We start from the raw sequence: 137587 nt of genomic DNA, 5'->3' as shown, positions 1-137587 counted from the left end.
GACCGGGACCCCGATGAGGATCGCATTTCCGTCGAGAAGGAGGAGATCAAGGCCGGGGCCGAAGTGCGCCGTCCCGAGTTGAATCTCATCCAGAGCCATGCCACTGATGCCTCGGCCACCACTCAGGCCACCACCGTGCCTAGCCACACCGACCCAAAGAAAAAGAAGTGGTACAGGACAAATCCTCTGAGATGGGGAGAGTCTCCACCGCTTCCGACTGAGCGGCTGCCGTGTCCGGAGCACAAAGCCGGCTTCTTTAGCTTGCTAACCTTTCAATGGATGACGCCTCTGATGACAGTAAGTAAATGAATCAAACTGACATGTATTGCAAGGGGACAACCGCATTTATATCTCCTTCGCAAACACCTTTACTACTCCCGCAGCCTTTTCCCTTTCCTCATTCATGCGAGGCAGCTGACGCTCTCCTCCAGGTTGGCTATAGGCGGCCGCTTCAGGAAAATGATCTGTGGTCCGTCAATCCAAACCGCGCCGCGGAGCCCATGACTGACAAACTCCGCGCCGCCTTCAAGCGCAGAGTTGCCAAGGGCGAAAAGTATCCCCTTCTCTGGGCCATTCAAGAAACCTTCCGTTTTGAATTCTGGCTAGGTGGCCTCGTCCAGCTCATCTCTACCATCCTTCAAGTCATGTCACCCTTCACCCTCCGTTTCCTCATCCAGTTCGCCACCGACGCCTATATCGCGAACATCCAAAACCTTCCCGCGCCCCCCATTGGACGGGGCATTGGCCTCGTCCTCGGAGTCACGGCCATGCAGATTCTCCAGAGCTTGTGTACGAATCATTTCATCTACCGTGGCATGATGATCGGTGGTGAAGCGAGAGCGGTCCTAATTGGTCTCATCTTTGAAAAATCCATGGTTTTGTCTGGACGCGCGAGAGCCGGAGGCGCCAAGGAGCAGGACGCCGGTGCTCAGGAAGCCGAAGAAGATTCGGAAAAGAAGGACCAGAAAAAGCCGAGTGACGACGAGAAGAAGAAGAAAGGCAAGAAAGGAGCTGGCAATACACCCGGTATAGCTGGAGACGGTGCCGGTTGGGGAAACGGTCGTGTCGTCAACTTGATGAGCGTTGATACCTATCGTATTGACCAGGCTTCTGCCCTCCTCCACATTGCATGGACCGCCCCCATCGGATGCATCATCACCCTTGTCGTGCTCATTGTCAACTTGACATACAGTGCTCTCGCTGGCTTCGCGCTTCTTGTCGTCGGCGTACCTGCCCTGACTCGTGCCATCCGCAGTCTCTTCGTTCGCCGTAAAAGGATCAACAAGATCACCGACCAGCGAGTTAGTTTGACCCAGGAAATTCTGCAGTCCGTCCGCTTCGTCAAGTACTTTGGCTGGGAGAGCTCCTTCTTAAAGCGTCTCGAGGACATCCGAAGCCGTGAGATTCACGGCATTCAAGTCCTCTTGGCTATCCGTAACGGCATCAACGCCATCAGCATGTCTCTTCCCGTCTTTGCCTCCATGCTTTCCTTCATTACGTACTCTCTCACCGACAACAGCATGAAGCCTGCCCAGGTCTTCTCCTCTCTCGCTCTCTTCAATGGCCTGCGTATTCCGCTCAACATGCTTCCCCTCGTCCTCGGCCAGGCCGTCGATGCGTGGTCGTCCATCAAGCGTATTCAGGAATTCCTCCTCGCCGAGGAAATGGAAGACACGGTCATTCACAAACCCGATGCTGAGGACGCTGTAGAGGTTCGCGATGCGTCGTTTACTTGGGAACGGACTCCTACCCAGGAGACCGAAGTCAAGAAGGCGGCGGGAGACAAGGGCCGGAGACCTGCTTCGTCGGGGCACGAGTCCGACGGAACTTCGACCACACTCGCGGAGAGAGAGCCGTTTAAGTTACACAATCTCGATTTTTCCATCAAGCGGAATGAGCTAGTCGCCGTCATTGGAACTGTGGGGAGTGGAAAGAGCTCGTTGTTGGCTGCTCTCGCGGGAGACATGAGAAAAACAAGTGGAGAGGTTATCCTTGGTGCCGATAGAGCCTTTTGTCCTCAGTATGCCTGGATCCAAAATGCGACTGTTCGGAACAACATCCTGTTTGGCAAGGATATGGATAAGGACTGGTATAAGGAGGTTATCCGAGCGTGAGCTTTTTTTTTTCTTTTTTTTCCCCCTCCACCCCTTCCATCTCATCGTGAGGTACTCGCTGCTAACATTATTTTCATGCAGTTGTGCTCTTCAGCAGGATCTGGACATGCTTCCCAATGGAGACATGACTGAAATTGGTGAACGAGGCATCACCATCTCCGGTGGACAGAAGCAGCGCCTCAACATTGCTCGAGCCATTTACTTCGACGCCGACATTGTCATCATGGATGACCCGCTCAGTGCCGTCGATGCCCACGTTGGCCGCCACATCTTTGATAACGCTATCCTGGGCCTGCTTAAGGACAAGTGCAGGATCTTGGCGACTCATCAGCTCTGGGTCCTCAACAGGTGTGATCGAATCATCTGGATGGAAGCCGGTAGGATCCAGGCCGTTGACACATTTGACAATCTCATGCGGGATCATGCCGGATTCCAGCAGCTTATGGAAACGACGGCGGTCGAGGAAAAGCGTGAGGGATTAGATCAACCCGGCGCTGGAGATCTTGGGGCGGGCGATCCAGACAAGAAGAAGAAGAAAAAGAAGGGAGCCGCGCTCATGCAACAGGAAGAGCGTGCCGTTGCCAGTGTTCCTTGGTCCGTTTATTCCGCTTATATTCGCGCCTCCGGGTCCTACTTTAATGCCCCTATCCTTCTTATCGCTCTCGTAATAGCCCAAGGCACGAATATTGTGACTGGATTGTGGCTGTCTTGGTGGACTTCGAACAAGTTCGGTTTCTCTACGGGACAATACATCGGAGGTTATGCAGGTCTCGGTGCCGTGCAGGTGCTCCTCATGTTCACCTTCTCAGTCCTCCTCTCGATCTTTGGCACGACGGCCAGTAAGAAGATGTTGCAGGAAGCCGTCACCCGAGTGTTGCGGGCACCCATGTCCTTCTTTGATACGACACCCCTCGGACGAATCACGAATCGGTTCTCTCGAGATGTCGATGTCATGGACAACAACCTAACGGATGCCATGCGAATGTACTTCTTTACGCTGTCTATGCTTTTGTCTGTCTTTATTCTCATCATCGCATATTTCCACTACTTCGCCATCGCTCTCGTACCGCTCTTCTTTCTCTTCATCTTCTCGGCGTCGTACTACCGCGCATCGGCGCGTGAGGTCAAGCGCTTCGAATCAGTGCTCCGTTCTACTGTCTTTGCTAAGTTCGGAGAGGGTCTCACTGGCGTGGCTTCCATCCGCGCCTACGGCCTGCAGAATCGATTTATCAAAGAACTAAGGCAGTCCATCGACGAGATGGATGCCGCTTACTATCTTACCTTTTCGAATCAGCGTTGGCTCGCTGTTCGGCTCGACCTAATCGGCAACTGCTTGGTCTTCACGACGGGTATCCTCGTCGTCACCTCGCGGTTCAACGTGTCGCCTTCTATCGCTGGTCTCGTCCTGAGTTACATCCTCTCCATCGTCATGATGATCCAGTTCACAGTGCGGCAGCTCGCCGAAGTCGAGAATGGCATGAACGCCGTTGAGCGACTACGATACTACGGAAAGAACCTCGAGGAAGAGGCCCCGCTGCACACCATCGAAGTGCGCGACACATGGCCCGAAAAGGGAGAAATCATCTTCGACCACGTGCAGATGCGGTATCGCGAGAACCTACCCCTCGTGCTCCAAGATTTCGACATCCACATCAAGGGAGGTGAGAGGATCGGTATCGTGGGGCGAACGGGAGCCGGGAAGAGTTCCATCATGTCGACGCTTTTCAGGCTTGTTGAGCTGTCGGGCGGTCACATCACCATCGACGGTGTCGATATTTCCACCATTGGGTTACACGACCTCCGGTCCCGACTCGCCATCATTCCGCAGGATCCTACGCTCTTCCGCGGTACTGTGAGGAGCAACCTCGACCCCTTCGGCGAGCACACCGACCTCGAACTCTGGTCCGCCCTACGGCAAGCGGATCTCGTCCAGGACCAGCCTCCCGCCGCCCCAACATCCCCCACCACCACCACCACCGAGCCCAACCCCGACGGCACAACCGAGAAGGAGTTGCCCCCCTCCTCCCCCCAAGCCCGCGACCAACAACCCTCCATCCACCTCGACTCCGTCGTCGAAGAAGACGGCCTCAACTTCTCCCTCGGCCAACGCCAACTCATGGCCCTCGCCCGCGCCCTCGTCCGCAACAGCCAGATCATCGTCTGCGACGAAGCCACCTCCTCCGTCGATATGGAAACCGACGACAAGATCCAAAACACCATCGCCACGGGCTTCAAGGGCAAGACCCTCCTCTGCATCGCTCACAGGCTGCGCACCATTATTGGGTACGATCGCATCTGCGTCATGGATTCGGGGAGGATTGCTGAGTTGGGGACGCCATTGGAGTTGTGGGTTAGGGATGGGTTGTTTAGGGGGATGTGTGAGAGGAGTGGGATTCGGGTGGAGGATATCAAGGGTGCGGAGGTAGAGAAGGAGGACTAGATGGGTTGGGTGAGGCTTGATGATGAACAAAAAGGAGGATTGGCTATTTTCCGAGTAAATAATCTTGATTTTTTGCCCTGGCGTGGCGTGCATACATATCCCTTTCCCTTCCAAGACTACAAAAGAAAGATAGAAAAAAAAATTAGAAAATGAAGTAAAGACAACTTGGACGCAATACACGTGTTCGTCTCGCCACGAAACTGTCTCGGACATTCGATCGATACCGCATCCTGCATGCCACGACATCCATCTCCACCGCCCATACTAAGGTAACCCGAACGGATACAACCTCTCCCGAGGACCAGCGTCCAGGAAAGTAGCTAACATCATCAAGGGGGCCTGCTCCTTGTACTTCTATTTCTCGTTTTGTCTTCACCCGACATACTCGGTCCATGTCTAGGACGTTGGAAACAAGTTTGATTTCGAACATTTTATTAAACCATTTTAATATCTCCCCCTTCTTCCCTACTTCCAAGGGGAATCCTAACGCAAAGGGGAAAAAACTACCGCTGAAGCTCGGCTAAGCTTAAAGACAGGCGAGGACAAAAGCCACCAAAAGCAAGTAAAAATAAAAGGGGTGTAAGTACTAAACAAATATAGACGAGGGCCACTTTTCTTTTCAAAAAAGTAAAAGAGTATAGAAAAAAAGACAAAAAAGAAAGCGTTACCAGGGAAGACTAAAAAAAGAAAGAAAAAAAAAAAAAAAACCATGACTCCTATTCTAATGCCCTATACCAATATACCTGTACTATTACAGTACGGATTCGAAGGCCCTGTTTCCAGTTCCTGTAATGAAAGCGCCTCCCTCCAAGGGCTGGCATCTGTGGTGAGTGAGAAGAACCTCGCTGGGAAATGAGACGGAGAGCAGAGGCATGATTATCGCAGATGACAGCCCTCCTCCCCTGTCCTTCCTCGGAAAAGTTGTAAATGTGTAAAAACCAAAGCATACGTATCATCAACCCTCGTTGCCGACAACATCTGGCGCGACTCCTTCATCCTCAAAAGTTCAACAATGAGTGGATGCGAAAAGAGGTCATCGGGAGGGACGCGCCGAGAAGAAGAAAAAGGAAACATCCAAAACAAGCTCTAATCGCAGCCTTCGTCGGCGTTCACAAGTAGTCCACGAGATTCTCCTAATACCTTCCTTGCGAAGAGTGGCTAAAGTTTTGGTTATGTCTCGACGAGCCATGTGCCGCTTGGGGCGGCATCTGCGCGGGCGGGAACATCTGGGGGTTCTCATCGAGGAGGTCATCGAGGTAGGCGCTGGGAGCACGCTGGCTGGGAGGTCGGTTGAGGTTGAGGGAGCTCATGCTTGGATCCTGGCGAACGGCGAATTGAGGTGAACCCTCGGGGCTGTGTTCTCTCATTGTGTTACGCGAGTATCCGCCTCCGCCTCTCGAGTCAGGCCTAAGATTCGAGTAGCCCAGGGACGAAGGGGGTCCCATAGCCGGGGACGGGGAGGTGCCGGCAGCGTAGAAACCAGAGGGGAGATAGCGGGAGTCGCGGTTGCCACCCATAGCAGCAGAACCAGCGGCGGTGGGTGAGAAGAACAGGTTCGACTGGCTAGGCGTAGACGAAGGAATGGGACCACGGGTGGTTCGGCGGTTTCGACTGCCACCAGGGGGTGACGGATCGCGGTCGTTGTTCTTGTAGAACGCGGCGGGAGGTGCGAGATACGTCGACTTTTCGTTGGCGAGGTGCTGGGCGGCGGCGGCGCGTTCGACCGAACGGTGGAGAAGACAGGCGACGATGGCGCGCCATACGAGCACGGCAAGACCAAAGGCACCGAGGATGGCACCGACGGCGATGAAAACTGTGCCTGATGGCATGGTAGACCGCTGCATGAAGGGCGCGTCTACGGTAGGTGGCACGGCTGGCACAGGACGGGTGAAGCCGCCGTCAATGGTAGGAAAAGGAGCCCCCGTGGTATCGGATATAGTGGGCATGTCTGCGGTTGGAATAGTAGGCAGGGCCGCGGTAGGTGTAGTTTTGGTCTCGGTCGTTCGCGTGGTTTGGTCTCGCTGCGTTGGCGTTGTCGGTGTTGTCGGTCGATTGGTGTTCCCGTTCCCCTGTGTCGGTGTGGTAGTCGGGCGGTTGTTGGGCTGAGTGGTCGGCGTGTCATTGTTGTTGTCGTCGTTGTTGTTATTCCCATTCCCTTGGGCAAGGACGACAGCGGAGAACATCGACAGGAGAGCGACATTTTCGAGACCCCATGGTCTCATGGCAAAAGAGGGTCTCATTTCGACTCGAGGCTGTGACGATTGTTGTGGAAAACAACAACGCCGCGAGAATTAAAAGATGACGAAAGACGGAATAATTCGTGCCGAAGAGTCGGGTCGAGGTAGGCCAAAGCAAGAGGGTCGCCGGTTCTAACGGATTTTCTTGTCGGTTCAACGAACAGAGTTGGAATCGATCACGATCGGGCGAGGAAAAACAGGCGAGTTTAATGAGGTGGATGGGACACGAGCGATCAGAGAAGGATGTGGCGGAGTCAGGCCGAATAATCCGAATAAGCAAACACTGGCTGGGTGAAAAGAACGAAGAATGAAAATGAAAGACTACCGAAAGCAATTACACTAGAATGAGCGAGGAGAATAAATGTCTAGTATGGTCCCTGGGCGGGCTATTGAGCGATGGTATTCATCGTAAAATTCGATGAAGCGAGAGAGATTGAGGGAGATGATGATGGGGAAAGGAGGCAGGGGGATTGGACACTGGACGCTAGAGACTGGGCAGTGGGCAATGGGCACTTGACAGTTGGAATCGACAGAGGCCAAGTCTACTTCATCAATGTTCAATGTTACTTGTCACAATTGATGGTACATGGTACCCCCTTGCTCTCCTAGATTACTAGGGCTTCTTTGTACCCCAAATACGAGGATACCAATCTGGCAAATTCGCTTCCATTGTTCAGCTCCGTTCCCACTCTGCAATAGGCCCATATTTCGAAGAACCTGCCCTGGAATACCCATTCTGTGTCTGACGTGCTGTGTCGCATCGTCCGGAACAATAATGGGGGACTTGGGATGGCACAGTATCCAGCCAACTATGTTCACCGGGTAACGGTGGATCAGGAATGAAAAGCAAGAGATTTTGGCGACCCTTTCCGCTAAAATCTTGGGTCAGTATGGAGGCCAGGCTCCGTAAACCCAGATATTAACACTATGTTGTAGGTACCCTCTTAGCAACGCCGGACGCGGTTAAATGAAATCGAAACACACCCGCCAAGCGTGAGATAAGCTACTTGGTCCGTGCTCTTACAGCTGTCGGCACTGGCAACTCCCAGGGTCCGCATGACGCCGCAAATTGCCTTCATCGACCTAAAACCTCCAATCCGAAATTTTTATGAAATCTTCATCAATGCGATCAATCAACGACCTACCTCGTAATAGGAGCCGATCTCGAATCCGATACCATCAACAAGACACTCACCACTCTAGAGCGATACTGAGATTCTCCTATCTGAATCCTATTGCGGTTTCTACGAACAATCTCCATCATGGGTGTCGCCAAACGCACTCGAAAATTCGCCCAGGTAACTTTATCCCACCCCAGGTGCCTTATCGATAAGGAATCTTGAAAAGTGCAAGCCTCCGTCATGAGCATTCACTGATCCACGACACCGGACCTCTAGGTTAAGCGTATAATTGGAAAGCGTAAGTAGTAGTCATATGTAATGTTTTCTCAATTAGTGAATCCTCATTCTAACTCTTTTCACAGGCGATGCCAGGTTAAAACAGAACCAGGGCAAAGATGCGGCTATCAACAAGAAGAAGGCAGCTGAAGCCGCTACCGATGAGGTTGTGAGAGAAGTGTATGTCATTTCCGACTTGCTCAAAGGCTTGCATTCGGAAATCGACACGTATTAACATCGTTTATAGGAAGGAGATGCCTGTTCAAATGTTCTTCTCTCACAATACCGCCCTTGTTCCTCCCTACAACTGCCTCGTTGATACCAACTTCATCACGTATGATATCCAAAGACCCCCAACCGGTTCCTTGCTATCCCTCAGCTTGAAAACTAACACTTCCTTTCCAGGCACTCCGTCCAGCGGAAGCTGTCTCTTGTCCAGGCTAGCATGGATCTCCTTTATGCCAAGGTCAACATGTATATCACCACATGTGTTCTTGCCGGTAGGTTTAACCTTTCCCGCTTTCCTCTGGAGCGCCTATGAATCGTGAATGGCGCGCTGTGGACCTGTGACTGACAAGAACCCGCCCCTCTTTCTAGAGTTGGAAAAGCTCGGACCCAAGTATAGGTTGGCTCTTCGTGTTGCCAAGAGTGAGAATTTCGAGGTTCTCAAGTGTCAACATAAGGGTATCTATGCCGATGACTGTATCTTCGATCGTGTCTCGAAATCCCGCATCTTCATTGTTGGGACAGACGACAAGGATCTTCAGAGGCGGTTGAGGAAGATTCCTGGCGTACCCATCATGAAGGTAGGCAGGGGAAAGTATGTGATTGAGAACATGCCGGGTGCTCCTCAATGATGGCGGGGGTGAACCAGAAGACGCAGATTTTCGCTTATTGGGGCCCTGTTTTTCTCATCTTTCTCTGTGGGAGTTTTGGTGTTTATGCAACCCTCAAATTAATAGGGTTTAGGATCTTGGGGGCTTAGATAGACACAACATTTATGCTAACGATGATTTACGTCTAATCCTTCTTGGCTCACTATTCTCCAGGTGAGTAACTTCATTCAGATGCCTCTTTACAGACTCTGTTTCTGTTTCTACCACAGGGGCTGCTGGAGTCTGTTTGTGGAGGAGAGGCGTTGCAAATTTGAAGGCAGAGACGACGGCATTTGTTGGTATATTTGCGGGCCCGGATAGATCTGCCTGCCAAGCGCGCCTGTGGGTCACGCGTGACCGAGCGAAACAGTATCCCTCCTACTCGGCGGGCGGGAAATGGGTGCCTATCGCCGGGTGGTGGTTATGCGGCTCCAGATAGTCTCCGGGAAGGGGCAACCGGGACCCGGTGGTGACCACATGCCGCCTCCTTAGACACTTCTCCGTCCGCACCACCCAGGCCCGATTGAGATAAACTAGTTTACGATCCAGTTCTCGACAATGCGTAGGCTGCCAGGCTTAGACGCGAGTTCCACGTCTCCGGACCTGGCCCGCAGAAGCTCATCCATGCTGTACAGGGCAGCAGCTTCCATTAGCACGATATGGGCAAGTCTTGGAGCCAACCCACCCCATCCAGGGGTTGAGCCCCATTCGGCGGCAGGCTATTTCAAAGCCGGGCTCGTAATAGTGCCTTTAGCTCCAGACTCCTTGTAGGCTGTAGGACGTGATAGCTCCCGAGTGCCCGTTCCCTTTTCGTTCAGTTCGGTTTGAAAAGGACGGGAGAATTGTACGTCCGTCCAGGAAGGGAGATATACGTAGATCTTTGTCCCCCCCGGCCCACAAGTATGAAAAAGAGGCATCTAAAAAGTACATCGATTTCATCCCTACATCTCTAGTGTCGTTCACTATAACCATTAAACACTCACGGAATAATTTCAAGCCGAATACGCATTCACTCGTGTTATCGTAACCCGAAGCAAACCGCGTTGCCACGTCTCGAGATACAGGCCAGGGTTCATAACCTGTCTTGCCCCGTTCCTCTCACTGAGACCGCTGTCACTTCCGACGATAACCCTACAGCTCAAAACAACCCCCGAAGTTTGGACTGACCTTGGCAAGTGTAGTTAGCCGGAAAACCTCCATTCTTCCCAATCCCCATCTGTACCATGCGAAACGGCTCTAGGCTCGAACAAAGGAGAATGGAATATTCCGCAGCAATAGAGATCCCCACCTCGACAACGAATCCACTTGTTCGCGCGGAAAGCCCCGTCCCACCAAACGGGATGAGAAAGGGTCGAGAGCTGGAGGTAATTGATCTAGATTCCCAAAGACTATTGGGGCTCTTACCCCTGCTTATTTTTCCTATTGGAGGCTGAGGTGTCGCAGTTTCGGTATCCTTCCTAGTTAGTGTGCTAAGATTCGCCAACTGAAGAAGCGTATCAGAGGATTAGAGGTTTAAGGATTCTCCAATATTGTAAGGTGGTGATGATGATTCTATTTTGCTTGAATCATAGCTATGCTTTATAATAGCCTCTATAGCTGCAATAGATACTTGAGAAAATGGGTGTTACACTTAGTTGGTTGCAAACATCGAGTTGAAAGCTTATCAGCAGCTTTTTCGAGAGCTGATATCGGGCTGCTGATAAGGAAACTCCTCGAATGGAATTGAGTAACAACACCCCTGTCACATTGTAATACTGAACTCATCAGGCAAGAGGACAGAGAAGCCGCTCCCTGGCTATTCTGCAGTAACTCCCGGTTCAAATCGAATCGAAAACGATGGCGATCGAGGGGCCCACGATGATGGGATTCCACAGAAAACGAAGCAAGGTCGATGGAGGTCCCATGCGATGAGTTGTCCCCAAGTAGAACAGCAAGAGAGCGGATATCATTACGTACGAGATTCGGGCCAAAGCGGATGTCTTGCGTCGAGGAAAGAAGGGAGCGCAGCTCGAAGAGCGAATGGTTGTCAATTTCTTTGCTCCCGTGTGAGGATCCAGGTCTCGGATTGCATCGGTCATGTATGTGAGAGGTGCCCTGGGAGCTTTGCACGCACGCATAAAGAGGCCAGAATGGAGTAATATGATGACACCGCTATGGCTTTCCCCAATTCGGTTCCTGAATTCTGTGTTAATGCATCGTCAAGGAGACCGGAGAAAAAAGCCTGGGCCCGGATATCGGAGTCGGGTAGCCAGTCGTGTTATTGTTAGTCATACGAAGCAAACTCAGAGGACAACTGGGGCAGAGGTCAATTCGCGGGGGGTGAAGAGAAATGCCTGGGGCGTGCATTCAGTCTCTCCAGAGCCAGGTTGCGGGGTTTCCGTTATAATCCCCGAAACGGTGGATATCGTGATGATGACTGGACTGATGAGTGGTGGACTGTGGCATTGAGCCGTCCCCGGCATGTCAGGGACGAGTAACAAGCCCGCGTACCTTTGCGGCTTCAAGGTTTGGGATAACCTTCTCTCGTGCCCTTTTTCGCATCCGGACAAATCGACATCTTGATCGAGAATTTTTGCCTACAGTTTTGTAAGGCCTCCATTTCGGGCTGTCGCCATCAACACTACTGAGGGACTAGAAGAAGTCAAAGTGCATGTGGAAGTCAGGCACATGTACAAGCAAAGTTTCGTGGAAGGTGCGCTTAATAAGTGGCTTGAGCCAATGTTCGCATATTGCATAGTCGACTCAAAATGTCCGCGGAAATACCAAACTCAGGCCACGAGATGACGGCATCGAGGCAACTTGTACGTAATAGATTGGGGTAGATCAGAACTCCAACCCACCACTATAAGACCTTGTCCTTATCCACCTGAACGGCGGAATCTAAGACACCGAAAGCTTCTCGAACACGAAAACGGTAACAGAGAAGGGTGTACAGAGAGAATGTACTGAGTGTGATAATTTCCAGCCAAACCGTGCACATCCCCCTCCACTCCACTGCCATCCAGGGAGGCTGAGATGTCTTGAACGTGCGGACTTGACAGGCACCTGGATGTCGCCCGCGAGACAACCATCGCGGGGTATCGTGCGGGGCTGCGGACCCTGCAGGGCTTCCAAAGTCCGCGTCCAGGCGGGCGAGGAAGATTTGATTTTTTTTGACAGGACCAAGCAATGGGATTCAATCAGCAGGACCTCCTGCGCTAGCACGGCGTTGGGAAAAGGGGTCGTCGATTGGCCATTATTTTTTTACCTAATTTGAACCTCTTTTTGGCAGTTGTGGGCGATTCGGCCGATTAGTTCGAGGCGAATCTGGGGCCCGGTCGTCCAACAGAGCTGTGCAGTAGCGCAGAAGAGTGTAAGTAAACTCGTGTACACGGCATCAATACTTCGTACTTCGTGGTCTCCTCGATCTCACGCTATTCAGTGACAATGGACGATCCAGGTGGTGGGCCGGGTATCCACAAAGGTCCGCGAGAGACTTCAAATGTTGACCAAGACCTGACCCATTGTGGAACCACGACGCACATTCTTCAAAGTTCCTTTCACCGTTTTTACCATTCTTGCCTGCCACCTGACTGGCATCGGCGTCAGGTCAGTCGCTGATTCGTTTGGTTCCTGAGCGCGTCAAAGGAACCAGCGACGATAGCGTCGATTATTGAAGTCAAGCTCGAATACCCAAGACTTGCCGGGATATGATATGGAGTCGTTGGGTTGCGCTATGCTTCCTCAATGCTTCGATACTTCTTTCACCGCTGCTCCCTTTGCGCCGACGATATCGCCATATTTTATCAGCATTGAAGGGCAATACTGTGTAGTTACCTTGCCAGGCCGCACACTGCATATTATCTCGGAGGAATTCTGGGGGGTTGGTTTGTGGAAATGGTCCCATTTCCACGCGGGTAGCGGGCCTTGTGCCTCGACCTTGAGCAGTATTTCTAGTAGGGAAATCGACGTACACCGTGATTTGGGAAAGGAGTGTACACTACTTCGTAAACTTCGAGAAGGGTACGCATTGCTGAGAAGCGCAGTAATTACCTCTAATTTTACTAGCAGATAGCTAGTGTAGTTTAGAAAAACTCCACGGGGCAGTTGACCAGCTGACTCTCAAAAAAGGCAGAAAAAAAAAACAGATCTAAATTATCGTATCGTCTTCGCCTCCCCATAATCTCGGTGTCTTGTTCCATATTCCGTTTTCGCGGTCTCGTCAGGGACGGACCTGACGACATGCTGTGACATGTCACCTTCCTCGTTTTTCTTTTCTTTTTCTTTTCTTCCTTTCCCCCTCCTTCCCGGCCAATCATTTCGAATGTGACTGATGGGCGAAAGATAAGGATCTCGTGTAATCTTAACTCGTCCTTCTCAACCCTCAACCTGAAGGTGCACTGGACCGGTACTACCCTCTCTACTTCCTACACTCTCTAATAGTACGAAGTACTCCTTCAATGCTGTCGATAGTCTTGATAGAGCACGCCTCGGGAGCTATACAGTAGGCGTAGGTTATACAAAGTCCGTTTCCGCTCGATGCGCAGGTTTTTTGTCCCTACGACTACACTAAAATCGCCATTTACACCCGTTGTTGTAGTTTACAATGCAGACCACCGAACCCGGGGGTAGATTGATCTCGATCATGGGACAGATAGCCACTGCAGCATTGACGCTTCGCTAGGCTACTCGGTACTTCGTAAGTTTACATTTTATTTGAAGAAGGTGGCCTAATATCTCGTGATAACAGGGTCTCGAACGCTCCGCAACTTGTACCTCTGGGTATTCTCTCGGTACCTTGCTGGTGTTCATGCCACTCTCGGCAGCGAGACTCCGAAACTCGCTGAGAAAACGGAATGCACTTTTGTTAGATACTGCACGGTTGTTGATATTGGCATTTGGGCTTAGGATCAATCGAAGCTCGCTTCTTGTACAGCCCTCGCCCTACCCTTGCACTCTCCCGTCGCCGACTAAAATTTGAGGACCATCGAATCCAAATCCAACCAGTCAACAAGTCCCCCGTTGTACAAGCAGCGTACACTTACTACACTATATCTACGCGTGGCAGGTACGGGTGAGGAAAAAGTTAAACCACTCAAAGGAGCTAAGCTGGCTGACAAGCCTCGCTCATCTTTTTGAGGCAACTGAGATGGTGGCGGCTCCACTGTGAAATACTTTCGTACTACATTTGATTTGGAGAAGCGCTGGAGATGGGCTCTGGTACCCCTCCGGGTCCATGGTGTCACCAACAGTCAGCTCGGCTCCTTTCTACGAAGCAGGTCCTTGCCCCTCCGTCTTGAATGGACAAACACTGTAAAAAAAAGTTGACTCCGTATTCGGTCCCCCCCCCATCATTACGCCTTTGCGCTTCTCCCAGTCACTCTTGCCTCCGCCATTCCGTTCTCCGCCGATTTTACCATTCTATTTCTTCCTCCAACTTTTTTTCCTCTTTCTTTTATCTCGTCGCTGCTGTTCCTTCAGTAGAAGCAACATATTCTTCCCCCCGCATTCCCATTCCACTAAGACTTCCCGTGAAGTTATATCCCCCTCGGCCGCCATCGCTCTACTGTGGCAGGCCTGGTTTGACTCGACTTGATTCGTTTAGACCCTCTTTTACACCAACACCCCTGCCGCTCTATGCGGCCTCACCGGAACTCGCGCCTCATCCCTCGGATCGCGACGTGGAATGCCACAAGGAAGAAAAGGGCAAAGATACGACTCTCCTTAGCGCTCTTCCGCCACGCACACTACCTCTTCACCTGACCAGGTAGACCAGTAAAACGACTTGCAACATACGTGAGACGAAGTCGCTTGGACTCCCTCACTGCAGTAACACTACTACCTCCGCTGCCTTTTGACCTCGTGCTGCTTCCCTCGCCTTGGGCATTTCGCGATTCGCCTGGGACCCAGTATCGCTGGCCGGCCTCGGGCCGTATCGATGTCTTAAAAGTCCTGTCATCCCCCACTATCCTGCCCCGCCTTGGCTCATTTTACCCTGGCTTCTGTGCCTGCGCCAGAACCTCAACCCCTCCCCCTACCTAAGAGGAAAAAAAAGTTACAGAGAGCTTCTTGCTCAATGCTGTCCCAGATGAATGGGGTCGGCCTCCCCATCCGACAGGCTCCAAACCGAAACAGGCAGAACGATATCCTGTCGTCCTCTCCTACCTTGGGCAAAAAGCAGAAGCACGCGAGGTCTTCCTACTCAGAATCCTCCCCTATCGTCTCGCGGAACAACTCCTTGACCTTCCGCCCTGCCAAGCGTCAGATGCCTACCCCAGACAAGACTATCGCTGTCATCAACGCCAGCGGCCGCCAGGCTGCGTCGCTGATTCGCGTCGTGACTGTGCTAGGCTACACCGTCCGCGCCCAGATGAGGAACCTGGAAGGTGTAATTGCGACCGAGGTCTCGACTAATCCCAATGTTGAATGTCTCATTGGTGAGCTCTACACGAGGCACAAACCGACCGAAGAGAATAAGGATGTCTCCCGGAATGGACCGCTTTCGGGAGTCGGCGTCAACTACGACCTCATCAATGAGCTCTTCCGTGGCGCTCATCTCGCCTTCATAAACACCACCTACTACGGCAATGAGGTCCAGATCGGCAAGGCTCTCGCCGACGCCGCCAAGAAAGCCGGTATCCAGCATTACATATACTCCTCCATGCCCGACCACGCCCTGCACAACCCTGAATGGCCTTCCTGTCCCCTCTGGTCCTCGAAGTTCAAGGTTGAGCAGTACATTCGCGAGATCGGCCTGCCTGCTACCTTCGTCTACACCGGAATTTACAATAATAATTTTACCTCTCTTCCGTACCCACTCTTCTGCATGGAATTGCAACCGGACGGGTCCTTCCTATGGCAAGCACCGTTCAAAGAAGACGCTAAAATCCCCTGGTTAGACGCTGAGCATGATGTCGGTCCAGCTGTTTATCAGATTTTTAAGGAGGGTCCAAGCAAGTGGGGCCAGCACCGCATCGGCCTCGCTTATGAGATGTTGACGCCAATCGAGGTTTGCGAGGCTTTCTCCCGAGGCGTCGGTCGTCCGGTTCATTATGTTCGTGGACCGATTGAGGTGAGGGTATCTATTCCTGAAGGTTATAGGGACCAGCTGGAAACTTTGGAAAAGCTGTTCACCATTGGCAAGGACGACCCGAAGAGGCAGCCCCCTCCCTACTTCGCAGACGCGGCGATGGAGAAGGACTGTCCGTCTCAGGCATTGTTGCTGTGGGAGGGTCCCCGTGGCATGGAAGAGTACGCTCGCGAAATTTTCCCGCTTGAGGAATATGCCAATGGTCTCCGGTGGATGGAAGAGGATGATGACGAAGATGAGGAAGGAGAAGAAGAAGAAGAAGATACGGATGATTCAAATCCTGGGCATGGGCAAAACGGTGCAAAAATCAATGGAAATGGTCACCGGCGATACGACGGCAATGACGATACCGACGATGGCGAATATTCCGAAGATGCAGACGAGGGATTAGTCATGAGGAACAGCAATGGTTCGAGCAGGAGCGGCTAGTTTCACGATGCTGCCTTCTGGGGAGCCTCAGGGAGCCGCCATGCCAGCAATAGGTATGCATGACTTGGTCGAGGCAGTTGATTGGTTAACCACCCACGCGCTCTTGTTCTACTTGCCGTTTTTCTTCTTCCTTTCCTAAATTGGTTCATCTTTAGACTTCGCCTCCTCCCTTCGTCGGGCATTGTCTGGTCAGGCTGGGGGGGTGCGGATACGTCTCCCTTGACAGTCTGCTTTTTGCCGGCTTCCCCCGCTGCATCTCACCTAGCCACGTTCCCCCCTGTGATATTGTCAATATACAGGGTCCAGGGCACTGACTAGAAGGCATGCATTGGTTGTTAGCCTGCATGGGAGAGAGCACCTGACCAGAAAATAGTTCCCTCAAACACACATTATATCCATATTCAAACACGTTTACACAATAGAGCCCCCCGCACACAACTCCCCTCTCTCTGCCAACACACACACTCTCTCACACACTCACACATACGAACACATACGGACATGCACATGCATGTTGGAGTTTGACTCCTCCAGAAGAGGGACCATCTCGGAAGCAGGAACCACCAGTCGTTTGCCGTCCCAGCGTTCATAAACCGAACTGGAAACGGGAGTGGGGCATCTGTCTTTTACGACCGTACTGTCTGCCCCGTCTTTCAATATCCAGTGATATGAGAAGGACGTTCGGGGACACGGCGAGCAAATGTGTGCTGTCCGGGGTTAATCCTCCAAACATATACCCACTCCCCCCTCAACGCCTCGAAAACTTTTGATCCGCCCTTTGAAGGGTTTCTGCTTTGCTTCGTTATGACAAGAATGGGGTGGTTTGGCGATTTATTCAAGGCTGACGAGGGCGTTAGCGTGTGACCGATAGCAAGGAGAACACGCACAACAACACCGAAACAAAACCCCCCTTTAAAAATACCGTTGGACGACTAACCGCTTTGCCATACAAACGGCGTTTGGTGCTGGGATTTCACGTCGGCCCATGAAGAAGAGACCGAGTTTATCAATTTTGGTTACGCTGACGACTATTGATTTACAAGCGACATTGCCGGAGGGTAACCTCCCTAAACGGGCGAAAAAAGTTGACGGGGCGCGCAAGATCTTCTCTTGTTTTTCTATTTTTACGAGCGACACAGGGAGAGACTGAGGGATAAGCCCGATTCGAAAGGGGCTGGTAGTTCGAGACTCGGCCAGTGATTCGTTGGCCTGCTGGTTTAATACGGCGTCTGGTTGCGATGGATGTCCATCGCAAGCCCGCCGATCCACGCATGTTGCTTTGTGCCAATCTTGCTTGCGACTGTGAATCCTGTGAATGTGCAGCATATGAAGTGAAGTATGTGATGTAACGTATATTGTATGCCTGTACTGTAATCAACAATTGAGCGGCGAGGCTACCTTCTCTAGCCCATGCAACAGAGTAGCTTTTCGTGACCGTTCAAGGTTCCAAGGTTCACGACCTCAGCCGCGACACGGGTATAGGGGCCCGGCTAAGATAGCAAGTTCGGGGAATTAAATTTGTTGCCCGTTGTATTAAAAATTACCATCGTCCGAAATAGAGGTGAGGCGTGGAGCCTGATCTCATATCCAGTCGAACAGACCTAACGTTGCTCCTCCCATCAGAAAACGCCGCATCCGTTCTCCACAACCGAGTCTAGATGTTCCCCTAACCCAATTATTTTTTCTTCATCAAAATAAATGGAAATATATATATATATATATATATATATATAAAGAAGAAGAGAATCGAGGAGCGTCAAGGGCCTCCCTTAAAACTTTCCAGTCAAGAGGTTGCCGATCATCTCCCGGCCCGTAACATACGTTGTCCTCCAAAGCGTGGGGAAGTCAAGGGTGCTTGAGAGGCCATCGGCGAAGCCAAAGAAGAGCATGGGAGGGATCCAGCCGCGGGCGTACTCGAGCGCGAAGCAGCCCTCGGGCATGCGATACTGCTTGACGGTTCCGCGCTGGAGGTGGTGGACGGAGCCGGGAGGGTAGACCTCGGGCTCGAAGGTGCCGGCGGTGTAGGCGAGCTGGGTTCCGGTGAGGATGTTGAAGTAGTCGTCTGCGGTGTGGCGGCCGGTGTGGCCCTCAGTTCCGATGGCAGTGCCGAAGATGATGAGGTATTCGGTGATGCCTTGACGGGGTTGTTAGCGAGAGCTGTGCGCCGAAGGAAAAAGGAAAAGGGGAAAAGAGGAGAAGGGGGGATACATACTGGCGTGAATCACGTACATGGCGCCCATGGCACCGCCGGCATTGTTAAAGATCCACTCCTGGTGGAGGTTGACGTTCTTGGGGTGCTTCTCGTGGAGGTCAGAGACGATGAAGTCGACAATGGCCTTGGTGTCCTCGGGGTGAGCGGCGATGGCGCGCTGGGCGAGCTCGTGGAGCTCCTTGTCGTCGAAGATGCAGAAGCTGTCGTGGTAGCGCTCGGCGAGGGAGACGAGGGGCGTGAAGATGACGAGGGCGATGGCGAGGAACTTCATCCAGCCGGTGATAGAGCAGCCGCCGCAGCCGGTGGAGGAGGACTTGGGGGGAGCCATCGTGTAGGTTAGGATTGAGGTCTGTACAAAGACACGGAAGGAACAACGGGAATTGAAACGAAAGAAAGGGAAATTGAGAAGAAAAGAGCGTGCAGCGAAGTTCTCTTCCTGCGATCGCAAAAATCAAAAAGTCCACAAGGTGAATGGGACCCCCTTGTGTGTTATTCGGTTTTCGCGATGCGGATTCAAGGAAGAAAATCGCACGAGTCCGGGAAGGGAATTTCCGAATGCGAAAGAAAAGTTCAATTGATCAATGAGCGTTCGGGTTCGGGTTCGAGGTTGGGTACGTACCTTGGACCCTGTTGTTGAATTATTTCGGTGCCTGGCTTCTCCCCCAAAAATATTCACCGCCTTCCTGATTCTACAAGCTTTGGGACAGTCTCTTCCATCTTCTGTCTTTGCGCCAAGCTTCAACGTTGATTTTGCCAATATCAAATCTTGAATTTTCAAGGTGCCCGCGGAAACCGAAATTGCGACTCGGCACTTCAACCCCAACAACGAAAAAAAGAGTAATATCCTTATCGCCGGTACCATAGCGAACTCGACGTTCATTCACCCTGCCAAGTGCCAAAGAAAAATAAAGGAAAAAAAACACACCAGCAGCATCCCCCTCCTCCCCCTCCACCATGGCCTCGGACAGCAAAGTCCCCACCACCGCCGTCCCCGGCACGCCCCTCGGCCTCGCAATCCACTACCACGCAGGCCACGGCACACACATCCACGAAGGCCAAATCGTGTCCTCGCTCCTCGGTCGCGTGACGGTGACGCAAGCGCCCAGCAAAGGCCCGGCGCCCCTCAAGCGGCTAACCAAGATAACGTCGCGGACGGCGGAGGAGCTGCCGACGATTTCGGTGGCGCGGCACGAGAGGCGGCGCGAGGTGCTGCCGGACGTGGGGAACGTGGTGCTCTGCCGCGTGGTGAGGCTGGTGCCCAAGCAGGCGATCGTGTCGATTCAGCAGGTTGGGAGCACGGTGTTGGATACGGAGTGGCAGGGGGTTATTCGGGCGCAGGACGTTAGGGCTACGGAGAAGGATAAGGTTAAGATTTATGAGTCGTTTAAGCCTGGTGATGCGGTTAGGGCGCAGGTGGTATGTTTTCGACGTTTAAGCGCTGAGCCCTGCAACTGATCTTTTGTCTCCGACCCTGTTGCTAACTACGTCCTCAACTAGATATCGCTTGGTGACCAAGCAAACTACTACCTATCAACGGCATCCAACGAGCTAGGTGTCATCATGGCCACGAGCGAAGCCGGCAACGACATGGTGCCTGTGAGTTGGAAGGAGTTTAAGGATCCCGTTACCGGCGTCAGCGAGTTGAGGAAGGTTGCGAAGCCGGACTAGAGCTAGAACGCGAGTGATGAAATGCAATGAAAAAAAAAAAAGTAGGAATGACGAAATCAAAAACTTTGAGATGGATGGCATCGGGCAGGCCGAACAGCCGAATTTGCGTGCTCTATCATGGCGAACAAGATCACATCGTCTCATGAGAACTCTCATGCAACATGCAAGACGAACCAGCTACCAGACTGGTAAGAACGATCTAGAAGCTGTTTTGATGTTTCCTTGATGAGAAAAAGAACGATGACGGAGGTTTGATGTGCTGCGAGATGCATCGGTGCTCGCCGATTCGCCCGGATTGACAAATCGAGGTGGACGTATACGACAACAATTCCAAGTGCTATCAGGGGCAGGCACCTAATATACTATATGAAAAGGTGGGTGAACAGCTGATAGAAAGTTCCGGGATTTGACGTGCAATGACTCCGTTCCTTTGAGCGCTCAATGCATAATTCTCGCTGCCGAGATGCGAGTGGGCATGAATGATCGACGGAAGGAGTGAAATAGGTGACGTTTCTGAGCCAGGTGAGCCCGTTTTTCTTTCTCTCCTTTGCCCGGATGTGGTGGCGGAGCATGGACTGGGCGTGCTATGATCGCCACGGTGTATACAAACTGTCAATAATTGTAAACGATTTGGAAGAAAACATGACCCTATCGTGGTTTATGCGCCTCAGTGTTGCGTTTCTTACGTGAATCGCCGTCGTCATTGTCTTTCGACGGCGCGGCTCAGTCGAAAGTGACGGCGATTGAATGTCTTCAGCGAGAATGTATAATCTATATGCATACCTTCGTATATATCGATTGTATTATACAAAGTATGTTATTCCTAGACTGCTATAGATTCGATATATCATTTTCCGCGTCGGTAGGCTTCGATCTCAATGTGAAATATCAACGGCTAATTCGCTTCGGGGCGGTCTTTTTCCCTCCTCGATATCGATATCAAATATCTTCGTCGTTCTTGCCTACAAAACAGGACAATGCGACAATTGTAGGCCTCAATTGTCAATAGAACATGTGCTCACAACTTGGGCCTGACGGGTGGAAAGATGGGACAATTTTTCGACGTCTCTGTGGATATGGATATGCAAATCTGAATCTGGACTCAAACCTCGAGCCTCTCTCATCGACATGCAAGTGTGATCCAAGAACAAGGATTAATCCAAGTCGGTAATGGACCTGTATGTACTTCATACTTGGCGATGAGCAGGGCTGAGCCAGGGGCATCAAAATGGACCAGACTGGAATCTAGTGTATTGCTATTGATAGTGCCAGGCTATTTTTACGCGAGGTACGAAGTAATAATACTTGTACTACGAAGCACTGAGGTACGCCTGGCTGGTAAACAGGGCTGGGGTTAGTGTAGAAGTACGAAGCACATAGCCGGGCCGTTAATGGGCAGGTGTTAAGTAGTTTCCTCTGTCGAACCTCTTCTGTTCTCTTCTTCTCTTCTTCCCTTCTTCCCTTCTTCCCTGGTGTGACGCGCAAATCAATGACGATCCCGCTCCTCGACGGAGGACGAACCAAAGTCGCGTACAACTACTTCACAGCCTCAGCAATACTCATGCTCATTCACTATTGATGCTCACTCGCCTCCCTTCACCTGAATCGATAGATGAACCAGCCCACCCATATCCATGGTAATAATGGTAATACTATGTGGAACAGGGACTGCGCTGCTTTCCTCTTTGATGCCCAGTCTATCCCCAAACTTCCGACTTGTGCTAAGCCTGCTCCGCCCTTCCACCTGTGATGGTCCGTTCTTAATTTCTATTTCTGCACACGGAGAAAAAGGAAAAAAAAAAAAAAAAGTAGAATGCCTGGACCTGGCGCAGAGTCGTATTGATCAATCCGTACTTGTATTAATGCCCGGGAACCCCCCTCGACACGACCCATTCCATTCCACGGCAAATCCTATTCAACCTACTTCGTATTTTCACTCTCAAATGACCCAGAGTGACGTGCAGTGCTTATTCCGAACCACCTCCCTTCTAGCATTCCATTCAGCTTGGCTGGCCCTAGTCAGGAACACACTGCAACGCGATGCGCCTACTGCGACACTAGTTCGGCTCCTGAACTTGGAACTGCGACACACCAATGTTTTGGCCCGATGACATCGCGCCGCACCAGAGACCTGAGTTTATTGACTCTGTAACTGTATCCACCATCTTCATCGTCACCTCACGTCGTAAAACGTGGCACGAATCCCCCGGCAAGGGGCCTACACAGCACGCCCAATTCCTGGAATAAAAGAAAGGGAAAAAAGGAAGAGAACGCCGCGCCATTCCAGCGACTCAATCATACTCGAACAATACAACAATCGCACACTCTCATGTCCACCGCCATGACACTCACAATCGCAAGCCCGCCTCCATCTCCTCCTTCCACGTCCGCCTCGCACAGCACTAGTCCGTGCTGTCCCAACTGCGGCTTTAGCCTCCCCGCAGCCCTTCTTCTCTCCAACCCCGGCCACAGCTCCGGCTCCGGCTCCAGCACTAGTCCCCCAACCGCCGTAACGGTCGCCACCACGGCCACTAGCACTACCGATGATGAACCCGCGGCGCAACCTACCACTACTCCTTCGACGGCCGAGCTCGAACTCGCCAAGGCCCGCCACCACATCGCAGACCTAGAGACCCAAATCAAAGAACTCAACGAAAAGGCCACGGCAGCAATCTACCGCTGGGCCGACTACGAAAACGAACTCTCCCGCCTCCGCGGCTCCCTCTCCCTCCAATCCCCCACCACCCTAACCGCCCCATCAACGAACCCCTCCCCCCTCCCATCTCCTCCACCACCGCCACGCCCGCGCAAGGCCACCATTCCTAACCCCCAACCCGCAACAAGTCCTATCCGCTCCTCCTTCCTCCCCTCGCCGCGCCGCATCTCCTCCCTCCTTGCCCCCCGAAAGTCAACCCCCAACCTCCGCGTCGCCGGCCTCGACGCCTCCTCCGCCTCCCTCGAAGACCTAACGGCCGCCCTGGCGCGCGAACACTCCCTCCGCGAAGAAGCCGAGGCGCGCCTGCGACGCACGAGCGCCGAGGTCGAGGAGCTGAGCGCCGCTTTGTTCGAGCAGGCGAACGAGATGGTTGCCGGGGAGAGGAGGGCGCGGGCGAAGCTGGAGGAGAGGGTTGAGGTGCTAGAGGCGAGGGAGGGGGCGAAGAGGAGGAGGCTGGAGGTTTTGGAGGAGGCGGTGGGGAGGATGCAGAGGGCTAGGGAGGTTTTGGAGGAGCAGAGGGAAAAGGAAAAGGAGCGGGAGGTGGAAATCGAGAGGAGGAGATCGGAGGGTGTGAGGGAGTCCGCTGAGGGGCCGATTAAAGTGGATTTTTCGGCAGCGGCGAATACGTCTACGAAGCGCGTGGACGGCGAGAGAGGTTCAGATCTGACTGGCGCGCATGGGAGCCCGCCCGTGACTGAGCTTGCGGAAAAGAGGGTGTCTGCGACGACAGACCTCTCTCGGGCAACAACAGTCACGATTACCGAAGTCGAGGTCGAGGTCACACAATACGCCGCCTGAGCTCCTAAAAAAAAAAAAAAAAAAAAAAAAAAAAAAAAAAGACGGCACGGTTGGGATATTTACGAAGGGTAATGAACATTATGATAATGAGAAAACTGGAAGAATGGCAAGGATAGACAAAGGATATGGATATAGAGATGGGAAATCAAAAGAGGAATCGCCAGGTATTTCAAAAATGGATATTATTGCTACCCTGCCCTTGCCATTGATGCTTTTGAGTGAGGCCCCCATATGTATATGGCCTGTGATCGGCACGTTTTCTTGTTCCTTCTTCTTTTTTGATATGTACATGTACATTTGATTCGTTGAAATCTGTATCAACATGCAACAGAATCACGGAAAGGGCTTCCTTCGCCTCTAGTCTTGGAATCCATTCCACGATACTTCATCATCGTCTTTCTTCGGGGGCGCAAGTCCCTCCACCTCGACACCATTGCTAGCCGACGCTTGAACCGCAACCTCCTCAGACTCGACAGACTGGGGAACCGTCTCGGCATCCGCCGGCAGCGGCAGAGGAGCATCGGGTCCGGTACTGCTCTCTCTAGCCTTCTCGGCAGCGACTTCGTTGGATACTTGAACAGGGTCCACCACTAAAGGTGCGGCATCTACAGGGGCATTTCCCCTCTCGGCCCAGTTCGCCAGCATTTTGGCCACCTTGGGAGCCCACACCTCCTCTCCCTTTTCGATATCGCTGTACTCGAGGCAATTCGGGCCCCCCACCTCGAACGCGCCCTGTCGAGAACGGCAGAGTTCGGCCATCATCGCCGCCGAGTTGACCTTGACGCCGAGGTCGTGGCAGAAACTCCTGACGTAGAAACCAGATGTGACCGTCATCCGTATCTTGACGGCTGCTGGGCCCTCGCCTTTCCAAGGGGGTGGCGCATTGGGATCAGTAGGTGGTATTAAGTTAGATCCCTTGTTTGAATTCGAATTATCCGAGTTGTTGTTGGAGGGCTGGCCTAGAGCGCCGGACATCAGAACTTCCTTTTCATTCCTGGGGTTCCTGTTGTTCATCTTCTTCTGCCTCTTGGAAGGCGGCCTGTCCCTGACGAGGCTGTCGACGTCGGACTCATGCTTACGCTTGACGGCCTCATGCGCCGCAAGGGCCTCGGCCTCTTCCTTCTCCTCCTCGGGGGTTAGAGACTTTCTGTTTTCCTGTTGTTTCCAAACCCTCTCGGCCAATTGGCGTTCGGCATCCTCGGCCTCTTCCGTAGGCCAACGGTGGCTGTGAGTTCCGGGCTCGTACCACTCGACAAGCTCAAGAGCCTGCACTTCAACCTCGCGCGTCGGAATCTCCCTCGGAATAGGCTTCCCCTCCCTAGCATACTCGTACAACGGCTTACCCTCCATCTTCAGCGCTGAATACAGCGGCGGAATCTGCTTAATCTTCCCCCTAAACGACCCCAGCGCCTCCAGCACCATGTCCTTGGTGATGTGCGCGTAGCTCCGCCGCGTTAATATCCTCCCCACCCGATCGTACGTATCCGTGCTCGCGCCGAACAGGACGATCGTCTCGTAAGTCTTGGTGCAGTCGAGGAAGGACTGCAGCGATTTTGTGCCCGATCCGAGGCCGAGGATGAGGACGCCGCTCGCGAGGGGGTCGAGGGTGCCGCCGTGACCCATCTTCACCCGGAGATCCCTCTTCGCTTTGCTGCGCCTGTTGAAGAGCTTGGGGCCTTCGGCCGCGCGCTTCTCGCGCTCTTGGTTTATCATCGGGGCGAAAAAGGTGGAGGGGTTGAATTGGGTTTGGCAGTCGCGGATTACCTGGGCGGAACTGACGCCGACAGGCTTGTTGATGGCTGTAGGTGAGGGGTGTTAGTTAAGTTCAAATGCGCGCGTCGAGTAAACGGCCAACGGGGGGGAAAGAGAGGGCGACGAACCAAAGACGCCATCCAGGATCGCATCTTTGGCCATTTTCCAACTTCGACGGAACGCAGCGGCCATATACTAGGGCGAGATGCGACCAGGGAAGGGAGGAAAGGGCTGAAGTAAAAAAGGGAAACGAAACAAGCCAATGGCCCGCAGGTTGTATCTAGAGATTAAGGGAAATATTTTTGCCCCCCGGAAACCCTACTCAGAAGGCTTTAGCGACTGCCTGTTCGTTGTCCCTGACCCGAGACCTCGCAAACGTCAGAAAGGTTAATGCAAAAATGGGCAAAAGAATAAGCGAGGAAAAAAAAAAAAAAAAAAAAAAGTCGAAAGGAGGGTCTTATCGATTATCGGTGGGGCTGGTCCGAGCTTATCGATTGGCTTATTTTTACATGTGGTGGGGGAAGTCTAGGCCCTAAATCCAAATTGCTCAGGCCAACTCGGCGGAGATGTTCCGTCGGTGGTTGGTCACTAACTACTGGCCTGGTGAGGCTTGCTGGCAGGCAAGTAGTGTATGTACATATACTTCGTACTTTGTCACTAATCCAGCGCTGGGACTGTGTAATGCTGGGCGGGCAGTACGAAGTACACAATGTACAATGTACCTGGGCACACTGACGTACAGCCGACCTCCAACGTCCTAAAATGCAATTGCATCAGAGACCGCGAGCCCGCTCAAAGAGACGGAAACCACGCGACAAACATCGAACGGGAGCGGGGCCACGCCTTGAAGCTTCTCATTCCTCCTCCCCTCTTCAACCTTTCCCATCTTCCTACCTAGTCCTGGAGATGGGCGTCCACTGCCGGCCAGAATACACTTCGAATCCCGGCGCTAATATCTGTCGCGAAGCCGTCTGAAACGCCTTCACCCCAGCAGTCCTCCTCAACGAACACCCACACGATCACCTGGCATCGAACACCGCGCCCCGTTCACCCCCCCCTTCTACGTCGTCGTTACGATACGAGCCTACCTTCGCCATGTCCAGGAGGACTAGGCTGCAATCAGAGGCCTCGCCCGCACCGCCGCTTTCGGACAACGACTCAAAGAGCAATAGGGCAAAGGAAAGTGAGGTCCTCTTCCCGGTCGATAAGAGCCTACCGGATAACGAGTGGCCGACCTTCCTCCTGAAAGATGCCGCGGTTACTAGCATCCGCGGCAACGAAGCAAACGAGAATTTGCTATTAGTCGAGACGAGGGGGCCGTTCAAAGTCCAGGGTCGTCTCCTCGTCGATTTCGAAGACAAACTCCAGATGAGCGCAAGTAAGAGATACAGCCCTACTCAAGGACCCTCCCTTTTCCCGCAATCGCGCTGGCACTCACCGCCCTTGCCTTGTTGGCTCCCTTGCAGCATGTTAGGTTCCAATTGTAGCTAACGTGCTTCATCTCTTTTTCTCCGACCCCTAGCCCGCGCTCGCCGTCCTCCCCGAAACATAGACATCGAAATTACCGGCGTCCGCATGTCGATAGGCTGGATTGACGGCCCGCGTATCTGGGTAGCCAGCGACTACGGCTTCTTCGAACTCATCCATGCAAGCCACGAGTACGCGCCCATGTTCAACAGCATGATAGAAGCTGTCACTCTGTACTACTCGGTTCAGGCCATCTACGGTGAAGCCGAAGAGGCTGGGGAGAAGTTACAAGGCCTCGACGAAGTCCTTTTCAGAGTAGGCTTCTCCTCCTGAATACCTCCGCCCACCCCTTCGTCCTTGCATGCCGCCAATACTGACACTTGCTTCAGTACATGCTCCACACAGGAGAGGCCATAGTAAGAGAAGAGGCCATCAACAGATGTCACGAGCACGCTCAGTTCCTTGCGTCCCATTTCGAAAAGGAAGAAGAGTTTCATTGGGCTGGGAAGGATTTTACAAAATACATCAAAGGCATCTGGGTGGGTCCTTCCCCCATTCTCCCTCTGGCCCATCCGTTACTGTTGTACCAGCTCGGGAACAGGGAACTAATATCCTGGCAGAGGCATCAAAAGAAGCACCCGGGTACTTTGCCACACCGGCCGCTTCCGTATCTTCAACCTCCCGCCCCGCCTAACGACGAACAACAGGCGCACAAGCCTTCCCGGGCTAGGTCAGTACGGCAAGAATCTACCGCATCTGCCAAATCCCAGAGCCCCGCTACCAAAACAGCTGAAACGCAACGCCCTACCTCTCCTGTTCCAGCAGCGCGGACTGAGACCCCGAAGCTCCCAGCTGCCACGGCGCCAGCCCCCGTCACGTCAAGCGAGAGATCCGAGGCCATCGCTTTAAAGCTGTATCAGGCCATTGTGGAAACAGACGAACTGGACAAGATGGATGCAAAGCAGATTGGCAGGGTCACTCTTCCTCGTGTGGGCGGCAATGTATTTTACAAGTTCAAGTTTTCCGCCTACAAGGGGGTGCCGGAGGCGATGAGATATTACGCTCAGGACCTCGTTCGTCTCATGAATGCCGACAATGCGCTCGCCGCCAAGTGGCGAATGACCCCGTTCTACGCAACTCTTGCGTCAATAGACGTGCCACTACTCCCGGACGAATTACAACACATAAGACCCGAACAAATCGATACTTCTCTGGTTAGGCGCCTCCCGAAAAATGCTAACGGAGATCCACCCGCGCCGTCGAACACGGCTCCAACTGCGAAACCCTCGGGCAAAGCGCCCCCTCCGGCCGGTTACCAGAGCGCATCGGACACCAGTTCGTCCCTAACTAGGCCCCGCCGAGGCCGACTCTCCGGAAAGGTTGCCGGCCTACGCTTGGCGAACCCCAAGAAGCGGCCTCACTCGGACGCGAACAGCCCGGCGTCCAGCGGGAAGGGGACGACAGGTTCCAAGCGCTCACGCATGGCTGTTAATGACTTGGAGGAGGAAGAAGACTACGGGGGCATCGGAGGGGAAGATGCGGACGGTATGAACATAGAGAGCGAGAGCTCCGAATCTTCCGAGGACATGGCCGTGTCCGATGGCGAGCCCGACCAAGTCCCCGCTCGCATAGTCCTTGAAGTCGAGGACCTCCCGTCCACGAGTCCTATGGGGCCCAATGGTACCTGGGTGTGCGAGAACGAAGACTGTGGGCATGTTATTCGTTGCGCGGATGAACCCGAGGGCCAGGAGGCGGTCCGCATGCATCTCCATGAGCATGAGGATAGGAGCCGTAAGGTTCGGTTGGCCATGGCTGAGGGCCGGGCAACCGGTCATCCATCTATTGAGTAAGTTTTGATTCCTGCCTCTTTTGCGTAGGCCGGTCTCGGGGCAAACAAGTCACCATCTGCTAACTTTACATGTCTGCAGTTATCTATTAGAAAAGTTGAAGCAGGTCGGCGGACGGGAGCAGGCGAAACGCGATCCTAATCGACCACAGGCGATCCAGAAGAAGCATGGCCTATTGTTCTAACGGGTGTGATGATGGCCAGCACTTCGTCACTCCACATGCATTGTAGCTATTGTTGGGACGTCTCTTAATGGATTCATCAACTTGGTGGACATGGACCTGATACCCTTAGTTTGAAGGCTGGCATGGCGTTTTGAGAGTGTCTTATTGCTTTTTCTTTCTTCCCCTCTTTTGCCTCCCCCTAGCCCTCTACTTTCTTGCTTTTGCTCTCCCTTTCTTTTGTTTTTTTCCCCTCCTTTTTTGGCTTTTCTTTTCTTCTTTTCGGAGAGTCCTTCGGCGTTTACTCTTTTGGTCAGGCGGTATCTCGGGTTGGTTTGCATGTAGGGAAGGGGCGGACTTAAAAATGGTAGGCAAACGGAAAGGATACGAGAAGGATGTGATATTGAATAAACGACGAGATGCCTTCTCTTGCGCATTAATCGTTTGCACAACACAAACACATAACATTGAAGTCTTTGTTTTCCTTCGTCCTCGTACTTCGTACACTACAAACGGTCTCCACTCCGGCTCGAGCCTCCTTTCAAGCCACACAAAAACAGGGCTGGAGTCTTCTTAGCATCATTAGCTTCCCAATTCGGTCCATTCATCTACAGTTCAGTTCAAAAGGCCCGTTCGGAAATGCTTTTGATTCCTCATCCCAATTCCGATGACCCCATACGAGTACGATGTCTGGTCTGTCAAGAATGCTCCGAACCTCTGTCCGCCGATCGATGAGCTCCCTGTTTCTCATTGATCGAAGCTAAGATTAAAGCTCCGCACCTCACTTCCGCGTCCCCTGAACACCCGCGCGACCCACCCAATGACGACCCCTCTCGGCACCCCAGAGAGGCGCATCCCAGGCGGAGGGTTGTAGCGAATTAGGGGCGCAGATCCTCCCGTCCAGTAACCAGAGAAGGCAGGTCCCTCGATTGCAGCCGTCATCGTCGCAGATACCCTCCCTCGCTTTTCCGCCAAGATCTAGAGGGCGTGGAGGAATGGACGGACTCTTATTCGATAATGTCCATGTCCGCGTCCGGGTTGGGATACCAGAAAGGAAGACCGAGAGAAACCTTCTTTACATGGAGATGGTCGCATTTTTTTTTGGGGACGTATTGAGAATTACTTGCAGTAGGCCTTTTTGTTTCTCTTGATTTTATTGATTTCTCCTCCTTTTTTTTGTTTTTCTTTTCTCGACCGAGGCTAGAATCGTTCTTTTGCATCTTTTTTGCACGAGAGAAAGAAACGTAAACGAAGGCCACATGCAAAATATGAAAAATCGACAATCTTGAACGAGAGGAGAGGACGGATTGCTCGGCAAGCCATTCGCAGCCCTTAAGCAACATGTCGGGATTCTTCTCTACCATTGGGTCGAGATGCTAGATTTCAGCGTCGTATTCGTCGAAGAGCTTCTTTAAGGCTTCTCGCGACACTGCCGGGTGCCGGACGATCGTGAAGAACTGGCTCACACGGGATCATGGTCCGGTGAAGATTTCCGTCGAAGGGCCCGATGCTTAGCTGCACATTTAGCATCGGGATTTGCCTTTTTGTGAACATGTAGGGTTGATCGGGATACAGGGACGTGACCTGTCCAGGTGGTGGGTGGGATCAGAGTCAAGGTGGCAGGGGTGTGAGAGCTGTGAGGGACAATGGAGGGTTTGCCTTAGTCGCCAAGGTCGTGTGGAGTGTTGAAGACGATCCCGTCCCCAAAGAGGAAATGATTTGGTATAAGAGGGAACGGAGACCGTCGACTTATTTATTTCTTTTCTTTTACAGATATTCTCATCAGTGAGCTCGGCGTCCAGAGATCTCGGGAGCTTCGAAGATCCCCTTCCGGATTTTATTGTCTTTCTTAGATATTACTTGTTGTCCTCGTGTTACATCTTTGTGCTTCTACTCTCACGATGCGTTTCCTTCGCGTCGCATGCGTGGCTCTCGGCCTTGGCCGGGCCGTCGCCCTGTCCACCGCGGCTCCGGATGTCGAGCCCCGAGCGGAGTTGCAGTCTCTCGTCGAGAGGGGACTTGCCGAGGATCTCTGGGACGAGATTAAAGACGGCGCGTCTTGCGCTGGCTGTGAGGTAAGTTTTGTTTAAGAGATGAAAGGAGATAAAAAAAAAAAAAATGGTTGTAGACATGGACTTACACTGGCATCGTTCTTAGGCCATCATCATCCTGCTCAAGGGTCTCGCTCTCTTGGGAGACAAGATCTTCGTCAAGACTCTGCAAGAAATCTGCAAGCTGTCCAACGTAAACTAACACCCGCCTTGAGCCTTTTAAATTTCCAAGACCTGTGCTAATCATCCCACCAGGCCGAGGACGACGACGTCTGCGAGGGAGCCATCGGCCTCGAAGGCCCCATCATCGCCCGCTCCATCCGCAACATGAAGGTCCCCAGCCAGACCTCCAAGCTCTTCTGCCTCAACTTCCTCGGCGTCTGCGACTTCCCCGCCGTCACGCCCTTCCAAGTCCCTCTGCCTAGCGAGAAGCCCGCCGGCTTGACGAGGCCCGGCCCGAGCGGAAAGGCGCCGATCAAGATTGTGCATTACTCTGATGTGCACACCGATCATTTGTACACGCCTGGATCGACGGCGAACTGTACGAAGCCCATCTGCTGCAGGTAAGATTCTGTGAGAGAAAAGCCAACCCCCATGTCTGGCGTCGTCACCACGGGGGGCTTCCGTTCTTGATTTGGGATGCGATTTTCTCTTTTGCTAACCAACTCGGGGAACTTGTCTAAAGGCCTTACACCAAGGACGATGCTCCAGGTGTTAGCAACTCCCCGGCCGGTCCCAACGGTGACCATCACTGCGACACGCCTATCACTCTCGAGCAAAGCATGTACGCCGCCATCAACGAGTTTGCGCCCGATGCCGCCTTCTCCATCTGCACCGGCGACATTGTCGACCACACCGTCTGGAACACCTCCAAGGAATTCAACACCATTTCCAGTGAGTAAACCCCCCTTACCTCGTATCTCCCCCGAGAACTGAAAACATACTAACTATTCCAAGTCAACGGCGTCTACAGCCGCATGGCCGCCGCCCTCGGCACCGTCTACGGCGCAGCCGGCAACCACGAAGCCCACCCAACCAACGCTTTTGCTCCGTCGTCCATCAACTCCGACGCCCAATGGGTCTACTCCCTCCTTTCCAATGCCTGGACGCGCTGGATCGGCGCCGACGCCGCCTCCACGACCCAGCGCCAGGGCCGCTACTCCATCCTGCACCCGGGCAGCAAGCTCCGCATCATCAGCCTCAACACCAACATGTACTACGTGCAGAACTACTGGCTGTACCAGCGTGACATGGAGCGGGACCCAGAGTCGCAGATCGCCTGGTTCGCCTCGGAGCTCGACGCCGCCGAGCGCAACAAGGAACGCGTGTATGTTATTGGTCACATGCCCCTTGGTGATCGCGACGCCTTCCATGATCAGAGTAACTACATCGATCAGCTTGTCGCGCGGTACTCTGATACCATCGCCGCCATGTTCTTCGGGCACACCCACGTCGACGAATTCCAAGTCTCCTACGCCGCCTACGGCAACGGCGCCTCCCGCAATGTCAACGACGCCCGCGCCATCTCTTACATCGCGCCCTCTCTCACCCCCACCAGCGGCATGCCCTCCTTCAGGGTCTACTCCGTCGACCCGGACACCTTCGCCGTCCTCGACGCAGTGACCTACATCGCCGACATGTCCAAGCCCGAGTTCCAGACCTCCACGCCCAAGTGGCAGAAATACTACTCGGCCAAGGAAACTTACGGTCCCCTCGTCAACCCCCCCGTCACCGATCCCGCGGAGGAACTCACCCCTGCCTTCTGGCACCGCCTCACCGAGACCTTCGCGGCTAACCAGTCCGCCTTTGACGGCTACGTCCTCCGCAAGTCCCGCGGCTGGAAGGCCGACGACTCGTCTTGCGCCGGTGCCTGCCGCGACAACGAGGTCTGCTACATGAGGGGCGGTCGTGCGGAGAATAACTGCTACGATCCCGAGCCTGGCGTGCATTTCAGTAAGAGGGCGCTGAACCCCGTCGAGGAGAGGGATGACTGCGGTATCTCTGTGTCGAGGGCCACTATTGGTTCTTTGGCTGTTAGGAGGGATTCGCTCCGCTTGTTGAAGAAGAGGGCTTTGGAGAACAATGCTCCCTTGATGCTTTAAGGGGACGGGTGGTGCATGGAGGGGACTGGAGTCGCTGGCGGTGTTGTTTGGACTTATTTCTACATTCTGATCTTGAGCGTCTTTTTTCACTTCACGGCGGGAGTATTTTGGATGAGAACATGAAGCTGTAACGTAATGTTTTATTTACTTGAGGTGCATATATAGATTCAGGTATTGGGGAGAACCTACGCGCTACATATTTGGCTTCACGCTACACCATACGTGTATGATTTGTGACGTGTTCACCAACAGGCTGGACATATGAAATGCTTGGAGTAAATATAAATAGAAAAAAGAAAACAGAATCAACTTGAACTAGAGCCAGCGTTCACATGCTAAACCCACGTGATACCAAAACACTTTGAACCCAACAAGACCGTTTCTGATCATCCCGATTCGCTTCAATAGAGAACAACCGCGCTATATCCTCTGTCGGTTTGGTATGCGGACTTTCATGAGCCTACCAACTGTCGTCCAAAGTGGTCCAACGGAGATGAAGAATTCGTCCCCCATAAGCCATTCCCTGACGACAAATGGCAGGCCCAGTCCCCCGTCCCCATCAGAAAGCAAGGTTCGATTTGACACTATCGCAAGAAAACAGCACTATTGATGCCACTATAACCAATGCCATGCGCGCCCATCTCTTCTTTTCTCCAATATTACTCGCCCAAAACATCGGCGAACTTGTTTGTCATTTCTTGATGGATGTCCGCGTACTGAAGAAGTCGTCAAATGTTAGCAATGGATAAACAGAGGTATTGATGTAACACAAGGAGGGTACGGGCAAAAGAAAACGGGAAAAAAAAAAAAGAGAGGGAAAGATCCTTACTCTCCTGCAGATAACGTCCTTTCCTTCCGTAGGCACCTCAAACTTTAACCGACGCAGCTTATTCTGAAGTTCGCTCGTCGCGGCCGAAATGTCAGACCACTTCTGCTCTTGCCCAATAGCCTTAAGGGACTCATCGTAAAACCCGACAATGAGCTTCATCATCCACTCCGTCTTCCAGAGAGGGCAGAACTGATCGTAGTCCGAGTAACCGTTCTGCTGCAAAAAGTCGTCCTTGATGATCCTGGCAATATCAAGGATGAGCGTGTCCTCGTCGCCGAGACCCGATCGACCGACGAGCTGCACGACCTGATCGAGCTCCTCGGACTTGGTGAGCAGTTGCTTGACGGCGAGACGGAGGCGCGCAAAGTCCGGGTGATCACCCTGGTACCACTTGTCTAGTACGTCGGTATACTTGGAATAGGAGAGCTTGGTGTTGATCGAAGGGAAGTGCTTTCTTTGCGCAAGCTTCTTGTCAAGACCCCAGAAGACCTGGACAATGCTGAGCGTTGCGCTCGTGACGGGATCCGAAAAGTCACCACCAGGAGGACTGACGGCAGCTACGATGCTGACGCTTCCGACACGCTCGGGAGAGCCCAGCGCAACGGCCTTGCCCGCACGTTCGTAGAAACTGGCCAGCTTCGCACCAAGATAGGCTGGGAAGCCTTGATCAGCCGGCATCTCACCCAGACGACCGGAAATTTCGCGGAGAGCCTCGGCCCATCGAGACGAAGAGTCCGCCATCATAGCAACGTTGAGACCCTGGTCACGGAAGTACTCGGCTACCGTGATACCGGTGTAAATCGACGCTTCTCGGGCGGCCACGGGCATGTTGGACGTGTTGGCGATAAGGCAGGTACGCTTCATGATGGGCTCCTTCCTGCCATCGACCTCGATGGTGAGCTCTGGGAAGTCCTTCAAGACTTCAGCCATCTCGTTTCCTCGCTCTCCACATCCTACGTAGACGATCACGTCACTGTTCGAGAACTTGGACACGGACTGACTAATGACAGTCTTGCCGCAACCGAAAGCCCCGGGAATGGCAATGGTACCGCCCTGGACTGCCGGGAACAAGGCGTCGAGCACACGCTGACCGACGATGAAGGGCTGGTCGGGGGTAAGCTTCTCGTTCGTAATTCGCGGAACACGGACGGGCCAGGACTGCATCATGGGATACTCCGAGACTTGGCCCTGGAATTCCACAGTCAAGAGGGGCTCCTCGACGGTATATTCGCCTTTGGGGGCGATCTTAGTGATGACACCGCCGACTTTTCGCGGAGGGAAAAGAATACGGTGGACTTGGATGAAGGAGTTTTCGTATACGGTGCCCCAGACATCGCCACTGGAAATGTGGTCTCCGACCTTTAGCGTAGGAGTAAACTCCCATTTCTTGGTACGGTCGAGGGCGGGCAGGGCGATACCGCGGGGAATATAGATGCTGTTCGTAATCTCCGCAATCTTTGCAAGAGGTCGCTGAATACCATCATAAATGTTGTCGAGTAGGCCAGGTCCAAGTTCGACGGAGAGGGGCTTTCCGGTTCGTCGGACGGGATCTCCAACTCGTAGACCGGCTAGTTTTCGGGTCAGCTTCCTTGTGAGGGCCGAGGCCACCGACGATGGAAGTAAGTAAGTTATCTGCCAGAGGGGTGCTACTTACAAGTCTCCTCGTATACCTGGATAGTAGCTTGGTCTTCGCGAATGCTAATAACTTCGCCGGCCAGTTTCTGGTTGCCAACTTGGACCTATTCGGCAGGCACTGAGGTCAGCAAAAGCAGCCACTGCAGGTGGAATGGACATAACACGATTATTCCCAAGCATGCCGAAGTAGAAGAAAAATGCTAGGGAGGCCGGAAAAAAACCTACCAGTTCGTACATAGCAACACCAAGCATATCCTCAGCAATCACGACAGGTCTATAGTCAACAGGTCCAGCTGTCAGCACGGCGTCCACATATATATATATATATATTATTTAGCGGGCAGGGCAGATTCGATCAGACGCTGCATCCCCAATCACGTCGCAAAGGGAGGGACTGGGCGGAGGGAGAATGTGGCTTGTACTAACCCGGAGACGGAGTAGATAACACCTGGAAAGCATTATTTAGTTAGATACGGCCATTTCGCTCGAATACGGATTTCAGAGAGAAGCGGCCTACCATGCTTGAAACTCTCGGGCCCCGATGATGCAGCCAGGGCCTTTGCTTTGGCCCGCTTCTCGCTATTCTGCGCACCATGTTAGGACATTCGATCGGAGGGCTCCGGATATGTAGCCATGTGGTGAGGGTAGCACAGGCGAGGAGCCACCGCGGTATGGAGGGGTGATTGGAGGGGCTGATAAATCACGTACGGACGCCATCTTGACAGGATCACGGCTCTCGGTTTCGGAGGTTGCGGATAATTCTACGGACGGAGACGGCTCTCCTGATAATATCGGGGTAGTTGTGGGAGAGGCGGCGGGCCGTGTGCGATGTTGGAGAGGAGGTGGTTGTGGAGGAGAATGCGGTCGTTGAGGTGGTGGTGGAGGAGGTGGGATGGAGACCAGGGAAGCTTTGTCGAGAACAAGGCAGGAGGTTATAGCTTCGATGTCTTGGCGGGCCAATGGCTGGGCTCGTTCAGATGTGGTGGCAGGGCCTGGCGCTGGTGGGGATGACGTCTTCCCAGTCTTTGGACTCTTTGGACTAGCAGAATTGGTATAATGATCGAGATTGGGTAAATCGGGGGCGCTCTTGTGAAAATCACACTCGGCGCTAGGCTGCAGCTTTAGGTCTTGGAGTGACTTCAATTGCTGTTCCTGGGGTGGTTTAGGGCCTAATTCAGCAGCTGGGAGGGGCTCAAGCTCTCCGGTAGCTGCTGTTTGAGGGCCTAGAATGGGTGACTCAGCAGGTGTCTCGCCCAAGCTGCCTTCGAATTGTTCTGTTTCCGCTGTTGTCGCCGCTGCTGCATGTGGTGTCTGCACAAGGAGATGTTGATTTGTGTCGCCTTGCTCCGGTGGTGCGGCCTCAAAAGCCAAGTCTCTAATACCCATTACTGTCGTTTGTGGGTGTGACTCTACCATCTGCTTCTGTCCTCCCATCGCAGAATCCGGTATGCTCTCTTCAGCCGGTTCCTCTGCGATCTCGTCTCTTTCCTTGAGAGTTGTAATATCCATATCCACGACTTTACCGGTAGGGCTCATCTCCTCCATCTCCTCGGCAGCAGCCTGCGCCAGCGCGTCTGCTACCAGTTCTGGATTTGGAGGTCGGCTGGATGGTGATAGCACATGATTGGTATTCTGGCCAGATCCAACCAGCAAGTCCACCAGCGACCGTCGCGCCCTCAAGCGGGGCCGGAGACCGATGGGCTGCATGAGACTAGCAGGTGACGATTGCCCCCCAAAAAGGAAGACCAGAAGTGTGACTGGATCAAGCTTCAATCGTCGTGTAACAGACCTTGACCAGTCGCGTCTAAACCCGAGTTTGGCTATTTGACAAACGTGGTAGGTATGGAGGAATTTGCAATTTTCCTTCTTAAAACGAGACACACTGGCCGCCTTATGATGTTATAGAGCAGTGCTTCGTTACAAGGCGAGTAATGTTGCGCGGCGCATCGTCGTGTAATTCTTGTGGAAGGGACATCCTACGAGGGGAGAGATTCATTCCGAAGTCGTCATCACGGGAGACCCGTGTTTTTGATCCCTCGAAACGGAGAAGAATCCAGATGACACGAGAGAGCTGGGCTGGCTTGGCCTAGAATAACACTTAAGTGGGATAAAATACTTGAACAGATCAACATCCTCTCACAAATCCCAGGTTATGGTGACCTTGAGCTGCTGGAACATCCACGTCCACATCCGTGATCCGTGACGACCGCCGCATGACCACGCCTGTTACATCATATTTGATCGTGCCCTAAGCCAAAGCCAGCACTGGGCACTTGTCATGCTACACCGTAAGGCTTATTGATGCTCATAGGCGTTGGGGCTGGCTCGCGGCACTGCATATTATACTCGGGAATTAAAGATTTTTTTGCTTGTTCAATCGATTCCGTCCCTCCTCGTCTTTTACCTTTCCTGATTATGGATCTAGATTATGCCTGCATCAAATGAAATATAGTGCCACATCTTTCCTCCATCTATTTCATAGGGCCTGTTTCCTCCAGCCGTAGACATCGGGACCGCCAGACCGCCAGATTATATGTGATTGATGTAATTTTTCAAGGTTTACCCCGATAAGCTTAAACCCGCCCAACATGGTTTCATGTCTGATCTGGAGCACGGCTGGCTGGCTGTTGTTGTCAGTCGCGACTTTTCATGCTCCAGTCCCTCTCTAGTCCATCGGCGGGGTGGCGATGGATGTTTTCGTGACTACCGAGCCGGACACCCATCGCCATCGCCATCATCGCCAGCACCTTCGTCTCCGTCTCCACCTCCATTCTGTTTCTCCCCATCCTTTGTACATTCGCTCACCCCAACGGCATCAATGATACGTCTACAAAGGATGGACTCGTACTCAACAATTGCAGTACTTACCTAAAGGTACCAAATTAGTGCATTGCTGATGATTCATCATCTATCGTGAGTGCTACAGTACAATTGTACTGAGCACAGCGACCACTTCTTTCACCTACGGTAGCCGAGCTCGGTCACCTTCGCCCTCTCAGGATCAAATCAGCTTCATTCTTTTTAACATTGCACACTCACACACCGCATTTTGCACACTTCTGGTGAGTTGAATTCCCTAATATATATGTCAATTGAATATGTTAACAGAGAAATACCTTGGAAATCCCAGGAGGCTTGTGAAGTCTATTTGTGGTATCTTATCTTGAGTTGTATCCCTGGGCGAGTCAGTTATCTACCTCTCGATTATCTCCCCTTTCAAGATTGAAATTTAAACATTTCACCCAACATGGCGCTTCCGGATGCCCTCTCCGATATGGAGCACCCCTGCCTCCATCCAGAATCCCGAGTCCTGATCATTGCGACGGGAGGAACCATCTGTATGCAGCCAACTCCCGATGGCCTTCAGCCCATGGGCGGCTTCCTAGAGAGCGCCATGGCTCCCAGGCCCTGCTTCAACGACAAGTCGTCTCCTCATGGTAAACTTCCCCTTTTCCTCTATAGACCTAGGGTCGTGAAACCCCCAAGCGGAAAAAAAAAAAAAATAGAGGACTCACGAGACATAATATCTAGTCCAACTGCAGGCTTTCCATAAAGGGAAGGAGCTTTCGTTAGACAGTCTTCGGACCCCTCCCAGCGCATACTCCCGCCACATACGCTACGGCATTCTTGAGTTCAATCCCCTTCTCGATTCGAGCTCGATTTCGTGCCAGGGATGGAAGGCCATCGCCGAGACCGTCAAGGAGAATTACTCTCTCTTTGACGGTTTCGTCATCCTTCATGGAACGGATTCGCTGTCTTATAGCGCATCGGCCCTCTCCTTCATGATGTCCGATCTCGGAAAGCCCGTGATTCTCACCGGGTCACAGGCTCCCATCTTTGCCCTCCAATCCGACGCCGTCGACAATCTCCTGGGATCTCTCATTATCGCGGGAACGTTTGTTATTCCCGAAGTATGCCTATTCTTCCACCACAAGCTCTTCCGAGGCAACCGCACGGCCAAGGTCTCCGCTTCCTCTTTCGAGGCCTTTGAAAGTCCCAATTTTGAGCCCCTAGCTAAGGTCAATGGGCTTGGTATTGACGTCAATTGGACGCTCGTCAACCGACCCAAGAGGTTGTCCGAGTTCCGGATTTCGACCAATCTCGACACCGCTCATGTTGCATGCCTCTGGATATTCCCCGGAATCCAGCCAGAAATGGTCGACTCGGTGCTACGTCTACCTCACCTACGCGGCCTTGTCCTGGCCTCGTTCGGTATGGGGAACACGCCCGGCGGTGTTGACGGGGGCCTAACGAGAGTCATCCGGGAAGCGATCCAGAGAGGCGTAATTGTCGTCAACGTCTCGCAGTGCACGTCGGGGTTCGTATCCCCAATCTACGGGCCCGGCACCGAACTAGGTCGCGCCGGTGTTATCTTCGGCCTAGATCTCACAATTGAAGCGGCCCTGACGAAACTATCCTACCTTCTCGGCATCCAAGGATTGACGCCGGCAGAGATATCGCAGCAAATGTCCCGGTCCCTCCGAGGCGAAATGACCGAGCGATCCTTGCCGGTATTCTCGCACCCCGCAGAATCAATCGACGCAGCCGCCAGCCTCCTCACCGCCGCCGACGCCGCCTTCACCGCCCTCGGATACGCTATTAGGAACGGCGACCTGCCCACCGTCAAGGACATCTTAGCGGGGGACGAGGTGACGATGCTTAAGAAAGTCGACTACGCCGGTAACACGGCCGTTCACCTCGCCGCCCTTGGGCCGAATCCGGATATCATGAGGTTGCTTCTCGAGAAGGGCGCGAGTGTCCATTTGAGGAACTGGGCGGATAATACGCCGCTGTTCCTGGCTGAGCGTGCGGGGAACAAGCAGTGCGCGATGCTGCTTAGGGAGACGGGTGCGCATCTGTGGAGGAACATTGACACGTCGTCTAAGCAGAACGGGGACGATTCGGGAAGGAACTGAGTTTTTTTCCTTGCCATTTGTCTAGACTGGTGGTGCATAATCGATAGAGCTGTCTCAAGGGAATTGTGTTGGACAAGGTCAAGGCTAAGGGCTCCGTTATAGAAGCTGTCTGTTCTCAGCGTAGAGGTGGGAAAGATGTAGAGGAACAGCACGAGGGCAATGATAGAACACACAACTTTTGAGTTCAACTGTTTTGTGTCAGTAGGTCCTGTTGTTCGGTTATAGGAGTGACAACATGGGAATACCCCATGAAAACGAAGAAATTGGGCAGAGGGCAGTGGAAGGCTCGTGATTTGATCCTTAGAGACCCTGAGAAGATAGAGAACCGATCTATATTCGTACTCTCACAGAGCATCAAGATCATCAGAAGTAATGAAATCAAGATAAAACATGAACGAAGTAAACCCAAGCCTTTGAATCCTTACGAACCCCTCATTTATTTTGTGTGCCGGTATCGCTCAGACCATAAAACACACCGTATGTGTAAACTCTTAAGAGACAAAGAAACCTGTAACTCCGTTGAAAATGATCCCCATGCCATCCTCATCATGAAAAAGGAGAAAAGAAAAGAGAATAAAAAAATCGTCAACTTATTCTGACAACTTTCAAATGCCATTTTGGTTTTGTTCTCCCTCGGTGACCATACGCCGGAGTTCCCACTCTCGAGTGAACTCTTGGCTGAGATGGTTGAGATCCCTGAGTAGCTTCTCGAGGACGGAGAGGAGGGCTTCCTTGGGGGTTATGGTGCCGTCTGTTTGGATCCGGATAAAGAGCTCAGGCACGTTAGGGTGAGAAACTGAGTGATTGCGTTAGCCTCTGTTTATGGCTATGATGCGTTCGAATAAGGTACCTTTGTATCCGGCCATCAGGACGTTTCGGTGCTTCTTGAGCTGCTCCGAGACTAGGTTGCCAATGGTGTGGTCTTCTTTCTTGATGACAAAGTCGGAACAGTTGGGAATGGCTTCGAAGTGGTCAGTTTTGGCTCCAAATGGGCCAGAATCCTGGCATAATGGAGAGTTAGATCAAGGACGTACCAGTGAAGGGAACCTCCTCGCATTTCTTCTCCCCTTCTCCAAGGAGGAACAGCTCGAACCTATCTCGTAATTAGACTGCACATTCTTATATCTTATATATAGAAACAATAGACCTGGGAATAGGGCGACGAGAAATGAAGAGGGACAAGCCGCGTCCCAACGCGTCAATCAGGGCAGGCCAGAGCCTTGAGCAGATTCCCAGGATCCGAGCACATATTACACTTACCTATCGGGAGCGTTCATCCTGGCGACTCGGGGGAGTTGTTATAGAGATATTTTAAAAATAGGGACTGGATAATTTATGGGGGCGTCAAATAGAATACTATGGAAACTGATGAGGCTCGGTGGCTTATTGTGAGGTAGTATTAGAGTCGAAAAGGAATAAGGAAGACCTGTAAGGACTAAACCCCCAAATCCTTTTTGGCTCTCGAATAAAATGATGAGGAAGATTTTGTTGTTGTTAGTGAGAGGATCTCGTCGTTGATGGAAGGATTATCTTTATCGTGGTGATGAGATCTGAAGAAGTTGAGAATGCAGGTTTGTTGATTACATAAGCGATTCACCAAGCTCGAAGACTCATTTGGCATTGTCCAGGCTTCATTGAGAAGCTCGAACACAGCTCGAGGACCCTTGGACGAACGAAACATAATATCAACACCGGGAAAAGGCGAAAAGGAATTCTATAAGTATATCTCATTGTATATACAACTCCGTAGTTAATGCCCCGAATTTCCCTCCATCAACTCCGCCAAGCCTACACTATTTCCCCCCTCCTCTCACGCCTCCTACCAGCCTGTAGGGATCTCACATCCGCCAAAAACGAGCTCCGATGGCTCCAAGAGCACGCCGTCGCGGCCTCGCAAGATGCGCCCGTCCCAGGCCGACGACGACGGCGCCACCACCTGGCCACGATGTGTGAGCGCCGGCGTCGGGGCGTTCCGCTCCAGTACATTCTCGGCACCCAACCATTCGGGGACCTCGACATCCAGTGCGCTCCGGGCGTTTTGATTCCACGGCCCGAGACTGAGGCGTACACGGCTCACCTCGCGCACTTATTAAAACAGAAAGATTTCCTAGGTTCCCGTGATAGCCCCCCCACCAAGGATCCTCAGCCTCTTCGAATCATAGACTTTTGCACGGGCACCGGTTGTATCCCTTTACTCCTCTACTCACTCCTAGCCCACCGCTTCCCAAACCTCACCATCCACGGCATCGACATCTCCCCCACCGCCCTCCGCCTCTCCAACCGTAACCTCCGCTCGGCCCTCTCCTCGGCTCAGATCCCCCCTCCAAGCCCTACGCAATCCATCTCCTTCCATCACGGGGACGTCCTGTCCAAGGACTGGATCGACGCGCACCTTTCTGGAAAGAAATACGACGTCCTCATCTCGAACCCGCCCTACGTCTCCTCGGAAGCTTGGAACTTAGCCCGCGAGGGCCTCAGCTACTCGGCGCGCAAGTACGAGCCGAAACTTGCCCTTGTGCCGGGTGATGATGTGCGCTTACCACCAGGGAATTGCTGCAGGCACGAGGACGTGTTTTACGCCGCGTTGTTGGACATCGCGGTTCTTCTTGACCCTGGCGCTGTGGTTTTCGAGTTTGGAGGCGGAGAGCAGGGAAAGAGGGTCCTTCGGATGGCGATGGCGCATCCTTTTGGGAGGAATGCGGATTTTGAATTGTGGAGGGATTACCCCGATTTGGACCCCTTGCACCTGGACGAGGTGGTTGTTGATGAGATAGGGGCTTCCCTTAGAGTGACGGACGATTCAGGTATCGAAAGAGTGGTCCCTGTCATGGGATGTGGGAATATCCGATCGATTCTCATAAGAAAAGAGGCAAGAAGTGATGATCGTGTAAGATAGCGTAATTAACGTGTACATCATAAGTCGTCTACATAAATGATACCCTAACTCTTGCAACGTTTCTAGGGTTTTCATACCCTAGGCCCAGCCCTGGAACCTGGTGCCACGTATTCCGGTCTCCAGCATCTCCGCAAGTAAATCCCACTTGGAAGCCGCTGGGTCGCTTGTTGCTCTTGCAACGGCTCTCAACCCGTCGCTTACAAACTTGAGATGTCTGTCGAAGGCTGAATGTATGCCCAAAACAATATCCTTAAACGACCTCATGTCATGGCTGTCATCAAGCCGACTATGGACACTCGCGTCATCATCGTCATCGTCGTCGTCCGAAGTGTCGGCATTCCGTCTCGAGCTAGCAGTGGTGCGACGGGATGGTGTCGCCCTCAGTGGAGGCCGAGCCGGCGACGATATGACTGATAGACGAGATATTTCCTGCATCTCTTCGCTCTCTTTCAACGCATTGAGAACATACGCCTTCTCTAACTGAATCGTCAAGTCAAGGATGTCGAGAATACCGTCGCGAATGGGCCTCAATTTGCTTCCCAGACAACATTCATCAAGCACACGTTTCGTGAAGGCGAGATGGACCTCCGTCATGGCATCGACATCATGGGATTCTTCAAGATCAGCCCGCAATCTTCCACAATTCGGGGCCAGCACAAGAGTTGTCAAGTAGCTCTGGAAGGTGCTGCAGAACCAGAGTAACTTGGAACGGACGAGATAATAGGTGCTTCGATCGTCCCAGTTCTCTGCGTCGGTCACATCGTTGGCAAGGAGCCGGTGCTTTTTCAGCATGTAATATGCGCGGCGCAGCTGGAGAAGCAACGTGAAAACACTCTTGTATCTCGCAATGCTTTCCTCCGCTAATATCATCTGGACTGGCCACCGGACGGTATAGGATAGGGTGACTTCCGGAAGGAGCTTTCGAACAAAATCCCGTGCCGTGATGGCGGGAATGCGCCGACCACGTGGCTCAATCATGACGGAGATGCGGTGATGGGCCAAGCGGGATGAGTACACTTCCTGTGCAAGCGCAGTCACCGCATACCTGTCGCGCCAGCCTACGTTCAGCGCATCAAGTTTCTTAAAGATGGATGTGCAAAACGAGTCCGCCAAGTAACCGTCTGACATAAAGTACAGGACCTGCATAGCCTCGAGATCTGTCCACAGGCCGCAGGATTCCAAAAGGATGTTTTTCAGGGCGAGCGCAGTGGCTTGGTGCTTGCTCTCAATCCATCTTTCAAAAGCGCTATCGAAGAGCTCGGTAAATGGGGCGAGGTCTGACGAAGAGGCGAACATGGTGTCGAAATCGAAGATGGGGGTCTTGTCTTCTCCGAGACCGCCGTTCCTCACGCGAGTATATTTGCCCAGATGCTTGAGAATCACAATACTTTTCCCAGCGATAAATATTTTGTTGGCAGACGGGGAGAGAAAGGCCGGAGCGTACAGGCTGCCATCCGCGGTACGCCTAAGCCTGAATTGGCTCGCCCAGATCTGATTGAGTGGCACATGAGTTGCGGACTGGGACACAAAGAAGATTTTATCTCCAGGTACCAGCTCGCCCTCCTGCATCCAAAGCCGAATTGGGCGCATGTAGTAACGGAAGCAGTCGAAGAAGATGCGCCCTAAAACTTGGAAGGTGGCCCTTCTTCCGGCGACTTGAGCGATACCGATCTCCTGGAATAGGAGTTCAAGGTACCGAAAAGAGCCTTGATTTGGCTCCTCAAGCTGCTGTAGGATTTCAGAGAGCTTGTTCAGAGGTTCCAGGGGAGCTCGTAGCTCATCTGATACGGCCAACAGGCTGACAATTACGTCCTGTTCGAGGCCTATAAGGCGAGCCTCGATGTCCGTCACCTGGCCATCAAAGGAATGCAAAACCCGCGTGACGCAGTCTTGAAACACCTGTATGTGAGGTGCGGTCTGAAAGCGCCCAGAAAAGGCACGCAAGACGCCCAATTTTCGCCCCGTTTGAGCGAAAGAGGTGATGAGAGACTTGTACGTCTCCCACGAGACGTCGGATATTTGATAGGCAAAATTCGGAACGTAGTCCTTTGAGAATAAGGTCGTGCTGTGACCTCTCAACATGGAGAGGAATTCCCGGAGAACCTGTAACTCGTCGATGGCGACCTTCCGAGACTTGTCCTCCGAGAGTTGGAACGGCGTATGTAACCTCCACTCCTGGGCTTTCGTCAAGGCGTCTAGGGTTGGGCGGTCTTGGCAGTCGACGACCAGGTCCTCTGTAGTCCGCGTTGGGTCTGGGACTTGTTCAGACACGGGCGAGTCGGGTTCGCTACCAGAATCAGACAAGAACTCATCGTAGGCGTCACCGTCGGAATCGTGAAAATCAATGGACGCCCATAAGTCCGGTTCGTTAGCCCATCCATCCTCCTTTGCGATGTCCTCCCATCTCAATTGCGGTTCGGGTTCTGGAGCGGGCGGCCGGAGATCATCAAGGTCTTCAAGCCTCGTGTTCTGAAGAGGGCGATCAGATAGTTCTAGAAGAAGATGGAGAAAGTCGGGGTGCCATTGCGCTTCCACGGTACCCAAGGTGTTTAGGCGTTCGCGTAAGGAATCCGCTAGAGCCTCGCGGTGATGGATTCGAAACGTTTCTTCCAGGCCATTCAATGTTTTCTCGACCTCGAACTGGTTTGTGCGGAGGAAATTATGAGTGAGGAGGCGGCGCACTGCGCGTTCGCGGTATTGGCTGAACTTTTTGGCTTGGGACTGAAAAATAAATGCGAGTCAGAACTCTGGCCACGGACGCAACACGACGGAAATAACGCTAGCTCAGCGGTACTGCCTGGTGTTTCGCCAACGAACCTTTTGGGACACACCGGTGATAGCTTTTACGAGATCACCTGTGAGTGCGGCAAGCTCTGCCTGGAAGGCCATTGCGGATAATTATTGATTGTGTTACCAGTGGAAGTGGGCAGGCGAAGGTCATCTTGGCAATAAAAGCCAATCCATTTCAATACCTAACGCGGACAGGATACTTTTCGAAATCGAATGTGAGAAGGCGCGTGGGACCTGGTTAAAGGTATTTTGGTTGTAGAGGTCGATTTAAAGCTCTGGTCAAACGACAAACGAGGGGCAGCTTAATTGTTGGTGTCCCTTCAACGCGACGCGAATTGCCAGTTTAAGGCTTTGAGAGCAAAGACGACCCATTGTCGCTTGGAGGAAAGAATGGCGCTGACTAACAGAAAATCCCAAGACAATTGTACAACGTGGGAACTGGGATCTCATACAATTGTTGCCAATTGACAAGGCACACTCTTCAATATTCTCGATATGCTTTCAACATGCTCCCTTCAAGGCAACGAGAGGGAGTGTCCGATCGCTTGGTCTGTTGGCGTCAACCTGGTTTCTGTTCTAAATAAGACCTACCTTTGCTTCAGGGACGTCAAATCTTGATAAATATATTTGATATAGGCTGAAGTGTGTGCATCTCAATGTTCATCATTCGCTTTGCGACGCTGTCATAAATTGTTAGGAGATCTAGATGTACGATGTACCAAGTAACTTATTGTTCTTTCCAACAAGGCTTGGGCTCCGCCAATTGCCAATGCGACCCTGGAAAATCGTCGATCGAAGCTTTTCCCCCCTGCTTCTACGTTGTATCCTTCGACGCCCTCTCTGATCTGACCCACGTCCAGCCAAGCCATTCCACTTCGGTTTCTAATTTTTCTGGGTTTCCTACTGTTCGTTGACGATAAATGTTTTAGGGTCAGGAGGCCATTGTTTTCTTGCCTTGCTCTTGTCTTTTTTTCGTTTTATCTTCCCGTGTCTCGTCGTCCAGTGTTTGACAAGCCCGAGATGTCCGCAACGGCCTAGTGCATTCCATTACAATTACATTGCCCCCTTTTTTTCCCATCAGGTCCTCTGATCCTGCAAACTTCTTGTTCCGCCCTCAACGCCACCCGTCTCTCTTCTCTCCAGGAGAAAAGGAAGGATACATCAAGAGCGCATCTCCTCATTTCCCCCCTAACGACCTTTAATCCTCGGAGTGGTTTATTTTCTCTTCGTCTTTCTTTTTGCTACGCTTTGCGCCTTCAATTCCAAAAGCCCGACTTAACGACGTGACTTGGTCCATCTTGGAGATTCTGCCCTAGCTGCCCCTTCCACGCGCTGATATCGCCAGCTCACGCGCAATCCTTTTGAAATGGCTGTAGCCAGGCCAGTACGAGCTCTTGGGCTCGCCGCCATCGTCTTATGGTGCTTCTTTCTCTATCAGATGTTCTCGCCCACCGTCCAGCCGATAGCGCCGTCGACAGACAATCCGAAGCTCGAAAATATGGAGCACGACCCTATGGGGGATCGTACGTCAAGTCCACCCCCTTAAGCCGGCTTTTGAATGAACGATGCAGATCCGACGACAAGATTAACTGTGCACTAACGTCCTTTTTCAATTCTGTATAGCTACTGGAGAGCCCGAGGGAGTCCTACACCGTGCCTCCGACCGCTACGCGCCCGGCATCGAAGACTCCGACAGGATTAGCGCCACACTCCTAGCTCTTGTAAGGAACGAGGAGATGGACGGAATGGTCCAGGCGATGGAAGATCTGGAGCGAACATGGAACCACAAGTTCAACTACCCCTGGACCTTCTTCAATGATGTTGCCTTCTCCGACGAGTTCAAGGCCAAGACCTCTGCTGCCACAAAGGCCGAGTGTAGATACGGTACGTGATGGTGCATAGAGGGGATAAGGAATGTCATTTGCGCCTCCGTTTGACTAACCATTGCGCGCTCGATATAGAGGTTATCCCCAAGGAGCACTGGGAAGTGCCATCGTGGATCAACTCTGACCTCCAAGATGCCTCGGCCAAACTCCTCGAAGATAGCGGTGTCCAGTATGCGAAGATGACTTCTTACCACCAGATGTGTCGGTGGAACAGCGGCATGTTCTACAAGCACCCCGCGCTCAAGGACGTCCAGTACTACTGGCGCGTCGAGCCCAACGTCCACTTCTTCTGCGATGTCGATTACGATGTGTTCCGATTCATGCAGGACAACAACAAGACCTACGGCTTCACGATCAACCTCTACGACGACCCCAAGTCCATCGAAACTCTTTGGCCCGAGACCCTCAAGTTCATCGCTGCGAACCCCGATACCATCCACGAGAACAATGCCATGTCCTGGCTCACCGATAGCATCCGCCGCCCGAACCACAACGCCAAGGCGAACGGCTACTCTACATGCCATTTCTGGAGCAACTTCGAAATTGGCGACATGAATTTCTGGCGGAGCAAGGCGTACGAGGACTACTTCAACCATCTCGACCGAGCCGGTGGTTTCTTCTATGAGCGCTGGGGCGATGCGCCCGTCCACAGTATCGGTCTCGGACTCTTCGAGGACGCCAACCGTATTCACTGGTATGTGTGAACCTTCTCTTTTTTCTTCCATCTAGAATCGCTCTTAGTCAAGCCCGCTTGCTAATCATACTCCCTCTTTCCTAGGTTCCGTGATATCGGCTATCAGCACGTACCCTTCCTCAACTGTCCCAACTCTCCCAAGTGCAAGGGCTGCGAGACTGGCAAGATGTACCAGGGCGAGGACTTCCTCCGTCATGAGGACTGCCGACCCAACTGGTTCAAGTACGTTGGTTCCGGCTGAACAAACACCCCACCGAACTTTGTATGAACCACGAACGGAACTGCACATCGTTTTTATATTTTAATCGCGACTCTTCGGCGAACGAAAGCTGGCCTACAGCCGTCGTCTTCCAGGTCTTGGTTGGCTGACTGCCCGGCATTAATGAAACTTGATTGGGTTGGCATTCGCGGGTGTTCGGCGTTGGATCAGGACCATCTTTTTTTGTTCCCTTCACTTGTTCTCTTCACAGCCGTCGCTTGGCTTGGCTGTGAAGAGAAGATGGTGAAGTTACCCCGAGAAGCTCAAGTGGAGTTACACCAGCGAGCGGGAAATAATAAGCTGTACATGTACGAATGTAGAAATAATACTCTGGCGTGACAGAGTGAGAGAGGAAATAGATTCGAAGAAGCAAACAACCAAACCTGCGCCAGCGTGATTACCATCTAATCCTTGTTTTTGTGAGTAAAGACTGCATGAGTTCCATCTTTTGCCGGTATCCTCCTACCCAGCTCCGTAGGCCGTTACCACACCAGACATGCCTCCCACGCAAAACTGGTCTCCCCATCCGCCCTCCCTCCACGCGACACAACTTATCACATTATTCTGCCTCTTCTCCTTCCCGTCCCTCCCAACAACTCTCTTCCGATTCTGCTGCCCCATCGGACCCCAAGGAACCTGGATCCTCGCAACAACCTTCCCCGAAAGCAAATCCCAAGCCCAAACCCTCCCCTCCCCACTCTCCAGCGTCGCCACATCAGCCCCCAACAACTCATCCCCAGCGACGACATACCTCTCCCTCCCGCCCAACACAGCCTGCACCCTCAACTCCTTATTCAACCAAGCCCCATGCTCAAAAGTCTTCAGACACGTCCCCTTCTCCCTATCCATCAGCCTCAGCTTACTATCCAGCGTGCCCACCAACATGGCCGTCCCGTCCCTCGTGAGATCCAAGCTCGTGACGCTCGCCCCCATCGTGTCGCTCACGCACGTCCCCATGCGTATATCGTACGCCCTCACGACGCCGTCCACGCTGCCCACTATAATCTCGGGACCTCGGACAACTAGACACGTCACGGCGTCCCGAGCCTCGTCGAGCACCTGGATCGGCTTGGCGCTTTGGCTCTTCACGTCCCAGATCCGCACCGACGTGTCGAAGCCCCCGGATACGAGGACGCTGTCCCCCTCGCCGCCGAAACTCACGCAGTTAATCCGCGCCGAGTGACCATGTGGCCCGCCGCCGAATCGCCGGATCGTCTGCGCTGTCGCCACGTCCCAGAGGAATACGAGGCGGTCCCCGCCCGAGGACGCGAATCGCTCATTGTCAGTTGAGACGCTAATGCTGAGCACTTCGTAGCCGTGCGCTGAGTAGGTCTGGATGAGCTTTCCTTGGGGAACCGACGGCTGTGAGCTCCGGGACCCTGGCGTGATGGTGGTAGTGGTGTTGCCGGGGGCTGGGACTGTGGTGCTGGGGTTGTAGAGCCGTATGGACCGGTCCGAAGAGCCTGTGAGGATATACGTCCCCGGCGACGATGAGTATGTCACGGCATGGACAGGACCTGTCAAAACTCGTTAGCGCTCTGTTGTTGTAAAGAATCCTTGAAGCATGGAAACAGACTCACCATTCGCGCCCAGCAATTGGGCCACTGGTTTTTCCGGAAATGACATTTCTTCATATTATCCATCCGGCCGATTACCATCTCATGTCACGCCGGAAAGACAAAATGACAATGAAGCCCCAGGCTCCGTATTTTACCTACTTCACTCTTCCGCGCTGAGAACAGTTGGAGTTGATGTGTGAGTTTTATGAAGACCGAGCTTCGTTAAATTTATAGTATTGAATGCACTGGTTTATCGAGAAAGCGAGGGGGTGACTATTATTGGTCAGGCGGCAACAAATGTCCGACGGCTGTCCCCAACATCTACACCTCCGGAGTCTAATATCATAAACCCCAATCCCTACTTCGTGCCTTACGTCCTATTCATATAACTCGAATGCAAACCTTTGGTATCCCATGTCACCTGTTACCTTCCAACCCCGGCGAACGTTGAGAAGCTCCTAGGAAAAGTCCCCATGTATTTGGGCTGTCTGTATTTGTAAAGCATGAGCAAAGACAGTTTCTGAATCTTCAAACACCATCCATAATATTAATACACTCTCCCATATAGGGAAATCAAGAAATGAGACAGGGCGCCGTCCCGATTCTGGCACCTCTTGATCTTTATCAAGATGGTTCAAAAGCCGACCCCAAATCTAGCGCATCACCTCCACCGCCCAGCTATAGCCCCCCCCAAGCCACGCCTCGTATATCGGGTATTTGTTGTGACATAAGAAGGGAGAACTCGAGCCGAAAAAAAAAGACAAAGGAAAAATGAAAGGACAAGACCACCCAGCGAGGAAACGCCTCGCATCCTTTCCGTTACCCAGATGGTCGTCCCTTTGACATGGCTCCCTTTTGATTCGGCCGTAGACATGACATGCGCCAACCTCCATGATGCTTCAGTGAGCTCTTTAACCAATCCATCTCCAAATTCCAATCATAATACCAATGACCCATAAGAAACCCATTTTGAAAGGAGTTGAACCAGTACGCCGATGCATGCGATATATCGAGTATAAAAGAAACGGGAGCGCAAAGACTTGGGCGTGGAAAATGACAGAAAACGAATAGAAAACAAAACGAAATCGATGATGACTGGGATTCAGCCGCGTGAAAGGGCGGAGTCCCTGTGATTCTTCCTGGAGCTCTGAAATCCAAAAAGGCAGACCGGGTAAAGGATGAAATATGCTCGTTGAGTTCGAGACTTTGATTTCGACAAGGGTGGTAGTGGTAACCGCATCCGCTACCAGCGAACCACTTGATTGATGGTCGCGAGTCGTTTCGCGGGTGGGGTGAAAGAATCAGGGAACCGGGCTCGTCAACTTTATTCCGAGTCACACTGACTCCGCTTGCCTCCGCTGCTGTGGTGAACAGAACACCTGACCTCCTCGCCCGGTAGCTATGCTCGAGAGACAAGTTGGGGTCGTGTACGGTTGCTGTCATCATTTTCCAGAGCGCAACACGTAACTTAGATCCTTAACTCGGCGAAAGAAGGTGTAGGCACGGACCGGGGAGCGAGGCGAACCGATCTGTTCAAGCGGGGTTGGTAGCGGGGTGTACGGCTCCCGCAGCCCGCAGCTCGCAGCCACCCCCGTTGTGGATCGGTCCGCTTGCTTTGCCGAAAACAACGATAAGCAGTGGTCGAGCAGAGCAACAGTCCACCCCGAGATTCGGTTTTGGGGTCATCCCGCGCAGAAATAGGAACAGACTGCAACACCATAGGCGAAAGATATAAACTCGCAAGCTTTCAAGATCTTCTTCGCTATATTACCACCGGAAACGCGGGAATGGACAATAGACGGTGTCATTATCTTCGGAAGTCGCGCCTGGAATTCATACATGTGAGTATTCCTAAAATCCAAAACGACTGCTTTTTTCGATCGACGGATACACTGGCTCAAGGCGCAGGAGATGCTGGGCGTTTCCTGGAGGCAGTAGTGCGGGGATTGGTAACATACGGGTCTGGTTGCCAGGGTCTATGAAGGACGTCCTCGTGGATTCGAGGCAACTCAATGCCTTGAGGCTGCCAGGCTGGTTTGTGAACCTCTGGAGCTTGATGCAATCGCTGGGGCTCAGAAGGAACTGGGGAGTAGCTCCCATAACCAACCCTTATTCTCTTATTGTGGGGTGTATCTTCAGGATCGGTTGGCCGGAACACAGTTCGTGGTGATAGCGAAGCGCTTGACGGTCGTCCGGATCTAGAAGGATCGTTTGGTTTTGAGGACCCTAGCCGTCTTGTGTCTTCCAGTTCAGCAGAAGGAGTCGATGGGGAGGTGTTGTGTCCACCTCGGGGTCTATAACTCCCAAAGAAAGGTTAGAGCAACATGTCCCAGAAGTAGACTACATGGCCTCTTTTCTCGTTCAGGTCCACGCATTGGAATTCAGAGTACTCACGCATTCTTGAACTTGCAGACGCGCCCAAACTTTTCGCACTGGAGACATCGTGGATAATCAGGGTCACACTTAATCTTCTTCTCCCGGCAGGTAACGCAAGCGATAGCTAGCCTCTTCCTTGGCTTGCCAGCCTTCGTTACTCCCCAATGCGCATTAACAGCCTCCCCATCGATGACGGTCTTGCAATGGCTACCATCGTCATAGAAGTAACACATGCCTTCGCCAGGGACCTCAGCGGCACAAACGAAGCGAGGTAGGAAGTGCGTTCCTGTCCAAATCTTCGGGCCAAGTCCGTCCTTCACCGGAACACCCTCCGCGGTTGTTGGGTTTCCTGGGAGGGACGGTACGCTGGTTGGTGGGAGGTGAGAGGCCCTCGGGTCGTGAGTAAAGCTGGGGGTAAGGTCTCGGGACCCGGGATACGACAGTGATGGCCGGGTTGGGGGTGATGGAAGCGGGGGAACCTCTCTTCCTCCGAGGGAGTACTCATGCCGTCGAGGCTCGTGAGCCCTAGACCACGTCGGAGCCGGAGCGCTATCAAAACGCAGCGGCTCGGCGCGTAGATGGTCGTGGCGGGGTGAGTTCGGCCCAGAGAGAGACCTCGTAAGGGAATGAAGAGAAGGAGTCCTTTCCGAGTCGTACCTAGGCTCGTAAGTGCTGCGAGGTTGGGCTGAAGGGTGGGAGGTCACAGTCGCTTCGCCTGCGTAGGGACCAGAGTAGAGTAGCCTGTCTCCATGAGCAGACGGGACACGAGGAGGGCGTTCTAGGATGGGGACCGATGCGAAGGAGCCGTGGAGCTCCTGAGGGGAAGGCAAAGGTCGCGCGGGCGGGTGAGGAAATAAACTGCTCAGCGGAGGCAGCTTGGTGGTAAAGCTGGGCTGTGAAGTTTCTCTCCGAGCCTGACCCTCGTCTATACTCTTCCCAGTAGATGACATGGTCGACACAGAACGTCGGTCATAGCTGGTCAAGGGAGGGGAGATGGGAATGGTGGCTGATTTCCAGGTGTCCGCTGGTGGGGAGGGCCTGGAGGAGTAACTAGATGAGGTTGGGCTCACCAGCTCTGGAGGAGTATCTGGTGCGGCCAAGCGAGGGTGAGGTTCCATGCAGTTTAATACCCCCATTGGAAGAGTCGGATGGATGTGAACTTTTAGAATTGTTGAAGGTGAGAAGGATGACGCATATCAAAGCTGTCTTACAAAGAGCGGCTTGCCCTTGTGGTCGTTGATGCCGGTAAACTACCCGCGTTGATGATCTTCGTTGGGATCCGAACGTTCAAGTGTGGCTGTACGGTTGTGGGCGTACGAAACGGGTATATCACGAAGGTGAAGGTGAAGGGGAAGGTGAAGAGAGAAGACCGGAATGAAGGTATCAGCAACAAGGGGAGGGATCAGGGCGAGGAATGGCAGATAGATATTTGTTCGGATAAGATCCACAGGCGGCGCAGCGGACACACGGCTACCCTGCCCACTTACATGCCAAGGGTTGAGGGTCAGGGGTGGGAGAAGAGAGAGGCTATTACTTCTTGGAGTAGAAGACCCCCGAAGTACACAACATGCAATTGTGGACAGGGGAGTGCAGAGACGAGAGCAAATCCGAAGTACATCTCAGCGACAGGTAGCCTGTAGCAGGGAAGGAGCAGCATGCGCAAAGAATGAAGTGCAATGTACTAGTGCGTTAGTAGCAACAGTAGGTACACTCTTGGAGTGAAGGGGAAGGACCAGATGGGGGAGGGGACGGGGGCGTGGGAGGTAGTGGGAGGTAGTGTGGACACTGTCGGCAGAGAACCCACACCGGGGTCTACGAGTTGGACTAATCGACGTGGTATGGTTGGGGTAGGTACCACTGTACTAGGAGGGTAGGGTAGGGTAGGGTAGGGTAGGGGAGGTAACTACGACTAGGCTCATCCAAGGGCGTATTGCAGTAGTCGTACTCCATCGCGGTGGACCGAAATGGGCTGCAGTGCTTCAAATTCCGGATAATTTAGACGGGGCTATAACGACCAGGAAAGATCAACAAAGGAACGCAAGGATGGTGGGAAATGGTGGTACGGGAGGGCATGTACGTACCGTACCATATTGCACTAATTATTGGCGGCGATGCGTTGGCGGTTCCAAACCGCTGGGCGGCAATCGCATCCCAGGTCCCGTGTGGGTGTGGACGAAGTATTATGCACGCCTCAGCAGTCATAAACTAGTCTAGTATAGTACAGGACAATTGGATAGTGGACCTACCAAGGGAATATTACCAGTACGAAGTGAATGGGCTTTCTTCCTCAGCTTGGCTTAGCAGCAAAACACACTGGAGAAGGATGCCACACCTCCACCCAGGCAGATCAATTGATGTTGGAAGGAGGAGGAGGAAGGGGTGGGGAGTGGTCTGAACTAGAGCAAGTGCTCCCTCCCTCTACTGCACTCCTTGGACGATGAAGTAAGGATAGGGGCGGGTGCAAGATTGAGGGATCAAGATGGAGGATGAGGACAGGAATGGGGTCTAAAGTGCCACCAGACGCTATTATCATTACACGTGGGAAGTCTCCATTTTAAACTAATAGATGGAGACTAGGGGGAGGGGACTCGCACTCGGACACTTCAAGCACGGCATATTAGGATCGCGAGAAGAGAACGGATTATTGATAACCTCGTGCGGTTCAAGACGGCTAGCCTTCATCGCCGCTACTCCTCGCCGGATCCAAGATTTGGGTTCTTGGGTGAATTGGCAGCGGTACTGCGGACAAAGGCAGCCGGTAATAACACACTGGCCAGCACCTCCTGGCGTCAGAGCCAGTATGAAAACGCAAGCTCAAGAAAATACAAGAAATGCTCCGTAATTCATACAAGCAGCACAGGAATCCGAAGCGGAGTTCCTCCGCGCTGTTCCATCCGTGCCGCTCAGAGATCAGAGCATCGTGCGAGGACTAATATCAAAAGACGCAGCGTCAACGTCCTAGCGTGCCTTGCAGGGCCGTGTGAGTACTCGCCAAGATCATCAACGAAGCACTAGCTGGAACAAATGGAAGACATAATACCTGTGTACACCCAAAGAACAATAAAAAATAAGGTGAACGGGCGAGCGAGTCATTGCACTAGCTCCCCTCGTGGTGAAGCGGAGCCAGTTTCCAACTCTTCGGATCCATCAACATTCCGTCCTCGACGTGCGCACGTGTATTCAATAGAAGGAGAGCAAGCACACGCCGGCCGAGCGACTAGACTGCATGGGAAAACTACTTCGTATGGAGGTTATTCAATCATTAGTGATGATGATGCCTAGGCCACAGGCTACACTTAGCAAGGAAAGGACTGCCGATAAGATGATGTGCGTGCTTCTATTTCATGGGCTGTTAAAAAGCATCTAATGATTTGCAACCCTTCCTCACTTACCGGTTTCGTAATCATCCCGACTGAGACCTTGGCCAGGCCAATGCCCGAGTTTCATGGCAAAATTAACGCGTTCTTCGCTTATGGTCACCGCCTGTGTATCGAGATGGCATTCGACAAAACGGGCCTCCCTCCGCCACACAAAATGAATGCATGAGTACTCATACTGCGTTCTGACGGATGATGGTGCACTCCATCAGGGAGAGAACCCACCTGGCTATTGCATGGCGGAACGACGAAGTATCAAGCTGCTCTGGGCTTGTTTTTTTAATTTTGCCCTTCTCGATCAATTGATACAGTACTCCACTGGTATCCGGTGGTGGAGTGCAACGGAAGAACTAAACCTAATCCCTGTACTCTCCTTCCTCGAAGAATTATGCCGGCCCCGAGACTACTCTTTACTCGAGAAGGAAAGTGTCTCGCTGGACAGCACAGAGAAACACCGAGTGACGCCATGGGAAAGAAAAACCGAACAACCCGGACATGGTGGTAGAACGCACGATTTTAAGGCGGGGCGCTGGAGACCAATGGTTCCAAGGGTTCCAAGGGTTCCAAGGGTGAGTCGGAAGGAGCCAGCACTTGCCTTTTCCGCCCACGTGCGTCTGCATTTCCTGGACCCTTGTTACCTGACCCTCGTGTTCTTTACGCTGCACTGGGATGGTGGATGGTCACTGCCGGAGGCGATGAAGGTGCACGAGAGAATCTCATTTGATCTCGAAGAAATTGATACGTACCACAAGGGTACTCGGTCAAGTCGCGGAGGGCATCATGCAAATCCACAGACGAAGGAACGACTCTATCTGCAAAAACGGTCGTCGTTACCCTGTTCGTCCAGCCCAACACACCACCACGGAGGAGCTGTCTCCAACCTTTCAACCATTCGGCGAGCTTATTGTCCCCTTGCTGCCTGCCCTCGCCGTCCAACAGTACCAGTACATCATAAATCAGAAAGAGCCGACGATATTATTACTAGATGGCTATTTTGAGCAGACGGCTCAGCTCTAATGTCGTTAGTAATATCACCACCGAGTTATTATCATTAATCCCGAGTTGGGGTAAAAGATAACCTTCTCACGGAATCAGAGTAAACTCCTTATACCGACTCGCCCCTTTATTATCCAAGACCATCTGAAACTATTGACCATCAGCGAGATCAACATTGCATGCCGTCCTGTCCGCAGCAGCCATAATGAACCATACCGCACGACGCGAAAAATGGCGCGGCTATGCTCAGGGGTTTGTAAATAATAGAGAAGGTATTGTATTACGTCTGCATATTATCAGGGACTCGTCCTCGACTCCTGGGAGAAGAGGCACGACCTTCGCGTAATTCCGCGCTGCCGTCTTGGTCTTGGTTGGTGCAACGCTACGCCCACGCATCCTCCTGAGTCCTTGCGTGCTGGAATGTAATATTGATACTAGTTTGGGACTGTCCATGGGAAGGGACGATGGGGAGACTGCGCCCGCACACAGACACACACACACACACACACACACACACACACAGGGCAGGCAAAGGTACAATGTGAAGGTTCCTGAATTTCAGATTTGATGTACACCAAGACCGAGTGGGAAAAGCCAAGTAACGTCGCCTACATCTCACATACACTACATACATTTACGAGAGTGTGACCCTAGAAGGATGCTGCTACGCGAACCAGGGGGATGCAGCATTTGAGGCTCCAAGAGCGGAAATCGAAGCCTACAATGTGGAGTGGTAGTGGACATCCTGTCCTCACTAGCCCATCAAGGAATTTCCTCCGTGTCGTTACAATCTAGAATGACTGGGGAAGGCCCAGATGCTCCGGTGTGCAGAAATAGCACACTTCCAACAGGGCCTGCCTCTTGACATCTGAACTCCTCCCCAAAGGAGGCTCTGCACTACCACCCAAGATCGTCCCAAATCCCGCATGTCGTACAGATTTCGCTCCAGTTAATCCGTGAACTTTATGCAACAAGAAATGAAAAAGGGGCAGGGAAAAATAAAAATTAAATACGAAGCACGATCCCCAGTACGAAGCGTGGAAATCACCATTCTTGTCAGGCTGAGACACGCGTCGTGACGCTCAAACGAAAAAACCGGTGAGGCAGTGATGAGCTTTACCCGGTGTTCAAATTTAACATGAAGCAGGCGAGAGAAGCAGTGTGGTTGACGGAATTGGGAGGACCAAGAAGCCCCTGGAAGAACTCCCTCATACCCTTGCTGGGACTTGCAGCGGAACCACATGGATCAAAGACATCAACCCATTCCCGACCCCCAATTAAATAGCGCTGTGCGCTAGTATGCACATAGGGTGCTGCCATGTGCTGGGCGGGCTCGCCGCTGACTGACTGACTCGGTAGATGCACGAAGTAAACTTGCTGCCAAAGTAGTACAAGAATAGCACTCTACACTACGGAGTACACTTCACTACTATGGTCTCGGTCTCCTTTCCAGGGTGCTTGACCCCCCCTCTCACAACGCCGGCTGTAGGGATGAGCATGGAGGGGCATAATGGGACGACGCTACGAAGGGACCGTGACATCACAGTGGCACGATCACTGCCATGAGGCCAGGAAATTGATTGATCAATTTTCTGGACTCCTATACTAATACCAAAGAGCACATATTAGGGCGCTCCCTCGTTCTGAACCCCACTCGACTACGGAGAAAAAACAGAGCTCTAGTGCAGACCCTGAAGGAATCACTGCTGAGATCTAAGGGCGCTCGAGAGAGGCTTCGAATCTTACAGCACATTAGTGTAAGTCGGTTTTACGCTATCTCTACTCCGTAGGTTCAACGCGTGGCCTCCTGGCTCCTGGATCCCCGGCAGGCATCTTCCATTGATCTCTGGAGGATCTCCTATAACATTGGTGTTTAAGCCCCGGCATTCGGGAAATATCAGCCATAGGCTGTCCACCGCCAACCTCGGCGCATGAATTGTAGCGCCCCCAAATACCGGCTGGCGAAGCTTGGTGATCGGCAACCATTTGCCTGATGGGGGAACAAGGCAAGACTCCCGGGATGATGTTGATATGGGGAGGGGGATCGAGTAAAAGGGAGAGGGGGGGGGGGGGCAGAGGGGGCGGTAATGATGTGCTTCGGCAGGCAGGGATAGGGGCAGGAGATAAACTGGGGCTGATAGCGACACTGGCTCCATTTCCCAACGTCTGTCCAACTCCGCTAGTCTATGTTTGGAGGCACATCGAGAGATGAGCCGGCCTACTGCATTCTGCTTCGGGGCTAGTCTGGAAAACATACGCTTGGCATCATGGTGGAAGGAATTCGAAATATAGATCGTCTGGCGAACTACTCCTCCCTTATCAAATAACACCGTTCGCTGCAGGATTCAAGCCACCTTTTCCAGATTGGCCTCATCGTCACATTCTGTCCACGCTACGCGGGGGCGTGGCGTTCAATGGCTTGCTCGGGTGCTTCCACATACAGGCTTGGATGGCGATGACAGTCCGGTCAGGTGGGGCCCAGATGCATAGAACAATCAAAGGATGAGAGCTGCTGCAGGAGCTCGTGCTGGTAATCTTCGAAGAAGTGGCCCTTTTTTTTTCCTTTCTCACGTCCCAAGCTTCTGTGCATCGTCAAAAAGCTGCACATTCATCCTCCCCCTTCCGCCCGCAGCCAAGCCCAAGGAAGGGTCTAGCCCGCATCGAGGCTCTTGATCTATTTGCCAATTGGTATGGCAAGTGGGCAACGATGGACGGTGCGCAACCAGGGCCTCCCAGGGGTAATATCACAGAGATTCACCTTATAATAATAATATTTGCGAGATATTACTTGACGCCTGGCCTGGCCAGGCCCTACCCCGCCCTACCTCCGTTCCCACATGCACTTGATCAGATCAGTTTTACGGAGGATTAATCCTCGTCTCATGAAGCTCCCTGAACAACGTGAGTGCAGGGTAGTTGAAAAGATCCTGGTCCTGCTTACGGGAAATTGAGTCTTCGCTCCGGACAATATTGTCTGATATGAGCTTGTCTCCTCGACTGCCCATTTTTATCATCGGCATCATCAGAATGACCAGATACATGGCCTCCTTTTTGGTTGGGCGCCTGTTTAAGCGCGGAAACTGGTGAAGCACACTCTCAGGACGAGACTATGAGTAAACAAAGGTACGGGTTCTCGCATGGTTCCGTCGGTCGGGGTTCACATGTTGTACGAATTGGTGTCTGAGGAGGACAGGGAGAGGGATAGTCGGATCGATTGACCACTTTTCTTGGAGAAGTGGAGATGCAAGATTTCACAGGCCATGCGTGAAACCAACACGGCGTACGAAGTAAACGAGATTTCTCGTATTATGTTGTATCATGTATGCACTCCGGAGTGTGCGAGGCAAGAAATTAAAGGATGTCGCATGGGAGCCTTCCAGCAGCCCAGAGTGTGGTCCGTCTCCCAGGGTTCGCATCCCATGGCAGATGGCAGGGTGCTCTAGAACCTAAAAAGCAAGACCAAAACGGGCCACGTGCAGGTTACCATCTCATCCCTGCCGCCTAGCTACCGATGGGGGCAAGGTCCAAGAGGTGGAGAAAAGGAAGGTGATATTGTACTCCGTACGTGGTGGTGAACATGGATCATGGATCTGCCAAGTAATGGCTCACCTATGACAAATGGCGGCGTCTGTATCACCCTTCGGACGAGACGACGAAGGACGCTAGTTCTACCGGAGAAGGTGTGGACTCTGGAGCTAGGCTGAGACCGCTGAGCTTGAGAGAAACTCGCACGAGGGAACCGGATTGGACCGCAGTTGTACGTAATCCGTTCAATTGTGCTTCCTGACTTGGCCTGGTCTCGATACTACTGCTGGTCCTTCCACAGCGATGTTATATTTGATCAAATAATATTATTGTACACACTATATCCCGAAGGAGAAGTAGGCTGAGCTCACATCTCAAACCACCCCGTTGCACGGGTTATGCTGAGGGACGGCATAATATTGGCGATCCACAACGACGGCAACCGCAGCCGCAAGAGCGATCCCTCAAAATATCGACCAAACACTGCCCTTGGAGGGGAGGATCAGGAAAATCTCAAAGCGCGACAAGATACTATTCCTGGGGTTGTTCTGAACCTTTTCCCTTCACAGAAAGTGAGAGGCTGAGACTAGCATAAGTGCCGAAATGGAGAGCTGCGGTTTAGTAGCGACTGATATTTCGTCCTTCGTAAAGTAGTGTAGTGTAGTGTAGTGTAGTGTAGTGTAGTGTAGTACCTACTAGGGGAGTACGTGTACCGAGGTAGTGTACGACTCTGGCTATCCGTCCGGTACTTCATCTTTAAAAATGGTGTAATGATCGTCGTAAACCATAACACCAAGAAGTCGAGCACACAAGTGGCGTCTACCAAGTAAAATTATCACGATGTGCTGTGTCAACTTGAGCAAGGGGATTGGGCTTGTCTGCCGTACTCCCGCCCGCGAAGTGGTAAGGGTGGCTGCAAAATTACGAGGTAACAAATTGCTGGGACAGGGCATTTCAGCCCCTTTGCCGAACACTCCATCCCGGATACACAAGGAAATGCTTCGTAGGATCAAGAGGCTCGAGGCCCCCTGGGCGCCACCTCCAACTCCCTACAGGTCCCCCATGTCGCGGATTGGCTCAGGAGTGTTCCCTCGGCGAGCAAGTTCCTCCAGACCGAGAGACCCCAAGCAGAGGGAGTTGCCTCTTGAAGATGGGCTTCCGGTGGGTGATTTCTCCGGCTCGGTTGGGCTGAAGAAGAACGCCCCAGAATGCAACCAAGACATCGCTCGGTCGATGATTCTGGCACGATTGCAGACAAAGTCTTTTCACGGCTCCTTCGGCTATGTATTCCAGTACCTCCGGGGACTAATAGAGTAATAATGCTCCGTCTTCGATCGCAAGACTGGGGAACACATTAAACTAGTCGACCAGACGGGTTAGCTAAGCCGGTATTGCATTTTTTTTACTGCTGGGTCCTTCAAAAGTTCTGAATAGAGGAGCGGGTTATCGGGTCTTGCGTCCGTAGAAAGTAGGTCCTCTTCCGTAGTACTGAGCGAGGCATTGCCCGAATGGTGGCGCTCGACCAAGGGCAGAATGGCTCCACGTCGTTGTTCCCGTTGAGGGTTTTTCTGTGGACATGTGCAAAAGCCCAGCGAAGATCCCCAGCAAAAGAACATCAGAATTTGGCTCGATGTCTCAACTTATGCCTGTTGTAGCCGTTGCATTTGCATTGCGGCAGGGTCCAACAGGCTAAGTCAGCACCTTCTCCAATTTGATCTCGTAAATGCATTGAGTCCACTTGCAACTAGGAACGTACTCCAAAGCTGGAGATCCAAAGTACCCTGCGAGGCAGGTCCTCCGTCCGTGTTGGAGCGGCTTATTTGATTGAGTGAAAATTTAGAACCTTCAACACTTCGTACTTCGTAATGGTTCAACAGTATGCATGAAGACAGACACTATTATACCCTAGACTCCAATCCTTCCCGTGATGTGCAGGCTTAGACAAAGCTAGGGTTCTTCCCCATCCGATCAATCATGCGGCAGTTGGGTATTTGGAGGGGCAGGACAAAAAAAAAGCTGGGGATCGACAACAACCTGGGAAAATTCGGGGCACTCATACACTAGTCCAGTTCAATCTCAAAGCTCGCACGCTAAAAAAAAAAAATAAGAACAAATCTAAAGGTCCACTCCCCCGGACCCCAGACCCCAGACTGGGGTAATCTCCTCACTCTGGACGCTACTGATGCCAGCATCGCATAGCCCCTCTCTGCTCTCTCTGTTATGGAGATCCGGTTGGCCAGCTCGCGAGGTGTTGGAGGTCCCATCTTGATGTACAGCAGGAGGCTTATCCCCACGCGGCACTGCATAATAAGGTCGCTAGTCGGTTGGGGTCAATGTTTTGGCTTTATGTCCAGTCCAATCGAACGACCTCAGCACGCTGCAACTGCACTAGACCCTTATTCAATAGCCGCGGCTTGCTGGCTGTGCCCTTTTGGTTGCCGGGACACGTGTAAAAAGCCGGAGATGAATACCGACATGCCAACTAGTCCGCATCAGCTCTGAAAATGCGACTCTGTAGGCTTCCCCGTATCCCTTGCTCTGTCTTTCCTCAGCCCTTTCCCCCAGGCTACCTCGGTACTTTGCATGTGGTAGTACGAGCAGCGAAAGAAAGGGAGAAAAAAGCTGTGGGAGGGGTGGTTCCTTGTTACCGTCGGAATAACTAGGATCCTTCGGTTTTTGCTTGCCCATAATCCGGGGTAGATCTGAAGAAGACGTAGTATCTACATGGATGCCACGCCCTCGATATCTCCGTTGCTGCGGAGTAAGATGTCGACCCATACCAAGACGCATCAATAGCTCCAAGATTACATGTGCACAACCCTTCTCTGTGGTTCACGATTCGTTGTTCTAGCATTAGGATCAAGAAACAGGCCATTCCCCCAGATTTTCTCCAACAGTCTAACATGGGTGTAATATATCCGCAGCGCCGATTCGCGCATCCTTCTCTCCGAGTACCTCTCATCGTCGTCTTTGATCTGCAAATCCTTGCGGGGAGCGCATCAGCATTCCACTTAGTTTACGCACGCCATTGATGATTCCTTGATACGACAAAATTTCAAGAGCGCGATCATGCCGTGAAATTAGCACTCGCATTAGGATGTTCTCCTCGGTGCCCGGTGATAGGCTTCGGCTGGGTGTGGTCGAAATGCATAACGGAAGAAGGCAATTGGTGGATGCTTCGCCTCGTCGGAGATCGAAATGTATCTTCTTCTGGATTTGGGGGAGGCAGATTCCTAGATGCCGTACTCCCTCTGTCCCGTACATGTTCCTGAGGATTCTGGAATGCCACCCTACATGTCGAAAAAGCAAATATCACGGCCCATATTCGTGCTTTGTACGTACTTCGTACTTGTGGGCGAGATGCCGAGTGCCACTTAAGAATTCATTCTCGTCTATTTTTAGGGTTGGGGTTGATCAATCAATATTGCCATCAATCAAATTGTAGTGTGTGCGAAGTAGTTTATCACTTCGTCGACAACCCAGGCGGGTCTCTCCACACAACATCTTTCCAATAGATCCCCTTCTCTCTCGCCTTAGCTCAGTACGAGGTAATTAGTTTTACTAGTGTCTACGTTTATTTCCCCCTCCCCTCCCTTCCCCTCCTCCATCTGTCCATAATTTGTCCGCTTTTTGTTTCCCCGCAAACACCCCAGAGTCATAATTCCGCGATCCATCACCAGAAGTGGGGAGGTGCGCCCTCGCATGTAACCGTAACTACGAAGTAGCTGATCATTCAAAAGAACATGATCTGAACTCGCGTCCTGAACTGATCTAAAAGTCCGCACCATGCCAACTGGTCCGCCAAGAAGGTACTAGGAAAATAGTACTGGGACCATCAACGTTGGGCTCCAGCCAGCTCCCCAGGGATCAATGGTACCGAGGTACGTATTTGACAATACTACAACACTATCATATCATCAGGGATGTCACATATAATGAAATGCGCGTAGTCCATTATAGGAGCGGGAAGCGGTTTGGGGCTCACTCGGACACTCCCTCATTTCTTTTTCCCGCCAGACAGGCACACGAGTCAAAACTTGGTTACCCCTTTCCTCGCCGAACTTGATTGGTCCTTACCCGCGCTGTTCGGTGAACAAACTTTTTGGTCCCGAAGGAGAGATTCTGGTTGTTGGAATTGAGGTACACCCCATGGTTAGTGGTTAGAGCATTGTGTACGTACTTCAATGGATTACATCTTTGCTACGAGGAAAGTAAGATATTGACACTCTCAAGCAACCAATACACCTATAACATGCCGGGGCCTTTCACATCTACCTCCCGTCTAAGGAGCGGAAGGACTGGGCGGTGCTTGGTTCAGGCCAAGGGCCCGGCATGCGTCTCGTCCCAGGTGTGTTGCAAGCCTTGACCGAACCACACTGCGCTCGACGGAGATAGATGCACGGCTATCCATGGCGCTCTAATCATCGCATTGTGGGAACGGGAGCGCGATCGCTTAATGGGGACATCTTATTGCCGGGTTTATTTCATGATAAATGAAGCTCGGTCCATAATCCCAGGGGCCCTGGACTCATCAATGCTTCCATGAGTCGAAGGTGTCGGTGACCCACCACGGCATTTTGACCCAAACCGGAGAAGCCAGGCGTGTCAACTAATGTGCTTATTAAGCCACGCCAGAACCACGTCAAAGGTCCAAGTCGTGAGAGAACAATTCAAAAACAGCAGCGAATTGGCACGATCCCAGACTTTCAGCTTATCGGCCATTTCACGGCGATTGTCGACAACTTCTCGCTTCATTGCACGCATCCATCCTTCTCAGTAACGGTGGCACTGCAGCTCGTCGATACGAACAAGGTGCCTATCTAGTTATATCTTAGCCAGTTACATGTCTCCTGAAGAGGGTCGCATCACAATCATCTCATTGTCAACGCAATGCATTGTCGATCGAGGATCGCTTGGCAGGGCCGGCTGCTGGCAGAATCGGGATCAGTTGAAACTGGGTTTTGGGACCAACTTGCAGCCAGGCGAACTCTCCCCAAATTATCGGCTCCTCTTTTTCCCAGCCGTGCATCAAGTCTTCTGACCTCCCCGCCTCTCTTTGCAATCTTGCCTAATCCCTCCGTGATATCTACATACGGCTGATATGAAACGGTTCAGAAAACTCACCTACACGGTGTTGGTTGCTTACAGTAGGTGGACAAACTCCCGCTCGAGATGCTGTGACGCCGTCGTGTTCGGTCTACCAACACGATCAGAGTCTGCCACAACTCAGGTTTGACGGTCGTCCTCATCTTGCCCGCTTCCGGCAAATATACATCTCGGCAATTCAGGCTGTATTGCCCTGCACCCAAGATGTCTGCAGCCAATCTAAATGTGACCCTTCTTGCACCTGGTCACGGATTTTCGATCCAGGATAATATGGCGGTCCTGACAACAGTACGTTTATTTTATTTTATTTTATTTTATTTTATATATATATATATATTTTTTCTAAATAAAATTCTCCAGCCTTTTCCACCACTCACTTATCGCACAATGAGGCGAGCAGGATAGGTGGCTTGTGAGGGGGTGACAGGTCCATTCGGCACTGCTAGGTCTTCCTACGTCTGTTTCGGCCGGCTTTCGTCACGACATCTACGTCGCTAGTGCTCCTGTTCGCCAGGCCGGATGCATTACGGTCCCCACGCGGCAAGAAAATAGTTCCTCCCGTACGCTAAGGTCTCTGTATGGTTTACACCTGCTTCTACTGGTAAATGGCGCTGTGTGAACATGGTATCACCATCATCCCCTCTCATGCTACGTTCAGGTTGTAACGCTGCATCGTTCAACATTGCCTAGTTGTAAACCAACAGAAGGGGGGGGGGGGGGGGGGGGGGGGGGGGGGGATATAACCCGAGAAAAACAGGTAAGAGTGCGCAAGAGTAGATTCAGGGACTAGCCAATAAGAAGCCCATTCCCGCTGTCAAGACGTAGGCAAGGAGGGCAAGCCGACGGAAGAGGATGTCAGCACGGGTTGGTGACCTCCTCGAAGTACAAGGGGGAAGTTCTCACGACGAGGAGTTCTGATAGAGGAAGCCGCAGTCGGCTTCGGAGACCTCGCGGCGGAAAAGCATTTTCGCGGGCTCGTATACGTGCTTCTACTCCTCATATATTTGACTCCCGCCTATCTTCATCGGCCCTTTGTGTTTAGGAACATATCCAGACGGTGTGCTTGTTGTGGGGAGCCTCGCTTGTTAACCCCAATCAGCTCATGTCAGGTGGCAAGTTCCGGGTGCTGTCTGTGTGAGTAGTACACAGGTACACCTATCTATGTAAGAGCTTGGTGTGTAGATGGGCAGCTACGTAAGGTCTAAGTATGCGTAAGTGTGGGTTTGATATGGCGGCATTTTCTTAGGCCCGGCGAAAGCCCTTATTAAGGGCCGACGATGGTGGTGAGCCGATATTGTCTACATACAACCAACATTGCATCCACCTAGTTTATACGAAAGTGGGACGTATATACGTCTCTCAGGTTCCGTGTAAGCCTCAAGGCACCACACCCGCGAGCCGGGCCAGGTTGTATGAAAATATTAATCTTTTATGGAGCAGACAGAGGAGGAGGAGTGGGGAATACCGAGACACGTCTCAGCAAGAGGAACAGTCTGCCCGAGATGTTCTCCAACAACCAATACCCCAAGCCGAACGGACGGCTCGTAATTAACTACTTGACCGTGGGCAAATGAGGAGAAAATACTACGGAAGAACATAATAGAGGAGATTTCTAATTAAAGCAACATTTCTGACGGGATATAAACGAGTCCACAGATGAATCTCGGTCAGGAACCAAACACTATACCACTGTCTAAAGTAAGTGAGGCCTCGTCATCAAACTCTCTCTACTCTTTGAAATTATTTTGGGGGGGGGGGATGCCTTCATCGAGGGATTAGGAGCAGGGTTGGGATGAAAAAGTAAGGGAAGAAATCGAGATGGTGTGCTGGTGATGTACGAGACATTTCCCTCCTTGTGACAGTGCTGGTAGCGAAAGGAGCCTCTCTGCCTTGGTGCTGTACTACACGAGGCTCAATTCCGGCATTCGATCACTTAATTCATTGATGCCCGTTCTTTTTTGCGGGAACATCCACAACAAAGCGCATATGTCACTCGGCTGTCTGGGAGAACACATCAATGATGTGCCGAGAAGGGCCGGGACTAAGAGTAAGATCTCGTATTTAGCGCACTCCACCGACGGCTTTCTCTAGACCACACTCCGGGGATTACCTCCATTTTGAGTATAAGAAGAGTTTTCAGTTTCAATATTCCGATGCTTGCCTGCGCCCTCTCGAGGCATTGAAGCGGAAGGTGGAACCAGACGGCTGGCCCCTGTACACACTAGTATGTACGTACGAAGTAGTTCATTCACGATAAGCCGATGGGGCGGGAGACGGGCGACCCTGCAATGAAGATCATGGCTCTGGCCGGGCCACTCCCTACCTTATTTTCCCCGAGAGACTCGTATCGCTCCGACTATCCGCCGGGGATTACGTCTCATTCAATGCCGTTGCGTTTGTCAGTGCCGAAATGAGGAGTCTAAAGGGGGCACCGCAATAATACTTGTGGAGGCTGAAGGATCCATGCAAGAACAACGAAAGCCAAGTCCAAAAAAAGAATGCCACCTTCTCTCGGTGTGTGATGTCAACGACATGGAAGCGGCCGACCTCACTGAAAAAAAAATCCACCGCTTGTCATTGATCCCTTCTCGCTGGTTTCGGGTTTATTATCAGGTTAGGTCTAGACATCGGCGACCAGGACCGGAAATCTGTGGTGTTCGAGAGGGGGCAGATCAGGAATCCTTTTCTTTCTTGGCACTTGTCTTTTTGGCGTTCTGGGCGGTGAGGGGCCCGAGGACGCGCCTCTTTTCTTGGAGGCGTCGGACACCCCATGGGAGAAGATGAGGTATGGTGAGGGGAGTTATCAATATTGATTGATAACACAACTACCTTAGCGCAGTTTCTCAACTCGAGGCCAGGCCATGGAGATGTGTTGACGTTACAATGGCGACGTTGGGGCGCCTGAATTGTGTAGCTGCGATTCTATGACTCTGTACGACATATATTGACAAAGTCCAGAGAATGGTAAATTTCTACCGGCCTTGGTCGTGACACATTATGCCAGAGCGGCATTGGGTGCGTCCTGATCCCACTTGTTCTTATCCTATAACCTATCCATCCTATGGTAGAGAAGGGGACGGAACTGGGATAAAAAAAGCTACAGGCCGGGATTAACAAGAATGAGCCCGGCCCGGGGATTCATGAACAAGGACGGCTGGGAATTGGAGGTTAATCCCGAGGACTGGCCAGATAATGGGCATTAGATGGAAAATAATATTCCTCGATGCGCGATGCCGTGGATTGCCGTGCTCCCGTATAGGGATCTATAAGCATTGCAATATTGCATCAATGATTCAATAATACCCTCCATTGTCTGGGTTGTCTGGGCAAGGTGTCTGGCGGGACCAAATCATAGACGATGTGGCTTCCGGTTATAGATATCGAGCGGTTGCAAAATTTGGCGGCTGCGTGGGCATATACAGCCAGCACTGTTTTGCAGCCGTGAAGCTCGAAATATCAATATCAATATCAATAGATGGAGGAGGTTGCATGATTTCTCCGGCTCGGTGCCTTGGAGTGGGAATAATCAATAAAGTCCGGACTGAGGCTGTCGGCAGCTGGAAAGCTGGAAATCTAAGACCCGCGTGAACAAAGAAAGCCGTGTCGAGCAAGGGCGGTCAACCAAAAGTCAATTTACCCTGCACGAAGCCAACCCATCTTGTCGGGTAAGGGACGGGACTCTCGGACTCCATTTACTGTCCTTCGAGCCTATCCGATGATTGAAATGATGGGTGTCATGTCACACGCCACTTCAATGTCGTCCGTGCAAGGAAGGGATTGCGAGAACTGGCAACAGAACGGAACGGGCTTGATATCAGATAATAGCAGTACCAATCCATCTAGCATCGTCTCCTCCAGCAACTACTGCTTCGTGGGCATCGTCGGACAAGTTCCGAGTAACGCACCCCCCAGCAGTTCACTATTAACTTGGCCCGTTGCTATAAAGCGGAACCATAACGAACCTTGATAGAAGATTTGATGGCAGGGTTATCATAATGTGTCTGCCTCGTACTTAGACAGGCGCATATGCCGATGCGATATAATTCGGCAATGGCCCTTTAAACTTGGTTTTGCTCCTGCTCCTGCCTCAAGATTCAACTAGATTGGTTCCTGCCCCATCAAACCCAGCATGACCAACCGACACTGGCAGGTGCGTAAGGATAGAACTAGAGTGTACCCCAGCACAATTTACATAACGAATTTCAATAGACTGTCGATGGTACAAGTACGCTACTTCGTTCCTCCGCCTGCATGCTAGTCTCGGCAATCCTCTCCTTGTGCATGCTTCCTCGTTTCCTTCGTGACTGGAGGCTGTTTGTCTCACTTCAATGTTGGTTGGTAATGTCGAGTTTCCCTGATAGCCACCGCCTTTGATGGGGACGAATGCTGTAGTGTAAACGCACTGCGGCAGAATGGGATCAACAATTGGAAGGAGCCCTCTCGAACCAGATCAAGTGGACGATGGGTCTTTTCTCAAGGCTCGTGTTCCCTCCCTCCTTCGCTCCTTCCACCTCGCTTCCCGAGAGCCTCAAAATTGACTTTTGTTGTAACATTGGAAAGCCGGCCCTATGTTTCCATTTAGGAAGGAACATATTTGGATCAGGGGTGAGGTGGGGGTGGCTAGTTCCTTCCCTGACACCCACCGTCGGATGGCTGCTTCCTCGACCGAGAGTCTTCTTGTCATGCTGGGCCACCCGCCGAAGTAAGACAAGATTTGACTCCTCCTCTCTCCACAACCCGGCGTGCCTAGCCACCATAATCTGCCTGGATGGGGAGATGCTTTCGCGATGCAATTGTCCCATGCATCCACGGACAACGAAACTGAACTTGGCATCAAGTAGCCAACAACACGAGCTTGGTGTGTGCTAGGCCCGTACACTACAACCACACTACAGCCGCTACCCCTCATTGCGGATGCAAGACGTGCTGCGAGGGCATCTTGTTGTGGCTTGCCAAATCTCGGGCTCTCCGTTCTGCTCCAGGGCCTCTCCAGAAGAATTCTTGGTTCTTGTGGATACGGCTTACACTGCTTAAGCAGACAAGACAAGTTCTCCACCTTTGAATCACCAGTGGCTGCGACGAGGCAAGAGCTCGCATCTGGTCCTAGGGAAAAGGATCGTGACAACGCCGGCGGGGGAATCCCTCAGGAGTGTAGGGCCGATAAGTCCTGCAAGCCTGCTCCTGTATGTAACAACCTCATCATCCATGGTTATGGATCTATTGCCAACGGTGGCAGACAGGCTTGGGAGAAGAACCCTGGATCAGAATGCCACAAATCCAACCGAAAGTTGAAGATTGCCCTATTCGGCCTCTTGCACTGCTCTTGGCCTGTTGCCTCGTTGCATTCGCTGCAGGGGCACGAAATTTTTTTTTCGTCAGGCCCGTGGAGCTCAATGTGTGCTCTGGACGACGAAGTCTGCGTGCAACGATCCTCTTCATTGTGGCCAAGACGTCCGAGCCTCCATTTTATTTTTGCTTGATACCTCGGCGCAGTGGTCGCCGCCAGCTACTCTTCCATCCCCATGTGTTGTTGTGGCGTTCTCTACGCTACGATTGACTGAGGCTACGTACGTAATTAGAGCACACCGGTTGACTGTGGGCACTAAGGTCGGTCATACATGAAGTCAGGGAGCCTAAACTGTCAGCTGAATCCTTGGACTCGGCACTGGCAACAATTCCGAGGATATTGGTGGGCTCGGCAAGACTACCCGCGCTCTTAGCAGGTAAGAATGAGAGGCTGGTCTTGCTCCAACCTCTTTAGTTGGGCTCAGTCGCCACCCTCCTCCAAAGAATGCAAACTATCATGTCTCACGGAGCACTTTTCGGGGTCCAGGACACCTGGTCACGGACAAGGAGACTAGTTTGGGGGGTGCCCTTGAAAGAACCTTGTTGAGAGGGGCAATTCGGCAGCGGTATTCTGCTCGGCACATAGAATCCGACGAAACTCAACTTGCCAGTCTGCCACGGGGAAGTGACCAGATATCCCAGGGTGCATGGAGTGGTCAACAAGGCCTGACCGGGCCTTTGCCTTTGCAAAATGATTACGAAGTATGTTTCTGATAGAAGGATACAAGTGCACATTCCTTTCAACTGAGACCTTCTCCGAGATAGACATTTACTCATGTCGTGCTGGGCTCGGTAGCTTCGGCTCTCTTTGCGCCACGCGACAAATCATCGGGAAAAAAGCAATTTCAGTTTCTTGAAACAAAAAGCATCACTCACTCTCCGACTAGTGTACCTCCCACCAAACATACGCCCTAAATCAAGTTTGAGAGTTCGAGTTGGAAATAACCCCACATCGTATCAACATAGCACTGGTCTAACACTAATACGGGGGCTCTTAGAAAGGACTGCCGACATAATAGTGCGGTACCACACTAGTGTACACTACATTTACTACACTACGAAGTACTACAACCACGACTGCTGCAGCGTGCTAACTATATCGTACGAAATCGCTAGCCAAGCTGTTACGTAGCAGGATACTGGGCTCCAGGACAACTGTACACTAATACATACCATCTATCATAGTGGACATCGCGAGGCCCAGCAGATGAGGCATTTCAGCCAGCCCCGCCGCCAAAAACAACCCAAACTAGCAGTTGGTACGTTTTCTTCCATTGTTCGACCGAGAACCCAGAATAGAAGTAACATGGGTACAATCTAGAAGCAATTTTTTTTTTTTCTCTGTCGGCCGTTTTGATCTCGGCGCTTCTCAGCAGTAGTACATGTTGCTTAACCAAGATTACGGAATCGCGCCGACACCACGGCCGAACTCACGCTGACAGCGGACAGCGGGAGAATTCTCCTTGACATCACAGAATACCTGGAGTATGACCGAGCGGCGTTCGCAGCGGGTGGATTGGGAGGTAATCTCGTGGCGTATCGTATCTAATGACCCTGAATCGTACTACTTCACACCCCCCGGCCTCTTGCTAACTCCGGCCTTCGAGTCAAACCACGCTAGGAAGGCCACACACTTTTGTACGCCTCCTCCGAGTGGGCAGGAGAATCCAATGATTTACCTACCGGAAGGGTTTGATCGCATGCTGTAATACCTGTCATACCCTTGAAATTCGGCTTGTGATAGACGCACTCCACACGTTGCCTCCGGCAAATGTCCAGGAAAGGATGCAACTCGTTGCGACGTTGATATGTCGAAATCGTTCCATTTCCCCAACCCCCTAGTAAGTGCAAGGTGGTTTCTCGTGCCTTTCGTTCGCAACTTAATCCTTCTATAGTTTAGGATAAGTTACCTGCGAAGCAAATGATAGGTTTTATCAAGTAAGGATCGAGCTAGAGGAACCTGTGTGATAACGCTAGTGCGTGCCCGATTTACGTGGACACTAAGATTGATGGGATGGGACCAGGTCTCGGCAGTGTTGCCGTGGTGGTCAGTCATGATGGGCTTCTTTCCGCGATAACGCACACATATGACGGAAAGAATTGCGGGGAAAGGTCTTGGTTGGATCGTATGGGATGAGAGAGAGAGTCTCTTTGTGGCTTGTACAAAGGACGCTAACGCTCTCTTTCTCGTCTACAACTGCTACGGTACCAGAGCCCAAAACTAGTCGAACGGAGCTGACCCACCAGGCCGGTCCTATTCATCGTTGGGACGGGCCCCTTTTGTCATTTTCGGCGCCCGGGATACTAGGTTCCAATGAAGCCGAGCTCCTGAATGGAGCGGACATGGAAATATGCCGAGTGTCATACACACCCCCTTTCCCTCATTTTGGAGCACATACAAAGTACAGATACCGATTCACCATACTTGAACAGGCAGAATGTTCGATTTGGAGGGATAATGCCAAGCAGGACTACCAAGGGCAGCGACCCAAATGCTCTATCTGACCCGGGGGGGATGGATATCCCGAGCTTCTCGAGATTGAATAGCTTATTTTCTCGGCCTTGCTCACTCACAACAGGCCTCTGGGCCATTTCCGCGCAGAAGGTTATCGCCACCCGGCCTAGTCGGAGTCTCGCCGACACTAGGTAGTTCCCTGGACCTGGGAGGCCGTAAATGGACGAATGGTAGGCATGTTATTAGACAAGAGAGGCCGAGGATTAGTAGCAGTAGTGTAATTGTGTGAGGGTGCGTCCCAGGGGCTCCCTCACGAGTGCTGAAGTTGGCAGAGCAAGCAGCATGATTGCCATCGAGAAAGGGTGGCAAATCGGTTCGGTCCAGTTCGAGCTCTCTCCGCGTCTAGCAAAGTCCTTGCCAAGGAAGGAATTCCTCCGGACGAGGCGGAACCGCGTTCGCGGAGGGGATGCGCAGAGCCATGAACTAAACCGGGTAATAAAAGCTAATTATCAAAGGGGGAGAAAGACAGGGACGATGTAGTGTACATGGAGGTTCACTACCTTCGATGTTCGCCCGTTGTCCAGCGCAGCACGGTGAGCGTTTGTGAAGGAAAGGAAGTGAGAACGCTACAGCCAAATACCACTTTGTCTCCTTGGATGAGAGTAAGTGAAGGTATTGTTTTTTTTTCAGCTGTCGCGATATGGCTAGGTGTTTAGTTTGTAGGTGCAAGGATAGGAAAGTCCGGGGCCCGCTTCCGACATGGTCCTCAGTAAGGGAAGCAAAGGGTGAGAAGACACCTGTGCTATAGCAGAGAGTAAGATCCATCAGGGGTTTTCACTGTGAGAGGAACTGACAAGGATCAACGGGGCCTTTTGAGCCGGCATGCCTTTTCGAGATGGAGTAAAGAAAACGAATCGGTTCCTAGTAGAAGATGAAGGATGGGTCGGGCGTGATACGGAGGCAGCTGTACAGCACGCCCCTTTCAGGAAGCCGGAGATGCTCTCCTTCATGGACGCCTGCCACTCCCGTTGGGCCACACGAAGCGACAATCCAATGTCGGAAAAAAGCCTGCTTTCGTTGATACTTCCCCGTTGACGCTTCCCACCGGGGAAGAAGCTCAAGTGGCTCAAGCTGGAAGACTGATTCACGGGCCGTCCTGTAACTACCGGCCCGCCCTACCTCTGCACTCGGCTCAACCAGGAATGCTTGGACGTAGATAATTCCATGGGCTCCTGCGTTGGATGTTACGAGTTACCGCGACTGCAACGCGAGCTGGAGCGCGACATTACCAATCCAAGATCGTCCTGTTCTACAGCATGAGGACGAGCTGGGTGCTTGCAACGGAGGGCGACGACACCATTGATAGGTATACGGAGAGACGGTTCATCGCCTGGAAAGCTCTGCGCTCCTCAACTTAACCCCGGGAAGTAGTCGAGGATATACAGCAAGATACGAGCTCGGACTCCCATCCATATGTCGGCAATCTAACGCGTCAAGATGCATACTTCCCCCATGCTGTGGCGAGATTGTCCAATATAGGCGATAACTTGGCTGCACGGCCGGAGGATCGAGATGCAGAAGGGTGTGTTCAGAGGACGGGCGAGATCACGGATATTCCGAAGCGAACCCCTCCCTCAATTCGAAAAGGAAAAGGTGGAGAGAGGGTGTGCTCCTGATATCCTGCTCGTGTGACAACGGGAACTATTGCACTCGCAAAGAGCAAGGAGATTGAGGGAAAGGTGGGAAGGCATGGGCTGTCTGGGTGTTGATCCGTAGGGCATCATCGCTCGCTCTCGCTCGTAGTATACTGACTGATTGACCATGCACTCCATTTGGACGCCCATTTAGTGTCTGCCAATTTTTTCGCCCCCGTTCTCTTTCGGAATGTTATTCGGAATATTGTTCGTGTTACGATCGTCTGTTGGGCCTGTGGTTGGTTCTGAGCCACTGGGGCGTTCGGATCTGGGAACCGATATTCCGCCTCCCCTGCCACAGCACCAACACACCACTTCTTAAACACCGAAAGCATTGCACAGCTGTTGGCGATCGGGAGCCCTAGGGAAAGAAAACAAAAATAGGGGGTGAAGAGAATGGGAAGGGAAAAGGAATTGATCCTAGCACCCCACCCTTACACAAGAGGAGGGGAGATGAAAATCTCCCCTGTTGGTTGTCGCCATTCTCGGATAAAAGTTTTTATGTCCCCTCGTGTGATGAGAGGTGCTGCCGTTGGCAATGTGATGTTGGGGTAGGACGGGCCGCAGAGACAAGAGGGAGGGGAGATAGATCACGCATCTAAGGCATTATGCTGGTTCTGCCGTCTGGTCAAGGCGTTCTCGAAGGCTGTTTCCTGGCTTGCGACATTTTGTGCGACGAGGGGCAACGAAGCTCTTGATTTGATTGCTGTACCACGCTGGGCATGCAGTTGTAAATTAACATTGATAGTCCAGAGCTCGAGACCTCATCGACCGGAGAACCTCGCCAAAAAAAAAAAAAAGAAAAAAAAAGAAAAATCACTTTTCCCTGTCCCAGACGCCTCCCTCCATAAAATCAATCCCAGAAAGGGGGGTATAATCTAGCGTACTGTAGTGTATAGTAGTCCACAGTGTAGTCAAGCACGCTGGGATGGCATCGAATGTAATGTTTCGTCGCCTTCTCCAGTGCGACGGGCTGCATCATCGGTCTCGCAGAGCCAATCCTTTCGTGCTGCGCGTCCGTCTGCAATGGCGACAGACACGGGGGATCAGAGGACGTTTCGAATCAATCAATCTCAGAGTCATCAAGCTCGGAGTCCTCGCCCTCTATGCCCGGTTGCGTCGCGTCTTCGTCCTCATCGGAATCAGATGACGAATCATCGTCGTCCCTGCCCCGTTTCCGCTTGACCGGCACGCTGGCCACCTCTCCTTTCCTCACGAAGACGTAGCTCCTAGCCAACCTATTCTCACCCTTCCACCCCCCACCCGTCTCTCCCTTCTTGTTCCTCACGACGCCGAACGTGCGAGCGTGCGCGTATCCTGGATACGCGTCGGCCTGGAACCGGAAGCTCCTCTCAACCTGTAAGCCGCAGTGGCGGCCCAGATCCCTAATGTTCCACAGCGTATACGGCTCGCCCTCGAACAGCGTCACGACGATGGAGCCGCCCGGTGCGAGGCTAGGTTCGGCGCGGCGGAAGAAGCCGACGAGGAGTTCTTGGTTATACCGGACCTGGCGGTTCACGTCGGTGGACTTCCCGCCGACGTGGGGGAAGTTGAACAGGATGCGATCCATGGCAGGTTTCTTGACCGCCTTGTTCTTCCTCTTTTGTGGCAGCACTACGTCCTCGGACGTGACCTGACGGTCGCTGGTCGTCTTTTCCACAAACGCGCTCATCTTGGTCGCATCAATGTTGTAGAGGAGCTTCGCACCCGCCGCCTCAATCGTGGCGATGTGGGCTTCGGCGTGGGGATATTTCTCGAGGAGCTCGGCGCGGGACTTGTCCCACACCGTCGCCGTTACGCGCGTGCATTTGTGGTGTGTTATGAGGCTGGCGGCGAAGCTGAGGTCGCCTTCGCCGACGAGGAGGATGCGGTCGGTCGGGGAGAAGGGGATCGTTGGTGGTTCTTTAGGCGGAGGTGGCGCCGGCTTTTTTTGCTGCGGTTGTTGCGGGTTGTTCGAGTTGGCTTTGGCCTTGGGTTTCTGCTGGGCCTTCGTCGAGTTCGGTTTTGTGGGCCGAGGAGCGCCGAAGCGCGAAAGCTTCCGCTTCTTACTCATTTCGAGGAGGTGAAGAGACGGCGGTGTAGGCCGGCGGAGGGGGGTGAGGTCGAGGCTTTAATATCGTTGGAGGTCGGGCCCGGGCTTGACTATCGGCGATGGTCTCAATGGATTCAGCACAGGCCAATGCTGTCTTCCATGGTTGATTTTTCAGTCTTACATAAGAGGGTAAACCCCACAGCTCCTTGTACTTTGTATTCCAGAACCACCTCTTAACCATCAGTGAGATGGATTTAAGTATTATCTAGTAAAAGCGCAGACGAACTTATGATGGGGTAAGGAAATGAATCGCTTAGAACCTGCCCGTGAGAGTCTCCGAGGGCTTGACTATTAGTCGGGTATAAAGGGCAAGGCTATGCATATTTGGGGAGCACTCTTGATCCAAACTGCGCAAGTCATTTACACATGAAACACAACGGCGTCTATGCCCGACTGAATCCTTCTTCAATGTTACGACAACAGGATAGCGCAGTATCCCTCGCCTACTGAGAAGCGAAGTTGGGTCTTCATTGACATCATTTATAGAGAACACTGTTCTTGGGCACCCGCATGCGATTCTTCTTCCGACATCAAACCCGTCAACTCCAGAAGGTGTCAGTGAGTCCACCTAGATACAAACTCAAGGATTCTTATCAAATCGGAACAAAAATATGTTCTAGAGTGGGAGATTAGCAAGCGACGTCAAGGGTCATTCATGTCCTCGTGCCATCGTCTCTTCTCCTCTCGTCATGATGTTGTGATTTCAAACCTCGAAGCTCGGAGATGAAAGCGTCAAAGACTAGAATCTTTTCACGATACTGGTCCCTCTCCACCAGGAATGAGCTGTCGCCGTGTCAGTAATCCGATACTTTCATCGCAGTAAACTCAGAGTACTCACCATGCAGATGTTGTTCCCGTTCAGAAGGATCTTGGGGAGCTTGGTGTGGTTGCCAGAGTAATCACTGTAGCCCAACAATCAGTTCCGAGAACAGTGAGTAGTCGTAGAGCAAAGGAGAGAATCTCACAATTCCGTCACGTCCTCGAGAACCATGTCTATAAGATCATATTAGACTCATATACCAAAAGAGATGCTGGGCGAGTTCTGGAGTGTCACTTACTGACATAGTCATCGAATCCAAGTAGCGTTCCACTGAACTCTGCAAACCGGAGGTAGTTAGTCAAGAGACTCATCCTGATGCTTTAAAAAGCCCAAAAAGGAAAACGCGAACCCTTGTCTCCCTTCATGATGACCCATATCTTGGACCCAACACATTTATCGATGAGTTCTGTAGGCAGTTAGGACCTGCCTTATTTCGGGAACAGACTGGTGGGGTGTTTTGAGTTTACCAAGAGGAAGTAATTGGGTTGGTGGGGCAGCCATTGTGAAAATCAGAGGCTCTGAGCCAGCTACTGAGACTTGTTAGAGACGAGACCGATGGGTGAAATGGGAAACTGATCGGTATACCTCGATGTCTCTTTGATGAAAGAAATGGCAAGCCTGTCGCTGTCGAGTTGGTGCTCTGAGAGAGTCACAGCTACGACGATGAATTGAATTCAGCGAGTCGAGAGAGGAACTGGAGAGTTTGGTTGGATGACTAAGCCGATGTCTGCTCGGAGCTTGGAGCTCGTCTAGGACCAAGTCCGCACCAGAACTACCAACAGTGAAGTTTGACGGGCAATTTCGAGCTCCTAATCCGATATTGCGTTGCGATTATTGAAATTGATCAACCACTGATAACTCAAAGTGCTCGCACCTGTCATTTTGTCAATTTGGACACCGATTGTCACTCACCCCTGGTAGGCTCACATGTTGCAGGTGCTCCTGCTGCCTAGAACAGTTCCTCCTCTTTCTGCATGCACTCTCTCATCATGACCAATCAAACGCTCCTTTTCAGCCTTTAAACGAATAACCTCGACGACATGGGCGAACTGCCGTGGAACTTGGTGTAAGATACTTCATAGCCATGGTGCTCCTCGCGCCAAAAGGGTCTATGCGATCTTTTGGTGTTTCTCGGAGATCTGCCTTGCCACTTTACTGGAAGTTTGGATTGAATCACCTCCAATTTTGCAACATGAGCTCGTCTCCGGCCAACCAGCTATGGGATCCTAGCCGCGGGATTCGATTCACCGCCAGGCAAGATGTCGTGGTCTACCCTGACCTCAGCACTTACCGATTCTACAGCACGGAAATATCTGGTGAGGGGAGGTTTTCTAACGCTGCCACCGATGCTACCGATGCACCTGATGAGCCCCGTGAGCCGTCTCCTGCATTCAACTCCTCTGACATTCCAGCTACACACGACGTGAGCTCCTTTGATTCCGAGACTGAGACGGTTGGCAGTGAGGGGGCCGAAGTGGAGCCTCCCGTCACATCGCTAGATTACAACATTTCTACAAAGTTGTTTAAGGATGCAAAGGCAGCGAAAGAGGGCACCCCTGGGTCGTTTTGGTCGTATACGATGTACCGTGGCCCCCTCGTGGACGGTATTGAGAAGAGAGTCAAGGTTCACTATTGCAAGACCAAGTTCACGACTGAAAGAGCATGCCAGTATTTCCTTGATGAGAAGGTCATAGGCTTTGATATTGAGTGGGAAGCGCACGCTACAGCTGATCAAGGCCCTCGATCGAATGTGTCGCTCATACAAATTGCGAGCCCGAGCCGCATCGGCCTCTTCCACATCTCTCAGTTCCCTGTCCGAGACGCTATGGTTGCGCCGTCCTTCAAGAAACTCATGGAAGATCCCGGGATTACCAAGGTCGGTGTAGCCATTAGCAACGACGCTACACGTCTGTCGAAATTCCTCAAAATAGACTGCAAGGGCCTCTTTGAGCTCAGTCACCTCTATCGGCTCGTCAAGTACAGCCGTCTGGGGATGCCCCGCATGGTAAACAAGAAACTTGTCCCCCTAGCTAAGCAGACGGAAGAATGTCTTGGACTGCCACTATTCAAAGGCCAGGATGTCCGATCTAGCAAATGGTCGAAGCCACTGAATATGGCCCAAATAATATGTAAGTAGTAGCACACCATGACTCTCTGACGAAGCGCCTGTCCGGTCCCCTGTACTAAGACCGGTGATCTAGACTCTGCATCAGACGCCTACGTTGGCCTACAGCTCTACTATGTTCTCGAAAAGGAGAGGGAGTCCCTTGATCCATGTCCCCCGCGCCCGTTCCATGCCGAACTTAAGCTGCCTATTCGGCTGAGTTACAATGTAACGGTAGCCAACACTGATGGAGCACCCGACGCAGATGCCGGCGACGCAGCTGCCCTGGGAGAGGAATCAACAATCCTGACGGAGACTGGAGAGGCTGATGCAGCGCCCGAGGCTGCGGTGGATAATAACCCAAATGCCTGCACGTCTCCGCCCAGCGACCGCGTAAGGGACAAACGCCCTGCGAAGAAACCCAGGGTGTCCAAGCGCGTTTCTTCCAGCGATGACCGCATTGTCGCAGCTGAGACCTGGGTTAGGCAGTACTGTGCTGAGAGGACCAAAGTTAATGCTCGCCCTGCCCAACTCCGAGCGTATTATGTCTGGCGTGAAGATAATAGCTTGGATCCCCAGGCCGTTGCTAAGTTACTTCGAGATCCGCCTTTGCAAACTTCTACAGTTGTCAACTACATCCTGATGGCAATCAAGCTCGAGGGCCTGGCCTATGATAAAGACAGGCTTAGAAACGAGGTTCTGAGCCATGTTCCTCAATCACTATACAAGGATTTGCACCAGGCCACTCGAGATGGGGAACCAAGTCAGATTTCCAGGGACAATAGCACTGTGGAAATAAAGGCTACTGGAGGAGGAAAGCCTGGTTCTCCGGCTATTGAGTGTGAATAAGTGTGCAAAACCCTTTCGTACTTTCACTTACAGTTTCACTTACAGCGAGACATGGACACACCGCGATAATCTAGGTGCCACTTCACCAACTTCCTATATTTCTTGGATCCTTCTATCTCTTGGATTCCTTTATTCATCACACTCCCCAAAACAACAAACATCTTGGTTTCCTCATCACCACGTCCTCGGAGACCTCCAGTCGCGCCTGGCCATAACCTAGGTTTCGACATCAAGTCTTCTATCAACAATCAATCACAACCAGCATCAAAACAAGACAAGTTTCATCTCACATAACATCGAGTATTCAATCCTTCTAGTCTGGTTATGCCTAGCCGACTACGCGTACCAAATCCGGAAACCGAGACAAGTCCTCGCACATGTCAAGAAGCGATCTGACTCGTATCAACAGCAATTCACCCTAGATAAACAAGGCCCAAGGCAAGTCAGTACACCCATTGACGTCTAGCTATCCTAGCGCCCCAGAAACAATTCTTGGGTCGTGAAGCGGAAACGAAAGAAGGACGGACAGGACCCAAATGAAGCTTGTTTCCCCGTGGCAGCATGACGACTCCTCAGGGCGAGGACCCGGTTCCGGATCCAGATCCCGTGCCGCCCACCGTCTCATTGATAACCGCCCCAGAGCCCACTACAACCACGTCTACTGAGCCAGTTGTGTCGCACCAATCCACTCCTAGGCCGAACTATCTAGCACACAGTCGTTCGCTCAGCAGGGACACCCTAGCTGCCATCACTAGGGCTGCCCTCTTATCTACAACATCATCACCTAACCCACCTCCTGACCCTGGAGATAATGCGGCCGAAAGCGAGCAGGCTTCAGCTCAGGAAATTGAACGAAGCGGCACCCCTGCATCGGAGATTTTGAGCTACGAGGAGTTCCCTTCCTTCGAGAGTTACGCCACCCGCTCGACCTTTAGTCTTACGCGCTCCCTTTCCCTCAGTCGTGCGGGCCGTGCGACAAAGCCAGCCAACGGTACGTCTCCGCCGAAAGGTGAGCGGAAGCCTGGTCTGTTTGAGACATGGCTCGGTAGCCCCAAGCGCACTTCCAGAGCCGCCGCCTCACCGAGCCAGACTCCCGCGCAGGCCAAGGCCGACAGAGATGCGTGGATCGGAGAGACTCTGTCCAAGACGCAGATTTGCCTCTGGGCGGGTCCTTGGCGTTGCCGACCCTCGGGCGAGTTCGTCTGCCCCTGTGGAGAGCACAAGATGGACGGTGACAGCGAGTGGATCCGCGTGATTGAGGAGGAGAGGACTGGTGGCCGATCGCGAGTTGGAGTCTTGCGCAAGGATCTTGCGTGATGGTTTTAATGACGGTGAACGAAATTATGAGAGCATGGAATGATATATAGCGTATGCATTATTCCCTAACCTCCGAATCGAGTCGAATAAGAGAAAAACGATAAAAAGAAAATTTCTTTGAGGACAAGTAGTCCGGTATGGTACAATAAAAGACGCCCGCAGTGCATCAGACCCATGTTTCCCCCTTTGTAAACCTACCCATTGCCTCCGTGACAGCTATCGCCCCGCACACACGATCCCTAATATATCCTAGCTACCCGAACTACAGCCCCGTTTATAGAGCGAGATTATACGAGTACTCGTCCTCCATGTTCTGGCTTACCCATAGCACCGCGGAGCTAGTTTAGAAGGACAATGTCAGTAACTTCTCATCCCCGCAGAGACTGCAATAGCGGGAGAGGGGGGAAAGAGAGGAATAGAAGAATGGAAGAACCCTACCTCAGCCCGACCAACGCATTCGAAACAACATTTTCAATACCCATGCCCAAGGCAGGCATCTTCACATCCTTCACAACAAACTTGAGAACAAAGACAGTAACGCCGCCAGCCATACCGCCAGCGAGAGCAGCGAAGCCAATAAAGAGGACAACGCGGGCCTGCCACGCTACGCCCGAGGAACCAAAGCCGTTGTTCCAGTCGGAGCTGAGGCGCTGCTTCTCGACGCTGTTGATGATGAGCATGCCGAGGGTGGAGAAGATGAAGGGGAGCCAGTCGACGAAGGCTACGTGGACGTCTTCGGCGCCGTTTTTGGGCGACTTGGACCAGACGGCTGAGTCGAGCATGACGTAGAAGGCGAGGGAGAACTATTTGGGTTGGAGAGGTTAACTGTCTGCAACTAATCGTTTATGTGGAGGATGGACAAAATTGGAGGAGGGGAGCCTTACGAGGCCGCCTGCGGCGTAGACTCCGGCGTTGCGGGCCCAGATGCTGTTAAGCCATTCTGGCTTGCGGAATTTCCAGAGTCTTTCTTCCTCCATTGTGGTGATGCCTAGCGCCGGTTCGTTGATCGGAGTTGGTGGGGGTAGAGCTGGGTTCGTAGTACTACGGCGGGAGGAGACGGGTTGGGTGCACGTTATCCGGAATATCGGCCTTCGGTTTCGCAGTCGCTTGGGTACGAGGATATCTTACGTGCAATTCTTGGGGAGCTCGGCCGAGCCTATCATCAAGTTATCGGGGTGGTCGGTGTTTCGCTTAGTCGTTGAGATGACATGACGAAGCTCAAGGCTACGGCGGTCGCTACTGCCGCCTTGGCCATCCTGATCAAGCTTCGCTGCTCACGTAATGAAACGGATCCAAATCGTTAGAGGCTTTATGTCACGTGGGTTTCAACTGGCAGCCACTAGACTTCGACCGTCACAAGCCTGTGGATTCCTCGAATCCAGGTACCTTTGTACCTTCATCTGGGGAACTGGGACGGAGCAAGGTGTTTCCGCCGTCTCTCAAGCTACCGAGTAATAATAATAGCGGACGCTTTCAGGGATAGAGAACTCGAGGTTTCACTTGGGTAGCCCAGGAACCGGCGATGATTGACTGGGCTCACTATTCTGAAAACAACACTCCTTTTTGACCTATTTTTAGTTTCTGTTTTTCTCCCGACGATACCTAACAGTAATTTCAGAAGCAGCCACAGACCACTTGTCCCACCAATTGCATAGGGAGGATCATGCACCTCCCAAGTCTATTGACCCATCGGTAGCACAATAGTGAAGTATCGCATTCATGTTCCACCAACATGTCGAGGCGTTACGGTATGACAACAGGCCGTAACGGCGGCTACGGTTCCAACGGATACGGTGGAGGAGGAGGTAGTGGTGGGAGCGGAGGGGGAGGCGGCGGAGGAGGTTATGCCAGCAGCAGGCGCGACGACGACTACGATCCGTACGGAGATTCCTACGGCAGCGACAACAGATATGCGAACAACGGCCCACCGCCGCCGCCTGCGATAAGAACGAGATCACCACCACCAGTGCGAAACGGAGGCTACGCTCAAGCTCAAGCTCAGGCCTCTCGACAGCCATCTCGACAGCCATCTCGACCGAGGATGGGCGAGACGAATGCGGAACGACAGATCAACCAGGTTGTTGATGTCATCAAGGAGGAGTGGCCCGCCCTTTGCGAGGCCGAATGTATACCCGTGCAGCTTGCGCTGCAGCTGCTCGACAACAGCTCCGTCGGCCGCGCCCACGAGTATCGAAATTTCAAAAAGACGCACAAGTTCCTCCAAGAGTCGCTGAAGAATATCGTGAACGAGCACCATCAAGGTTTTAACAGCTCCATCGGCACGTTCCACAAGATCCAGGGAAGCATACAGGTGTCGCAGAAGAGGGTCCGCGCTCTCAAGGAGTCTCTGGCCTCGTCCAAGGCGAACCTCTGCCAGAGCGATCCGGAGCTCCAGAAGCTTTCCAAGACGTCGCAAAAATACGACGAATTGATTCAGCTTTTTGATGAGCTCGAGGAGCTTCGCCAGGTGCCGGACCAGTTGGAGGCTCGAATCTCCGAGAAGCGATTCCTGACGGCGGTCGAGGTGCTGCAGAATGCGCTCCGCAAGCTTCGGAGACCCGAGCTCGATGATATTGGGGCGCTGAGTGACCTGCGAAGCTATCTTGCGAATCAGGAGACGGCGCTGATGGATATTCTTGTGGAGGAGCTGCATGAGCACCTGTACCTCAAGTCCCCTTACTGTCAAGAGCGGTGGCAGAGCCTGGCTAAGAACCAAGGCACTACGCATGACTCGTGGGGCGATTCCGTGACGGTCGCGCCCTTCCATCAGCTCATGGAAGCTATTGACTTTGAGCAGACTGTGGCGGAAGACCCTGCCAGAAACCCCGAGTCCGATACTTTTTATTATATCGGTTTACTAGTAGAGGCACTGAACAAACTCGGTCGCCTCCAGAACGCCGTGGACACTTTGAAGCAGAGGCTGCCCGTTGAACTCTTTAATGTAGTCAACGAAACGATAAACGAGGTAGACCAGAGACATCCCAGCTCCTTGCGCGGCGGTTCCTCGAACAGCCATGGGCTGCACATCTACGGCAGCCGCGAGACAAAGATGAGAGCGGATGTGATTTACGATTTGCTCTGGACACTATACGGCAAATTCGAAGCGATTGCCGAGGGCCAGCGTGTCTTCCACGAATCTATCAAGGCACTCATTCGACGTGAAGGCGCGGGCAATAACAGTGCCCTGCTAGGTAGTTTCAAGGAACTCTGGAACCTTTACCAAAACGAGATCCGCTCATTACTGCACAACTACGTCACAACAGACGCAGATGTCTACGAGTTCAACTCGTCTGCTGATGTAGGAGCGGCGATTGGTGGAAAGAAGGACGGGAAGAAGGACTTGTTCAAGTTCTCCGAGGCCGATGTGAAATCGACGGAGATGACGACCGAGTTCGAGGCACTGGAGAACATCATCCAATCCGCAGTACCAGGCTTGACCAGCGGCGGGGGCCGGGGAGGAGATAAGAAAGCGTCGTTGATCGGTATCCGCTCATTCATGGACGGTGGTGGAAGCCGGAAGGAGAGCGAATCCAGCTACGAAAATCGGCAGACGGCCAAGACGTACAAGTCGCTTGTGGAGCCCAGCGTATTCAACATGAGCCTCCTCTTGCCGCCGACGTTGGTCTTCCTGCAGCGCCTGAAGAACATCGTACCGCCAGGCTCCGACTTAGCCACGAGCACGCTGACGTCGTTCCTGGATAACTTCCTGGTTAACGTCTTCCAGCCGCAGCTCGACGAGACGTTGGCCAAGCTGAGCGAGATAATCTTCGGCGAGCTGGATTCCTTCCTCCAAGACCAAGACTGGAGAAAGGTTGCCAAGAGACCGGTGCTCAAGGGCACGACGGCTTTCTTCACGGTCGTGACGGCGTTCTGCAAGATGCTCGCGACGATACCGCACGACCAGGCTCTGAGCACCTTGATCATAACGCAGATGATGCGGTACTACGAGCGCTGCCTTGCCTGGTATAAGAGCCTGGTCACGAAAGCGCAAGAGCAGCCCAGCGAGCAACATAGCATGCGCGCCTCGGCGAAGATGGCGCTGGAACAGAGCGCGATCAACGAAATCGTCAAGAAGATATGGGCCGGCGAGAAGTCCGACCCGGAGTTGTTGGAGCGGGAAATTCAGCTTCTCATGGAGCAGACGAGCGAGAACCCTTTCGAGCTGAGCGATATCATTCAAGATCGCGATACTATTTCGTCTTTGTGCCTGCTCTATACTAGCATGAAGTGGCTGTCCATCAAGATTGCGAGCCTGCGCCATATTACGAACCAGGATACAGACTCGTCGAGGCCTAACCTGCCACGGCAGTCTAATCGCAGGTGGACTCTGATGAATGATCCGGGCAAGGCTGCAGACGATCAAGGCCCGGTGCACTTGCCTATGACGCAAGAAACCGTAGTGTACGTTTTTTTTTTTTTTTTTTTTTTTTTTTTTTTTTTCTGTTGAAGCTTTCCTTCTCCTACCCCAGCATACTGACGAAGACATCAGGACTTTTGACGGAATTCTGTCATCGTACGAAGACCTTGCGCAAGCAGCGCTCCTTACGCTTCGCATGGAGTCCCGCTGCAAGATTATCTACTCTCTCCACATCGTCCTCTCCCCAGAGACGGCGCCGTACGTTCTCGACCAGGAGGTCCGGGAACCCGATCCGGAGATTCTAAGCCTCAATTCCGAATTGGTAGCTTCCGACGAGACTATCGTACGGTACCTCCGCGAGAAGGAAATATCTTTTATCCGCACGGGCCTAGGCCTTCTCGTCAACAGATACCTCGTGGGCAACGCGCGGATGGCATCGCCGATGAACTCCAACGGGTGCGGCCGCATGCAGCTCAACATCCTCGTCCTCCAGCAAAACCTCAAGAACATCGAGGACGGCGTGAATCTCTCCCGAACCTCCAACTACTTCGACCTCTTCGACAAGGGCCCCGACGCCATTGTCGCCAAGGCCAAGGAGGTTTCGGAGATTCAGCAAAAGATGGCGGCGGAGGAGGACGGGGCGGCGCCGGCCGGAGAAGTGTTTACGTATGATGAGCTCAAGGATTTGATGGAGCTCTGTTACAGCCAGCAGTTGAACGATCCTGAGAGGGGCGTGACGGCGGCGGCGAAGAGGGAGATGGCGGATAAGATGTTGAATTTGAGCGAGTTCTTGTGGCAGAGCTAGAGGATTTTTGCTGGTTTTTTTTTTTTTCCTTTCTTATTTTTATGTGTGTTTCATTCGGTATATAATGGGAAAAGGGGAAGGATGTGTTGGTAGGTCTAGCTGTCTGTCGCTACGATGTGTGGTCTTTTTTTATTTATGAGGGGATGCGCATTCGGGGCGAGCGGCCTTCTTCCGGATGTCTGTATGAGAGCTAAGATGGCGATGATACTATGTTGTGTATATCATACAATACCCTCCATGTTGAAGACGAACGGGTCTGGGTAGGGAGAGAATCTACAGGCGAGATTCATTACAGACTTGTGCGCGTGATGTGAGATATGTTGAAGTGTCCAACCCTTTCGTTTACAGTCTTGGGCCTTGGGGCAAGACCGAGCTGGTTGAGGAGAGTATGGATGAGAACTCCTTTCCGGCCCTGCAGAAGAATCCATATTTACCTTTGTATGTATCTACGTATTACAAGGTGTTGTTGGATTGTCGATCCCTCATTGCGACCGCTGCAAGGCTGAACTAGTGTTGATGGCGGGGCATTTCCAGCCTTGCAAAATTTCCAAAAATTATTATTTTTTTTTCTTGCAACTTTATTTTTTTTTTCTAATCGACTTTCTCCTCGACCAGACCAAATCACTACCAATTCCCAACCCACCAAAAAGAATTTTAATCAATTGCACTCGACTCTTTCTGGACATATCATAAGAAGGGGCTCACAATGGCTGCGGCCCAAGTAAAGGTCGTTTTTACGACCAAACACACAGACATCGAGCTCCCCGAAGAAAAAAGGCAACTAGTCGTTCCCTCAGGTTCGTTCGCACATCCTCTCCGCCTCTCTCTCTCAACTCCGCCAAGCGCTTTTCCTAACTCTATGATCTCTTCTATCAGACATTAAACGCTATGGCCTCTCCCAGATCCTCAACCACTCGGACATGCTCGCCACCTCCCACCCCATTCCCTTCGACTTCCTCATAAACGGATCCTTCCTCAAAGGCACGCTCGCCGAGCACCTCGAGCGCTCGGGAATCTCTCTCGAAGGCACCGTGACGCTCGACTACGTCCCTAGCCTCCTCCCGCCCTTTTACGAAAATAGCTTCCTGCACGAGGACTGGGTGTCTGACGTCGACGTGCTCTCTTCCACATCCCCGGCCGTCAAGGCGCTCCTGGCCAAGCAGGATGGTGAAGGGGAGTTCGATGTTGCGAGCGAGAGGTTATTGAGCGCTAGTTATGACAAGTTGCTGCGCGTGTGGGATCGCTCGGGCCAGATGCTCGCCGTTTCACCCGACGCCGCGAACGGAGGCCACAGGAGGCGCGTGAACACGGCCAAGTTCCTCTCGCCTACCAAGATCGTCTCAGCCGGCATCGAGGGCACGGTTCTGGTCTGGGAATACGCCGAAACCGCCGGAAGGGGAACCCTCAAGCCCGTGCTAGAACTCTGCGCACATGCCGACCAGATTAGGGACATTTCCGTTCACCACGCCAGCGGCAAGTTCCTCACCGCCTCGTCGGATGGCCGCGTCGGTCTCTGGACGGCCTCGCGCAAGGCTGCTCCTGCCTACGAAGCGCCCGAACAGACCTCGCGCTCCACGAAGCGCGTCAAGAGTTCTGTCAAGCTGCAGCAGCGCGGACCGCTCGCCATGGCGACGGTGTCGGACAAGCCTGTCACGGCGGCGATATTTCACCCTTCGGACGCGTCGGTGGCCTATGCTTCCTCCATGGACGGCTCCGTGCGCACCGTCGACCTTGCGACGCAGAAGATCGTGTCTTCGCTCACAACGATGCATCCCCTCCGCTGCCTCGCCGCGCTGACGAACTCGCCGCTGCTAGCTGCAGGAACCACGGCCAGGCACATCACGCTCATCGACCCTAGGCAGTCGGCGGCCACGACGTCCGTCATGACGTTGAGGGGACACCTCGGCTGGGTGGAGAGCGTGAGCGCGAGCCCGGAGAATGAATATAGTCTCGTGTCGGGCTCGTGGGATAGTACGTGTAAGATTTGGGATTTGAGGAGCGTGAGGGCGGGTACGAAGGAGGAAGGGGGCGGGAGGGTGTGTGACGAGGTGGTGTATACGATTCCGAGGGAGAGCATGAAGGATGCGAAGGTGAAACCTGATGGGAATGGGGGGAAGGTGTTGAGGGTAAGGTGGGATGCTAGTTGGGGGATTATATCAGGCGGTGAGGATCGTCAGGTGCAGATAAATAAGGTTGGCTGAAGAGGTCCGGCCGGGGACGTGAGATGATGGAGGTGAGAGGAGGGTGTATGAAGGTTGGGTCACAAAAGGAGGCTTGGATGTTGATTTAAGGAACTACAGTATTAGGAGAATTTATAGATGTCAAGAAACAGATACCCTGATCTACGTCTACCCGATCCGTAACAACGTCGAAGGCTATCTATACGAGACTAAAATCAAATACGGTCCTCGAGAGACAAAAGGCTTCAACGCCCTCGCTCTTGCTTTCAGCGGGGGAATATTCACTAATCCACATCTCAAGGCGCGGACAACGTTGAGTCTAGGCCGAGATGGAGAGCAACAAATAGGATTAACGGAAGAACACAAAAGGCATAAGCATTAAAAAGGTCCCAGGGCCTAAAAACGTCCTAAAAACCAACTTGTAATCGTACATGGCCAAATACTCCAATGAACCTGGATGCCAATATCCTCGAATAGAACAAACAAAAAAACAACACACACAACCAAATCTTCGACCCTGATCAACCCGTCTAAGGGGGGTTAAAGAATGCCCAGATCCACCTCCCCCCTCTTTGCCCGAAACTTTAAACAATATCCCACGCCAAATCATCGTGTCTCTATGATTTCCCGTGGTTTCCCTCGTCCCCATCCCCCAAAAGTTCCGGAAACAAAACAAGGCGAGTCATGAAAAGAAACTCCGTCAAGATGCCATGCCGAAAGGAGAAAAACCTGCTGAGCCAAGCAAGGTCGGTACTTTTTTCTTGCTGGCGAAAACTCGAAACTCCGTTGCTTAGAAACGAAAAAAGAAAGAGATATTTCCCTGTACTCCATCCAAATGAGAGCAGTGCGCCCCGGAAGAAAGAAAAGAAAATGAACAAGAAGAGAGAACGCAAAAACAGTAATAGAAAAAAACAAGACGAAAACTAGACAAAGGCCTAGACTCAACTTAGGCACAAACCCACTCGGCAAAGACACACCATCTCGCCGTGCGGTCCGCAAGGACCAAGCCCCGCCAGGTGCCCCTTTCCGAGCACTTGATGATCGTCTCCCACGTGCCACCGTCACTGACTTCCTCATCGCCAGCCGCGCGGGCACTGCCGACACCGACGCCTTTCTTATCATCCTTCCTCATGAGGCGAAGGATCTTCCCGCCGGGAGTCTGGATAGCCAGCTTGGCCGGTTTCTTGTTGCCGGGGTATCCCGAACTGGCCGTGCTGGGGTTGGAACCGCTGGCGCTCGATGCTGTCATGCTCAAAGCCGAGCTCGGTCGAGCGAAAGGAATAGGACTAACATTTCCGGGGTTCGACGACGGCGTGAGGACCGAGGCACCTGTCGAGCTTGGGTGCTGGCGGATGGCGAAGACGAATGTGTTATTGAGAGCGAGTCGCTGGCATTGTGGTTGGACGACGTAGATGTCATGCCTTTGAGCATGCGGCGTCGGGTGTCGCGTGACGAACTCGTAAGGCGGGTTCTCGCCCGTGTGGATGATGGGCAGGGCAAAGGCGAGCGGGTGAGGAATGTCCTTGATGCTATGCATCAGGCCCCTCTTGCCGGCATAGATCTTGAGGATACCCTGTCCTTCGTCGCCGGGAAGAAGCGCCTTGACGGCGTACCGCTTCACGCCATTGAACCACTCGGCCTGAGCCAATGCTCGCTTCTTGACAACCTCGCCGCTCTCGAATACGTCGCCATCCGGGTCTTGCGTAAAGGCCCGGACTTCCACCTCGGCTGCCACCTCAACGTCGGCGGGGACGTTGAAATTGATGTGAACCATTTCGAGATCCTCGATGCGGGTAAGGGATGAGTTGTAGTCGAACATCTGAAGGCCATTCCGGAAGAAAGGGGGGCAGGCACAGGGCAAGTTGAGCAAGATCTCGTGAGCCACTGGTGGAACAATGTGTTGCTGGCTGTGGTGCTCGGGTATGTGAGTCCAGCATATCTCCGTGGGTCGGGTCAAGAACCACCAAGAATCTGCGACGGAGCTGCCCACCGAAGAGTACGCTGCCCGTCGCGGGTTTGAGGGTGCAGCCAGCGAGCAGTCGAGTATCCTCCATTCCCCATCCACAACCACAGCATTCCACCAGTGATTCGACCTCGGCATAATCGACACCTCTGGGATTTCGCCAGGCGTCTTAAGATAACCCCGAACGACTTCACTCTGAATGCCAACTGCGGCACACATCTCCGTAACAAGGACCGCAATTTCTTTGGCACAGCCGCGGCCGGATTGAACGACACGCCTTGTGTCGACATCGCCTTCGAAGTCTTCTTCCCACAGGATCTTCTCTGACACATATGTGAAAATGGCCCGGAGGCGTTGTACATCGCTTCGATACGGCCGACAAACATAGGTCGTGGCAAGGGTGATCGCAGTTGTCGTGGGTGGCAGGTTAGCGACAAACCGTGTGTTCTTGTCGACCTGGCTGAGGTTGATTGCTTGGTAGTTGATGGGTTCATTCACAGGCATGCCATCAGCCCCTTCATCGCCATTGATGCTGTCGTAGAGTTCGTCTGCGGCATTGATGGACGGGTAATCCAGCATTTGCGCTCGCTCGCGTCGCTCAACCCGCTCGTGGCGGCTGAGCGAATTTGAACGGTTGACGTCCCGACGAACTTGAACCCAGTCCACAGCGTTGCCGAGCCCCATCTCTCTAGCGACATCTCCTTGACGGCTACCGCCAAGGTGTGGGGTGCTGCTCATGGCGGCTGCGTTGGATGCGAGGCCTGATGGCGTGGACTTGTTCAGCGGTGATGATTTTACCGCATCAATGTGACTACGACCACTGGCAACTCCAGTCTTTGCGGAGTCCAGAATCTTCTTGAAGATGCTCCTCTTCGGTGGCTTTGGCTGTACAAGTCCTCCAAGTCCGCCAACGTCGTCGTGGAAAGCGACCTGAGACTGCGGACGAGGTTGGTTGGAGGCATGGCTGCTATGATACGTGACACCGGTAAACGGTGTTTCGGGCCTATCGTCGTCGAGATCACGCATTCCCAAGGCACTTTGGGCACGCTGCATCCTCCTAGCATAGCTGCCGGCACTTGTAGCACTGATGGCGCCGGCTGATGAACCGCTCATGAGACTTCGGTCACTGTTCTGGGTCGTTGTTGTGACGGTACTGCGATTCCCCGACGAGGCGCTCGTCGAGTTCGTCTTAGTGGTGAAGGTGCGGCCAAGCGCCTCCCGGCCGACCTCGTAGGCTGATTTTCGGTGCCGTAGTTTCCGGTCAGGTATCACGGGGCCTGGGCCGTCCATGTCTAGTGCTGCCATCCCAATTGATGACTTGGGGCGGTCACGAGGCACGTTCTTAGGTGGCGGGATAGGTGGCGTGTCGACGTCTGGCCCGGATACGCTTGAGCTCTGACCATGAAGTTTCTGGAATCTCTTCTCCATCCGATCCACGTAGTTGTTCAAGTCTGGAAGCGGATGGTCCTTTTCGCCATATCCATTATGGTACGATGGATCTTGCGAAGATCCTCCACTCCAGGTCTCGTAACCTTCATCCGGGTGCGGGTATCCCATTGCCGTATGAGGCCGGCTTTGAGCTCGTTTTCGGGACTGGCGGGAAACCATGTCGAATGACTCGGGAGACCATGGATCTAATGGTGGCCCTTCTGACGTGTCTGTTCCTCTCGACATCCCCAGCGCGTCCAGCTGCTCAATGACACCGTCCATAGCTTCACGGAGTGGTGAAGGTGTCATATGGCTCCCAGCAGGTGACGGAGGACACGGTGATGCTGCACGAGGCGTGTGGTATTGATGCCGGCCATCGTGGTGTTGCTGGGTGTTTAGGTGGTGAGGTACACGAGGCTGATCATAGGAAGCATTGGAGCCATGACGAGAGATGTCGGGTTGGCGGTGGTCATAGGATACGTTGGAGCCGTGGCGAGAGAGGTCAGGTTGGCGATGGTCGTAAGATGCGTTAGAACCATGACGGGAGAGGTCAGGGTGAGGGTGATGGTCATAGGATGCGTTGGATCCATGCCTCGCAGGGGTCTGGTAGGGCTGGTGACGGCTATCAAAGGATGCGTTGGAGCCGTGACGGGGCATAGAGGGAGGCATTTGATTGTACGAGGCATTCGATCCTTGACGGGCGACATGACGGTGTGGAGGTGGCGCTGGAGGCGGCGGGGAGTCTGCCCTTCCAAAATCTTGAGAGTGGTGCGGTTGATGGTGATGGTGGTTGAAGGATGGGGCTGGCGATACGGCCCGGTCTGGGTATCCGCGGACGGGTGGAGGCATAGGTGAGACCGCTCTCGATGAATAACCTTGGGGTGGAGGAACTGGTGAAGGGCCCCGGGAATGAGAGTGATAGGCCTGTTGTGAATGGGGAGGCGGCGCGGGCGAAGCCGCACGTCGCAGATCATACGACGACTGAGAAGGGGGAATGGGCGATGCCGACCTCCCTATCCTGCTCTGTTGTTGCTGTGGCTGCTTCTGAGGTGAGTTGGAAGTGTCTCTTGATCGGACCGTCCCTGGGCGGTACTGTTCAGGCTGTTTCGCAGTTGTATAATGAGGCGCTTTCGCGTACGCCTCAAAAGGTTTCCTCCACGATTTCGTCTTTTGAGGAGCGCCTTTCGGGCTCGGGGTATTGCCTCCTGGTAACGGGCTTACAGAGCGGCTCGTGGGTCGAAAGTCATCGGGCAGGACTTGGACAAAGTTGGAGGGGAAGACGCCGACAGTCCTCCTGTCCCGGTAGAGTCTTCCGGTCCACCACGAACCATCTCCAGCATTAAGACATTCTATAAGGTCGCCTTCGATGAAACCGAGATCTCGTTTTGTCTATATGCCATGTTGGTTATGAAGTCAGTATCATGAACCTCTTTGACCTCGGTAGCTCAACACCCAACGTACCTCTCCTCCCCACGAGTATACAGCTCTACACCAGCACGGAAACCGAGCTGGCAGAGGCGGCGGTGTTAATGTCATGATGAACAGGCCGAATTGTGGATGGAAATGGATGAAGACGGGAACTCGAGCGCCCACGCGGGCGTGAGAAACAAAAATTGGCCCAGCACTGAGACAGCAACGGGTTCAGTGATCCTGGGAGCCTTCGGTTTTTTTTCGTTCTCTTCTTATCTTCTCGCCAGCCTCGGTGGTTCTGCGGTGCCGGGGATTTCTTAAAAACTCGGACTCGGAGCTCGATTTTTTTTTTTCTTTGGTGAAAGCTGCACGATCCCTCGTACAGCTAGGTGTCTTTCGTCGTGGTGTTGTGGTGTTTTCCGTCAAGGTTGCCCGAGCTTCGTGAGCTGGGGAAGTGGGAGAAGAGGCAAGGTTAAGGTAGTTTCACCCAAGCAACACCACCAAAAACAACACGGGGTCGTGCAATATAATCAAGGGTTCTGCTTTCCAGGGGAGAAAGATCAATCGTATGAAGCTTTTCTCCCACAACCTCGTATAATACTTGCCGAGGAATAGAGAAGTACGTATAATAGTCTCAGGCGTCAAGGGAAATAATATCGACAAGGTCGAATACGGGAAGGTCGAGACGGTGTGTCGTCGTGTGGATTCATGTCAATGTTCCTGGACTCGGGTTGGTTGATTTCTGGTGGAGATTCAGGTGGTGGCATCTGGCCAGGGGGGCAACAAAACAGAGGGGCCGTCGACGGGGCAACTGAGGATTGGCAAGCCACAAAATGCACATGTGGCTTAGCGCGCAAGGAAAATGCTCGTAAACTGCAAGTCCTTCGTCATCCATTTTGTAAACTTACAATACGTCCAATGTACCTTTATACCTCAGTCCCTGCAGCACAAGCTCACTGGATGGGGTACGAAGTACGAAGTACTTTGTAAATTTTGTCCATCTCAATTCATCGTCGCAACGGGAAACGGAAGAAGATCAGCGATGCGGGAACAGACTCGCGATGCCTAGGCTGAACAAGGTTAACAGAATGATTGAATGGCCCAAGTAAGTAATTGCCTCACAGACATTTCACCCGATTCAGTAGACGTCAGGCGTGGAAACCTCCCGATTGAGGCTTGAAGTGTCTACTTGATTGCGTATTGCCCGCGGCGATGAAGCCACCCAGTGGAGTCTTTCTTCTTATTACTCGTTCGTCATTGTACTTTGTCGTACTTGAAGAGAGTAAGTACCTTCGTACTCCGGCGCTGTTGCTCAGGGCAATCGTCGATTCTCTCTCTTCTCAGCTGCCTCCACGCCTTCTTCCCACACACACCCTCTCTGCCTCAAGTCCAAGTACAAAGTGCAGTCGCCAGGAATCTTGAGTTCGGACTTCGGACACCGCAACCCCCAGCATGATTACAATTCTCTCGTTTGCACTTTCAAACCGACGCCTCGGGTCGCTATCGCTAGCACTGCCGCCGTGGTTGAAGCTTCAATCTTCCGATCCCAAAGCACACGCCATACATTGGTCCGATTCCGCCCGGACCGTTCGAACGATGCTGTCTCCGGTTTACTTCGTAAAAATTCCATCGTACTAACACATTGCACGGCTCGTCTTGGATCCAAGGCCAAGACTTATCGTTCCTTATCGTCCTCGCGATGTGGACGCAAGCGCTGCACTGGTAATTACCCTCTCCCGGCACTGCAGATGCTAGAGCATTCAATCATACCACATCTGCGGTTCAACTCGGCAACTGCCAGGGAACTACAACCCTATTCGCAGTGCAGTGGGCGAGTAGGGTCCAGTAGCGTCATGCCTGTAATACTTCACAGCGCCATTCGCAGCCATTTGATCCTGCGTTAGTCTCCATTTAAGCTAGTGCGCTGCAAGTCTCCAGTCGGCAACCCGCCTCAGATGGCCTCAGCTGACCTGAAAAGCAAAATTGAGAGACTGACTTTTTCGACGCCGGTGTTCAGACCCGGAAATGCCATCGAGATTACACTAACTTTTGTCGTCTTGTTCTTCGTTTTTCATGTCTCTGCCCCAGAAACCGGTTGGGCGCAGATCTGACTCGCCGATGACAGTCCTAAAGAGGTGTTGTCTGCTTTGACTTGTCGTACTAGAATGGGCATTAGCATGAAAAAGCTATCCCAAAGCGGATAAAAGTAAACAAAGCAACCAGCGACCCTGCAACTCTACAGCCCGGACAACCACGTCAATCCGCACTTCCCTTGTGTACTAGTACAAAAGATCACAAAGAATATCTGCTACTTTGCCCTGTCTTGGTACCTTTGCGACAGGCCCCCCAGCGCCACGGCTTATTTCTTAGGACAGTTGCTCTGGTTTAGCCCCTGGACGCTTTGAAGCTAATCCCTGGTCTGCACCCTAAATAGCCTAGATACCTGCCCCAGAAGTTTGGCTGTCCTGGACAACCTGTGGAGCCAAGAGACCAATTGACCCTAGTTTGATTAAAATGTACGCCGTATAAGCCGAGTGTAGATGCCCAGATCCACGTTCAGACTCTCAGTCTATCAAACACACACCCCCCCCACTTCTTCCCTACTTTATACATACCTCTTGCATACCCGTCGCCTCCGTCACACCATGGGTGCAAAGGCAAATGGATCAATCAGTGGATTAGTCTGTTAGTTGCACGCCATGGGAACCGTTCTGGAACCTGGGCACCCTAAATATTAACAAGTTGGACCCTCCATCTTCTTGGGATAATCTATCTCCTTCCTCCTCCCCAACTTGCATCTGCAGACGTCTCCCAGCGTCCTAGTCTCGTTGAACGGTGGATGTTAGCCTGTTTCGAGACCTCTTTCATTGCCTTCATACTACACACCTTCCTTCTTGTCATCTTGTAGAACTGACTCGGTTTCAACAACAATCGCGTCGCCTGGTTTACGTCGAGCCGTCCCTCTCTTTCTGTTGTTTACCTCGACTTCAACATTACTTCATACTCTCCCCGCATCGATAACCGAACCCGCAAACAGACGAATAGACCATCCGAAAGCAAGCAGTATTACATCCTTTCGCAATTAGGCAACATGGCCGACGACGGTGTTGCCGAAAGTTACCAGGTCCTGGAGGAGCTTGGCCGTAAGTCCCCCGCCCAGTTCTGTACTGATAACGCGGCTTGTTGGCTTCGATCGAGCCTGAGACTTCATCGCGGTTGCTAACCACCCGTGCTACTTTAGGTGGAAGCTTCGGTGTTGTGTACAAGGGCATTGACAAGGCCACGGGCGAAACCGTCGCCATCAAACACGTAAGTGCTTCTTCCCGTTCCATACAAGACACCGATCGCCGTTCGATGCCAACTCGGCTTGAGTCTGGGACTGACATCACGTCTTTCGTAGATTGACCTCGAAACGAGCGACGATGACATCCAAGAAATCCAAGGCGAGATCTCCGTGCTCAGCACCTGCTCGAGCTCGTTCGTTACGCAATACAAGGGATGCTTCCTCCGCGGTCACAAGCTTTGGATCATCATGGAATATTTAGGTGGCGGTTCTTGTCTAGACCTGGTATGTGTAACATTCTCTGTCCATTCTCTTCACCCACTAGTTGGGTGTTGCGTATTTGCGACGAGCTTAACTAACCACCGCATGGCGCAGTTGAAACCCGGAAACTTCCCCGAATCCCACATCGCCATCGTCTGCCGAGAACTCCTCCGCGGCCTCGACTACCTGCATGCAGAAGGCAAGATTCACCGCGACATCAAGGCTGCCAATGTCTTGCTCTCCGACACGGGCAAGGTCAAGCTGGCCGACTTCGGTGTAGCCGCCCAGCTCACCAACATCAAGTCTCAGCGCAACACTTTTGTCGGAACCCCCTTCTGGATGGCCCCCGAGGTCATCCAGCAAGACGGCTACAGCTTCAAGGCCGACATCTGGTCTCTGGCCATCACAGCCATGGAGATGGCCAACGGCGAACCTCCCCTTTCACACATTCACCCCATGAAAGTCCTTTTCCATATCCCCAAGAACGAACCTCCCCGACTACAGGGCAACTTTAGCAAGGAGTTCAAGGACTTCATCGCTCAGTGCCTCGTCAAAGACCCCGAGCGCCGACCCACCGCCAAGGAGCTCCTTCGCCACCGCTTCATCCGATCCGCCGGCAAGGTCGAAGCCCTCCAGGAGCTCATCGCTCGCAGGCAATCATGGGACGCCAACCAGACCCGAAAGTTGCACCCCGTCTTCTATCAGGAGACCCTGCAGAACATTTCGCCCAAGGATGAAGCCGACGAGTGGACCTTCGATACCGTCAAGTCCGTGGCCCCCAAACGCCCCACCATCATCCGCTCTCGCAAGCCGTCATCGATTTTCGCTGCCGAAGATGCTATGCGCAGGCTGGAGCTCGAGAACGATCCCCTGCGACCTTCTACGCCAGTGGGAACTGTTCGTAGGTCCACGGTGAGGCGCCAGCCATCCATCATGACCGCCAACGAGTCATACAACAGTTCGGCTGGTAACACTGGCTCTCTTCGCCGCAAGCCGTCGGCGGCCTACGCGCAAAGCCAAACCGGTTCCGTCAGACGTGTCGCCTCGTCGGCCCAGAGAACCCCCGGTAACCCCTCGCCGCGGATCGCAGTGGCTAAGCGCCCCCTGCAGCCTGACATGTCGTTCGGCAACTCTGGCTCGACCATGCGGCTCTTCCGCCGAGTACCTTCTGACGGTTCGACGTCTGGCCAGGTCGGCGATTCGTCCGACGGTGCAGTTTTCAATGAAAACCACCCCCCTCATCACCCAGCCCCCGTCGAGGCTTCTAGCAAGGAAGCACTACTTGGTCGCCGCCTTTTCGCCAAGGCCGTCGACCCCACTCTGTCCGAGCTGCACGCCCAGACATCAGCCATGGCTAAGCGCGAGGCCTTGGCCAAGCTCTCCGACGCATTTTCTCTCCTCGACACCGTCGACCCCGAGGGAGCTTACCACCTCCTCCAGAACCTAGTCACCGCCGTGTCCCAGGACAACAAGCTCAACGCCGCGTTCCTCAGCCAGGCGGCCATGAAGGGCGCTTCGGCGAATACACCCCAGGGCACCGTTATCATTAAGAGCGCGTCGACGCCTGCCCCGCCCAACAGCCCCACGAAGCTGGTCCTGAGCCAGGCCAATCCCCATCTGAGGAGCCACCGCCGTCGACAGACCGAGATCACCCACGACTTCGTCGACAGGGACGAGAAGGCCGCTCTTGAGGCCAAGTATCCCGGCAACGAGCCCCAACCTGGCATGGAGCATTGCAGACAGCTTTCTGATGTTCTTTATGGACGTTGGCTTGAGGGTCTGCGTCTCCGCTGGCCTGCGGTTTAAACAACAAGAAAATTAGGAAGATGGAATGAGAAAAAGGATAGCAGTTAACCTACCTTGGGTTGGCTGTATTCCTTTTTTTTTTTTGTGTTCGAATTTCGCATTTTCCGCATCATCGTCAGATGGCTTTCTTTTATGGGAAGCATCTAACGATACAAAACAAAAGCATTGTGAGAATATCCTGTACGATGGAATTGCATAGACGAGCGCCTTTGCATTTGGCCCTTCAACGGAAGGATATCATGGATGCTCATGTCCTCCACACCCGACGAAGGGTCGGAACCACAAAAAGAAAAAGAGTACGAGGACGAAAAGCATTGATTTCGATATGCATACACACATTTTTTCCCCGCATGCGCGTCATAGAGCATACGAAGGCGCAACGCACACATCAACACTTAATAATTCGCATCGGAAGGGAGAAGAGGAGAGCAAAACACATTACACATATCAGACTTGACGAGTGTCATGGCGTTAAGGCTCGAGTGAGTGCGGAGAGTCTTTTCATTTTTTTTTCGATCCAGTCTGCATAGCTGGTGATGTATGATGGCATGTTTGATTTTGACGATTGTTTCCCATGACATTGGTATTTTGCGCGGCGTTTGCATTGTTTGAGTTCTCGGGGCACAACAGGCGTTTTGTCGGTTTATTCTTTCCTTCTTTCATCTCGGTTCAGGTTTCAGACATATGGATGTTGGAACTTGGCCTTTCTTTCATATGGATGGATACTCTTAGAGGGAGCATCTTGAACAAGTGGAGGAGACATAAGAGAGGGAACTGAGTTGGGTTTGATATCGGAGGGAATCCAGGGTTGGCATGTCTGATTTATTGTGTTGGTAGATAGATACCGTTAATTACCGCCCCGAATAGACAGAACATCATCGGGAAACTTTCTGTGTGTTGTCCAAAACCTGTGACGCTTTCCATTCGTAAGGTTCTTCCCAAGTCCAAGAATGAGATAGCTCCCCATTGCCCAGACTCCTAGATAATGGTGATGTGTGTACATAGAAAGCTATGATGACGGCTGCTGCTGCGCCTGCTCCTGCGCCTGCTCCTGCGCCTGCTGTTGCGGCTGTCCCGGCTGGCCAGGATTCTTCATCGCGTCACTATTCCGCCACGATATAAACTCCTCTGTAAGAACCTCTCCATGACCGTGCTCGGCTACTTTAAACACTTCAATATCATGACCCCCGGCCTGTCTCCTAATCCTCCAAACACCATCACCCCTAATCACACCTTTCAGCCCTAGAAGGAGACCGCCGGCAATTAGCAAAAGTGTTAGAGACGAAAAAAAGGCTACGGGCCCTAAAGGTGTATATATATATATATATATATATATAAAGGGGGGCAACACTCACACTCCAAAAACTCCACAGCAAAATCCACACAAACATCCGCATCCCAATCCCTCGGACTCACGCCCGGCAAATCCGCCGTATACATCTCCTTCACCCTCACCAACCTGCCGTCGTGGCTGCGGAAGCCGATGACGACGCGAGACACGCCGATGAGGTAGGACTGGATCCAGAAGCGCATGGCTTTGTTGTTGAAGAAGGAGAGGTCGCGGTCGGATTGGATGTCGGCGGAGGTTTTGAGCTCGACCCAGTCGGTTGGGTGGGAGGGGTCGGTTGGTTTGGAGCCCCAGACTGGCGAGGAAAGGGTCAAAAGAACGAAGAGGTGGAAAACAAAGAAGGGGTAACTTACGGGCATCAATTTCACCGGCTAGACAGAGTCTCGTCCGGCCAAGATGCATGGTTACGATGGAGCAGTATTGAGCTTTGTTGCTCACCGTTGATTCGGGCCGGGATTCGATTTCCGTGCGCGTCGATTCGCCCCAGGGCCGGGGGAGGGTGGTGAGGGTTTCGAACTTGTATCCTATGTGTTTCCGGCGAGTGGTGAGCTTCATGTTTTATCCTCAGCCCATCGAAGATGGAATATATAACTATACCCCAAAATGTCATCTGCTCGGGAGTGAATCTTCCCCGCCGTCTCTGCTGGGACTGTCTCCTCTTGCTCTCCATCTTGAATTCGTGGTTTTCTTCGATAAAACTGGCCCACTCATTAGGAGACGCTACCTACCATCTTCGCATACCAAACGTGCTCAAGACATGGGCCCGATAGCAAAAGAGACTCACAGACAATTCTTCATCATGATTAGAGCGTCAGTATTATTCACAAATAGTCAAGAGGAAAGGCTGGCATAGGATCTTGATTCGTACTTGAAACACAGTGGCATTCATCTCGAATCTGCTCACACCTCGTCAGTTGGCATTCCCCAAGCATCAAGAAGACAACATACCCGTCACGGTACTCAAAAGGACAGCTCAGTATCTGTCCACCCCTCTTGTTAGTTTATAACATCCCCATCTCCCTAATATATCTCGAGAGAAGAGAGAATCCAAACCTTGGTCATCATCCCCCGCCACGTCACAAGGTGCGCATCAATCCTCCTCCCCTCCTTCTTCTCATAATCCACAATCGACCTCAGCAAGCCAACAAGATGCTCTGGTTGCGAATCATCATGCTTGTCAAATCTCTCGAAGCCCGCCGAGAGGTCGGCCCCGATATCCATCGGGTTGTGGTAGTACCATCTTAGCCCAGAGGCGTCTTGTTTGAACTCGTGGTTGTCGTCGTAGGAGAAGCAGGTAAACTCCTGTTCGTCCCCTCTCCCCCGTTAGCTACAGCTTGATGCTACACGGATGATGGGTATCAAAAGGGAGGCAGCCGATATTCCCGCCCAAGACTCACCGTTGGCCTCGTAACCAACCCCCGACCCCCTCCAGGTCGATATCCACCGCTCCGTATGGGAAATCTCGCTGCCATGATGGTCGTCGTCTCCACGCCTCTTGACCTTGCCTCACAGCCTCGATATATGTCAGTCACCCTTTCGTAAATTCGGTCACCCCCGCCGTCTTTAACCTGGTCCGCCCAAGACTCGATCAACACCTTCTCAATACGGCAATCGGAGAACTAGTCTATTCCCCCTCCTTGGCGTTTTTAAAAAAAGCTTCAATGTACCTTAGACGCACTCAAGTTGTTGGACACAACATTGCGACTTGAACAATCAAGGAGGTCTCTGGTATCACGTGCAACACTTGCATCTCACCACAGGTCCAAGTCACATTCGTTCGATGATTGAACCATCATTTTGCAGGCTTGATTTCTCGCCTCACTGCACGCTCCAATGCACCGCTACATAAAATCTCTCTTTAGTTTTATTATTTACTTACTACGCATTGTTGAGAAGAAATGGCCATTTGGAATCTTGAATTTCAGCCCCAACTTCCCAAACTCTTAATTCCGGAACTTGGCCCCAACTCTCTTCAGTCCAGTTCCAGCACTTCGTCCTTCCGACCTATCGGCATCTGGCTCGCTGTCACTCCTCATTCTATAACATGCTGCAAATATAGCTTCTGGGCCATTTAACTTATTTAGCTGGTGTCTATCGGTTCAAGAAGACGGGCGAGATATGACGTAGGACCCTCCGGCTAACGGCGGTTGACCTGGATTAGCACACAAAACATTGGAAGGTAATATGTCAAGAGCACTCGCATTGAAGAAATATTAGATGCCTCTGCTCTTTAAAAACCTTCCATTCAGCTTAATTCTTTAATGGTACATTAATTATGCACAGGTGTTCAATGTTCTAATCGCGGTTCCCCCCCGTAAATGTAATCCCCAAAACGGGGCGCTGTAAAATATAAAATGTACAATGCCCGCTTTAAACCAAGGGACATAAAGCCAGGAGGCGGTCGTTACACCCAACACACAAAATCCCTGATTTAGCTAGGCTCCTGATCCGTGGGCTGCCGGTAACAGCAGGCACAGTCAGCTTAAGTTCCTGCAAGACTAGACGGAAGGCCGTTGCCATTGCCACTACAGACAGCCCTTCATCCTAGTTCTTAGCCGACTTGTCTGCCATCTAGAGACCAGCTGTCCCTTGGTTCTCCTAACTGGGCGAGAAAAGCGGATGGAGAAGAATGAAAGGAAAATTGGGAAAAAAAAAAAAGGAATGGGAAAAAAAGAAGACGATCGAAAAGTAATTCGAGTCGAATGCTGAAAATTAAGGCGGGGATTTTGCTTCCCCTTCGTATATCGACGATGGATGCTTTGTCACACCTCAAGTGCCACATATTCCCAGCCCCTAGTCCATGAATGCAATAATGGTATGGTGTTTAGAACACAAGGGGACCGCGGCGCTGTGAAACCCCAGCAGGTCGAAAGGGAGAAAGAGAAGTGGAATGGCGAGAAATCAGAAAGCAACTGCTCAAGACGCCTGGAACACCGATTGTCTTATGCTTCGAACTTGTCCTCCTTCCGTTAACAACCACACTCGGCCACCTCGAAGGAAAACCCGTAGTCCTCATAGTCGTCATAAAAAAGTTCGTTTGGTGTTTGTTGTAAAAAGAGGCAATAAATGACGAACTCGCGTCGCTGCCCATTATGACGGCTGTCAAATCTCAATCGTCCTCATCGCACCGTCGTTGACATCAGGTAGCTTTCCGTTGAGTTTGGCTCCAGGAGCCTCGTTTTCCTTGCCCTTGCCTTGGGCGCTATCACCATTCTTCGGGTCGGTCGCTTTCGTCGACGGATCGTCTTCACTAGGTCGGGGTGTGTCGACTTCAACGAGCTTGGGCGGCTTTAGATCTGTTGTTACGATGGGCGCTAGGGACTCCTCGTTGACTCGCGCTAGGGGGCTAGACTTCCCGTAGGCGCCGGGCTTCGGGCTCGTTAAGGGAGAGTGGCTACTGAGCCGCTGCATCGACCTGCCACGCTGGGCAGCGTTCGGATCCGTGGGGCTTGCGTAGGGAGAGCTCGTGGGCGATCCGGGGGCTGTCGGACTACCACGACCCGGTGCCATCGATTTCCGCTTTGCCGCTACGGCCGCCGCGCGGCGACCATGTTTCTGATCCATCCTCCACCGCAAAATCTCGAAGTACGATGGCTCTACGCGGGCTTGCTTGAACTCCTTCAGCTTCAACTCGTTGGTGTCCTCGTCAACGAACCACCTGCCACTGCTCATATCGTCTGCGACGACGGCGAGGAAAGCAGCCCAGGAGCGGGCCACAACGTACTTGGTGTCGTAATCGCGACCGAAGAGGATGACTTGACCCCAGTTACCGGCAGGGCCAGGAGCAAGGTCCACGGCGATATTGTTGCCACCCCAGTCACGAACTAGGGGAATCCAGGCAGGGTGGGCATAAGTTTTCTGGATGGCATTGGGCGGAATCGAAGACTGCCTAGCCATGAGATCCTGCCGCCATGATCCCGAGTTCCTGGGAGAGCTGTGGGAGCGGGAAGAGGAGGCCTCGTTGCTGCTGCTGCTCGCGCCGTTGACTGTAGGCTTCGCGGGAATGGGCGATCTCAAGGCGGCGGCATCGTCCAGGATTTCCGACGTGACCTTTCGCCAATTCTCCCATTCCTGAACAATTTCTTCACAGTCTAGCAACATTGAGCTGAATATGATACCTGTTGGCATGCCCAAGCGTTCCTGTCCATCATGGACCATCAGTGACTCTCTGACATCTTGAGGAAGTGAGCAGTCCAGTATGTGCTCGAGCTCGTTGAGGTCGTTTTGTGTGGCACCTTCTCCTAGCTGATCGAAGAGTTCGGGATAGTTGTCTTCGGCCCAGGCGTCGATTCGTCTCCACGTATGAGTTACGGGCGGCGGAGGAGGGAGTCCGTCCTGGAATGACTGCATCTGCACATCTCCGGCAGCCTGCCCCTGGACTTCAAAGCCATCATTGCTTTGGCTGAGGCGTTGGGCGCTAGACGATCGTAGACCAGGTGAATAATGCCCAGAGGAGGTATTGGTCGGCGTGTAGGGAGAGATTGGGGCGTTGAAATCGGAGCTTCTCGTGCCATCGTCGCGATAGGGTGCGTTGATATCGGCGCGGGATTCGGAGGCCGTGGCCACTGAGGTCAGCATGCCATTCCTTCCCTCTAGAGGAACATGGCGACCAGTGCGGTATGGGGAGTCAAAAGTCGAGTCTAATACGCAGATATAAGTGAGTTTCTTTAATTAGAAACAAACCGTTGAAAGGCAAAAAGGGGCAGATGGCTACTCACGTCTGTCATTACTGGTCATTGTATGCCAGAATGACCGCAAAGCGGCACCGAATCTATGAAGCGAAGGGCAGATTAGCGTCAAGACCGCCGAGGTTTAGCGCCTCCAAGATCCATCCATTCAGGGGTTGACCCACGATGCCATCGTTAAGGTAATTTGGCCGTTTTCGCAAGGCAGTTAAGGAGGAAGGAAAAGAAAAAAAAAATTAAAATCTGTCTAGCGGTGCGTGGAACTGTTCGGAATTGTCGAAGTGCGACGCTTGTCTCTATAGGATCAAGCGTAGTTGTAGACGGGAGAGGAAGGAGTGCTGTCGTCAAGCGAATGTGTCGAATGAATCAGACGGGAGGAGATCCTTGTGCTTGGCAAAGAGAGTAGGAAGCAGTCCCGCCGGTTCGGTGGCTCCCTTATCACTTTATCCAGGAAAACCTCCGGAAGAGAGAAACGAGCGTAATTCCACTAGGGGTCCCGAGGAAATGGAATAATTTGCGGCAAGTTTGTCAAGGAGAAATCGACGGGTGATGCGTGCAGAATTTGAAAAATGGTCAAGAGAAGAGAGTTAGAGTCCGAACATTACGTGTAGGAGTCGTATCGGAGGAACACGTCGCGAGAGTGTTTGGTAGGTGCTTGCTGCCCTGCTGCAAATCGGGATCTTCGCGTTTGTGATTTTCTTTTTCTCTTCCTTTCTTCTTTTCTTTTTTCCCCACCTCTTGCGGAATGAATTTAGTTTCCCTTTGGTCCTTTTGGCCTTCGGACGTGGGCGGGTCTGTCCGCGACTGTTGGCAGTGTATTATGCAGGGGCGCGTCGTCGATAGTCACGCACAATGACAAAGTGGAAGGAGTCAAGGCGGTTGTTGGCTTCGGGAAGGGAAAGTGCAGAGAAGGACACGAAACGCCAGTATTCCTTCGCACTTGGAGAAGGAAAGGAAAAGAGAAGAAGAGGAGAGAAGAGAACGAGATAAACTTATGAACGAGTGAACGAGTGAATCGGGAATGAGGAATAGGGGGGCTTGAACAAGACTGGAACTGGACACCGGAGGGTTCAAGACAAGAGAAATTCTGAGCCACAAGAGAGATCAAATGGTTTAATATTTTATTGATACAGGAAAGTAGTTTTATGTCTCGCGGAGAAAGCAGCAAAGGGCATCGGCTTCAAAACTGGGCCCTGCACAAACAAAATGAGGTAACTTCTACTTCGTACCTCCCATCGGGAAATGCAGCCAAGGAGACATTTGGAAGGAGTGCGGAAGGGCCAGGACTGGGTAGTACCGAATACCTGTAATTAATCTCAGATTTGATATCTCCTGGTTCAACATTTCAACATGCAACAGACAACGACAAAAGCTCTCTCTCCAAGTACTCTCAAAGCGGTCGTGTCCTCAATATTCTTCGTGCTTCATACTCCATTGCTATCGACGAGCCTCCAGAGAGTATTGTTGGAGTCAGATCAACCAATGTCTCCCCTTGTTTGGCGAGACGATACTCCCAAAGAGACATGGTACTCGGCAAAGAAAGACGTAGGCAAGAGACTGAGGACGCCGGTTTGGAGAGCTACCATCTTGACTAGTTCCATTGGTATTCTCCGAGCGAGGAATTCAGCCAGTCGGTCTCGCCTGACACAACTTGATACTATGCACTTGAACTCAACTTGGACAAGGAGGAAGAGGGAGGGTGGTGGTATTTTGGGAGTGCTCACCAATGAGAGAGCCGCAACCCTCTGTAAATTAAGGGGCGCAAACCCACTAGACTAAAGTACTGTACCTAAGTAGTGTCCAATTGCGGTGTGCACTACACTCCAGCCAGGTAATTCGTACCAAGTACGAAGTACTCAAGAGTCAAGAACCTGCAGTGTGGCGGGCTGCCCTGATTGTGGGAGTGTCGCAACCAACATCCTCGACAGCAGTGTGGTTTTGGATGAAGTGACCCACTGACAGGACACATTCTCCACTGCAGCGCGAGGCGCCACCAAGTCGAGGTCTTCCCCCTTTTGTATTAGAGTTTTGAGGTCTCCAGCTGAATCAGATCCTACACTACCTTTGTACTCCACGCTGGCAACAGGAACCGATCTGCTTTGCATCCGCACGCATGATCGCTCTGCCACCTTCTCGACTCGTAACCACGGTGCGCTTGTGCATACGAAGCAGTTTACTTCGTAAACTACTTGGACGCTGCATGCAACGTTCTACGCGCGATACACGTCCCTGAACGTAAATGCGATCAAATGACAGAGCCAAGTTGTCATCATGTGCAGTCGTCAAGGTCAACCTGGACGTGAGATTCATTCCTTGATTGTCCAGAAATGACGAAACCCCCTGGATTTCGTACTTGCATTCTAACTCTGTCTTCGAGGTCCGGGGTAATAAAAGCGTATCTTTACCCACGAGGCCACGCGGAAGTGAGTGGCTAAAATGCTTTGCGATACATCTTGTCTACCTGTGTACACAGGTACGTCAAACATCAATTGGGTTTTCGGGTGTTGATCACGTGTGTATCCTCCTTCCCACCTGCGCCGAGAGACGAAGGACGGAGCTCTCCCATGGGCTCCCCAAGCTGAGGGTCACTGGATGAACTCTACCATCAATGATCCATCCTGCTGCACAGATGTCTCTGGCAGTATGACGGAGAGAATCTTCTTTTACGCCAAATTCCATCTCAATGCACTTCTATCCCTTGCAGAATCCCTTCGAGGGCGGCCATGCGCTTGCGATGCGTCAAAGCAACCAAAAGCTGGCAGCCTCAATTGGGCTATTTTCATCTGCTTCGACGATGGGATCGAATGGGTCTTTCGATCTCCGCGTAGTGGCCACGACGCAATCGTTGGTGATGAATCCGCTTCGAAGATGCTTATTAGCGAAGCCGCTACATTAAAGTATCTAAGGGCAAATAGCTCGGTTCCTATTCCGGTAGTTTACGCATATAGGTATCAATTGATACTTAGTCTTCCTTTCCCTTGATTTTGGTGGTATTAACTTTTTCCTAGTGGCTCCCGTGACAATGATATTGGGGTGCCGTATATACTCATGAGCAAGGCTCCTGGCCGTCCTCTCTCAGAATACGACTGGACCCAGATTTCCCGCCAAATACCTGGGTATCCATCACTCCACCCACTACTACCTCTCTCTGACCAGGGTAGAGAGAAAGTTATGAAACAGCTAGCAGCCATAATGGAACAGCTATCAAAGATTCGCTTTGAAAAGATCGGTTCCCTTTTTGAGGATGGCGATGGCCACTATTCAATTGGCGAGTGCCTCTCCCCGTCACTCCTTTGGCAGTGGAGGGATGAGCTTGATGGAATAGACCGCGGCCCATTTATTGAAGAGGACCGGTATTTGGACTCTCTTGCCTCAGCGTTTGTGTCCCATGCTAGGGAGCTTCCACTTAGGCCTCATGCCTTTTTCGCTCCAATTCCCGATCCTTCCGAATATCCCAACTGGGCCAGCTATAAAGCAGCAGTTAGCCGATGGAATGACTTTGTGGTAGTTGGTGAGAAAATCGACAACAGCAAGAATCGGCTTTCCTATTGTATCGCCGGCCAGTTTCTGCGTGAAATGATTCCTCGCCTTTCTACCGCCAATGGTTTTTTCACTCTCCCTCATCCGGACCTCCATCCTGGCAATATATTCGTTGACGAAAATCTCAACATCACATGTATTATTGATTGGGGCTCTGCATCATCAGGTCCCATTACCGGGCTCCTCGCTGCGGCAAGAATGGGGAACTCAGTCTCGCCACCTTCGGAGTTGCTCATTACTGCCTTCAGATCAGGCTTTGGCGAAGGATCACAGCTCGGGCCCGACTACTGGGAGAATGCTAACATGGTCTGGCATTTTCATCAGCTGGTTCGTATGCTTTCCATACAAGACTACACGCTCTTTCGAATCCTATATGAACTTGTTTATAAGGTGGAAGATGGAGGCGTTGATATCCCCAGGCTCTTCTACGAACGAGCCAAACGGGAGGATAACAGGCAGCTCCTTTCTGAACTGAGCGGAGATGACCTTTCGGAAGAGGATGTAAAGCAGGCAGAGGATGCTGCATTCCCCAGTGACCGGACCATCAAAACTAGTAGACTCGCAGTTGCACGGAAGTTAACGGTGGTGTCGGAACTCAACCACAGGCTTCTCGCAGACGAGAGGTTGTGGCGATGGATTGAAGTTGTCTTAGAGCAGGGCAACTCCGAATGACATCCCCTGGCCGATGGCGATCGGTACAAAGCATCTCGAAGTGTGAAATTGGGGATTTTTGCCCATTTACAAGTACCATCTAATTACAACCGTAGACCTACTTCGTAGGTCCGCAGGTAATGATTTCCGGTTCCTCCTTATTTGGACACAGCTGATGTCGGTACCTGAATTGGAATGGATGAAATGCAGCACTCATACTGTACAGTTCATGCTGCAGGGAGATTTCGCCGATCTCAACCTCTCGTCTTCTGCACGTTGCAAATCCTCTGCCATATCCGTCTGCAGTATGACAGCACATGGACTCGTGGAACCCACCCGCGACGGACGGCAATGGTAATCAAGAACAAGTACCTTTGTACCTCGGTACTGACAAGGTTCGAAGTACTTTGTACAGTCTGTTGGCTCCACGTCACAACGCAGATGGACGAATCAGCACCCCAAGCGTGCGATATTACCCCTTCCCACCAGGTTAGGCTTTCCCCAATCTTGGTCAGACCAGGAGGCGATCAATTGATATCAATTCCCTCTTGGCGGGCTTAAGAAAAGATCTCCGGCCTTGGAAAGGGGAAAGACAGCCAGACAAGAAACCTCGATCTTCGTGTCTGGAGTACCGCCGAAGTCTATCGCCGAACCTACTTCATAGATACCGCCCCGTTCCACTTGTGCCACTGCTAAAGAACAAATCGCCATTTCGTCGAGCATGGTTTTACAATTTAGGGAACCTTCCAAAGCTTTATATAGTAAACACACAAGTCCTACCTCGCAAGTTTCGTCGTCCGTGACGGTTACCGCAGAACCAACCATAAGAAGATTCTTTTGCCTTGCTCCATCCAATGTGTGGCAGTGGGCAAGGTTTAGATCTGATTGCCGTTCGGTAGGACATCTACTGTTATTCGCCATGTCCCAATCTTCATGCCTGCAACCCAAGGACAGATGCAAAGGCATATCCGTGCCAGAGAAAACAGTGTGATGCGCATGTCGTTGATAATATATTACTTGGGGTCGAAGAGTGTTAAGCGTGACTTGTTGAGGCTCCACGGCTTTTGTTTCTCAATGCTGGAATGAGAGCAGGGCCCCACAGCCGTCATCAATTGGTCCACTGGATCTACATTAACGGTCGTCTCGAATTGACTGACAACTGACAACATCAGAACAGACGAAGTAGAATTCAAGCCTTCTAAGGAATATGTCCATGCATCAATTTGTCTGTCCACCGTTTGGGGTTTGAATAGCTCCGTTCTTGTTTCAATATAAGGTTTTCCTGTAACAAATTTCGATGTGAAATTTTAGAGATTTTTTTCTATTCGTTCATGTTGAGCTTGTGACCGGAGTCTGATGGGGCACCAGGAAACGATGGGCAAATTTTGATCCCCTGTCGCGCCTCAAATTTGCGCCACGGTGGGCGCTCCCGTCCGTTCCACCACTTCCGGGCCTTGGTCACAATTTGATTGCGCAAGTGTATTAATTTGCTTCGTACCAAGTATTGCGGTATTCCACACCAGTCTGCGTGACAGGCAAAGGAGCAGGACAACAGCGCACCTCAACCAAAACGCACCACCCATACTGATACGGGCAAGCCTGTTCCTGTTCCTTTGACCAACCATCGCCGCTGCAGACCTCTAAGCCTGCGAATGACCCGACGGTAGTACAGCCAGAGCCCGATCTCTGTTCCTCGATACCCGAGGCGTCGACTTACCCTCTCCTCCGCCCGTTCCGACGACTCCGGCGCAAGCTCCCCATCGCGATCCGAGACCCAAGATGGGATGGTTTACAGACCTCACGGGCGTTCTTGCCCCGGCATTTATCGTCATGTCGCCGATTTTGTCCTACGGCGACCAGGCTGTATCGATGCATAGGAACAAGTCGAGCGCGGGCTTTTCTCTCGACATTCCCCTAATTATGCTCGTGGCTTCGCTCTTAAAGTTGGTGATATCCCGCCGATGCCCGAACAAGGATTGAGAAAAATAAGAGGGAAAAAAAATGGCATCAGCGCCGTATCTTACAAATAGGTTGGAGGCTAATTGATGTGCGGCTTTAGAATCTTCTACTGGCCCAGCGCGCGTTTTGAAGGAAGTCTCCTCGCCCAGGCGGTCCTGATGGTCTTCATGCAAGTTGCTTTGCTCAAGATTGCGCTCGATCACCGTCCTCCGCCGTCCTCGAAGGGCGGGGAGGCTGCTACTCCCTTTGCCGGCGCTACCGAGCCACGGTGGGCGTACTCCAGGCCCTACAACTTTTGGCAATGGCGATCGCCCAAACCGTAAGGAATTTTCCTCGTGTTCTTTTCTTCTTTTCTCTGTTTTCCTGGGGTGAAGACACTAGGTGGGATGGGGCTCTAACATGGAAAAAATTTAACACAAAACCAGATACTGGAATTTCTTGCTTTACCTCTTCGTCGCATTGGTCTTGTGCGAGTTTCTTCTATCCCCCTGGGGTACCGTCTACACCGGCTACGCATCGATCCTGGGATACATGGGCCTTGCCATCGAGGCGACCTTGCCCATCCCCCAGATTCTCGCGAATACGCAGTCTCAGTCCTGCAAGGGCTTCCGCTTCTCCGTGCTCGCTAGCTGGCTCATCGGCGACAGCATGAAGATGTTTTGGTTCTTCACGACTCCCGGCACGATCCCCTTCGCTTTCAAGATGTGCGGCATCTTCCAGGCCTGCTGCGATTCTTTCCTGGGCGTCCAATACTTGATGTACGGCGAGGGCCAGCCCGAAGTGGTCAAAGACCACCTGATGGACGATATTGCGGGCGGTGATTTTTTGGGCCCCCGGCTTGCAAAGGTGTCTTCGACTGAGTATGGTCCAACCCCCACGGGCCGATTTGGCGTCAATGAGGAAAAGTTTTAGCTGATTCGTTGTGCTTCAGGGAGTGGGAGAAAGAGGATCAATGATCTATGACTGGACATGGAAAGTTCTGGGCGTATAGAAACGGCGTTTTATTGTTCACGGCTTGGGGATGGGGGATGGGGGGTGGGATATTGCACACGAATGCATTGTCAATGCCGATATAATCTATATAAATCCATATACAATAGTACTAGAACCCTAATAATGATGAATGGAAGCCCTCCCGTCGGGAGGTGCGAACTTAAGACAATGTCGATGCTCAAGTTTGTCCTCGAGCCCCAAAACAGTCAACTTTCAATGGCAACCAATGGCTTGGCTTTGATATGCCATAGCCAAGACGTCAGATGGACAGGGGTAATTACACCCACCCAGTTGCCAATTGAGTTTGGTGGAGGGCGACGAGTGGTCTGTTGCTTGCTCTGCCCAGGCAGCTCCTCTTTTTTTCGAGGCGTCGTTGCCCCCCTGCATCTCGAACTCTCGACACAGGAGCGCTGCGTTATAGACTGTTAACAGGTACTTAACTCTCTCCAAGGGCAATCTGCATATCACCTCGACAGTACCACAACCAGGGCCTCTAGAATCGCAGAAAATTTCTCTCGAGTTCCTGCTGCTCATTTTGAACCAATATTCCCCGCAGTAGTGCGGAAAAGGAGAGAGAACAGAATTATTGGAAAGTTCGCTGTTTTGCGGCCAAGTAGCATCCATCTAGGCTTCACCAACTCCCTCACACCAGTACGAGTCGAGAGGCGATTCTCCCCAGCCACCCCATTTTCCCAGGCAGGCACCACTCACCTCTCCACACACTCGCACCTCTGCCTCGCTCTCCTGAGGCCCTCTTCTCATAGTTGCAAGTATTCTTGAGCAAATACCTTCCATCAAAACCTTCGCATTGTGCGGGTGTATTAATTGCTCGGACCGTTTCCAGACTAGACCGGAGCTACGGGTACGGTTCGGATTATCTCGACCTCGACTTACACGGATCCAATCCCTACAACAAAAAGTCGGCTTCAGCACCCAACTCGGCTAAGAGAAGGACAGGGGATCATTTCCCCTGCTCTCAAGCACGTCGAGTCGAGAAGGAGAGAATTGTTCGGCGAGTAGAGGTTCAACCACGAGCGCCTTGGATCTCATCCAGGCACATCTCCCGGTTTCTTTATTAGGCTCTTCCGCCAGCCCAGACTCTAGCGAGCGCGCTTTCAAGTCAATATTGGTTTGGCATCGCCGCATACAGTCGCATCGCCAGGGTCTATACTACCCATTGGGTTTGGTTGCGAGCGCATCGCACCCTGAAGATCGGCTTCCATAAACGAAACCCCCACGGCCGCATCTCCAAGAAATCTTACCCCCAATCGCGCTCCTACGAGCACGCCGTTTATTACCCAATTCGGTAGGTCAGTCGCGAAACAGGAATCAACTTGTCTAGTGTCGGGTTGAGATCTTGAACCGAAGTCGATTGCAGCTTCCTCTCATAGAGTCGGGGGCGCCTTCCGTAGTTTGATCCGTCTGGACTGTGTTGGAATAAAAGCTCGTCATCCCGGCATCTCTTGAGTTCCAACCTCCACATCTCTCCATCTCCTTTACCAACTCTTCATCCGAGCTTGGCCATCAAACTCACGCATCGCAACAGCATCATCCACACTCGATTTTGAGAACTCGAGCTCTCAACCCCGACTAGTCCTTCGCTCCGACGAGGCCATCATCTCCCTGTACTCTTTAACTCGCATTCTCAGAACGCGAGTTGGCAATAGCCTCTCCCAAACCTCATTCTTCCTCAGTTCTTCCAAGTAAGTGAGGTCTCTGTCCACTCGCTCCTTCCTGCCTTTCTACCAAGCGCTCTAGCTTCGCGACTTCCTCGGCGCCACTCTCATCCTCGTGCCTCGTGCCTCGCTCTTTTGCCTTCTATCTTCCTTCTGTCACCTTGTCTTCTCATTTCCTCTCTCAACCTCGTTCTAACTTTCGCATTCCATCAGTCATCCTTACCTCCCCTCTCGTTTATCGCCAACTTGGCTCCTTTGCTTCGCACAACCATCGTACACTACACCGCGCTCTGGTAAGCTTTCGAGTCATTTGATACTAATTTCATGAGCCTCACCTGGGTCTTTTCCAAGTATTAGGACAGTTTCTAACGTCTCTCAGGATCCCACAAAGACCAAGATGGCTCCTACGACTCCCAAAACGAACTTCAGGACTTTCGACGTCCAAGCTCGCCTCCTCAGGGCCATTGTTGCCGCCCATCCTGAGGTGAAGTGGAACTACAAGGGTAAGTGCTGTTCTTCCGTATTGTTAACCTAGCCCTCTTTCTTTTCTTCCCTTCTGTTGGCCCCGGGTCCTTCATATTTCAACACATCCCATGCCACTCTCCCTTCACGGCGATAGCCCACCCGACTTGATCTAGTTGTTCCCACGCGGTCTCCCCCTTTCCCCTAGACTGGATTCTGATTACTTGAGCTCAGACATCGTCAAGTCTTATGGTTCTGACTTGAACGAGACCAAGCTGGGCCACCGAATGCGCCACCTCAAGACGCAGGCCGAGATTATCAGACGCGGCTTGAAGGAAGGTCACGATCCCAAGGATATGCCTACCGAAGCCAACTTTCCGAAGGATCAAAATAAAATTGACCCAAGTATGGGCTTTCACCTCATTTTCCTTTCGTGTTTTCTATCACAGCATCACACTCACAGCAGCCACCGCCTGTCGTTTCACTAAGCTAACCACTATTCTCTCGTAGATATTTGCAAGTACTTCGGAGAGTCCACTCCTGATGGTATCCAGTTTCAGTTTAGGACGATCAAGAAGGATGCGGCCACGCTTCGAGCTGCCGCGGAGAGTGGAAAAGACCCGACGACTGCTCTCAGCATGAACCCGTCAACGCCATCGTCCCGAGCTTCGGCGAAGTCGACCCCCACGACGGGTCGCTCCCGTGCCACTCCCAAGTCTACTTCGCGCAAGAAGATTGTTTCGACTCCCTTGAAACGTGAGTTCAGCGATTCTGAAGAGGAGGATTCGGAAGAGGTTGATTATAAGGCTCGCGACCTCACCCCGACGCCCACCGCTCGTCCGGCCCCCAAGAGGCAGAAGTCGGGATCTGCGACTTTCGACATGACGTCGGAGAGCTCGGAGAGTGTCTTCACCCCAGCTAGCCAGTCCTTCCCTGCCGGCTCTGACGTCGATACTAAGGCCACTCTGTCTCAGTCCTTCTACGAGACGGACAGTTTCGAGAGTGGAAACTCTATGAACTCGACACTTCTAGCTCCAGAGGATGTGCACAAGTACCACCAGGACCTCTGCAACTTTGAGATTTAAGCTATGGGGTTCGCTATGGCTCGAATGAGTTTCGAGTCCATTCAGTTATTCTTTGGGCGAAGTACCGGCCTCTGTGACGAATCTCTTTTGTGTGATGGACGGCGTTTTATGGATTATGGCGGACACAGGGTTTCCTTTTTTTCAACGCCATTTGACGTTTCTTTCTTTTCTTTCTTTTGTCTCTCTTCAAAGCACGGCCTTTTAGCGACGATACCATCCGTGTCAGCTCGATTCTTTTCGAGGACTGGCTGCATATCTTCGCTTTATACCTCACCTCACGTCTTGTTTTTTTTTTACTCCACACTTGTTTTCTGGACATGAGAGGGAGGAAAATGTACTCTAGCTAGGAACTGGTCACCTAGGGGAAATGGTTGGCCCAGAGATGAATGGAACAGGTTCGGTTTCGCGGATGTATGCAAACAAGCAACCAACGGTTTCTTATGGCACCTGCAGGGTAACACATCTCAAGGGCATTATTGATTTTCGTCTTGCCATCACTGAATGGGGTGCCATGACCGTGGACATTGAATGATATATGCAGCTTGTCGACCAAACCCGATCTTGATCAACAGCTAGTTCCTGGCTCGAGGACATTATAGTAATAACATTGATGTTACCCTTACTCCTTTCGAGAACTATGCGCTTTGAAACCTTGATTCTCAAAACAATCCGAGGCGGAGTCTCGGAGTCTTTGATTGTGTGACTTTCGTGTTGCTCGAGCTCAACTGCCGTGATGTCCCTTGATGCTGTCAAATATTGGGTGAACGAAACTTTTCTATACTATCGGTGGAGTGATTCTTAGTGCTCAATGCTATCTGGTGTAGGTAGAAGATTGTGTGTGGTCTAGACCGGAATCGAACTGCCTCCGTCCAGGCTTCAGTCTTTGCCGTCAATCAGAGCTGAGGCTTCAAAAACTTCACCCTACGGTCGAGATACCAGCCGTAACATATGTCAGTATATCTGTGGGTTTTCCATACATACCCTCCCAGGAGCTTTTCCAGCTGGGTTGCCTTTTCGAGAGAGTATGATGGACCTCCTTGGTCCCACCTACCGCTTCTATTCTGATTTCTCGACTCTCTTCAAAATTCAACCCCGTTTAAGCACAGTAGGCGCTACTATCATCTCCGAGTGCCGTCCGCACCATCTTGGGACCTGCTCACCATCGTAACCGCCCAGGGTAGCATAAGGCCGGTTTTGTCTCGCCATAGAAACCGGCTGAGTCTACCTAGGAGTGGTGCGATTCGATTCATTGGTGTTTAATACATCTATGAAACCCAGACTCTTTACTCTTCCCTAGGCATAGGACCCGTTGCCTTCACCTTGGAAATTAACGTTGGCCTCGGACCCTTTTCAAGTATATAACAAGATTCAACCATACATTAAGGCGGGCTAATCAAGTAGGGCGGCAGAAACGTTCAAGATGCTTCATGCGCGCCTCCTTTCCCTGATATCAATGCAAAGCACGAGTCATTCACTAAACATCCACCAGCAAAGAGGGAAAAGGCCGCATCTTGCTTGTTGTTCCACTTGCAACTCCTCGTTTGTTTCAGTTAAATAAACATTGAACCGGTGGTATTGATTCCATCTACGTATCCTCATCCGCTATGCGTTTTGTACCATGACCAATCTCCCCAAAAACTTCCCGGTGAAATTTGCTCTATCCTTTCCCATTTGCTCATCATTTCTTCCTTATGCAGAGAGTCCCATTTTGGCTCCCGAAGCGACCTACGCCTCCAGGAGTTTCCAAAGCGCCTCCCCGTCAATAAACTCATGGTGTATAATATTCACCAGCCAATAATCCTTCCTAATCCCATCGAGGAACTTTTCGCTCGCGGATCCCTTCCCGTAGACCCTCGCCCACTCAGCCCAGATACCGAAGGCCTCCTCGCTCCAAGCGCGGAAACTAACCTCCTCTATGATGGTGGGCGTGATGATTTCCTTGCCGGGGAAGACGCCCCAGGTGACAGCGTTGGTGCTAGGCGTGGCGGTTTCGCCGGGGGGCACGTCGTCCGAGGTCTCGAAGTCGCCGTTGGCGTTCGCGGCGTAGAAGGAGATGGACTGGGCGACGGCCGGGTCGCGGATTTTGGCGCGGAGGGCGGTCCAGTCTGCCGAGGGGAGGAAGAACTCGACGAACGCCTTTTGGAAGACGAATCCGTTTTCGGGACCCCAGCCGAAGGTGGGGTCGGAGGAGCGGCGGCCGTTGACGGCGGGTTGGGACGCAACGGTCCACCAGCCTTTGTTGTTGAGGTTTACGAGGTGTTTCTGGATGGCGTTGGTTTCGGGGAGGAGGCCCTCTTCGCTCCAGGGGATTGCAGTGAGGGTGCCCTGGAGGTGGCGGAGGAAGATGTCGTTGATGTTGTCTACAGAGGTGGGTGCACCCCAGAGCTGGACGGCTTGGGTCGTCGACATGTGCAGGCTTACGCCGTAGCCGTCGATTTCGCCGTAGGCGGGCGATCGGGCGTCGCCCCACCTGCCGTTGGGGAAGTCGTCCCAGGTGGCTTCGCGACCGAGGACGCCTTCGCCTTCGGATATGGCGAGGGTGTTGGCGCGGGTGTTGACGGGCTCCGCGGGGATACCGGCCTCCTGGGCGCTGGCTTCATAGTCAGGGTTCATCACCTCGGCTCCAGAAACGATTACTCTGTTACGAGGATCCGAGCCGACTGTCGAGAGGCGGCGGGTACTGCTGCGGGCGAGTTCATTGGCGCCGTTAACGCCATTAACACGGACCACGGGGATAGGCTCGACGCCTCCAACCGCCACGTCGTCCTCCTCGTCGCTGTCCGACTGCGGGATAAGATGGGTCCTCTCGAGAATAAAGGAGACGGCCTTTTCGAGGTTCAGGGTGTAAAAGTGGAAACCCTTGGGCCCTGGCGTCCTGTCCTTGATCTTCTTGACCTTCTCGACGATCTCGCTGACGATGTCGACACCCACTGATTTGACCTTTTCGTCGTCTCCCTTGACCGCATCTAGCCTCTCCATGATCGAGTCCGGAACAGAAGCGTGGCTAAGTTTTGTCGTGCGCTTGATCATCTGGTAACTTTGGATGGGCATGAGGCCGGGAATAATGGGAATAGTCTTGAAGACCCCGCTCGGGTGCTCCCGCAGAGTCTTTTCAAACTTGTCGTACGCTTCTACGTCGAAGAAGAGCTGTGTAATGATAAAGTCTGCACCGGCTTGGACCTTCTCAACGAGGTAGGGCAGGTCGTATTCTAGGCTTTGCGTCTCGGGTGCGCTTCCATCAGCATGGCCCTGGGGATACGCCGCCACGCCAATGCAAAAATAGTCGCCGTAGGTAGCCCTGATGTACTTGACCAAGTCGACAGCCCAAGCAAAATCCGTCACCTCGTCATCATCAAGGGCCCTGTATTCGTCCGGCCGGGGAGGATCGCCTCGCAGGGCTAGGATGTTACGAATACCGAGGGCCTTGGCGTCTTCCAATGCCCTGTCCAATAAGCGTCGGCTCATATTCGTACACGTTAGATGAAGGCAAGTGGTAAGGCCAAGCTCCCGCTGGCAGATCTCGGCAAGGTCGAGAGACTTTTGGGCTGTTGAACCGCCGGCGCCCCAGGTGACATTGACGAAGAGGGGCTTCAGGGCACGCTCCATGCGGTCGAGCCGGTCGCGCAGGTTAGAAAAGCCCATGGCGGTCTTGGGCGGGAAGAATTCGAGCGACGTATAGGTCGCGTCGGGCGGTAGGGCCGCTATCTTGTTTGTGATTTTGTCCATGGCGGCGGCCTGACGATATTTGGTGATGTTGGTGATGTTTGGTGGGGGCGGGGGAATTGGAGTTGAGGTTATCACTGGTCAAGATGTTGATATCAATGGTACCTGAGAAAGGGAAACGACGGCAAAAAAAGCTTGACTGCGATATCAGGCTTATTAAGTAGTTCAAACCAACTAAAATAAGACGAGCGATACTCAAAGGAGCGAGGCCAAATTGTTTGAGTCGAATTGGCGAGTTGGATGTATGATGCAATGGACTAAAATCAAGGCCAAATGCTCAGTGAGAAGAACCAGAGAGGAAAGAAGCTCTCCAGGGATCGTCGGAGGGGTCCTGAAGTTGGGGGAATTGGAGCAGTTAGAGCACCACAGTATTTTCCGATTTCGGGATCTCGGATTCAGAAGGCTTAAAGTTGCTGTCCGGGATCCAATAGCTTTCCGGCAGTTTTTTAGACTGAAGAACAAGCAAGCCACAGCGGCAAATCGGAGGTAGCGACAGGGGGATAAAGGGAAAGCTGCGGGAAGAAATGCTTAACAAAGAACAGGGGGAGATGAGTGGAGAATGGAAGTGAGTGTGGACGGAGTTTGAGAGACTTGGAGTTGATTAAGTCTGACAAGAAAGAACTATGGCTATTGCTGTAACCCGAGAATTGATTGATGTCTGTACATGTCCGAGGTAGCACTTGTAGTCTCTTATATAGATCAAAGACTAGAGGGCTAGAGAAGGGACCTTCCGTCTTAAAGAGAATATGGACTTTGAGCCGATAGGGGAGACAGAAGAGACAGAAGAGAAATGCCGAAGGTAAGCATCGCATGTCAATATCATAACTCTCCGCGGGTTCCTTCTCGCCTATGTATTCTCATGTCTGATCGTAGGGAGTCTCGTCGTGGCCCGTGGGCGTGGAGTTCAATCCCAATATTGCATCTCGTATGAAGAAGCAAGTGATTCCGAAACAAGCAGCTGGACCCTCTTCGTTATATCAATTCTCGCCCACGCGACCCTGTCCACCACCACGTCGACATCGACACCTTGGTGTGAAGCTCTAAGTTGCCTCCCACGCTCGCGCAATGCACGATACTACACTATACCCATCTCCAGACGCTCCAGAACAATGAGGGTTTTAATTCCCTGTCCATTTGCTGGAATTGAACTTGCTGCCATTGGCGTTTCTGGCCGGACCCTTCCCTTCGAACTCCGGCCTGTCCCACCATCTCCAAGCACCCCGCACGACAACCAGATCGTTCTTGGTGGGGGTTTCCTGTTCTGGTTTGTCATAGCGAACGGAAAGCCCTGCAGATGTACGCGGGCGGCAGCGCATTTTTCTTGGTAATTTTTAACAATAGGTAATCAAGTGGTACTCTCAGTCCCAATTTAATTCAATCCCATTGGGTCCAGAGATGCACTGATGGCGGGGGGGAAGCCTGCATGACGTCACGTGTGCTAAGGAGCACTTGTGGCTTTCCCTCTATTTTCCTGTGGCGCATCGTCGAACTGCCACATTTGGTACCTTGCAGCCGGCTCGGATTGGCTCTGGCGCGGGAGAACAAGTCTGACTGGTCACTAAAAAAATAAATTTCGGACCGCTACAGGCTACCTCGACCTTCTGTCGGTGTGGTCTGACTAGCTTCAACTCACCGTCCACACACACCAACACAGCGACGAGCCGCAAAACCCTGCGGAACCCAACAAACACCCCCCGTGTTTTGACCATGATACGGCCTCAATGCAGCTACTAATCGGAACATCACTGGTCAGCTCCCCGGCGAGCTGCAGGGCCTTGGCGCGTCGGAGTTTTGTCTCCCTTGTCAGGTGCTCTCCGGAGCGCCCTCACACAGCTGCACTTGCTCCCCGCCGAACCACGTTGCGCCACGCCCGACTCTACGCAACCGCAAGGCTCGATCTGCCGGCTCTGGACCGAAAATGGCGAGAAACTTGGTCGAAATCCGAACCGAAACCTCACTCGGCCAAGAATGAAACTCAATTCGTCCTTCCCATGTTCCCCTACCCCTCCGGTAACCTCCATCTCGGCCATCTTCGCGTCTACACGATTGCCGATGTCGTGGCTCGCTTCCGAAGGCTACAAGGTTACGATGTGCTCCTGCCAATGGGCTGGGATGCCTTTGGTCTGCCCGCTGAGAATGCCGCGCTAGCTCGAGGACTCCCGCCCGCCGGATGGACGAAGGACAACATTCAGAAGATGAGAGATCAATTGCAGCACATGAACGCCAGCTGGGACTGGGACAGGGTATGTGCTTATCTTCTCTCACCGCTTGTTCGGTTGTGGTCATCGCGGCGAGGACCGACCGTCAGCTAACTCTTTGCCCGGACGCCGTCTTGCAGGAAATAACAACGTGCGACCCCGATTTCTACAAGCATACCCAAAAGCTCTTCTTGATGCTGCATGAGCGTGGCCTTGCCTACCAGGCCGAGGCCGAAGTCAACTATGACCCCGTCGATAAGACTGTTGTCGCAAACGAGCAGGTAGATGCCAATGGCTGCTCTTGGAGATCCGGAGCCAAGGTCGAGAAGCGAAGGCTTAAGCAATGGTTCCTCCGCATATCGGAATACCGAGAGGCGCTGCTCCGAGACCTCTCAATTCTCGAAAAGAACAACGCCTGGCCTGAAAGAGTGCTGTCTATGCAGAAGAATTGGCTTGGAAAGTCGACCGGTGCTATGGTCAAGTTTCCCATCATGGCCATGGGACATGACGTGCATTCCTCCGTTGAGGTTTACACAACGCGCCCCGACACCTTGTTCGGCGTCCAGTATATTGCTCTAGCATCCACGCATCCTATTGTCCAGAAACTCTCGAAAGTAGACCCTGAGTTGCAGGCCTTCTTGGACACATTACCTGGTCTGCCGCCTGATTCCAAGGTTGGCTATCTTTTGCCGCATATCCGCGCCGTAAATCCTCTTGCATACCACGAGCATACTCCCGACGCGACTAAGGAATCACTCCCGGTTTATGTTGCGCCTTACGTGCTCGGCGATTACGGCGAGGGTGCCGTCATGGGTGTACCGGCCCATGATGTCCGTGACCATGCCTTCTGGAAACAGCATCGATATGACGAACCCGTCCGCGTTGTCCTCGCCGCATCGGAGGATGAGTCCACGACGGCCCTTCCGAACGACCCCTTTGTCAATCACGGTATCATGACGGCAGGCAGTGGCCCATTTAAGGGGAAATCCTCGGTTGAGGGTGGCAAGATGCTCATTGCCATGCTGGAGGCCGCGCATCTTGCGGCTCCAGTCGAGAAGTGGAGGCTTCGGGACTGGCTTATCAGCCGTCAGAGGTATTGGGGCGCACCGATTCCCATCGTTCACTGCGGTACCTGTGGTCCTGTTCCCGTGCCCGAAGAACAGCTGCCAGTTGAGCTTCCCGAGGTCGACAATCATTGGAAAGAAGGGAAACCCGGAAACCCTCTCGAGCATGCCAGCGATTGGGTGAACACCAGTTGTCCCAAGTGCAACGGGCCTGCCAAGAGAGACACGGACACGATGGACACTTTTGTGGACTCAAGTTGGTACTTTGCTCGCTTCGCCGATCCCAAGAACAAAGACCAGCTCTTCTCCAAGGAAGCGGCAGAGAAATATCTACCCGTCGGCACATATATTGGCGGCATTGAGCATGCCATCCTACACTTACTCTACTCTCGGTTCATTTACAAATTCCTAAGCACCACTCCCCTCTTCCCCAATCCCCAAGATCCATCCGAGACGACTGCCGAGCCTTTTGCGCGACTCATTACGCAGGGAATGGTTCAAGGCAAGACGTATTCCAACCCCGACACCGGAATATTCCTCACACCTGATGAGCTCGACTTGTCGGACCCACAGACACCGAGGGTCAAGTCGACCGGTGCCGTTGCAAACATGACGTATGAAAAGATGTCCAAATCCAAACACAACGGGGTAGATCCCACTGGGTTCATTGGAAAATACGGTGCCGATGCCACTCGCGCCCACATCCTCTTCCAAGCGCCTGTCAGCGAGGCCTTGAACTGGGATGAGGAGAAGATTTCTGGTGTCACCCGCTGGCTGTCCAGACTATACAACTATGTCGGTACACTGGATAAACCCGACAGCAACGCGGTAGATATTTCGGCCAAGGGTTTCCTCGAGGAACAATCGAAGAAGCTAGGGTCCATGAGCGCCGATGAGCTTGCTCAATGGGATACAGATGCCCAAGTCTGGCGCGACGTGCAGAAGACGATCTCCTCCGTGACCTCTTCATATAGCGAGGTCTATGGGCTCAACACAGTTGTGTCGGATCTCATGAGCCTAACCAACACACTCGTCGAGAACGAAGCGAGCCCCGCCATCCGGCGTGAGGGCCTCTCAGCTCTCCTCAAGATGATGGCACCCATAGCTCCCGCCTTTACAGAAGAGTGCTGGAGCCAGCTCCACCCCTCGTCCGGCTCGATCTTTTCCTCTGCCACTTTTCCGACCCCCGATGGCACCCTGCCCCTGTTGCAGCCACGACAGCGAAAGTGCGCCGTGCAGATCAAGGGCAAGCTGAGAGCCGTCGTCGAGATCCCGCCTCCACCGGCGGATCTTAAAGATGACGCGCTCAAGGAGTGGATCGTTGAGGAGATCTTGAAGACGGAGGAGGGAGCGGCTAAGTTGTCTGGGGGTGCGTCTGATATTAGGACAGCGAAGAGGGTTATTGTTGTACGTGGCGGATCTACTGTAAATTTTGTACTATAGATGTATCAATGTATACTAGGACGAGGCGGATAGACCTGGTGGTTTTGAGCAGACAGGCTTGCATCGCGAGAGGAGTTGGCACAATATATCCATGATTTCTTATACAGAATTATACGAGCTCCTTGCAAAACCTGGAGGATAGAAAGATGGCCGCTCTGGTCGTCTGGGAAGACTACATATTATTGCTGCAGCTCATACTCGTTGTCCCTTCACACACTCTAGTCCTCTAGCATATTGACCAGCGTCGACAAGGTGATTCGTAGACTTTACCACGGTACCCATCCTTGATGAAGAGAATTGTTTCCCTTTATAAATTTTTTGTATAAATTAACCTAAACGTATTCATCAATTGATTGTCAAGTATAATTTTCAAACACACCACCCAAATGATTGCGACTTAATTTTTTTGATATTGCGGTGGTTGAGGCTCTCAAGATCCAACAAACCTTAAATCCGCCCATTATCTCCGCCCAAGCAGCCCGTTCCTAAGCTGCCCCAACATCAACATCGCATATCCGACAACCAAACCCAAATTAAAGAACAACACCACGCGATAAAACAAACAAACCAATCCCAAAGCCAAAATGCCCGACCTATCCCGCCGAAACCCCTCCAACGCCCCCAACCAAGTCCGCACGCGCGCCGCGCCCCCTCCCACTGCCGCCAGCGGCGTCCGCCGCAACCTCTTCCAGAGCCAGCTGACGCGCCGCCCGACACCGTCCTCGGCCTCCACCTCGACGGAGACCCTGCGTCTGGATAGCTGCGTTGACGTTCTTTCCGACTCGGACGAAATTGTCGTGAGGGATAAGCAGGGCGAGTTGGAGGTTGGGGAGGCTGTTGCGTTGGGGATCGCGGGGGAGGACGAGGAGGATGGGGTTGTTGATGAAAGGGCTGAGATGGAGAGTAAGAACGACTATATTCGCCTCGATGGGATATGTTAAGCTTACGCGTTTTCTTACTTCTAGAGGAGAGACGGCGGTTGGCGGAAGCTGTAAAGCTTTATCAGATTAATCATAATGCGGTGGCTGATCAAACTGAAGGTGTGTCCTTTCGCGAGCGTTTGGAAACGAGGATTGGAGGTATGATGGCCTAACATACATGTGGCTTCGATTGGAGCAGTTCTTCTAGAATCGGTGAAGGCTAGTCTACGAGCGAAGGTTGTGGCCTTAGCGGACGACAACTGGATGTTTGAAGCGGAACCACAGGCACGTCATTGAACAGTTATGAACAAAAATTATCTCGTCAACGCTTCGAGGCGTTTTTCTATAAGAGGGGTATTATATACAGGCATGGGCAAGCTGCTCATCCACTCCCACCCAAACACCGACAAGAAAAGTCCACGAAAAAATGTGGATTTTCTTCAGTCCAGTCCCTCGGGGGCAGGCGCCTCCACTCGGTTGGCGGGTCTCCTCGCGGGCTGGCTACTGCCACCACCGCCGCTACCAAACAAGCTACCCATCATATCAAACAGCGGATTCGTCTGCCGCTGCCTCCTCACGCCAAAGTACATCTCAGCAATGGCATCAAGCGTATCGAACCACGTACCAGTCTCCTTGAGATGCGTCGCGTACTTGGTAATCAGCTGCCTATAAAGCTCGGCGCTCCCCCTCTGCACGGCCAGCAGGAGCAGCGAGAGGAAGTTGAGGAGCGGTATGCTGGGGAAGATCTTGACGTCGCTGCTCTGGCTGCTGACGTCCTGCACGGAGAGGCCCTTGTTATCTTGCAATAACGCTGAGGTGAAGATGCGGAAGGAGGCGTTCGCCGCACGGACGTTGCCGACGAGGAGGTATGGGATGACCGCGCGGGCGGCGAACTGGGCGGCGAGATGCGGGTCGCTTTCTTTGTACCATTTATATTCCATCCGGGCGAGGATCTCGGGCGAATCCTTGGTCCCTAGCACTAGGTGTCGTTCTGCGTCGTAGGCTTCGTGCTCTTCTGCGTATATTGAACCTACGACGTGGTGGAGTTCGGGGTCGCCGGCTGGGAACTCGCCAAACTTGCTAGACCATCTTATAGAAAAGAAAAAAAAAGAGTTAGCATTGAGTTAAACCCGAGAGTCTTAAGAATAATGTCCATAAAATGCCAGCAGCGCAGACTTACCCAATCATACCACCAATAAACTTCTTCCTCGTCGGCTCCTCACTATCAAATAACCTCAAACACGTCAACAGCCTCCCCTTAGAATTCGCATCCGGCTCCAGCTCCGCCTTCTCGTAGACCTCCACGAGCAAATTGCACAAATCGCCGCCACTGCCCCCCTGGCCCGCGCTCAGCAGCGCCTTCGCAACATTGAAGAGGATGTCCACAGCCGCGTCCCACTTCTTGGCCTTGATATACCTCGCCGCTACGACTCGCGTTTGTTGCTGCGCTTCGTAATACTGCCCCTCTTTGATCTTTTCCTGCAGTCTTGCGACTGTCTTTTCGATGTTGGTGCTCATCGTGGGCCCTTGAGAAGTCGGCGATGCTTTTGGAGACGGGGAGATGGGGGAGTGAGTGTTAGTTTGAGGTAGGGTTCCTTTGCAATGTCGTTTGCTGGCTTTGGGCTCTGTGTCCCTTGAACGACGCAAGCTCCAGCTCAGTGCTTGTTACGCTTGTGGTGGGGCAGGCTTGGTTCCTCCACGTTCCATTGTGGATGATTCTCGGTAAAATATAGATAGCGTGCCCAAGCTACATCAAAGAGCTCTCATCTCTGAAGAGGGCGGCTTTAGTAGCCAGTGACGTTTCAGTAGGGGAAGGAATGAAAGAGAGCTCTGAAACACGTTATCTGTCTGAACAAAACATGAAATTGATATTCGCAAAAAAAAAAAGAATGGAGGCCGAAAAGATAAGACAAAATAGTCGGAAAAGGCAAAAATGAAATGCACGAACCGAGACTCGAACTCGGATCACTTGCTTGGGAAGCAAGTATTCTACCCCTGAACCATTCGTGCTTGTTACTTGACTTGTTACGGTTATTTCGTATTTGACTCTATATACCTCCTGGGCAGGACCGCTGACAGCACCTCGTAGAATAGCGCGATCCTATTGGCAGTAATCTAGCTTTGGACCCCACAAACGTTACACACCTCCATTTCAAACTGCGGGGTTCTTTTCTAGGGAAAGAGGGGTCAAGTGTCGAGGATCAGCGAATCATGGGAGCATCGAATTTCCTATTTTGAGAATCGCTGAATACTGCGGTGAAAGTTTACTTCGTCATTCCCATGCCAAGCATTGAAATGATACCAGCAGGAAGCCATTCGCAGCAAATTCCCACAATTGCTAGACATCTCGCCCTTCCCCCTCTGACCTCAGGCGCATTGGGATGCTGTTCCTTTGGTAGAAGCTGCAGCTCTTGCATTTTGTTGAGACTCGACTTGACGCCAGTTCTCCATTCCCAGCAAGCAGTTGTGCGAACGAGAGGAGCAAGGTGCGAACAGAAACAAGGTCACTCCGCATCGTGCATGTGATAGGTCCCATTTCTTTGCCTGCCCCAAGGTGGACCTCTGCAGCATGCTACCACCTTGTCTCAACACCTTTGACAAGGGCAAGGGAAAAAATAAGTGGAGAGCTATATTATCCGACGAAGCAGGACGAGCAACGTTGAATTGAAGGGCTCCGCATGTTCGTTCTTGAAATTTCTTTTTTTCTTTCTTTTGATGAGGATGGAGTATGCAGATCCTCAAGCTTGTCCCGGGTTAGAGCATGCTGATCATTGAAACTTGGGCTCGACACCTGTGCTTGGGAGTGGCATTGCCTCTGGTGAGACAGAGAGGAAATGATTACATTTCGTGCGTGAACACAGCATTGCACATCCCGACTAAGCCTCTCCATCCTCTCTGCGCCATTGGACAATTCGGTCTTGTTAGAATCAGCTCCAGGGATGGCTTACCCGGGGGTCTCGGAAAAAGGTTTCTTGAGGCAAAACGACGTTCTCGGTCGAGGCCCAGTTTGAGGGTATGGAAGGGCCGCACCGCATCCCACATGGCAAGCTAAGTGGACGAAGCATGCCTCTTCGCTCCGTAAACCCATGTTGCGCGACCTTTCCTGTAGGAAGAAGGGAGATCCATAGGCTGCCGCGCTGCGGGTCGCTCAAAGGGGAAGAATGGCACCAGATGTGGTGGATGCCGGCTTGGGCACGCGCCATCCTTCAGCACGCAGGCGACTGCATTGCCAAAAATACCCGTTAGGGATCAATCATAGGCAATGGTAAAGTTTCAATTGGGCATTCTCGAACCCGGCTAAGCTGGAGGGGTGCAAAAGAAGGAGAAAATGGATATAAACAAGATGGAAAAGAGGCCTAACAAGACTGCACGGAGCTTCGTAGAGCTTCATAGAGCTTTGTTGCAGCTGCCCTTTGTCAACTCAGTCAAGGTAGCATTGAGATATGGGCGACCTAAAGTTAGCTTCAATCCCAAGATAGCAAACGACCAACAGCTCTCTTCCAGATTGGCGAAGCATGAACGTCGGACAGTCTCTAGAAATGCAAGTCAGCCAGCCCGCAGGAGATTCGCTTCAACCTCCCAACGCTGTGTGTGTGTGTGCGGGGCACGAGTATTACGAAGTCGCCAGTGGCAATGATATGGTGGTGCGCAATATGGTATGGCATCATTCAGGCATCAAGCTTGGGATTGGCGAGTGAGATTCAGATCCTTTGTCGGATGATGACGGCCGCTGCATAGTTCAGAGACGAGGTAGCATCGTGGCTGATCATGACGAAAACGGGGAATCTCAATGAAGCAGCAGGAAGGGTCGTACTGCGTAGAACGTTGACTGGCGAGAGGCTCTTGCACTCTTTCTGTAGGCAATAGGAGTGGATCTCGGGTTGTGGGAATCTGAATTGACATTGGCATGATGTTGAAGAGCTTCGACCTACCCCTGTCCTCTCCTTGAACAAGCTCTCGTGGAAAGGGTATTAGTGTAATAGTGTAAATCGAGCTGAACTCCCAATTGCGACCCGGCAATGTGGTTGGACGAGTCGACCGGCAATTATGGATGGTGCCATTCGAAACGCGGAGGAGAGAGTGATATTGTATACTTGTGCTTTATACTTCCTAAAAGTCTTAGCTTCGGATTGAGACGTTGCAACCGAGTCCAGGACAGACTTGAGAGAGCTCGATGATAAGCGAGAAGGCATTATCGTCGCCGCGGGGGGGATCTTTGAGAGCTTTGCCGAGTGACCGGCTCGGCGCAGCAGAACAACTTTGGCCTGTCTCCGGCGTGGAACAGTGGGTTTCAGGGGCCCCCTTAGTAGGGCTCACCACGTCATCGTACAGGCCCGGGATTTCTCCATCGACTTTTGCCAAATGAAGTCGCCCAAATGGATCCTCCATAATAAGCAGAGCAGCGCCAAGTCCGAGTGAAACAGCCGTCTGAAGCTCTAAAATGCTCACAGCTTCCCAGGAATCTACCCTGCCAATGGCAGCGACTGATAAGATGTAAATCAATTGAATAACGGAATGACAAGGCTTGGAAGAGGGAAACAGAAACAGAAAGCGAATCGGAGATCTGGATCTTAGCAGCGGAACTCTCAGCCCCTGCAAAACTTGCCAGGACCCCTCCATCGACAGGAACGACTTGCCATGACAGGAGCCGCACGAGGACAGGCATTCAAGAGAACAGCCCACCCTCATCCGAGACATTTAGGGATACTCTACGAAGTAGTTTAGGACATGCCCCGAACCAACCTCTACTTGTAGGCTTTATTTGTTTAAGACAGGTTGTCTGATCCAATCAACCCAACGATCCGTCAGGCACAGGAATGTATTAGGCAAGGTAAGGGTCCCCTTTTCAGGCACTGCTGCAGAGAAATTGATGGATCGTCCGAACAAGGCAAGAAGCCAATCGCTCTGATCCTCCTCAAGATGAGGTCGCGCAAGAACCACCCATTGAGGCTGAGCAAGGCGAGAATGGACGTCGCCGAGATAGGGGCGACTCTTCATTTCTCCACCGGTCAAGCTAGCACTCGTCGTTGATGTCTCTTCATCGCGTATTAAAACCATGATTTAGGGTTCCAGCCTCCAGGGGGTGGGGTGGAGTGAGGGGTAACACGGAAATAAAAGAAAAATCTAACGATCACGAGGTCGCTACTTGCAGGTTTCTTCTGGGTCTGCGGCGGGGTCAGTAGAGAACTCAAGACACCGAGAAGAGGTGTCTCTAGTGCCATTAACCAGCCACTGATCTTGACAATTGTCTTGTCAATTTTCAATACTTTAAACATGATCCCTGCCGTCGACGCCTTAGTTGCCACTAGCCTGGCACTAATGGCATCCTCAACGTGTTCGAAGTACTCCGTTGTGTAAAGGAAAGGCCGGCGAGGTGAGACACTGGAGTGCAGAATCCATAATGCTGTTGGTGTCAGATTTGTGACACCGACGCCGGCAACGAAGCAGCAAGTGTCTGGGTCTGGTTTGGGCGATATTTCTAACCCCTAAAATGGAGGAGGTGGGTTTGCTCGGCGTGGCTGGGCAGTTGCCCTCACCGGTATGATGCCTCCCAAAGGCTGGTCCAGAAAGGAGCGATACCTATCATGGAGGAACTCGAGGTCTGGTAACGCCGCATCGCTCACGATGAGAAATAGTGCTTCGGTTGGTCCTGCTCCTGTTACAGCCTCACCGAGATGCTCATTCATCCTTCTTTGTTTCTCTTCTCCCTCTTCCTCTTAGGGAAGAGAAGGAAAGTCAAGGGACGGATCGACCTTGCCGAGACTCGTTGTAGGCAACCATCCTCACAAGGCAACTGTCGGACCGTCAATAATTGATATTACCCTATCTTTTCGCCTAAGAGACAGGTGCCGGTCGAATCCTAGTTTACTACTACAATTGTAGTTTCTTCGACTGATGCGAACGATCACATGTCAAGTAGTTATTCCTATAGATTATGGCTCGGGGAGGATCTTTGGCAGACATACAGTCACCTAAATCACGCGGGCTGAAGGGTTTTTCCTTCCTCTTCTGATTCACTAGCACGGGACTGCAAGACAGCACCAAAAGCCTGGCTATTCTGCATATCAAAATAATCTTACCTTTAGACTTTTTTCTGAGTATGTGAGGTTTGTCAAGATCATTCGGTTCAGCTGTTCCTGCATTCGGTTTTGGATGGATGGACTTGCTTGGCGCCTGGTCTCTTCAGATCTTCCCGTTCCCCCTGGAAAGGTCATCAAAAGATCCGGCCTCGTTATTGGGGCAAGCCATCAGCCCTATAACATTCCGAAAATGATCGCGGGAGCTGTTTTTGAAGCTAGCAGGCAGCGGCTCAATGTGAACATGATTGTTTTGGGTGGGCAAGGCTTCAGCGGTCTCTGTCGATCTTGAGACGGCGAATACACGTAGCGAAGTGGGCCAATCGTGACTTCCAATTAACAGGGACAGGGAGTGGCTAACGCAATCAGATGCAAAACCACCTTCGTCCGGTGACCATTTCATCCCAAAACAGGTCATGCTGGGTACGAGGGGCAGCTGGAAAGGTTAGCCAGAGACGGGTCCCTGTCTCCTTGGACCAGCCACTCATAGCATGTTGCAGACGTGGTCATGAGACCGTTTCTTAGGCGCCTATTATTAGGTAGTCTGGGATTAGCCCGAATCCCAGCGAGTTGGTCAGCCACCTGCCACCTAGGCACTCCGAAGGACGGAAGGACAACGGGCAGGACGATTTCAAGGCTTCGTAATTGTTGCAGTCCTCATTGATTGATTCAACTGGAGTATCCGCCAGCCCCACTCAACACGACGGTTCCACAGGGTCACGACCAGCGCAAGCTTCCGGGTTCCTGGGAGTGTGGATTGATGCATTTATGGGGATAGTGGGACCATCTTTCAGCAAAGACAGCAAAGACAGCACAGTGGAATATTGATTGATGAATCAATTTGACGTTGGCTAGATCGGCGGGACTTGACCAGTGTAGTGTAGAGTTCACCGAAGTCAGAAAGCACTCCTGGAAGGTCTCGACTTCTCAATAGTTCCCCGCAAAACCTCACCGTTATAATGTACTGTACCTCTCCACCAACACTCCTGGTGACGTAGGCAGAACTCTAGGCCCACTCAGCAAGCCTTGTACTAATATCACTGGGAACTTGGAAAGTAGAACCATACGAAGTTACCTACCTCTCCCGGGTCGGTAGAGGCCGCGGTCAAGACAGCCCATCGTCGATTTATAGTAGTGAAAGCCTCGGTGAGAACAAAGTTGGCTCCTCTCGCATGGAGACGGAATTAATCATTGGTGACGGTGGTGCTGCAGGTTATCAGTTCCCTCGCCGTTTCCGCTGTGAGAAATGCCAAGGGAGGTTGGATCCTCGACGGCGGGAGCCATGACCACTTATTGGTCAATGCATTTGAACTACCCTGGCCCCTCGCCTGGAAGTACCGATATCTTAGAGGTACCTTGTGCATGAGATCCTCGCGCTAGGCTCTCAAAGTAGGGACGCGGCAGGCACCTCAGGCTCAAGCTCATGTAAAGGAAAGAAAGGAAAACACGCCCAGCCAGGTGATTGGAGAGCGCATTGAAGAAGCGAAGAGAGGTTTTGCATCAGATTGAGATGTGGGTTGTGGTGAGAGATCGTTGGCGGAGACTGGATTTTCAAGTGCAAGTGCTAGAGACCCGCCTAACATTTGGATCGTCTGAAGACTGTGCAGATCGCGCCTTGAGCTGCTAGCATCATCGAGACTCTAGAAGTCGAGGGGTTCCCTTGGACCTGGAAGCAATGTCTATGTATAGAGCTCCACCTGCCTGCAGCTTTAGGTGTCATTTGGAGCCATATTGCTTCGGAGCTTTGGGCCTAGATTAGAAATCTTGGTTTGCTCTTGAGACAGTCTATCGAGCAGAGGGATCGAGCCTGTTTAAAACCTAAAAAAGTGGCACTTTTAGCTTTCAATCGCGGTTAAAGAGGGAAAAACTACCCGACCATGAGGGATCCGCCCTGATGTTCAAGTAAGACTCAGTTGACTGCTATGGCTCTTCCGAAAATGTTGTCATCTTGATGCGAGCCTCTTGGGCTCTCAAGCTTTACATCCCCATTTCAGCCTCAATGTGAGGCAGACGATAGTCTCTGCTCTGATCTTAGCCTAGCTGGCAGTACGAAGCACACACCTGCCAAGCATGAGCTCTCAGGTTTCAAAACTTGAAGGCTCTGAGGAATCCTGGATGTGTCTCACAATGCCATCTCGCATTCCTGCCTGGGGAATGAGGGAGGTCGCGGATCTCAGGAGTATCGTGAGAAGCTAAGTTTTCACAGGGATGACCTCATAGTATTAAGACGGAGGGCAGACCTCGAAACCTACCCAATTGACAGGTTCGTGGTTTTTGGAGAGCTCCTTCTCGGGAGAGGCCCCCTAGCGGACCGGCACTAGTATATACATTGATCAACAATCTTCTCTCTTGTAGATTTTTCAAGCTGCTCAGTCCCGAGGTGCTAAGAATGCATTATCGATCAGTGACTAGGTATCAAGCGGGAGCAGCTGGTGAGCATGACGTTAACGATGACCAGCGCGTGTCTTCCAGGGTCATCATGAGTTTTGGGAGTTTGCTGTGAAAAGTCCTCAATGACTCTACTCCGTCCTTCGTAACAGGCAGTCTCTCCAGGCCCAGCTCCTGATTGGCACCATTGAAGCTACGAAGGTCACACACCAATGACCAGTGACGCCACCAACAAATCCACAAATCTGTTGCCTCAGTCGAGAGAGCTCTTGAACCCCACCTTCGTCTCATTTCTGCTCAGTCGATCCCGTGTCCTTGCATTGTTGGTACGCAAGTAGATCTCATCCTGGGATTTTTCATATGACTGTATCGATTTGTGTCTGGACGAGTTTCCCTCTATAAATGTAAGAAAAAAAAACCAAATCCGACGCCTTTGTCGAAGCACCTAGCCCGATTTCGATTACTTCCAAAGCTGTATGTACACTCCGAAGCAGGACTCATCCTTCTGGTTGCAGTTGCTTGGTGCTTCGAGCACAAATTCGGTTCAAACCCGGATTAGGATGGCACTAGAACCAGGACGGGTATGGTGTACATAAGTGGGCTGCTGCTGACCATGGCTTGGCCTGTGTGTGGCAGGTACCAATACCTTTGGCGGCGAGTGCTCCATTTCACCACCTTCTCTTAAATTTCAAGTTTCTTTGTAGTACTATTCTCGAGTACCAGCCTAGAGTACAACTTTGGAAGGCTTAAATCACTTGGTCCAATTTTTTGCACTGCTCCCTCATCCCGTGACTTCCACGATCCAGGAAGCCAGGGCGCCAGGGCTCGCCAATGTGATTCCTTCCTCCCCCCAAGCCAGGCTACGAAGTTATCTCCTCCTCGAGCACTTCCCTGTTCAAGATTTGATCCTTCTCTGCGTCTCATTGTCTAGGCTAAGTGTAAGTCCATTCTTTTTCCTTTTCGTCTTCGTGGAAAGTCGTCAAGTTCAATGTTTCCTGCCCTTTTTGCCGGGGTTAGTCGAGTAGTTCGGCTGGCTGCGAAACTTCCCTGCTACCCTGTTACCCCTCATTTTCTCATCAACCAGTTTATGCCTTGGGTCATTTCTCGAGAACCTCGTTGATCGAGTTGGGCGAGGTCCATTGTGGATTGCTCGTTCAGAAGCAGCGCCTGGTAAATCTGTATCCCGTATCTCCGACGAAAAAGCTCTCCAAGCTTTCAGGATCGCTTCTCCCACGCCCGCTGGGCTCTCTCTCTATTCTCTCCTCATGGCTTGAATTTTTGTCAAGCTCGAGCAAGGGTTGGACTTGCTGGTTGCACTGCTTGCATGTACCTGGACCTTTTTATGATTATTTCCCACCTCCGCCCCTCTAAAGAGCCGACCAGAGAAAGAAGGGACCAAGCAGCAATCACCTCACCTTAGCTGGCTGGGGGCTGCATGCATCGGCGTGTCTGTCGAGCGCCATTCCTCTTCCTACACCTACACCTGCATCAAACCACCACCACGCCTCTACCCAAGCCCAAAACCTGAGCCTGAGCCTGAGCCAACACCAGATTGAACCTATTCCACCTCGTACACCTTCACTGCGCAGTACATACTCGCACTCCACTACCCTCAACTACAGCCCCTCGTGTCCACCAGTCCCCGTCCCCCTGTCAGCTTTGTGGTTGCCTCTCTTTTAAAGCCCACCGGATCTGCTGGTGTATCTTGCCACCACGTCCCAGACCTGGCCTGTCTGAACCGAACCTCGTGGCAGCTGGGCAAGTAATACCATCGCCGTCATAGTTACCCGTTTCCTTTATTTTGCTTCTAAGTCCAACTTTGAATATTTTTTTTCTCACCTTTCCCTCTTCCTCTCTTCCTTCACTCTCCTTCCCAGCTGACCTAAAACGACCTCATCTCTTCTCCTCCCCCCCCACCTGAGCAAAATACCCACCAACCTTTCACCCCATACTCCACGCTCCACATTCCTACGCAGACCTTCCAGCGAAAGAGTGATCTAGTCTAGATTGATCTTTCCCCCCTCTCCTCTTGCCCACTGAATGAATTGAAGGGAACCTCGACTAGGAAAATGGCCTATTCAATCCGGCTTTAACGATTTACAAACCTTTGCTAAATTGCCGTCTCTTAGCTCTCGACCAGCCTCGCTTTCCCTTCCTTTTTCCCCTACTCCCTCAAACTCCTACTTCTTCATCCATTTTCCGTCTGTTTTATCTCCAACTTTTTCTTTTTCTTTTCCCACTCTTTGAAGGAAAAAGCATCAGGTTGTATACATCTCTGTCCGGACTTGAAGGAAGCACGCCCGCCCCCGATCAATTAGGCTGGTGCCCACGAGGAGCTGCTTAGCGACCAAACCAAGCAAATCTGCCATCCACAAACACCACGCATTTCCCCTTCTGTTCCATTTACCTCTGTGCCGAAACGTCTTCCGGACCCTGCTCTCGACCGGCCTTGTCTTGCACCCCGCGACATTAATCCTACTCGACTTTCCACCCTCACACACGCGGCCCGGCAGATTTTCGTCTCGACGTCGTCCAATCTCCTGCCGAAATCGATACGATTGTATATTCGACTCGTAGCGCCCTGAAATTTCCAGTCCTTTTCTGTGTTGGAGTGGCAGAATCCGCCGCGATCATGTCTTCGAGCCGGCCTTCAGCCTTCAACACCCTGCGGATGGGAGGTGAGCACAACACATTTTGGCGCCTTCAACCCTCTTTCTGATTGGCGCATCTCCCGGCATTAGACTAACCGTTACTTTGCCCTTCAGAGGTGATCCGCGAGAAGGTCCAAGATGGAGTTACTGGAGAGACAAGAGAGCTCCAGTATACGCAATGCAAGATTGTGGGCAATGGATCATTCGGTGTTGTTTTTCAAACCAAATTGTCGCCCTCTGGAGAGGATGCCGCCATCAAGCGTGTGCTTCAGGATAAACGCTTCAAGGTACGTGCCGTTCATTCCCCAAACCCCATCGACCCCGGCACCCGGGCACGCACTGTTGGTTTCGAGAAGCTGATCGTAGCAGAACCGCG

At 52.3% G+C, this 137587-nt stretch overlaps 25 protein-coding genes and 10 pseudogenes across 25 annotated transcripts in view; 20 read left to right on the top strand and 15 right to left on the bottom strand.

The window, feature by feature from the left end:
* SAPIO_CDS9643 (ABC transporter family protein) overlaps nucleotides 1-4554 on the top strand; it is a gene marked incomplete at both ends in the record, with an annotated part of 4617 nt that extends 63 nt beyond the window's left edge. The window contains 3 exons of the mRNA XM_016790983.1: nucleotides 1-297; nucleotides 432-2110; nucleotides 2196-4554. The exon at nucleotides 1-297 is cut by the window's left edge and continues 63 nt beyond it. Coding sequence (XP_016639493.1) covers nucleotides 1-297; nucleotides 432-2110; nucleotides 2196-4554 — 4335 coding nt within the window. The remainder of the gene's footprint in view (nucleotides 298-431; nucleotides 2111-2195) is intronic.
* A 1133-nt stretch (nucleotides 4555-5687) lies between these two features.
* Nucleotides 5688-6776, bottom strand: SAPIO_CDS9642 (annotated as a pseudogene; the record flags this gene model as incomplete).
* A 1277-nt stretch (nucleotides 6777-8053) lies between these two features.
* Nucleotides 8054-9045, top strand: SAPIO_CDS9641 (uncharacterized protein; the record flags this gene model as incomplete). Its single annotated transcript, XM_016790982.1, has 6 exons — nucleotides 8054-8089; nucleotides 8189-8210; nucleotides 8275-8368; nucleotides 8436-8522; nucleotides 8594-8688; nucleotides 8786-9045. The coding sequence occupies 6 exons, from the start codon at nucleotides 8054-8056 to the stop codon at nucleotides 9043-9045; spliced, it is 594 nt and encodes a 197-aa protein (XP_016639492.1).
* A 6085-nt stretch (nucleotides 9046-15130) lies between these two features.
* Nucleotides 15131-16561, top strand: SAPIO_CDS9640 (annotated as a pseudogene; the record flags this gene model as incomplete).
* Nucleotides 16562-18330: 1769 nt separating this feature from the next.
* SAPIO_CDS9639 (C-8 sterol isomerase) lies at nucleotides 18331-19101 on the bottom strand (the record flags this gene model as incomplete). Its single annotated transcript, XM_016790981.1, has 2 exons — nucleotides 18331-18695; nucleotides 18774-19101. The coding sequence occupies 2 exons, from the start codon at nucleotides 19099-19101 to the stop codon at nucleotides 18331-18333; spliced, it is 693 nt and encodes a 230-aa protein (XP_016639491.1).
* Nucleotides 19102-19727: 626 nt separating this feature from the next.
* SAPIO_CDS9638 (Exosome complex component CSL4) lies at nucleotides 19728-20441 on the top strand (the record flags this gene model as incomplete). The annotated part of the gene is made up of 2 exons (XM_016790980.1): nucleotides 19728-20189; nucleotides 20271-20441. 2 exons carry the CDS (start codon nucleotides 19728-19730, stop codon nucleotides 20439-20441), a joined length of 633 nt encoding a protein of 210 aa, XP_016639490.1.
* Nucleotides 20442-22782: 2341 nt separating this feature from the next.
* On the top strand, nucleotides 22783-23955 carry SAPIO_CDS9637 (annotated as a pseudogene; the record flags this gene model as incomplete).
* Nucleotides 23956-24312: 357 nt separating this feature from the next.
* Nucleotides 24313-25869, bottom strand: SAPIO_CDS9636 (TruB family pseudouridylate synthase containing protein; the record flags this gene model as incomplete). The annotated part of the gene is made up of 2 exons (XM_016790979.1): nucleotides 24313-25754; nucleotides 25836-25869. The coding sequence occupies 2 exons, from the start codon at nucleotides 25867-25869 to the stop codon at nucleotides 24313-24315; spliced, it is 1476 nt and encodes a 491-aa protein (XP_016639489.1).
* Nucleotides 25870-26802: 933 nt separating this feature from the next.
* SAPIO_CDS9635 (uncharacterized protein) lies at nucleotides 26803-29205 on the top strand (the record flags this gene model as incomplete). Its single annotated transcript, XM_016790978.1, has 4 exons — nucleotides 26803-27085; nucleotides 27230-27489; nucleotides 27564-29020; nucleotides 29103-29205. 4 exons carry the CDS (start codon nucleotides 26803-26805, stop codon nucleotides 29203-29205), a joined length of 2103 nt encoding a protein of 700 aa, XP_016639488.1.
* A 1877-nt stretch (nucleotides 29206-31082) lies between these two features.
* Nucleotides 31083-33334, top strand: SAPIO_CDS9634 (Uncharacterized protein; the record flags this gene model as incomplete). Its single annotated transcript, XM_016790977.1, has 5 exons — nucleotides 31083-31256; nucleotides 31339-31425; nucleotides 31488-31795; nucleotides 31918-32126; nucleotides 32190-33334. 5 exons carry the CDS (start codon nucleotides 31083-31085, stop codon nucleotides 33332-33334), a joined length of 1923 nt encoding a protein of 640 aa, XP_016639487.1.
* A 659-nt stretch (nucleotides 33335-33993) lies between these two features.
* SAPIO_CDS9633 (uncharacterized protein) lies at nucleotides 33994-37505 on the bottom strand (the record flags this gene model as incomplete). Its single annotated transcript, XM_016790976.1, has 7 exons — nucleotides 33994-34050; nucleotides 34164-35731; nucleotides 35818-35902; nucleotides 36024-36072; nucleotides 36225-36246; nucleotides 36316-36382; nucleotides 36507-37505. The coding sequence occupies 7 exons, from the start codon at nucleotides 37503-37505 to the stop codon at nucleotides 33994-33996; spliced, it is 2847 nt and encodes a 948-aa protein (XP_016639486.1).
* A 1540-nt stretch (nucleotides 37506-39045) lies between these two features.
* Nucleotides 39046-40714, top strand: SAPIO_CDS9632 (Asparaginase; the record flags this gene model as incomplete). The annotated part of the gene is made up of 2 exons (XM_016790975.1): nucleotides 39046-39235; nucleotides 39330-40714. The coding sequence occupies 2 exons, from the start codon at nucleotides 39046-39048 to the stop codon at nucleotides 40712-40714; spliced, it is 1575 nt and encodes a 524-aa protein (XP_016639485.1).
* Nucleotides 40715-41319: 605 nt separating this feature from the next.
* Nucleotides 41320-41991, bottom strand: SAPIO_CDS9631 (uncharacterized protein; the record flags this gene model as incomplete). The annotated part of the gene is made up of 4 exons (XM_016790974.1): nucleotides 41320-41510; nucleotides 41565-41675; nucleotides 41749-41807; nucleotides 41975-41991. The coding sequence occupies 4 exons, from the start codon at nucleotides 41989-41991 to the stop codon at nucleotides 41320-41322; spliced, it is 378 nt and encodes a 125-aa protein (XP_016639484.1).
* Nucleotides 41992-42659: 668 nt separating this feature from the next.
* Nucleotides 42660-43610, top strand: SAPIO_CDS9630 (annotated as a pseudogene; the record flags this gene model as incomplete).
* A 78-nt stretch (nucleotides 43611-43688) lies between these two features.
* SAPIO_CDS9629 (Spc97/Spc98 family protein) lies at nucleotides 43689-46499 on the bottom strand (the record flags this gene model as incomplete). Its single annotated transcript, XM_016790973.1, has 2 exons — nucleotides 43689-46331; nucleotides 46428-46499. The coding sequence occupies 2 exons, from the start codon at nucleotides 46497-46499 to the stop codon at nucleotides 43689-43691; spliced, it is 2715 nt and encodes a 904-aa protein (XP_016639483.1).
* Nucleotides 46500-47766: 1267 nt separating this feature from the next.
* SAPIO_CDS9628 (Glycosyltransferase family 15 protein) lies at nucleotides 47767-49221 on the top strand (the record flags this gene model as incomplete). Its single annotated transcript, XM_016790972.1, has 4 exons — nucleotides 47767-47923; nucleotides 48024-48284; nucleotides 48362-48980; nucleotides 49065-49221. The coding sequence occupies 4 exons, from the start codon at nucleotides 47767-47769 to the stop codon at nucleotides 49219-49221; spliced, it is 1194 nt and encodes a 397-aa protein (XP_016639482.1).
* A 480-nt stretch (nucleotides 49222-49701) lies between these two features.
* SAPIO_CDS9627 (WD repeat domain-containing protein) lies at nucleotides 49702-50865 on the bottom strand (the record flags this gene model as incomplete). The annotated part of the gene is made up of 2 exons (XM_016790971.1): nucleotides 49702-50756; nucleotides 50820-50865. The coding sequence occupies 2 exons, from the start codon at nucleotides 50863-50865 to the stop codon at nucleotides 49702-49704; spliced, it is 1101 nt and encodes a 366-aa protein (XP_016639481.1).
* Nucleotides 50866-53188: 2323 nt separating this feature from the next.
* Nucleotides 53189-54310, bottom strand: SAPIO_CDS9626 (annotated as a pseudogene; the record flags this gene model as incomplete).
* Nucleotides 54311-76736: 22426 nt separating this feature from the next.
* Nucleotides 76737-77726, bottom strand: SAPIO_CDS9625 (annotated as a pseudogene; the record flags this gene model as incomplete).
* Nucleotides 77727-79777: 2051 nt separating this feature from the next.
* On the top strand, nucleotides 79778-82855 carry SAPIO_CDS9624 (uncharacterized protein; the record flags this gene model as incomplete). The annotated part of the gene is made up of 4 exons (XM_016790970.1): nucleotides 79778-80714; nucleotides 80787-81512; nucleotides 81856-81980; nucleotides 82115-82855. 4 exons carry the CDS (start codon nucleotides 79778-79780, stop codon nucleotides 82853-82855), a joined length of 2529 nt encoding a protein of 842 aa, XP_016639480.1.
* Nucleotides 82856-83129: 274 nt separating this feature from the next.
* Nucleotides 83130-83832, bottom strand: SAPIO_CDS9623 (uncharacterized protein; the record flags this gene model as incomplete). The annotated part of the gene is made up of 3 exons (XM_016790969.1): nucleotides 83130-83193; nucleotides 83294-83658; nucleotides 83740-83832. The coding sequence occupies 3 exons, from the start codon at nucleotides 83830-83832 to the stop codon at nucleotides 83130-83132; spliced, it is 522 nt and encodes a 173-aa protein (XP_016639479.1).
* Nucleotides 83833-84063: 231 nt separating this feature from the next.
* On the top strand, nucleotides 84064-88017 carry SAPIO_CDS9622 (putative exocyst complex component sec8; the record flags this gene model as incomplete). The annotated part of the gene is made up of 3 exons (XM_016790968.1): nucleotides 84064-84133; nucleotides 84616-87256; nucleotides 87345-88017. The coding sequence occupies 3 exons, from the start codon at nucleotides 84064-84066 to the stop codon at nucleotides 88015-88017; spliced, it is 3384 nt and encodes a 1127-aa protein (XP_016639478.1).
* A 706-nt stretch (nucleotides 88018-88723) lies between these two features.
* SAPIO_CDS9621 (Ribosome biogenesis protein ytm1) lies at nucleotides 88724-90218 on the top strand (the record flags this gene model as incomplete). Its single annotated transcript, XM_016790967.1, has 2 exons — nucleotides 88724-88814; nucleotides 88894-90218. 2 exons carry the CDS (start codon nucleotides 88724-88726, stop codon nucleotides 90216-90218), a joined length of 1416 nt encoding a protein of 471 aa, XP_016639477.1.
* A 925-nt stretch (nucleotides 90219-91143) lies between these two features.
* On the bottom strand, nucleotides 91144-95124 carry SAPIO_CDS9620 (Variant SH3 domain-containing protein; the record flags this gene model as incomplete). Its single annotated transcript, XM_016790966.1, has 2 exons — nucleotides 91144-94977; nucleotides 95050-95124. 2 exons carry the CDS (start codon nucleotides 95122-95124, stop codon nucleotides 91144-91146), a joined length of 3909 nt encoding a protein of 1302 aa, XP_016639476.1.
* A 2965-nt stretch (nucleotides 95125-98089) lies between these two features.
* Nucleotides 98090-100348, top strand: SAPIO_CDS9619 (Uncharacterized protein; the record flags this gene model as incomplete). The annotated part of the gene is made up of 4 exons (XM_016790965.1): nucleotides 98090-98141; nucleotides 98240-98307; nucleotides 98399-98566; nucleotides 98657-100348. 4 exons carry the CDS (start codon nucleotides 98090-98092, stop codon nucleotides 100346-100348), a joined length of 1980 nt encoding a protein of 659 aa, XP_016639475.1.
* Nucleotides 100349-101357: 1009 nt separating this feature from the next.
* Nucleotides 101358-103168, bottom strand: SAPIO_CDS9618 (annotated as a pseudogene; the record flags this gene model as incomplete).
* A 1630-nt stretch (nucleotides 103169-104798) lies between these two features.
* Nucleotides 104799-106556, bottom strand: SAPIO_CDS9617 (Glucan synthesis regulatory protein; the record flags this gene model as incomplete). Its single annotated transcript, XM_016790964.1, has 3 exons — nucleotides 104799-106336; nucleotides 106415-106467; nucleotides 106549-106556. 3 exons carry the CDS (start codon nucleotides 106554-106556, stop codon nucleotides 104799-104801), a joined length of 1599 nt encoding a protein of 532 aa, XP_016639474.1.
* A 3017-nt stretch (nucleotides 106557-109573) lies between these two features.
* On the top strand, nucleotides 109574-110593 carry SAPIO_CDS9616 (annotated as a pseudogene; the record flags this gene model as incomplete).
* Nucleotides 110594-112351: 1758 nt separating this feature from the next.
* On the top strand, nucleotides 112352-113443 carry SAPIO_CDS9615 (uncharacterized protein; the record flags this gene model as incomplete). The annotated part of the gene is made up of 3 exons (XM_016790963.1): nucleotides 112352-112515; nucleotides 112632-112850; nucleotides 112957-113443. The coding sequence occupies 3 exons, from the start codon at nucleotides 112352-112354 to the stop codon at nucleotides 113441-113443; spliced, it is 870 nt and encodes a 289-aa protein (XP_016639473.1).
* Nucleotides 113444-115597: 2154 nt separating this feature from the next.
* On the top strand, nucleotides 115598-116747 carry SAPIO_CDS9614 (uncharacterized protein; the record flags this gene model as incomplete). Its single annotated transcript, XM_016790962.1, has 3 exons — nucleotides 115598-115703; nucleotides 115897-116067; nucleotides 116173-116747. The coding sequence occupies 3 exons, from the start codon at nucleotides 115598-115600 to the stop codon at nucleotides 116745-116747; spliced, it is 852 nt and encodes a 283-aa protein (XP_016639472.1).
* Nucleotides 116748-118472: 1725 nt separating this feature from the next.
* Nucleotides 118473-120473, bottom strand: SAPIO_CDS9613 (annotated as a pseudogene; the record flags this gene model as incomplete).
* Nucleotides 120474-122191: 1718 nt separating this feature from the next.
* SAPIO_CDS9612 (Leucine--tRNA ligase, mitochondrial) lies at nucleotides 122192-125317 on the top strand (the record flags this gene model as incomplete). The annotated part of the gene is made up of 3 exons (XM_016790961.1): nucleotides 122192-122713; nucleotides 122809-125139; nucleotides 125195-125317. 3 exons carry the CDS (start codon nucleotides 122192-122194, stop codon nucleotides 125315-125317), a joined length of 2976 nt encoding a protein of 991 aa, XP_016639471.1.
* A 442-nt stretch (nucleotides 125318-125759) lies between these two features.
* Nucleotides 125760-126116, top strand: SAPIO_CDS9611 (annotated as a pseudogene; the record flags this gene model as incomplete).
* A 419-nt stretch (nucleotides 126117-126535) lies between these two features.
* SAPIO_CDS9610 (uncharacterized protein) lies at nucleotides 126536-127613 on the bottom strand (the record flags this gene model as incomplete). Its single annotated transcript, XM_016790960.1, has 2 exons — nucleotides 126536-127184; nucleotides 127276-127613. The coding sequence occupies 2 exons, from the start codon at nucleotides 127611-127613 to the stop codon at nucleotides 126536-126538; spliced, it is 987 nt and encodes a 328-aa protein (XP_016639470.1).
* A 9579-nt stretch (nucleotides 127614-137192) lies between these two features.
* The window catches only part of SAPIO_CDS9609 ([Tau protein] kinase), a gene marked incomplete at both ends in the record, with an annotated part of 1594 nt that continues 1199 nt past the window's right edge, over nucleotides 137193-137587 (top strand). Inside the window, 2 exons of the mRNA XM_016790959.1 lie at nucleotides 137193-137238; nucleotides 137326-137498. Coding sequence (XP_016639469.1) covers nucleotides 137193-137238; nucleotides 137326-137498 — 219 coding nt within the window. The remainder of the gene's footprint in view (nucleotides 137239-137325; nucleotides 137499-137587) is intronic.

Source organism: Scedosporium apiospermum (assembly GCF_000732125.1).
Source record: "Scedosporium apiospermum strain IHEM 14462 chromosome Unknown SEQ_SAPIO_0143, whole genome shotgun sequence".
Classification (NCBI taxonomy): Eukaryota; Fungi; Ascomycota; class Sordariomycetes; order Microascales; family Microascaceae; genus Scedosporium; species Scedosporium apiospermum.
This window is presented reverse-complemented; position numbering and strand designations above follow the sequence as displayed.